General features: G+C 44.4%; 1 protein-coding gene across 1 annotated transcript; it reads right to left on the reverse strand.

Moving 5' to 3' along the window:
- Positions 1-18,483: 18,483 nt before the first annotated feature.
- On the reverse strand, positions 18,484-70,001 carry TBX4 (T-box transcription factor 4). The gene is made up of 8 exons (XM_074974470.1): positions 69,846-70,001; positions 66,263-66,357; positions 51,255-51,374; positions 48,783-48,930; positions 29,465-29,617; positions 21,770-21,858; positions 21,059-21,300; positions 18,484-19,109 (listed from the first exon to the last, which is right to left on the reverse strand). The coding sequence occupies exons 1-8, from the start codon at positions 69,999-70,001 to the stop codon at positions 18,484-18,486; spliced, it is 1,629 nt and encodes a 542-aa protein (XP_074830571.1).
- Positions 70,002-131,361: the final 61,360 nt, after the last annotated feature.

The raw sequence follows: 131,361 nt of genomic DNA on the forward strand, positions 1-131,361 counted from the left end.
CTACAATTTGCCCCTCGTATGCAAACCAAGAGGGGGAAATAAACAAATGTATTTACCTCACTAGGGCCATGATTGAAATCACAGCTGGGCACAAGGCAAAGAACCATCTCTAGGACTTTGGAGACCTGTAGGGGAAACATTAGTAAAATAACCAGAAGGAGGAACATTAGTAACAGCAAATTATATGTTGAAGCAATGATCAAGGTACCATTACTATTTATTTATTTCTGTTACAATAGCATCTAGACGCCCCATCCAGAGATCAGGGCCCCACAGTGCTAGCTGTTATACAAAAGAGTAAACCAAAGGTAATCCCTAACCCAGAGAGCTCACAATCTAGGTTTATGACCATATGAAACAGGTGGTTAAATAGACAAATGCAGACGGGATAGACTGAGGATGGGTTACAGTAGCAAAGGGTATGTTTGCAGTATTCTCAATGTTCAGAGTAATCACAGGTGGCCTAGCAAGTGACACATTATCATGATTTTTTAGGCATCTTAAATGTGGAATTTACCATCTAATGGCTCATCCTATAAATGAGCCCTGGGTCCCTTAGCAATTATCATACAAAGTATGTAAATTTATCATTAATATCCTCATGATACAAGTAAAATTACATGTATCTTTAAAATGTTCGGTGCTCTTAAAGTGCAGCCAACTAGTGTGCTCCAGGCTCTGCCTTCTCTCCATCGTCACAGCCTTCCAAACACTAATTTAATCGTGCTAAATGAGAGGTGTCAATGGAAGAAGGTCTTGGAAGTCAAGGTATGGATCTTAATTAATAGACATGGTTATTTGACTTCCTCTCCAGATATATAGTTTAAAGTCTTCTATAATTTTATTGCCTTTGTTCCTGTCTTTATTCAGTGCACATTTTGCATAAAATAAGCCTGCTGCACTGTAATCTGCTGTTGTAGCTAATCTAATTGTGCCTCTAATTCTTCTGCACATTAAGAAGAGAGAGAGCTTACCTTTGCAACAGAGTAGATTAACATGCCACTTGGAAAGAACAATCCACAATCTTTTATCTATTTCTCATCTGTTCAGATTTTAAACACTTTGGGACAAGAACCACTTCTTTCATTTGTCTGCAAAGTGCCTAGCATGTTTTCAGTGCCATATAAATAATACTTGAAACCCTGGTGGTCATCCTCTACACCCATATTATTCACTCGTGTTACTAATGTCTATTTGCCTTCCTGCTCCACTACTTTTCTTCCGCAACATTGACTACAAATCAAGGCTGTTATCTTTCACAGGGGCCGTTAGATCAGTGAAAGTCAATGGGAGTTGCGTGCCTAACTCCCCTATTTACCCCTTTGGAAACACCAGTCCTAATGTGTGCAAATGCAGACAGATAAGGCATAGAAGTGATCCCTATGGATTAGCTAGCCTGTCACTGTTGTAAACCCTCCCTCTTTCCCATATCTTTGATATGTTAACAAAAATTGTCTTCTGCCTTTTTAACTCCAGACATGGATAGCTATGTAGCAGATTCTCTGGTGATGGCACGTTAAATCTGCCCATCAGACTCTTCGCACAATTATAAGTACACAATACTGGATGTGTTTATAGAAATGTCCATTCTTTGCTCAGTTATTTTCACCCACTTGCCTAGGGACAATTAATTTGCTTTCAAAGGTAAGTACACCACCATTTATTTTTTCAGCATTAAAAACAATAGTGGCAGGCAGGTTACGTTTGTGCCTTTGCTGGTAAATGTTCGTGACTATCCTTTTCTAGGCTGTTCCGTTTTTCCAGACGGTCTTCCTAATGCATCTTTCTTAAATCTTCTGTAGAACTAAACCACTTGGTGCTGACATCCCCTCAGACTTCATAAGCTGATGAGGTTTGGCCTGATAATTTTTTGGAGGGGAAATCTTCAACACTCTGATATGAGATATGGTGTTGTTGGTTCAATAAGTGGCATTCTTCCCTCTGAGACGTCATTGAACCTATGGTCTACCATTGCTGTAGGGGGCAATGTGCTGGCAAAGGTTTTGGGTAAGATGGAAAATGGACATCCTGCCTACTTGTGGTAATTAGAGATCACGTAGCACTTAACATCCCTAATTTTATTTTATTAATTATTTTGTCTTGGCTAATTCATGTAATTCTCATTGTCAACGATCCATATACAGATACAAGTTGATACAGCGTTCTTCTGCCCTTCCGAAGCTAAACTGTTGTGATGCCCTGGTAAAGAGCTGCTGTGTTCCACCCCAGAGATGGTTCCATTTCATTGATGGGTGAAATGAACCGTGTGAGAGAGAGACTTCAAAGTTGTAAAACCCTTTTAGATTAATGCAAGTTGTTCTTGTTTTTATTATTAATAAAATGTCTCTCTATGTAGTGAGTGCATTCTTGCCTGAAGCATGTCATGTCCACTGTGATAGCAGCCTATTGTGTTCAGCTTTATAAGGGTCCTCAGATTGATATGGTTAAGATTAATGAGATATTCACTTAATCATGAACTTATTTAAGGATCTACTTGTAAATCCAGTGAATTATGCAGATGAATAGTTACCACTTACCATTTAACCTCTAAAGGGATTTTGTAGATTTATGCTCTTTTATTCTTGAGTAAGATTTCTATATGGATATAAGAAATGACAGTGATGCTATGCCTCTAAATTAATATTAGTAGATAACAAGGATGGTTCCTTCTATGCATTTGTTTCTGATATGTTTCTTTGAGAAAGCCATATCTGAGCTGGCCCACAGGTTTAGTGTCAAGATGATTTCAAGGAAGGTTTCCAAGTTTGAGTTCAAGGTTGTGAGCACTTTGGACATGCTCAGCTACTGAAGAAAGTGCTCTTAACCTCTGGCTCTCCTCAGCCCCACTGCCTGGTCACCACATGAGAAGGGTGAGCACTAAAAGGATGGAATAGGAAAGAAATACTGAAGAAACACCCCATCTTCTGACCTTTGAGTGAAGGGAAAAAATTGTCCCATAGGCTGAGCTGCCCATTGGGATGACATGAGTCTGTGCTCTGGGTTGGGAGTATTGCAAGAGACACTGTATGGTGAACCCCAATTGGTACCTTGTGTTGCTTTCTAGCCATTGATTCTGGATAACCAGGAGTTAGTATTAGCAAGCTCCAAAAGAAACTCAAGTGGATGGCTGCATCAAACTGCTGCAGGACCAGTGAGCTGGAGCAGTGTGGGATAAGAGGGGGACCCCGCCATCAAAAGACGTTTGTCCATGTAATCCAGCTGACACAAGTGAGTGCCACAGCTGTCAAAAACTCATTTGCCTCTGAGTGGTATTGATGCTTAAAATAGTGTCAAAATTTCCATTATAAACCACTAATTTCATGGTTTTACAGCTGAAGCCATAAAAATAGACCTCGGACTGAATTTTGGCATACAGCCTGTTAGCTGTTTCTAACACAATATTAACTCAGAACATCTCGGTGCTTTTGTAACAGCAATGTCTAAAAAATGTTGCTGCTTTTTCCTTCTTCTTTAAAGACAGGCTTTTTTAAGACCCTTCGTCTATTGGAGGCCAAGGATCCATGTAAAGTGTGGTGTGGAATATTTCAGATGTGCACATTATTTCATTTAGAAAAACAGCCCGTGTGTGCATACGAGAACTTCCGGTAGCTCAAACTGACCAGGATGTTTAGCCCACACAATTGTAGTAGTTGTCTTGGTGAAGAATTAATTCAATACCAAGAGGCTGAAATGTATATAAGAAAGAGGCCATTTGGCGTTGCACCCATGAGCTAAGGACCTGGCTGACTAACCACTTGCTGGTTAGTCAGCGCAAGCAACTGAAGCTTAGCAGATATTTTACATTTCTTTTACTTGATTTTGATACTGTACTACAATAGCTAGAGAAAATGCTGTGAAAATCACAGATTTTGCTTGATGCCTATTGCAGACAAGGAGCCGGCTTTTAAAGATATCAAATTTAAAACATAAATCCGTGTTTTCCAAAATGTTTCTACTTGACCAGCCAGTAGAATCATCATGCTAAATTTCCAATGTCACATTAACATCTACGGCAAAACCATGAGATCATAGATACAAGAGAAAGGACTATCTGGGTTGTAGTGACAAGCACTCTTATTTCCAGAGCCAGTATCTGAAGTATCCAGCAGCATTTATTTGTGTCAGCTTAGACTCAATATTTCATACGTAAAATATAAAACAGGTTTTGCAGGATATAAACTGTTGACGTAATTATTGTATTGACCATAACAGTGCTGTAAACAGAGAAACAGTTCTTTTAAAAACAACTGCCACCAGTGGGGAAATGATGCAATACTGCCTTTGACCCTGAAAGACCATTCCACCACAGGCTTGTGCATTGCCGATAATTCATCGATTCCGGTGAAAAGTAATTGTGCCTGGCATTTGGTATCTTTAATGCCATCATCCCAAGGTGCATTTGCCTGTAAATTAATGGATTCAACATTGTTTTAAACTGAAAAAGGGAAAATTAGTAAAAGACAATGAGGTGGCAGAATAAAATATGTAAGGTAGCTAGGAAGGACAGTCATATCATTAAGAGACTGGACTGGGACTCAGGAAATCTGGATTCAGTCCCAATTACTTGCAGAGACTTCCTCCGTGACTTTGGTCAAGTGAATCTCATTCTGCCTCAGTTCTCCATCTGTAAACTGAAGATAATACTTCCCTACCTCATGAAGGTGTTTAGGATATTATTAGCATTGTCCTCAATAGGAACCATATGGACACCTAGAGAGAATTCAAAATGGTGAGCGGTACAGAATCGGTACCTGTGGATTCTGAGACTTTGGACAAGAAACTGTCTCTCCTCTTGATAGGTTTGGGTTCCTTTGATAGGTATCAGAGTAACAGCCGTGTTAGTCTGTATTCACAAAAAGAAAAGGAGTACTTGTGGCACCTTAGAGACTAACCAATTTATTTGAGCATAAGCTTTCGTGAGCTGTAGCTCACAAAAGCTTATGCTCAAATAAATTGGTTAGTCTCTAAGGTGCCACAAGTACTCCTTTTCTTTTTGCTAGGCATGAACTCACAATTATTCCCTACCCTCTCTTTCACCTTCAGTGTGCCTGCCCAGATAGTCAGTAGGGCAACTACTCCTGGAGGGCCTCTGTGCTACACTGGGCTTCTCAAGTGTTAAATTCAATAGGACTTGTGCGAGCATGTGACTCTGCCAAATACCTTATGGGTTTGATACAGGAATTATTGGTAAAATTCTACGGCCAACATTATGCAAAAGGGCCAAACTTAGGGTATGTCTACACTTAAAACACTGCAGTGGCACAGCTGCAGTGCTGCACCGTAGACTCTCACTACAGCGACGGGGTTGTAGTTAATCCAATTCTCTGAGAGGGGGAATTCTTCCATCGACCTAGTGCTGTCTACACCCAGGGTTAGGTTGGGATAGCTACATCTCTCAGAAGGGTGGATGCCCCAGAGAGATGTAGCTATGCCAGTGTAAGTTCCCAGTGTAGACCAGACCTTAGCTGATCTCTTCTGGACCCCTTAAAATCTAGGAATGTATTAATCTTTGCAGGACTAAGGACTTACTGACTATGGGTCCAAAATGCTGAGCACCCTGAACTCCTATTTACTTCAATAGGAGTGGAGGGTACACAGCACCTTGCAGGATGAGGTCTATGATTGAGAGTTAGGAGGAGGCGTGTGGAGAACTTTACTGCATGACACATTTAACCCACAGGAAAACCCACCCATTTTACTCATTTTAAGTGTATTTCACACTTTTTTGACTATTTGAAATTACCACACTTGTAAAAACGTCTTTTAATGAATAGAGCCATTTATGTACAAAGGCAAGTTTTTTTTTCCCCCTAAGTGCAGTAATTTTACTATACTTTCTTTTGTAGGTCTGGCTCCTTCCATCATCTGTTCGTTATTGCTTACTGCTACAGATCCCTCAAGAACTGAAAACAGGCTATTTGGAGAATAAGCTATCTTGAAAAATGTTGCTGACATATGCCACACAGTTACCAGGACTAATAAGACAGATAAGTAAAGGGTTTTATTCTTTTATGTCAACTCAGAGCTATTTTTCAGTGCAGTTGCAGAAGCAGTACTATCTTTGTACACATGTACAATGACTGGAAAGAATTATCGGGTTAAAAATCATGGGTGTAGTCCTGGCCCTATTGAAATCAATGGAAGTTACACCGTGGATATCAACAGAGCCAGGATTCCACCCCATATTTAAAAAGAAATCTTTAACTGTTATTAGCTGGAGGTGTTAGAAAAGCAGGTAAAGAATTTTTAAAAAAATCTGATTTCATTTTCATTTTCTAGCTGAGTATAAGATGTAAAGCAGCCTCCTCAATTTCAGTTTTCTAGTCAGTGTCAAGTTGGCTTCACTTTTTCTGGTTTTCATGAATTTGCAGCCCCCGCACTGCAGTATTTGGACTCCAAAGATTTCAAAGGAATATTTAAATCCCCATAATGCAAAATGTTTGAATTATTTTTTTAAAACAAAAATTATGAAAACATTAACATCTGTTTATGTAACTTTGATGTTTTTTAAAAAAATCCCATATTTGGCCCAAACTACCTGAGAATGTCCCTTTAATGAAAGCAAACCTCCAGTCCTTTTTGCAAACATACCGTAAATGGATATAGTAGAAATGACAGATACATATCAATGTCATTTTAGAGTATGTTTTTTTAAAAAAAAAACCAAGCTATTTGTCTTAGGAAATATCAAACTTTTATTGGGAATTTGGAAAATATTTTTGGCTAGCATGAAAAGTAAAATCTTGCACCACAATGTACAGGCGTGGGTACAGAGACTGAACAGATGGACTGCTGTAAAACAACCATTTAATAAGGCATTAAAATGCCATCGACTTGGACACATTAAAAAAAAAAAAAAAAGCTATGAAAATAAATGCCTTTCAAATAATTAGGATCTTATGCCAGAGACTAGCATTGATCTCTGTGCAAAGATTTTCCTGCTGAAATCAAACCAATCTAAGTCTGATTGTGTAAGGAAGGAATTAGTGTGTAAATCGTCTGCTCCTTGAGATTTTTAGTTCTGTTTCCGCTGTACATGACCGTTCATGTAAATGATCATTTTAGACTATCTCCCTCTCCCTGTTTGTTATGGTGTTTTAAAAGACTTTTGGTTTATTATGCCCAAAAAACGTTGTTAATTGAATCCCAGATTTTTATCATGAATATGTGAAACAGTTAAATCACTAGCTTTTACTTCCAGTGAATGCGTAAGGATAATAGTCAGTCCAGCAGACGCAGCCAGGAATAGGAACAGAGCCTATTTCTGTTCCAGCAAGTGTAGTGTGACTTTACTTTCCCTCAAAGTCATGTACAAACATTGATTTTAAGTTTTAACAATAGTCTGCAAACAAGCTGCTGTGAAAAATAGATCATTCATTTGTACAAGTCCACCCATTCAGTATAACAAAGTTTTTTAGGAGCAATTTTCAGCAACTATTAATGCTTGCAAATATGGAAGTATGGCTATAACTTCCCATTCGTGCCACAGTTATTGTTGTAAATATAACCCCAGTTGGCACAGTTCAAAAAGTCTCTACTATTTAAAAAGAAAAAGATCTGGAAAATAATGAATCCATAATATTTAAATTTTTCAATATATAAAATGACCACAATATTTATGTTTAGATAATGACTATGATGCAAGAATATTCTGTAAAGCTGTATTTTGTTTATTGCCTCCAAATAAGTATTTTTATAAATAATAGTAATAAGAAAGTTGAACCCAAAAAAGTGCATTTAAGTATGTTAAGGTTGTGGAAGAAGGTAATGCAAAAGTGCTTTAAGGAAAGAGCCTTGGATTATCAGCTTTCACTTTGAATTTCATAGGTTTTATCAGCTTTTATCACAAATGTAGTGTTGCATAAACATTGTTTTTGTTATGTAGTAACCTTGCAGTTCTTGTGTCCATTTTCCCACGTATTAACTTTAAGACTCTTGAAGAAATTAATTAACATAACTTTCATGTTGTAATTCTTACTTTGTGTTTGTCAGTATTCAATAATCAGCAACAAAATAAATGTTTTAAACTTCCCGTTCAGTGTGCTTCCTACTTTTTTAATAACTAAGAGCCATATTACATTCAGGTTCTCTTATATTTAACATATAGAATTGGTGATCGAAGTCCATGTGTAATTTAGTAACCAGTCAAAATAGAACATGAAACTTGGTCTTTTAAGTTACAGTGTCTTTTATTAATCAGATCTAATATGGCTGTGCTTCTGGCACACTTTTTTTTTAAAGGTGTGAACAATTGCGCTAAAGAAGAATTTCATAGATGGAAACCTTAATTTTTGGATAAGATTCTAAGTTTATCAATAATTGCTCTGGTTGTAAAGATTTGGGCAGAATTTTTAGGGTCCAATGAATTTGCTGTTAAAGTGTTGCTATTTGGCTAGGAGTACATCCCAATTAGTAACCCTTCTACCCAAAGCAGTCGCAGTATGTATAGGGCAGTTTTTTCTGAGTCCGTTGTAAATGATTAGTCCAAAAGACTAGCATAAAACTTAGAACTAGTCCCCTGCAGGAGTCGGCTGGAGGAAATTAAAGGATCAACAACATAAGAGAAGCACTGAGGTAGGATTGTTCCAGGCTACAGCCACAGGCTTTCACGTGCACTCAGGAAATTGACTTAATCCAAAACTGAGGATTCAGGCATAAGGATGAGAACGATAAGGAAGGTGATGATTCTAAATCATGTCTCAACATCACAACATTGTGTAGGGTTTCCGCCCCCACACATTTCTAAAAAGCACGTTTCCTACAGAAAGGTTGAATCTCATCCTTATAAATTAGCAAAAGCGCCACATAAATGAGAGTTTAAACTCAATAGAGATTAATGAATAATGATGGTTCATTTTCTCCAAAAAGGCACCATTTAGACAGAACTTTGTGCTAATTTAAAAAAATGAAGATTTTTAGATTATGCTGTTCTTTCCAAAATGCTGCTGGCAGCTGTGTGCGTGAACAAGATCTACTGGGGCTTGTGTCTTGGAATCAGGCAGGGTATTCACTTGAAAGTTGTGAGTAAATTCAGATAGCATGAATCTTGCTGTCTTTGGGCCTTGAGTAAGGCTGAAGCTTTTCCAGGGGAGCTAGAAAGACTCACAAAAAGAGAAATGCGCCAATCCAAGTTTGGGTTTCAAAATATCTGTTTGAAAGTTGGCATCTGGCATGCTGGTGAAGCACAAAAAGTTGGGAGAGTGAGAGGCCCATAGTGTGTAGAAGAAACCGCAAACCTTCGTTTCAGAAAAGAAGAGAGCAAGTAAATTAAAAAAGGAATCTATCAGGAATGAAGAGCTTATAACATTCAAAACCATCACTGGAAGGAAAACACACAAATGCTGTGACCGAAACAAGGAGTTTAAAACAAAAATTAACAATATTCAACTGTTTAGATGACAAAAGAAGCAGCACAATTACTGGTGTTAGAAGTTACAGCCAGCAGGCAAATACTCAGCATGTCTTGAATAAATCAGCTTCTCTAAAGAGAATGGGTTCCTTCTCCAGGTAAGAAATACATGGCATCACTTACACTTGTAATTAAACACCACTGGTTATTCTGCATATGAAATGTTCAACACTTTAGACCTTTATTTTGGGATTTTACTGACCAGGCATGTGTATTCTGAAGGCACAATGATTGAATACTATAAAAAAGAAACCCAACCATTTCTTTTTAATTGCTAAACTTGTGTTTTTATGTCTTGAGCCCAATCCATCCCTGGTGTCGGTCAACTGTAGTCAGTCAGAATGGCCCATCTTTGCTGTCACCTTTCTTATATAATTAAATATGCTGCTTACTAAATGAAAGATATGGAAGTGAAATATCTTTGTCTGTAAAATGATATGCCATGATACCATCTTGCTAGTGTCAGGGCTGGTCTAGCAAATAAAACAAGGTTATATTTTGGTAGAAAGGCAAGAGGGCTACAACTTTTTTACAGCAATTAAACATTACCAAGGCATTTGAACAAGAGAATAAATTAAGGAACATCTCCCCAAATCTTTCTTAGTATTTTACCATAGTTGCCTGCACTTCTAAACATTTATTGAAAATATCTATAATACATGAGTATCAATGATAGTACAACTGGCTGGCATTAGCTGTTAGTTAGGCCAGACACAGGAAAAGGATCAGTCAGAGATGGAGATAGTCATAGGACAACAAAAACCATTTTTCCATAATCCTAATGATTATCCGAGTCTCATGTATAGAACTCTGTCTGCTGACATGCAATTCAGCTAGAGTTTATTAGTAAAAATCTTGATTAATTTGAGTTCTGCAATTCCAGCATCTATCAGTAAGGAAACTGAACAAGACACGAACTCCAACTGTTTTACTGTGGAAAAAAACAATACAAGGCAACATTTCAAAACAAAAGGAATCTCAAACTGCAGTAAAAGGCAGCAGTAGGGATGATATAACTCCCAAATGGAACATATGCCCACCATGTAATAGCAAAATGAAACCATTATAATATTAGTCTTGCAGGAAAGAGACATGGAAAATACATTGTGGACCAAGTCCTGTTCCCTTTGAAACCAGTTGGAATTTTTTCATTAACTTCAGTGGGACTAGGGTTTGGCTGTTTATCTTTAAAACAGCAACTGAGAATTGGCTAATTGGGTAACAAAAGAGACCAGGAGGAAAGTTGTGTTTTCAACTAGGATTACAGTTACTTCACATTTTCAGAGGCCTATGCTTTTAAATGATCCAGTAGCAATGATTGGGGCTGTAGTTAACTTCTGTGCTTTGTAAGATATGTCATCCATAGTTCATTACATGTTAAAAGACCACTAAGGGTTAAAAGAAGGAAATTTGGAGGGCAGCCTGGAACTGTCAGTGCTGGACCCACAGTAGGTATTGTCTCGTATAGAATGGGGTTCATAAGACCACCTGGTGCTTGAAGACCCTTGCAATGTGTGAACACAACAGAGCAAGCTAGGTCCCTGATCCTGCAAAGACTTATGCACACGCTTTTCACTTTACTTACTGTGTATAGTTCCATTTGATGCTTGACAAGTTTTTTCTTTTCCATTCTAGTTTGTTCCCTGTCATTTTCCTCCTAATTCATTGCCTATATTTTCCTTGATTTTGTTTTAAACAGATGACTCTCCTGCCAGTGGTCCTGATATCACTTTTCGTCTTCAAACAAGCCTCACTCACATCTCTGAAGCAGGCATGACGGTATGATTTCCGTTTCACAGATGAGGAACATACGGCAGACCTTATATGACTTCCTGAAGGCCACAGAAGGGATCCCTGTTAGGTCAGTGCTCAGAAGTTCCTGAATCCCAGTCTTCTGCTTAGACCGCTGGATCATCCCACTCGCTCTCTCTGAAACCACAGGTCAGATGCACCCAAACAGCCAGGTACACATTACTTGTTTCCTTACAGGCCTGGTCTAAACTATGGTTTAAAGAGAGCTCCCCATAGGCTTTAACTCAGTCAGTTTAGTACATGTTAAAAAGTCGGTGTGTCTTGTCTCTGCTGGACCAGATGTATTGGTTAACATGGGCCAAGATCACACCTTTAAATCCTAGTCTACACAGGACCACAGAGGGATGGGATACGATATGTAGGATAACTACACTCTTAAGTGAATGCTCATCCCACAGAGAATCTTTGGACTCGAGGATATTCATGTACTGCATAGCACTCATGCTGGCAGCCATCTCTAGGTTCTTTATTTCACAAACTTCCAGCTTCCTCTCTAGTACATGGAGCTGCAGAAGATTCAGATTTTTCCCACTTAAAGAGGCAGTACAGTACACTCTTCCATGATCATTAAACGTTCCTTACCGTTTGTTGTGTGCACCAAACATCTCTGTTTTTTCTAAACAGATTTAAGTCAAATCCTAGCCCCACTCTACAACCTACACAACTGACCATGCTTAGGATAGCTCCCCTGGAGCAAGGAGGCGGGGGGGAAAGCTCCCTCTGTTTCCCAGATTGCCGAGCCACTCCAGGGCCACACTGCAGCAGCCTCTGCTGCTCCTGTGTCTCCACTCCACAGCTGGGGAGAACAGCCAGTTATCCTCACCTGCCTCTCCCCTAAATACTCCAGAGCACAGATCCGTGGTACGTGGATCCTCTGTGCAGTGGTTGGGAATTCTGTCCCCTTTCCTGAGCAGTGGAAACACATTGGTTCCACTGCCTTACAGAGACTCTGGCATAATAGGTACAGATACAGGATAACTAGGGTTTGCCCTGTCCCCCCCCCTTTTTTTTTAAACACATACCATTGCGTACCCTGCTTTCACTGACTGCTTCTGACTCTTAAAGTGCTTAGGAAATGTCTATGGAAATGTCTATGGTTAATTCCCCCCTACCCCCCTTCACATTACAAAGGGAGAAATGTAGAAAAACTACAACTCACTCAAAGGTTTTTTGTAACTATCATGTGCTTTGTTTTAACTGTAAAATGTAAATCTGGTCCTCTTTAGTGATACTGTACAGAAATCTCAGTGGACGTTTTTCCTGCTTCTAACCGGTCTACTTTCTTTCATAATGATAAATGGTTGGGCAGGTGGGGAGGGGGAATCTATCTACTCTTCAAACTGGTTGCTTTTTAAAAGGACAGGAAGGAAGAATGGTGATGCATATAAAACAGAATCTCTGGGCTGCGGCACTGATACTTTTTAACTTCCTGACCTTTGATGGCTCTGGTGAGGAAGCCTTGGACAAAGATGTCTAATCAGCTAAGACAGACACTGTGGTACTTTGGTCTCCTGTTTAAATTGAATTGATTACCAATCCCCACTTCCATTTTCCTCTGTATCTAGTTGCTTAGTAGCTGTCACCTTTACCATTCCATGCTGACTGGTTCACATTACTTTAGATACACAGTGCAAGTTCATCACCTTTCCAGGATGTCTCCTGATTGATTCCTTATGTCTTGTGGAGATCTGCTCTATATTTTCAGGCTGAAATAAGTTGCTTGAGATGTTCTCAGATTTATTCTAGGTGTTCTCCATGAGTTGTAATATTTTTATCAACGCTTGAGACTACTCTTTTTTGTGTATTGTGCACTTCTATTATTTTTATTTATATGCAGTAAAATGAGTTAAGTTCAGGGTTTTGCTGTGTGTGTAAACCCCATTAACAAAAAGACAGATGCAATGAAAATGAGTTACCTGTAATTATACATTACAATGTGTGGTTTTGCCCTTCATCCAAGGCCTTATACCCTGTGCCTTGCATGTCAATGTCCTACTGCACATCCAAGGGCTACTGCCTCCATGAAAGATATAGGCTTGGACTTGTTGATCGGGCTCTCCAGTATGGCATGAACATAAAAATGAAGTCTATGGGAGCTTTCCCATTGACTTCAATGGAAGAAAGACTGGGCTCTAAGGCTTTTATATCTGCCAAGCGCTTAAAGGCGGGATACTCTCTGGCTGCAAGTTGAAGCTAGACACATTCAGACTGGAAATAAGATGTACATTTTTAAGCAACTAAACCTCGGAACAATTAACTAAGGGACAAGGTAGGTTCTCTGTCAATGGCAACTTTTAAATGAACTTTTAAACTTTTTTTTCTTTAAGATATGCTCTCGTTCAAAAGGAACTATGGCCAGTCTTGAACTGGAAGACAGATAGGATGATCACAGTGGTCCCTTCTGGCAATGGACTCCATTAATGTAAGTAGAATTTATTTTTGTTTGGAATATCAGATACACCAAAAAACTTGTTGTTCTTTGCCTGTTGTTCTCTATGAAGAGTTTTGTCCAAGGCTTCTTTAACTCCACAAGAGCAGTGTCTAAGGCTTTGTCTACACACAATCTTGGATTGGTTTAATTAAACCAGTTTAGTTAAGACAGTGCATACTCCTACATGGTCACTACAGCTGGTCAAATTCTTTCATTCAAAATGTTTTGACAAAAAATACTTTTTTTTCAAAATGGAAATTTTGGGGGGAAATGTCTATTTTTTGATTAAATGTTTCAGGTTTTTTGCCAAATCAATTTTTAGCTAAAAATTGAAATATTGTCATTGCTGAACAGTTTTTTAAAATGCTGTTTTTGTAGATCGATTTTTAGAAAAAAGATATCATTGTTGTCAACTTTTGTCACTATCAGCTCTAGTGGATACTTGTTTTGATTTGAGTGGGTTATTTTGGTTTATCTTAAACAGGTTCCTAATTGACTTAAACTAAACCAAAATAAGCCTGGTTTAAATCACAATAATGGTGTCAGGCTTTTGCATTAATTTAACTAAATAAAACAGTTTAAAAATCACACTTCAAGTTAAATGAGTGCAATTCTCTAGGTATACAATCCCTGAGGCTGAAGATAAATGGCAACCAGATTATGCTGACCCTTTATAGTTCCCACTTCTTAGTCACTTCAGTCCCTTTCCACTTACCTAGTACTCCTCTTATAGCTGACTATTTGCTTACAATCTTAAAACAAAAAGCAGAACTAGGACGCAAAATCCACCACTAAGCATGAGAGGCGATCCCTAAAGCAGTCAGAAAGGTGTGTTTTAGACTCCCATTTAATTCTTATCTGACTCCACAACTTGATTCTAAAATTGTTCTTTCTAAGAGAGAGACAATGGCTCCTGACTCTCTCATGAGAGTGTCTTACTAAGATTAAAGAAAAGGAGTACTTGTGGCACCTTAGAGACTAATAAATTGGTTAGTCTCTAAGGTGCCACAAGTACTCCTTTTCTTTTTGCGAATACAGACTAACACGGCTGTTACTCTGAAACCTGTTACTAAGATTAATATACATTCTTTATTGAATGGGACCCTTTGTCTTAGGGTTCCCAATGTTCCCCCTTTTTAATAAAGTGACACTGTAGCTTGTTGAGGGGAGATAAATTTTAAATCCTTACTTTCTTCACCAGCAAGTTGGCCAGGTTGCGATTTCCCTGAAATCTTCAAGCACTCTTAGAGCTCCATCCAGCAAAGTCTGAGTACTTTCTTCTCACTGGGCATTCAGACTAATTCAGCATGTTATAGGAGGTACTGAGCACTTCCCTGGATCAGGCCCTTATTTTCTAAAATTGTCATCTCTTGTTGTTCAAAGACCAGAGGGGAATCTCGACTGGCTAATGAAGAGATGACTTTTCCTCCTAATGGAATGTTCCATTCTAACCATCCCACCAGGGGAGTTCTCATCTTCAAAAGAAATATTTTTTTCCTATACAAGCTGCAAAAAGAATTATTTAATGACATCATAAATTAAGACAGAGAGGCCCAAATATTCCAAACTGTAGAGAGGCATTTGAGCCTGGAAAAAAACATTGTGTGTGTGTATATGCCAAAAACACCCAGTTATTCCAGCTTTAGGCCTCTGTCAAGTATGTGAGCTGCCTGTGATCCCAGACTAGTGGTTTTTTTGGCATGAATTAATTTTAGCTTGTTTAATTTCTGGTGTTTGTATTAATTTGTAGACTAAGTAAGTAATACTAATGTATTTAGACTGAGGGCCAAATTCAGAGTTGGCATAAGTACTATTCAAGACAGTGGAGCTCAGCCCAACTTGCTTCAGTGTCACATTTGGACCCCAACCTTTACAAAAATGTACTTCCATTGATGGTAATGGGAGTTTTGCATAGGTTATTAATGTCTCAATGGAAAACAGACATATCCAGCTTTTTCCCAACCCCTCTCAATGTTTGCTTTAATGTAAGCCCCTACACAAGAAGTCTGAAAGCATTACTTCCACACTGTGCTCATCTTCCAAATATTGCAGGACTTTTCAACCTTAGGTTAATCTTGTACCCCATTCCCCAGCACAGTAGCACACTGATAGGGCTATACATGCAAATCCCTTGCAGCAAGCCACAGTGCATTGAATGTAACTGCTTTTAAAATGGAAAGGACAACTGTTCAGGGGAAGGGGTACTATTCCTACCAAAAGAAAAGGAGATATATATATATATATATATATATATTTGTAAAACAGGCAAAAGAATTCAGAGTAGCTGGTCACCGGGACTGTAGGCTCCTGGGCCCCATAAATTTTAGGAAGTGGTTGCAGCACCAGTCTCTTCTAGTGTTGACTCAGTGTCACTATGACAAATGAAAATGTGCACTTCAGCCTCTGTCCAGTGACACCTCCGTTACCGTTTTCCCCCTTAAGTCTTGGGGTATTGCTTTTAATTATAAATGCCCTTCAAACATGTAAAGATACACCATTTTGGTGCTTTCATTTTGCATGTAGGGTAAGGATTCTTCTCCTCCTCAACATGAGTGCTTTGCAGCAGGGTCTATCACTGTCAACTCTTTGTTTCTAGAGCTTGAGTGTCTCAATTTAAAAAAAAAAAGACAAAAAACCTTGAAATAGGCATTTAAAATATTACTGAGAGGCTGAGAGCTGGTAAAGGTCAAGTATGCAGCCTGGGAAAGAGTAAGATTTATATTACGACAGAGGGAAAGATCAGCTGTCCAATGACTTACCACAGCACATTTTATACCAATTATTGAAATGCACCCAGAGACAGTTTATAGTAATAAAATGGCTTTATGTTCTGATATGTAAAATTAAATGTCCATGCTATGTAACAAAACATTTAAAAATTCCACACCACCTGTATCTAATGTGGTTTCATCTGTGTTATATATGTCTTTTGTCTAACGAATTCTTATTTTTTACAGCAAGTGTGTAAATTAAAAAAATCTTAAATAGATGTCTTTCAAAAAAAAAGCCCCTTGCAACATTCATTTTTATTAAGTATTTCATTTGTAAAAAGCAAAGCTGAATTGGACAGGTGGCCTGCATTTGTGATATATATATATATAAATAGCTCTTCAGCATGCAAAAATTGTAGTGATTTCCCAAATCTGATTACAAAGTCCACACATACTGTCTCTTGAATGGGATATGAATGTCCTGGCTAAAAATAACCTTCACTTCAGTGCCCTTGGGCTTGTCTAGCTTAAACATCATCTTCATCAATCTCTTCTCATTGGAATGGATTCAGCAAAGAGCAGAAGTGACTTCAATTTTTTATATTTATTTTTTTTGCCCTCCACCTATTCATTGACTGCTTGGCAAACAGGACAAAATTATTAATGGCTAAAGGCCAAATTCTGTACTCTTTAATTGAACCAAACTCCCACTGTTATTTCTATGTATCCTTCTATTTGTTCTACAGTAACAGCTGGTGGTCCTGCATCGGACTGGAGAATTAATGTGCTCTATGTACATAGGTTTCAGAGTAGCAGCCGTGTTAATACGTATTCGCAAAAAGAAAAGGAGTACTTGTGGCACCTTAGAGACTAACAAATTTAACGAGTTTTTTCATGAAGTTGATCGATTTCTACTCCATAGGGCTAAATTCAGTGCCTTGCATAATGACAGGTTTCAGAGTTAGTCTCTAAGGTGCCACAAGTACGCCTTTTCTTTCTATATACATAGAGGAAGATGCAATTCCTTCCCAACAAAACTATTCAATTGCAATTAGTGGGAGTTTTGTTTAATAAAGAATGCAGAATTTCCCCCCTAAGTGTCCATTTCTCATAATGGCTGGGTTTTTGTTCATTTAGATGAATGGATGGATGAATTCTTGCAGGCCTTTGATCATTGAAGGCGGTATCCTTCCATTTGTCATCTGGAAATAATTCCACAGTAAAAATATTAGCAACAAATATATTGGTCACAGCTTTTCACACCTCCACTGATACTTTTGTCCATTGCAAAATCTGACAACTTTAATTAAAAAAGACACTAAGTGTGGGGAAAAAAAATTGGTCCACTGTCTCCATCATCCTTGAAACAACTCCCTACAGTTCAGTGCAAAGAAAATGTGTATTTAGGGCCTATTACACTGTGAAATAGTATCCCCCATTTCTAGAGCCATTTAAAACTAGACAGGACAAATCTCAAGCCACTATACTGCAAGGAATCAGTATGGTGCAGTGTCTGGGAGAAACGGAACCAGGCATCAGATGACATGGGTTCTGTTCCTAGTTCTCTACTTGGCTTCTTGCATATGCAGCCTCAGGGCAAGTCACTTCACTGAGATTCTGCTTGCCTGGCTATAAACAGGCTGATAATGCTTATCCACTGCTGAGGATAGAAAAAGAAACAATCCTAGATGAAAAGAGCTCTGACTTACAAATGTTGGACTATATGCTCTTTTGTCTTAGTTTTTGTGGCTCATGAAGTCATAGAGCCATAACAATTAAAGGGTAATAATTTCCCCCAAAATCTGCTGTTTTAAACAAAGAAAAAGGACCAGCCACATCACATTTTAGTCATTCGGATGGTTCTTAGGGGCCAGTAGGACTGAATTAATTTAGAAAAGATTGGTGAATCCAGGCCATTGATCCAAGAGTTACTTTGTCCAGAATTGTTATTTCCATTGAATTGTATGTGTGTAAAGATACAAATGCCTCATACACACACACACCCCCCTTTGGAAATGTACGTGTGTGTAGGTTTCACTGAAGTGCAAGTTACCCACAGGAATTAACACTGAAGTAACATTGTTCAGGAGCAGTAAAACTAGCTGTTTTGTTCCTTAGAATCATCCATCAGTCCAGTTTTCCACAGTCCCCATTCCTGAATGGTATGGTAATGAAGATTCCCTCGAGAGTGAAAAGCTTTGTGAGTACAGAAATTCGTTTGCTGTGTTTAAGTGCGGAGATGGGGGCTTCCTCTCGCAAACAGATGGGTGCACTCTTTCCCTCGGGAAGGATGAGGGAGGAACTCGCTCCCGAACCTGAGACTGTGACAGTTGATTGTAGACACTGAAGGGACTATTACCTGGTGGTTGTGAGCTTTGACTTGTGATAGAGGGGAGTCTTGGCATCATGGTGGTGGTAGTAAAATGAGCAGGGAAAGGCTGATAAGGCACAGTTTCCATTGTCTGAACGCTGTAGCTGGTGTAAGGTGCAACAGAAGTCCACATATTGCAGCTCAAAGGGGGAGGGGGAGGAGGTGGCAAGTCATCGACTGTTGAGACACCTGCAATTTCCGCCCCAGAACCTGAGTACATACAAGCTTCCCTAGGTGTCACCTCACTGCAATAGGAAGGGCTTAACATTTGCTGGTCATATGGAGGTGGCGAACGAAAATAATGATCTTCTCCTACAGAAGAGGAGGCTTCCAGATAGGAGCGTTTGCAGGGCAGGTCTAAATGCCGAGCACTTTCTGTGAACAAAGAAATAAGCATTTAGGGAAAGGCTGCCTGTGTAACAGCATTTAACATTACATTGTCAAGCCCTCGGAAAGCTTATGGATTCTCCTTAAAAATATGTGAATCTTACAATCATTTTACTGGGTTACTTGCATTGTTATTCAGGCTAATCCAGTTACGCTACTTCATTTTGAAAAACAATATTTAATATTAGAAAGGCATTACACTGTTAATGTTAGTCTAATCCAATCAGCCTTAAAGCATTTTTGGCTACGTTTATCAGCTTAAATAAATGACCTGGGCTACTACTTTTACAGCTAGAGATTACTTTTCATTCATCCAGATAACTGAGGACCACGACTCTTCTGACAAATTCAAGAAGTCTTTTAAAATGTCTTATCGCAACCTTTCTTCCTGTCCTCACAAAAATTACTATACATTTACCAGGTATTCATGTCAAGGGCTGCAGAAATATTTCAAGATAAAACCAAGGGAGAGTGCTCTGGTAAGGATTTCTGCTATGTGCTGGAGAAGCTGTCTCCTTTCAATGGACTTTGAGTGCTGTGTATGTGGTTTACCAGCATTCTATCATTAGAAACTATTATTTACTGTAGGAGAAGCAGCAACTCTCCCAGCAGATATTAAAGTTTTGCATTGCAGTTCTTATTACCTGTGTCTTTAACTTTTCACCAAGGCTGAGATTAATTAGCAACAAATGAGACATGGTAGTATAAGGATTTTTCTCTGCAAAGCCCTTCCATTTAGCTTAAAAACAAAAGAATCTGACATGATCCCATCTGATACTGGTCTGAAGGGAGCAGTGTGTACTTAAAGGCTGGGTACATTTAAAAGCTGGCTCAGCAGGCAAAGAAAATGCCTACAGCTAGCTCCTGGAATCAAAAATAGACCACCATTAACAAACTTACTAAAGGCTTGATTCTGAAAAGTGCCGAGCATGTACAACTCCAGTTGGCAGTTGCAGGAGCTCAGCCCATTTCAGGATCAGGCCTCAGTTGAATAAACTTTCTGATTAAAAATATAAATAGACATATGTAACTGTTGTTTAATTTACCAAAATAATCTCACTCCTTTAGACACATGCCATGATGATCTGCTTTGCTTGCCTGCTTGCTCTATTTTAGGGCCTGAGTCTGTCTGTCTTTTTTTTTTTTTTTTGGACTACAGTAAGTAGGGTAATAAGCACTACTCCCAATAGCGTTTGCAGGATCAGGACTTAGAGCTAATCTCCAGCCCTCTGGAATCAGCAGAAAGACTTGCACTGATTCCAGTGGGCTTTGGATCAGGCCCCTCAGCTGCTCTTCAGGGTGGCAAATGTGAGTTTGTAAAGCACCATAACCACTGTGGCACTATAGACATGATACATAATAAATCACTGATGGCAATATCCTGTCACCTTTCCGATGACCTGAACTTTATTCCATGAGTAGTACTGGGTTTGTTTCAATGAGACTATTCACACGTACTAATCAGTGTAAGTAAAGGTAGTAGAGTTGAGCCTCTAGTGTGTCATAAGAGTTGTTTCTAGAGTCTCCTTTCTTATAAAATTGGTGCACTTCACTGAACACATTTAAAGTGCATAGACAAATGGCACAGATTTAGAGTATAAATGGATTTGCTTGTAGGCTATATTTTGAGCTCTGATAATTTAGTACTTGAATTTCCTACATTAAAAAATTGCATCATGAATGTAGACTTCCAAAATATCACTTCCCTTAGCATCTTAACATTGTTTTCAGGGCCTGAATACTCTGGCAAACCACTGAGCATTCATAACTTGCAATGAAGGCAGCAGGTGCAGAGCACCTTGAAGGATTGTGCTCAAAATACTATCCAATCAGAAGGTCCACCGGTGCTTTGCAATAGACCAGCACAGCTCTCCTGGCCCTAGAGAGACAGGAAAAGATGCCAAGTATATGGAGGAAGATCTGTAAAGGTCTGTTACCTCTTCTTTTCAGGCAGTGATAAAAGAGCCCTGAATCTCTCTGTGCTGTGAAGGTGTTGAGTGGTAGATCTTGAGTATCCGAAGCAGCAAACGGCATGTGAGCACCATTCTCGTATTGATAATGCTGAAGGGTCTGGTGATTCCCATGGAGTGGGTTGACATCTGTTTTTGTTGAAAGCTGGCCATGAGTAGAAACCAACCTCTGCCTCATGATGCTTTTGGAAATCACTGGATATTCTTTGCTGCAGGAGAGAAAAGTTATTTACTAGTTAGACAGCAGTCAGCCCTTGCAGGACAAAACGCTACTACTTTAGCATTCCTATAGCACCTTGCAGCCAAGGATTTCAAGGCACTTTACTTAAAAAAAGAATTAACTGAGTTTCACAACCACTGTGTGGTGGTAGGTGAGTATTATAACAACTGTATCACAGCTTGAGCCACAGAGAGGTTGAGAATTGTGCAAATGGGCGGCTGAGCTAGGCTTAGAACCCTGGAGCCCCTTGCTCCTAATCATAAGCCCACATTTGCTCTCCCAAAGTCCTGTTACCATATATTATTGGATTGGAACACACACACAAACCCCACTGAATGCAAACACATACTGCATTGAATACATACACAGACATTGCATCAAAGCTCTCTGGCTGCAGCCGTTAGAACCATATACTGTATTCTAAACAGCTGCCATCTCATTGCTCTTTTTATCCACACCTTTGTAGCCGGGCCACACGCAAATCACTGTCATCACTTCCCCGGAATCCCTTGGCAAATGGGTTGTTTTCAATTTTCAGCTGGGTTATCTTTAAAAGAATGAAACGAAAAAGGAGTCAGTTAATAGTGTATCAGAACCACGTGTATGGTTGTGGGACTAGGTTTGTAGATCTGAAAAGATACGTGTAAAAAAGCAGCATCCAGTGGCGTTCAGCGGCTATTTCCTGCACAGCTTCAGTCACCTAAAGATGCTATGGCAGAAGAGGCTGGATCAGCTGAAAGTTAGAGAGGCCTGAGCTGCAAAGTTTGGTTCTGGAGCTGAACTTTCCCCAAAGGCCTTTCTCCCCCTTCCCCAGGGTTGAAGGCAGACAGTTTGGGCTTGAGATTAGGGCACAGTTAGCACCTGACCTCAGTTAGGACTGACTGTTTTTATTCAGTGACCATCCCGCCTGCTCCCTGACCACCCCCAGGACCCCCACCCCTATCCAATCTCCCCTGCTCCACACCCCCTGACTGCCCCCCTGGGGCTGCCTATCCAACCCTCCCTGCTCTCCCCACCCCACATTACCTGTGGGGTGGGGGAAAGGAGGGCTCAGTCCTTTCCCTGCTCGTTTGGCTGCTCTCCCTGGCAGTCGGGCAGGGCTCGCTCCCTGTCTGGGTTTGGCTGCTGGGGACAGAGACCAAGCATGCTGGAGGTGGACAGGGCCCCTGGCTTGCTCTGCCCCTGTCCCCGGCAGCAGGGCCCAGGCCCCTTGACCGCCCCCGACCTCCCCCTGACCTTGCTGCCCTGGGCACCCAGTCTGGCCGCGCTATAGCCGTGCTGCCCAGCCGGAGCTGCAGCCGTGCTGCCCAGGTGCTCAGGGAACTGTGACTGCGAGGGGCTAGTCTCCACCATGGTGCCGGGGAGTTGGGCTGGCTCCTCTGCAAGCCTGTCCTGACCCCGCTCCCTGGCAGGAGCTTGGGGGCCAGAGGGAAGGGTCCTGCGGGCTGGATGTGGCCCGCAGGTCATAGTTTGCCCCCCTCTGTTCTAGCCACTTCCCTTATGGCTGAGAAGAATTACTACTGCTTTATAGTCGCTGTTACCCAGAAATAGGCTAGCCTTCTCCAGAGATTAAGTCCACCACAGTGATCCAAACCCCTCAGCCTGAGATCCATTTCTATAACTTCATGAAAATTTTGCAAAAAATAAAAAACACAAACTAGAGGAAGTTATGGGGCCTGGTGTAAAATTTCGTTTAAAAATATTCCACTCCAATAAAAACACAAGTAAACAAGCCACATCTCTCAAACCCCCCCACCCCCCCGCCCTCTGCAAACACACACATGAAATTAAAACCGCACCCAAGCAAAGTCATAGGAAAGTGTTGTGCTGCAGGGTCGTCTCTAAACTACAGTCTCTTTTAACACGTTTTTTATGAAGAGATGGCGGGAAGGGCTTCAGAAGCTGGGAAATTTCACATTAACACTCAGAGCAAGTCCATTAAATCCCCTTAAGCCCTTAGTAATCACTTTATTTAATGTGTCTCCTTTATAAACTATATGTACACAGAAATCACTTCACCCAACATGTTATGCAAATACGCAGCAACATACCCTGCTATCTAACAAGTGCACAGCACTGCTACCCAACCGATGAGTGAAGAAGAGCTACATCAGGAAGAGTTTATGGAGACAGACTAGCGCTACCAAAGGTGCTCACTCTTTCCCTCTATCTTTGCAAATAGTGCTATGGAATCTTTAAGGCTCAGAAATGATCAGGCACTCAGGTTTACTGCTGAAGAAAGAGGGCATCTCCCCCAGCACAGGGCCGGGCCAAGCCCACTTCTGGGGAAAGGCACACAGACATCCACAGATGAAGGTCAGAAGGGATCATTATGGTCATCTCCACTGCCATCACACAGGCCTTAAACATTCACTTGGTAATTTCTGCATCAAGCAGACTGTGGTTGCACTAGAGCCTATCTTTAAGCCAGACAGCTGAGTGAGAGACTTCAAGGGTTCCACCAGCTCTGTCTTCCCACGTAATTTGTTCTAATGGTGTTTCAATAGCTATGGCGTCACCAAACCTAATTCTTACAGCACCTGGCGTTTTCCTTTGTGACCCCTCAGGGCCCCATTCAGGCTTAACCTCACACTTGATGATGATAAACTCCAGGTGATACATCCAACCTTGTACACCGAAGCAGTTGCACTGTGGAGTGTTGTGTCTGATGGTAGTTGTTTGGCTCAGCGCCTCTATGAGTTACAGTGATTGCTTGGACTTTTAGAAAACCACCACAATCCACATCGTTCAGCTTTTTCAGGCAGGAGCACTAGAAATTCTACACAAGCTGTTTTTTGCTCTGGTTGCTAAAATCATAACCATGCGCAAGTAGATGGAGGCTTTTCAGTTCATGAAGGCATGCTTCTGCCCCCTTGTATTTCAACTTAATTAAAAATGATCATAACCTGGATTTGCCAAAGATATTCCTGAAAACAAGGCTTTGATGAAAAAAACTCAGCCATCCTTGGAGCTGTTAAACCCAGAATAACGCTATTGCCTTCCCTGGGTTTACACCATTGTAATGTAGGGAACACACACAAAAAAACCCTTAGCCTTACGGTGCAGAGCTAAAAATAGTAGTGTAGATGTTTGGGCTGATTTCGGAGACCCAGTGAGCAGGGAAGGGCTCAGAGCCTTGGCTCTAGCTCAAGCCCCAACACCTATACTGCTGTTGCAAGGGTGAATCAGTTGACCTGCCACTGGGGGGGCGGGGGTTTGAAAATTTTACCCATAGTCTGAGCAGAGAGAAGTTTGCCCCAAAGTCATCTGGCAGTAACTTTCATGCCAGTACCTTAAATGTTTCCTCAAGGAACAATAAAACTCCTTATACAACACACAGCTAGCAGCTTTGTGTGCGCACGCCCACATCTAGCAGGTCATGCAAAGAAGGATGCTTTGCATGGGAAAGAGCTTTTAATAACTTTCCTGCTGATTTGAAGCAGCCCCTGGAGCATTGATACTCAAACCACTTTGGTTAATACCAACTTTAAGTGGCTCTGAAGACGTGGGGGCAGCAAACATGTCAAAGAAATGTGTGTTTTAAAAACTGAAACCCATCCCTATAAAACAATGGTAAAGGGCCTGGGCCTGCTGCTGCCTCAATGGCACAACTCCCAGTGACTTCAGCAGGAGTAAGGTAGAGCTCATCTCCGGGTTTATTGCACCATCCCAGGCCTTCCTCATGTAACATGATACCAAGGAAATAAAAATATTTAAGCAATAGAGACTGAATGCTAAACAACTGAATTACAAGGCTATAAAGCTTTCGTCAGTGATGTCCTCACTCGCATTAGGGCTTGCAGTTCACACTTGCTAGTTGGTCTTTCTATATTTCCTCCTCCTGCCTGCGCCCACACAGAACACTTGAATCTTATCAGGGTTTTTCCCACACTCCTTTAATTTTTCTGCTTCCCGTCATCTATGTTCTTGGATTCTCCGGCTGTCTCCTAACTTTTCCCTCTTGTAATAAAGTTCAGTCGCCTCATCAAGTTTCCCCACAAATCTCTACATTCATTTACTCTCCCCGCCCCTGCTCTAATCAACTCTCAATTCTCTTGCTTTTGTGCACGCTTTGTTTCTTCCTGCTATTCACCCTGAAGCTCATAGGGGTGGCCTTCCAAGTCCCTCCTTAAGCCACACTGTTCTTGTGCCTGATCCTTCAGTTTTTGCCTTCTACTGGTTAACATTGTCAGCTCCATGGGGAAGAGACCCTGTTTATTGCCGTGTTTATCAAACCCAATGTACATCTCAAATGTTACGGCAACAATGGGCCACGGTGGTGGAATCTTTGCCACGTGCTCAGATGAAAGGCAGCAACCTTTGGAAAATAACTATTCTCAAGGGTTGCTTTATCCGACGCAGCCTGCCTAGCCTCATCTCTTCCAGGCCCTTCCCCTCAGCTCCTCCAAACACATAGTAACAACTATATGCTCTTCCTCTGCTTCCCACCCACTGAAAACTGATATTTAAAATAATTACCACCAGATTATTTATCAGAATACTGACGCAGGGGCTCTGGAAGTGAGCATAATGCATCTCTTCCCAAAGGGTGTGTGCATGCACCCCCAACACACACATTACCCTCTTTGATGCCAACTTTATACAAGTCTAAGAAATACCCTAGACAGACAGATGGCCCTGAGTTAATTTGCTGTTATGGTAACACAAGACCAACACTCAACCTCTTCTCCTCATGCATTTGATTGCAAATGAAAATATGAATAATTTCCATGCAGAGGGAGTGATAATGTGCAAAGGCTATTGCTGGTGTGAAAGGAGCATACACATATACCACGGCCCTGAACTCCAGCCATTCCTACAATGTACTCGCTCTCTGACATGGGGCAGAATCCAGGTACACAGCTCCCACCCTCCCCTGCCTGCTGTTGGCTGGCTAAGGGTTTTCTGGCAAGTACCTGGACCATTCAGCAGTTGGCTCTTTCAAATAATTTCCAAAAATGTTGCTCTAATTAGCATCTGTATTTTCAATAACGGTTTAAAAATTATCCCTTACCAAACAGAATGAAGATTATAAAAGAGCTTCTCTCCCCCAGCATAATGGATTGGCTGGTATTTGTAATCAAAGAAGGGATGTGTCAGTCCATGAATGTAGCCAGCATCGGATGCCACTTTCAATAGCTGTCAGGAGCTGCTCTATGCAGACTGTAAACTGAGCCTAGCATGATATTATTGGCTCCATTTTGGATGGAGTCAGTGCTCTCTTTTTCCCTGCTTTGATTCACTAGTGGATTCTGTGGTAGCCTAACAGCCATCTGAGGAACCACAAGACGCTTAGGGCCTTGCCTGCCTTCCCCCTCAACAGACCAACATGAAGCCACGTAAGCCTTAATTTAATTTCTTTGATGCTGTAACATGCAGCCTGACTTGGTTCTGATTCAGTCACAACACATTTTTAAATAAGCCCCTTTTGGCAGCAGAAATAATATTTTCCATTGTGTTCGTTCTTCTTCTTCTTCAAAGTCCTTTGAGACTACTGTTAGGTAGAGCTACATGGGAGCTCAAATATTAATGCTTTGGGGTTGAAAGTTCCCCCCACTTCAGTGCAAAACCTTTGGCACGTAGGGTGAAATCCTGGCCCCACTGAAGTGGATGGGAGTATTGCCACTGACTTCAACAGAGCCAGGCTTTCACCCTGCCTGCAGCTGCCCCAAAAGGGAAGTTTGGGGTAAATATACCAAGAAACCTCTACTGCCTAGACCTGTGTGCGGGCGGCGTGGAGCTGGGGATTTTACCCAGTATTATTATGCTCATTTCAACTTCATATTCAACTGTGAAATCAAGTTCTTGATTCTCTTTCAGAGAAGCCGCCGTTATTAATAAGTGCACCTCGGGCTAGCTGAATATTTCTTAAGCCAAGGAGGTTGGCAATTGGCTGAAATCTGGAAAACAGGCTTTTTAAAAGAGGATGTGCAATTCCTGTGGTTGCGGGGGTTTCATTATCTATGCCAGAAAGGTTGCTTTTCTAATGAAGAATGTATTATTTAGTTAGCACAGTGAGGTGGGGATTTGCTCAAGGCCACACACTGAGTCCATGGCAGAGCGGAGATTAGATCCCAGGAGTCGCTGGCTCCTAGTCCTCTCATGCTGCTGTGCAGCAGGTCTGCACTACCTAGGCTCTGGGGGTCGTCAGGTTAAAATCCAGGCAGTGCCAGGTAGCCCTTTATCCTTGTTGGAAGGAACATGGAGTTCCATTTGTTTTACTGTGTCATGACATTTCAGAGGTGACATTAACGAAGCTCTTGTCACTGGCATGGGTGGAGGAGGTCAGATTTTCTCCGCAGCTGTGATAGTTCTCCATATAACTGCTACAGGCTGAGTTCTTTTGAAAATCTGGGCACAGAGATCCCTTGGCTCTTTTCCTAACAGTTGGTCCTGGTGAATTTACCTCCAGCCACATCACTATGTTGTGTGCTGTACAGCTGTTAGCTACCAGCCTTCCCCCCCAGAAGTGGCTGCATGTCAGTTATATTGTAAGTGTCACGTTTATGAAGCACATAGGGCTCCTTCAGGAGGAAAGGCGCTATTGATGTAAAATATTACGAGTAGCTATTAAACAAGCTCTTCAGTGTGTTTCTGGTTAACCGTGTTTGGGCTACTGGTCATTTCACATTTACAGTCACAGGTTTGTAGCTAGAATCCATATTAGCGTTCAGCTAAGGCTCTCTTTTGCCCCTTTTACTTTGACACACACAGCCCTGTTTCCATTGTGATTCTTCGCCCTGGCTCAGTAACTGCATAGGATTCCGGCCTTCAAATGCAAAATAAAACTGACTCCTACTCGGATGAGGAAAAGATTTAAACAGACCCAAGGGGAGGAGGCATTTCACATTTGGTTGGGGCAATCTACTTCTGTAGGAGGAGTCTATATCTTGACGTACAGTGCAGATTTTACATTCACTGACACAGGCAGGCCTTTAACAAAACTCAGTTAAGCCTAATACATCCCGATGGAGGGAGACAAGTATCCTCATCTCTATTTTACAGATAGGAAAATTATAGTATAGAAGCTGCAAATCACTAGCAGAGCTCGGAATAGAACCTAGGAGGCCGAATTCCCCAGCCCCCGCTCTTGCTCCTGCACGCACTGCTGAGAGCTGTGAGAAGGTGGCAGTTGACTGGCTGCGCCGTTGTCTAGCCGGCCTGGTGATTACAAAGTCTCAAAATCTGTTGCCTCCTCCCCCTTTGTTTTGGTGGCCTCGTCGGGAGAGGAGACCGCCTCAGATAACCAATCACGCGTCTGCCCCAGCGTTCTTTCCCCATTAGCACTGCCTCTGCCCAGGTTACAAACGCAACAAGCCCCCCTAGACGTGCATTCCTGGTGCTGCAGGAAAACCTGTTTGAACGAATGTGCTGGGAATGACAGGGCCGTTTGTGTAAGAATATGATCCCCCTGCTCCATCTCTGGACAGCTTCAGCTTACGCTGACATGGTCTCCAAGGGGTAAATGGGCGGGGGGGGAATAGAGTAAAAGAATGTGTATTAGGTAATTGGTCACATTCCTCTCTCTCTTCTCCAATCAGCTCACTCCTCTTCTCTTCATATGTTGTTGGGCACCTTCCACTTCTCCCCATTTCAGATGGGACCACACCAAATTTAGTCACTCCCCTCCTGCTCCAACCCCTCCAGTATATGATAATCCATTACATGCAGCTGAAGTGAGCCCTTCGAATTTTATATTCCCCGAAAAACAAAACATGCACACACAACCCCACCTTCCCTCATGTCCTAACCACAAGTCAGGCTCTGAGCTGCATTTTTATGGTCACATTCCTTATATGTCTCACTAAATATATATACTGTAATTACTTTTCACTGGAGATTTATGAGCCAGCTTTACTGGTCACTCTTAGATTTGCTTGCTGTTGTGAATGACATTTGAGCATTTATGAGCTCTCAGATTCATTAGTTACGATACTGGTGGAGATTGCCAAGATATTTTTTACCCAATACATTTTTCATGCATCCTTTGCTTCACCAGTCTTGCTAACCAATCGCTGTGCTTGGCCATTTCCTGCTGCACAACTGCATCATTAAACACTGTTCCTCAGTGCCCATAACTTCGTTTCAGTCTTCAGTGCAGGTCTGCAAAAATTACTCAAAGCTAATGCACCTTTTGCTGCAAAGCACCGTACCTTGTGATTCTGATAGGAGGTCACCGATATAAAGGATGTCTCTGGAAACACATGTGTGCAGAACGCTGTGTTCTTAGACCCAAAGGCGTTGTTTTCATCTGCTTTCACAATGTGCAGTCTCGGCTGGTATTTATGCATCGAATTAAGAATAATCTGAAAAGCAAATAAAAAAGTTTGTTAAAATAGTCATTCCATTATTGATGCCAACTGAATGGTTATAAGTGAATGCAGTAAAATATTACACAAACAGCTCCAGCTGTGTGCTTTGATTTCAGAGAGAAATAAATATAACAGATTGGGGTGCAATCCAGAGACAGGCTTTAGAAATACATTACTGTACTTAGTAACACCCAGGACTGTGGTGCATCAGTGGATCTGCCTGTGGAGTTGGGGCTACAGATCAGGACCAAGGTGTATTAACAGAGCTGTATGGGGAATCCCTGGAGTGTCAAGATTTTCTGCAGATTGGGATTGAGCTGTATTGACAAACCTGTCTGGGGAAGCTAACTCAGCAGCTCGCCTTTATGCTTGTCTCAGTCCAGCAGCCCTTCACAAGCACTATATTTACTCATGTTACAAATAAGTGCCTATATTGGGCGCTGCCTTTATTGCCAAAACATCCCTCCTCTGTTTTCTCCTTTATTACCCCCCCCCCGCCTGTCATCTTGGTGCAAGGCTTATTCTCTATCATTGTCCCAGGGGGCCCATTCATCTCTAATGGGAGAGTGAGTCCCCACCCCCACCCGTCTTTTCAAAATCCTTATTCCTTGCCACAAACACTGGTGCCCAAAGCTGCCTGTGAATGGCAAGGAGCTGGCCTGTTCTATATGGAGAAGCAAAAGATGCTGGTTCCACTCCCTTTGGGATTTGCTGGTTTGGTTAGCAAAACTTTCAGACTTTGTGCCCTTCACTACTGACACGAGCAGCAAAAAAAACAGAAGCAAATTTCAGACAAAGCAGCAGGTACCATATGGGGCTTTAAAGTCTCCTCATCTGGTTGCACATAACTCTGCCCACAGTAGCTGGCTGCATCATATACCATTTAAATGTAATTTTTATTGTTGACATTTTCCAGACAACCTTCCCTCTCCCCCGTCGCAGAAGAATGAGGAATTTTTGGCATTTTATCAGCTTTGCGTCATTTCTCTTAACCGTTTTGCTGCTATGTTGCAGGGCTTAGAGGTGAGAGGCTCAGTTTGTCGTCTTTGCTGTCCCTTCAGGAATCAACCACTGGAAGCACAAATCCATAGAGAAGCGTGGGCAGAGAGCTGAAGCTTTCATGAAGAGAAGGTTTTTATTATTAGTCATCAGAGATGAGCCCAAGCTGCAAAATCCAGTTTAGATCTGAACTTTCCCCAAATCAAGAGTGTTCTAATTCAAAGGGTCAGTTCAGTTCAAGCTTCGTTATCCTCAATTCCTGTTTCTGACGGCACAGAGGGGCGAAGTGACTTGCCTGTATCACACAGTATGTCAGTGGCAGAACCAGGAATAGAACTTGAAACTGGGATTTTTCAAAGGGGAAAAACTAGGGACCCAACTCACGTTACATTTGGGGCTCCTTTGAAAAGCCAAGCCTAAAGCTCCTGACTCCCACTTCAGTGCCTTATCCACTAGGCCATGCTATCTCCCTTATAAGGCATGTTTCAATGCCATGCTTGAACCCAACTAGAATAAAGCCAGCATTACTCTGTTGAAGCATTCAGAGTCTCAACAGAGAAGGATATTTTAGAGAGACTCTGAAGGATACTGTTGTATCCGTAAACCTGTCTAGAGGTTCGCTTCCAAACACAAACTCCATTATTGCTTAAACTGCCCCATCTCACTTACGAGGTTTTGCATTTTTGTCCCTTGCTGCACCAATCTGAAAATCTACCACTGCTCAGGAAAATGCAGAGACCTTATAGTGCGCAGACCAGGAAAGGAAACAGCTTTAGATTGGCCAGCTCAAAGCAGAATGGTGATCCCTTAACATAAAGTGTGCTGAATATACATGAGAAATGCAGAGGGTGGAGGTTAACTTGATTTAGTCAGTGTCCAAGGAGGACACTGAATGAGGAGCAGCTTTCAGCAGAGAGCACAAAAGCACAAAATCCAACAGCACGGAAGGGAAATTTGCCATTTTCTTGATTAAAAAAAAAAAAGAAGTTTAAAAAAATTTTTTTTTAAAAAGCAGTTTTTCATGGCCAAAGGACAAATTACACCTACAAAAACGGCCATTTGTGTTTGCCAAAAATCTGAGGCTAAAAAGAAATGCCTTTTCATTCTCTTTTTTCCACTCACTCTCTCTTTTTTTATGATTATGGCACCACTGAAAAATACATTCACTCATAACTCTAGCTGTAAACACATTTATTAAATACCATCTCATATGTTATTATGCAGCAAGGTATCCTATGTGATTACAGAGGTGCTTCACATTGAATTATAAGGTACTGCTAGAGAAGCAGAAGTTTAAGTGAATGGTTGTCTCACCAGAATGTGAATTCAGTGAACCCTCCCCCTTGAAAACATATTTTAAACCAGTCTATTACATCTTTACCATTCCTCCGTATCTACATGATGCTAGAATCTAACAAGAATTTACAAGGTGCTGAATGCTCAGCCAGTTGAGAGGTCTGATTTGGCTTTATGCCCCTTATTCCTTTATAACACTCATGGTATCCCTGTCAGTCAAATGTTTTAAAGCCTGAGATTTTGTTCCGACATGCCAAATTACCAACTGATGCCTCTTGTGGTTACAGGAAGACAACCACAAACCGGATATGACACAGTGAGGTAGAATAGTCAGCAGTTCAAATTAGAGACCAAAAAAAGGAAAATCATCATTACACTTCTGACACTGCCAACATTTCCAGAGCCTCACCCCCTTCTCTGAAGCTGTGCATGCGTGAGGTTTGGATGCATCATTTTTTTCCTCATCAAAAAGTTTTGCATGTACAAAAGCATGGAGTTGTGCATGCAGGTCGTATTTGCAAACACACAAATATTCCTTACTTGTATATGCATCACCCCCAGAAAAAAGCATGAAAAACTGTACACCTGAAAACTTAGGGCCCGCCTCTATAAGCAGTTAGCACGTGGCAAGCTGGGTGTAAATCTACCTCGCACTAGCCTGCTGTGCGCCTACTGTCTGTGTGGACTCCACTACTGTGCACTAAAAATGATGTAACGTGCTTTGATCCGTTCCCATTTCAAAGCTTGGCAGATCAAAGCACACTAAGGCACTTTTAGTGCATCGTAGCAGAGTCCACACAGACAGTTGGTGCACAGCAGGCTAGTGCGAGATAGATTTACTCCCAAGCTTGCCATGAACTAACTGTTTGTATGGACAATCCCTTAGGTACCGAAAACTCAGACCATGATATTAGCAGCTGCTGTTGAAAATACAGTCTTGCATCATTGTCTAAAAATGCTCAAAAAGAAAATGCTACTCCTATGACCAATATCAGTGGAAATACTAATCTAAAGAGTCCTATCACGAATAAGGAATAATTGAATTGATAAGATAGAGCAGATAACATATTATGGAGGATGCATATTGGAAGCATTGTCTAAGTTTTCAGCATTAGACAGAGTCAGGACTTTTACAGGGGGAATTCCAACTCACTGGATGAGCTTGGGCAATTCTCTTAAGAGCTTTTTGCCTTAGTTTTCCCAACAGGGGATGATAATACTGAAATGATCTCTTACTATTTTGTAAGTAGGTTGTGAGATTAAATGTTTGCAAAATGTAAAACATTATAATGTATATTTTTGAAAATTATCTTTGCAGATCATTACATATTATATCGTTAACTGAAATATTAGTTAGTTCCCAACAAAAAAAAAAAGTGTGTTTACATTACTGTCTGGAATTGTTAAAAATACACTGGCGAGAGAGAAATATTTATAAGTCTATATGAATAAACCATTAGTCCAACAAGTTGAAAAACAGCACTTCTTAACTAGCATTCCAACATGCTATGCTACTAACTGTAAATGTCTTGCTATACAAATACTGGATTTTACTCTTATCTCAATTAGATTGGTTGCTATCAATTTGAATTAAACGTGCCGTTGATCTTGTCTCACCCATTTATCCACAAGGAAGCACAATCCAGCTTACATGGTGCATAGTCACACTTAGAAGGTTCAGAGCTATGCTGTATTTATTGTACTATTATCTTAATAGTTAGGTTAGCTAAAGTGAGATCACTAAAGCCATATTTGGATATCTGATATTAGCTTGATTATGTATCCACAGTGAGATTAACGGGAGCCTCATTTGCTCAGCATCTGTGAAAAATCAAGTCATTTTTATTTGGGTGCCTAAATCTAGAAAATTTTGGGTGGGATTTTCAAAAAGATTTAAGTAAGTGAATAGGTGCTTTTTTCGACCTATTAAGAAAGAGTCACATAGGTGATCTTGAAAATCCTACTTACAGTTGCTGAACTTTAGCCACTTAAATTCTAAACATTGAGCTGTCAATTTGTACAATATAATATACTGTACGATACTGTATATATCGTACCAATATAATATACTGTCTATTTATTTAAGGACTTGTGTGGTCCCCATCACTACAACATCCATGGTTGCTTGGAAAATCAGGAAAAGGCAGATTGATGCACAGTCTCAGATACACCAGACTTTCAGAAAACAAAATGGCTGACTCAACATGCACATGCTGGGCCATTAGTGAGACCAGGGTCAGGCCCTCTTATTCAGAGAGTTTTACAGGTACATATAATCACATTCATATCTTTTAATAAAGCATATAGGGACAATTACCTCCCTGGTATAAGTCCACTGCCATGAGGGGTGAACATGGTGTACAGTGACTTGTGTTCTTCAGTATGAGAAATATCACCATTGGCAACAGAAAAACTTTCCTGAATTGTGGACTCATGCGCAAAGTTGGTCACAATCCCAATAACCTTTCTATCATTTGGGCAATATTTTACAGCCATTTTCTTCAAAGACAGTCTTTTTTTTTTTCTTTTTACACACATAAGTAATGCTGTTGAGTCATACTCCCTCTGTGCCAGTGCTTAAAGTGGACATTTTACACACACGTATCAAGAGTCATATCAATTTTATAGTCTCCCAGTCTAGCATTCAGTGAGCCTTTCATGACAAAGACTTATTTCGATTCCTGAAAACAATAGGAGCTTAAGCCAATGTCTTTTTTTTCCCCTCTCCCATGCACTGATCACGTGGTTGGCAGCTGGAATTTAAACTTTAATGTGGCTTAATTAAATAATCTTTTTCTTGCATTCTCTAATCAAAAGCAACAAATGGCAAAAACCAAATGGCATCATTTGCTCCATTCAGTTTATTTTCTCTAGAAAAAACACCGCTTTGGGGCCTAACCCTGCAAGATGCTAAGTCGCATCAGCACCAAGACTTGAAGGCGTTTGGCACTTTGTAGGGTTGGGCCTGTAGAGTGAGAGCTTGGGTATACATGGGGCCTGCTTGCTGTAACGCAAACTTTCCCTCAACTCATTGTAAAATGTATTTAACTTTCACATGGCATTTTGGGAGTTGATTTAACAGAGCCTGCTGTTTCTCCAAGGTATCAGGTATCATGTGATGCAGGGGTCGTCATGGCAATTGCCCTTTTTATATTGAATAGTAAATAGCTACGTAAAAGCCACATAATTTTATGGTTGGTCCCTGGGGATCATGCAATTAATGTCAAATCTTTCATTTTAATGTAGTTTTTGTTTCTTTCTTCCTTCTATTCTCTTTGAGCATTAGAGCAAAGGAGGGACCATGTTCTTCAATGTTTGTCCAATTAAGTTGGGCCTCTAATAGGTATGTAATAAAAATGACCCTTTTCGTTTGTGCATAAAGCAAAACGGTGTCTAAACAAATCAGAGAGGGTCCAGCACAGACCACAAAAAATGGGCCACAGCTCTGCACCAAACTTAGCATATCCCAAGAGAAAGTCAGTATTTATGCCTCTCTCTCTTTTCCTAATCCGAGTGCCTCCCAGGAGTGATCAAAAGTTGGTGGCCCCCAAGTTTGGAAGTAACCGGGGCTGGTCTATGGGAAGCTCTCCAGGTGATAAACTTCAACTTAGGCCATCTTTAGCCTACATATTTGCTGGACAAACAGGGTGTTTGTCATCCTCTGCTGAATTACTTTTGCTGCACAGAGCGTGGCACACTTGAGAATGGCTTTCCTGCTTTTTTTAATCACTCAGTGCAAGTCATTTATGAATATTTCTGGTGCAGGAAAGTGAAGTTGGTCACTTTGGGGAGCGGCTCATTTAAGTGAGCTTACCAGCATTTATTGAAAAAACGAACAAAGAAAACTAATCACCAAAATATCAAGCTGTGCTTGGTGTCTTCTGGGGCTGCTTCTCAAGTCCTAATGTTACCTCTCAGCTACTACTGCAGCTTTTACAACACCTGATTCCGCAGGGTGTCAAGAGCATCTTGAGAAATGCGGATTTGCTAGCTATTAATGGGTTCACGAGGGTGCTCATCTCACACCTCCTAGCATCCAGCCCATTGTGAATCTTGGTTCCCCCAAGATACCCAGGTACGCCACTCAGAATATGAGCCAGATGCAGTTACTGTAAAAGCAATCTACTTCAACCCGCCACATAACCAACTGGAAATTAAATACCATTCACCTTGGGATAGGTGCAGTCTCTACTGATCTTGAGCCTGCAGACCTGAAATATGCCTAAGCAAAGTGTTTACAGAAAACTCTCTGTTCAGATTTTAACATAAATCAATAAAAACATCCCTAAAACAAACTAAACCAGCTCTCAATTCTACTCATTAAAGGAGCTTTTTAATTACATGAAAAATCAAAACCGAATTCTTCAAAGGGGAAACCATGGACAAATTGCTAAGTTTAAAAAAATAGCACAAGCATGTAGGGACAAAATCAGAAAGGCAAAGGCACAAACTGAGGTACACCTAGCAAGGGACATAAAAGGCAATAAAGAAGAGGTTCTTTAAACATATTAGGGGCAAGAAGAAGATGAAGGAAAGTGTAAGTCCTCTACTTAGCTAGGAAGGAGAGCTAATAATTGATTACATCAATAAGGCTGAGGCACTTAATGCTTATTTTGCTTCAGTCTTAGCTAAAAAAGATAATGGAGACAGATACTCAGCACAATTAATATTAACCACAACGGAGAAGGAATGCACACTAAAGTAGGGGAAGAACAGTTAAAGAATATTTAGAGATGTTATATGTAGTTAAGTCGGTAGGGCCTGATGAAATTCATCCTGGGGTACCTAAGGAACTAGCTGAAACAATCTTGAAAGTGTTAGCAATTATCTTTGAGAACCCATGAAGGATGGGTGTGGTCCCAGAGGCCTGCAGAAGGGCAAACGTAGCATCCGTCTTTAAAAGGGGGAACAAAGAGGACCATAGGAATTATGCACCACTCAGCCTAATTTTGATACCGGGAAAGATACTGGAACAAATTATTAAACAATCAGTTTGTAAGCACCTAGAGGATTATAGTGCTATAAGGAATAGCCAGCATATATTTGTCAAAAGAACTCATGCCATACCAAATTTTCTTCTTTGACAAAGTTTCAGGTCTAATGCATAGAGTGGAAGCATTTCTTTATATCTTTATAGGTGGATGCTCAAGTGATTGAAAGAATGTACTCAAATAGATCTCTGCACCTTGAAGTCTTTAAACCATGATTTGAGGACTTCAGTGGCTCAGACATAGGTGAGAGGTTTATTGCAGGAATGGGTGGGTGAGATTCTGTGGCCTGCATTGTGCAGAAGGTCAGACTAATGATCATAATGGTCCTTTCTGACCTTACTGTCTATGAGTCAAAGTAGGAGGGTGTATCTAGTGGGATCATATAGGGGTCAGTCCTGAGTCTGGTACTATTCAATATTTTCATTAATGACTTAGATACTGGAGTGGAGAATACACTTATAAAATGTGCAGATGACACCAAACTGAGAGGGGTTGCAAACACTTCAGAGGACAGGATTAGAATTCAAAAAGACCATGAGAAAATAGAGAATTGGTCTGAAATCAACAAGATGAAATTCAATAAAAATAAGTGCAAAGTACTTCATTTAGAAAGGAAAAAAATCAATGCACAAATGGGGAATAACTGGCTAAGGGGTTGTACTGCTGAAAAGGATCTGAGGATTATAGCAGATCACAAATTGAATACGAGTCAACAACGTGATGCAGTTGCAAAAAAGCCGAATATGATTCTGGGGTGTATTAGCAGGAGTGTTGTACAAGACACAGGAGATCATTGTCCCACTCTACTTGGCACTGATGAGCCCTCAGCTGAAATATTTGGTCCAATTGCGTGGACCACACTTTAGGAGAGATGTGGACAAATTGGAGAGAGTCCAGAGGAGAGCAACAAAAAATAATAAAAGGTGTAGGAAAGCTGACCTCTGAGGAAAGGTTAAAAAAAAAATCAGCACATTTAATCTTGGGAAAAGATGACTGAGGGAGAACCTGATAGCAGTCTTCAAACATGTTAAAGGGTGTCATAAAAAGGACAGTGATCAGTTGTTCTCCATGTCCACTGAAGGTAGAACAAGAAGTAATGGGCTTAATTTGCAACAAGGGAGATTTAGGTTAATTATCAGGAAAAGCTTTCTAAGTATAAGGGTCGTTAAGCTCTGAAATAGTTTTCCAAGGGAGGTTATGGAATCCCTGTCATTGGAGGTTTTTAAGAACAGGTTGGACAAATGCCGGTCAGGGATGAGCTAGGTTTACTTGGTCCTGCCTTCAGCACAAGGCTCTGGACTGAATGACCTCTCGAGGTCCCTTTCAGCCCTACATTTCTATGAGTCTATGATTTTTGTGAAGGTTCTAGTTTCAGTGAATTCACCCTGATCCGAACCCTCATGCCCCAAATAACAGCGCAGGGCATTGTTGCCATTGCACATAAACCACACATTTCCACTCAAGGTTTTTATAGTCCATACTTAAGTGCTACAAAAAAACCCATCAGCTATTGCCTGCTTTACTTCTTAAAACATGTGTGTGCCCCCAACAACTCTTTTTCTTTTGTTCAGCTCTTTCAAAGGCCTCTTTGCTTCCCTGGCCTGCTGTAGACCTCACAGTTATTTTTAAATGTCCCTGAAAGGTGAGCTGGGATAAAATAAACTCCAGCATAAAAAGCAAGTGTCTTATGGGCACCATATGCTCAGAGAGTAGAGCCCTAATGCAAGGGCTAAATCATGAGCATTCTCTCTATTCCACATGGCCCAAGCCCTGAATCCTTCTGGGCTGTTTCCTTGCACACTACTACTGAAGCAAGCAGAAAAGGAGGAGTCAGCCGCAAATGATATACGTGACCTGACAATTTACAGAGAGAGAAACAGAAAGTGGAGAACCTTGAGAAGAGATTCAACAGGAAAGCAAACATATTGTTCCTTCTGGAGGGCCAAAGCCAGAGATCCTCATTCAGTCCTAATTCCATCTAACTTCCATTGCAGTCCACGGGAATTTTGCATGAGGAAAAACAGAGTGAAGACCACAAGTCGTGGCCTTGGTGGTGGCGTCTGTGGGAGGAGACAGGTCTTTAACTTTTACAACAACTCCAGTCTTTTTTTTCGGAATGGTAACAAACAGAGCAAATGCCACGGTCCATATGCAGGCAAAATTCCCATTAAAGTACAGTACATGACTAGAATTTGGCCTTATGTCAGCAATAGGAGCAAAGGTACTATGCAAATCTTGACATCTTTCACTGATTGCTTATTTAGGCAAACTTCCCACTGAAGAGTGAATGAAGGCTTCAGGCTTTGATTCTATGTTAAGAAAAAAAATCTGAACTTCCTTAGATTGATTTAAACCAACAGTGTGACCACAAAAACACCTAATACATCACATATAAATTCTCATCCCAGGCTATATAATTTAAACTCAACCAGGAATCACACCAGCCATTTCTTATCCATGTAAATAAATGTCATGTTATCATCTACTCATCCCGATCGGTCCCAGACAGACAATCTAGCAGTACAAGGCCCGGTTCTTTTTCATAGGCACAAAGCAGACCATATAAAAGTTCAGCTTGGCCTTTATAATTCAATCTCTATGCATCCCTTGGGTCAGGTCAGTTTCAATACAAAAAAATGAGATTCAAAATAAAATCCATCACATAGATAGTTCTACTGGCAGAACCAACCTAATAAGCAACCCAAAAGACTGAACTGGGCAGCCAAACACAGTGCTAGACAGAAATATATTCACATCAGAAACAACAGATCATGGAAAAGCGAATCTAAGTGAAGTATAAACTACCAGAGAACAAGGACATCGGGCGAGTCTATTGCTAAGGATGTCAGGACACATTCAGCATTGGTGTAAGTGGGTACAACAAATCTATGGACCTCTGCCCTTTTATGCAAGCAGTGAACTTGGCCCAAAGTTTTCACAGCTTTATCACTGAGCCCAAAATAAATGCTGAATGGTGCACCTGCAAAATTTCTCCAGAAAGGGGCATATGAATATTGTTGGTAAAGCATGCACCTAAATTTCCATACTAGGTCCCAGACAGGAAGCATTTCTTGTCCCACAAGTCAACATAGAACTGCAGAAATTAACTATCTAACTTTATAAGAGTCAGACTTTTATGAAATTAATAGGATGTTGACATGGTTAAATGTGCTGAGTGCACCGGACAACAAAGAGACAGAAAATGCAAAAATCAATTTAATAGAAAAATGAGAGAAGCTCCCCAAAGGTAAGAAAAAGCAACAAAAGAGTCCAATAAAAACAGGTGGTGAGAAATAAGCGTGGGGAGAAATGACAGACCTGACCAGAACCAAACAGCAAAGCAAGTTAATGAGGTCCAAGAAGATACAGATCAAGAAAACCAAAAGCAACACTGCAACTGATAACCCATCTAGAATGTCCCATAACATCAAGCTGCAGCAGTCCTCTTCTCACAAAATAAAATGCATTTAAAATAAGAAAGTCAAGGGAATTGAAGAGCAATAAACCACCAGCAATGAAATGAACAACAGAGGTATATACAAAGATCCTTGCAGTCAGAAGACACAGGAGAGAAAAATACAGTAAAGAAACTAAATTCCAAACAGTGTGAAGAATAAATGCACCTCCAAAACTCTGAGCTTCCAGGGGGTTAAGATACATCTCCAATTATTTAATTTCAGGGGCACTTTTTATTTAAAAAACAACAGCCAACTCTGTTGTGATGCATTTGCCCCCTTGCCGTTTTCAGATGTCACTACATCCTATGAAAGACAGCCCGCCATGATGTTGTTTGTTCAGAACCAGTTTGGGGTTGGTGAAAAACTCTGAGAAAGCCTGAGATATTCTGTGCCTTTGCATCCAAGCTAACCTCAGTGTGTCTCTGTAGCAAAGCCTGTTTAATGTGGCAGTTGCCCCAGAACGGTCTGGTTTCAGTAGAAGTCTTCTTATTAACACAACCACTTCTTAAAGGGCTCATCACTCTAGTTCCTGTGTGCTGAGAAGCACGGGCAGAAAACACTCCACAATAAACCAGGATAATCACCTGAGTTCACACTGGCTTTTCCTGGAGATAAGTATTCCACTGAGATCAAGGAAAATGAACCCTTGATAGGTCAAAAACCACCATGAAAAAAAATAGTTTAAAAGAGTAGGATATCCCTTTAAGAATGTGAATATCCTTACTGTATGGAAGCGATTCTGCCCACTCCACCCCCCATGTATCAAAAGGCTAATTGCACAGATTAAAATAAAATAATAATAATAGGCACATTGTGGTTGAATGAATACTCTCAGTGTCTTGTATTTAAACTGACCCTCACACTGAGAAAAATGCTTAGCACTCCTCTGCAAAGTGCTATCCAAACGTTAACACTTAGTCCTGCCAACACCCTGGAGGAGTACTATGGCATTACCATCCACCCATTTTACAGATGGGTAAACTGAAGCTTGAGGTCAGGTGACTTTCCCAAGTCTTAGAGGAAGCCGGAGCTAGGAGTAGAACTCAGGAGATCCAGGCTCCCAGTTCTGTTATTTGTTATTGCCCCTCTCCATAGATTAATAGCTTCAACAGAAGCCACTTTCAGAGGGTAGATCCAAGCCGCACCTCAGCAGGCAGAAATGAACCTGCCTGCAGTAGAGCAGTTCTACTGCCTGGACATGGGGATGATTTGCAGAGCCTATATGTGGATTGCACACGTGGTGAGAGCACTGCAGACTAGTTCTGCTGACATAACTGTGCAGGGCAGTTATGGAGACATTATCACCCTGCCATAAAAGGATATGGGTGGAAATGGTGGCTTGATAGCCTAGGGGGAGGATTTGTTTCCCCCTAGGGCCTCATCCAAAGCCTATTAAAGTAAATGAAGAGACTTGCATGGATTTCAGCGGCCTTTGGACTCGGGACCAGACTCAGTTTCACAGCCCGTCTTCTGGGGTTGGGCTTTGTGAGCTGGTATTATGATTATGTATGTGGTAGCAGCTAGGATCCCCAGTCACGGACCAGGACCCCTACTAGGCTAGGTGTTGTATAAACACAGACCAGACAGACGGTCCCGGGCCCAAAGAGCTCGCAATCTAAATATCATTGTGGACTGTGATGTGGGGAAACACCCAAGTAGAATGAAAGTCAGTGCCCTGCAAATTTCAGTTCTGGTTGGAGTGAATCCTCGGCTTAGAAATAAACTGGTCTCTCAGGGAAAAAATAATTCACTGTGGGCCTGATCCAAAACCCAGTGAAATCAATGAGAATGAGAACCTGTAGGAGAATTCCTTTGTAACAATCTGTAAGCACTCTCTCATCCAGACCTGGACACAGAGAACTCATATACATACTTTAAAAGACAATGGAGTTCCATTCATAAGGATCTAAACTAATAGAAATATTTGTCAGGTCTCCTTTAATGCTCTGTACTAACCTTCCTCAAGAAATATTAATATGTAATCCTTTTTAATAAAGACATTTTTGTAGCATTACCAGGAGACTACAGATAATAGTCACTAAACGAATTAACAGATCCACTAAAGCTTGTGGTTAGTGTTCTGAAGGAGTAATTCTCATTTTTCATCTGGAACCAGTAGCTGGATGGGTATTGTAGCCTGAATAAATCAGTAATTTTAGTGGATACATAACTGTTGTGTCAGCATTCTGACTCTCAAGTTTAGAAAATATTTTCCACTTTCAAAGAAAGTGTACGTTGCTACCAATCATTTACATGGCATTAGGAAGGAAAGCCCCAAATCTGTCAAAATAATGAGCTTGTTATATCACACGCCAGCCTCAGGACACACATAAATCAGAGGTTCTGTTGGGCTGATTATCTGTGCATGTAAAGTTTTGAAATACATAAATTAAAGGTCTCACTCTACGAGGAGGGCTTTTACCTTTCAACATAAGTGGCTTAAAATGATTTCTTTAGGATCTGATCAACTCTGTAGGGGAATATCACAGGCACTTGCTCACTCCTCATAGACTCACAGACTTTAAGGTCAGAAGGAACCATCATGATCATCTAGTCTGACCTCCTGCACGTTGCAGGCCCCAGAACCTGACCCACCCCCACGCCCATAATAGACCCCTAATCTCTGGCTAAGCTGCTGAAGTCCTCTGAATCCATATTCAACAAGAGTATTTTTCAGTTGAAAAGCCTGATGTAAAACACAGGCATTTCCTGATTAAAAATTGCTCAGAGAGAAAAAAGTATCTTCTGTACCAATGCAGACACCTAGTGTAGACATGCTGCACTGATGTACAAGGTCACTTGCACCGGTGCAGTTTATCCTGTGCAAGTCACTTTTTATACTTGTGCAGTGTGTATCAATACAAGGGGCTTTACATTGGTCTAGCTGCACCAGCACAAAAGTCCCCGATACAGACAAGATCCACAACTTGTGAATTGACTGAAGTCTACACTGAAGCACGGGGCGGGGAAGCAGTTCACCCAAGGTCACTCAAGAAATCCGTGGCAGAGCTTGCGACAGAACCCAGCTCTCCAGACTCCTAGCCCTATGCCTCAGCCACAAGACCTTCCTACCTACCTACCCTGGTTCTTGACTAAATAAAATAAAAGTATGAATCTTCCTAATTGTTTGCTCTAAACTGGCAAGGCTGAACTCACACATCCTCAGTCACCTCAATGAAGAGCTGCAGAGCGGCGCGCTTATCTGCACGCTGGTTCCCTTCCAAAATAAACATTTGCAAATGCCCAAGTGCAGCACACTCCTTCCTCACCCATCTGCAAAGCTCCTGAACAAGGGTCTCGGCAGCTCCTTCTGACAAGCACCTCAACCCGAGACCTCCCCTGGTCGTTGAATAAAGATTTCAGTGTCCAAAGAGGCAAAACACAGGTAGGAAGCTAAAGGGGATAGTTAAAACATATTTAATTAACTCACTCTCTCTCCCCCGCCCCTTCCCCACAGATATCTCAGGGCTCATCCACATGAGAGAGGCACACTGACTTAACTAAAGGTGCAATTTTAAATTGCTTCGAACTGGTGCAAACTGCTTTGCGGATACCTATTTCCGCTCAAACCAGGCTTATTTTTGGTTTAGATTAGGAGTCAGTTTAAACTAAACTGAAATAAACCACTCAAAATTAAATAAGTCTCCCCACACAGGGGTTTTCAGCAGTTTAAGTTATATCAGCGCAACTTGCTCATGCAGACAAGCCCTGAGACTGTGAATTCTTTCAGACAGGCACTGCCCCTTGTTATGCCTGGACAGTATACTGCGGCCGCTGTTCATAATCCAAAGAATTGACAACAGCAGATAATTTACCAGTGAAAAATTTAGGGACTTGATTATGAGTCTTCCCCCCTAGTGACAGCAGTGAATGTTTTAGGTGATAGGTTGTTCAATCTGTTAATAGCTCATGGTCAGAATCTGAGCATTTTCAGAGCATACTCTAAAGGCCTGATCCCACAAACCCTGACTACCGCAAGCAATCTTCAGTCATACCTCACTGAGTTCAGTGAGTGAGCTCAATTCTGCAAAGCCTCCAAGTCTTTTTATTACAATTAATCAGTTTACCTAATTAGGCCTCAGGCCTGCACGTTCTTCGCTTTATGAACTCAGTGGGACTACTCCTGGCATAAGTTATTTGCAAGATCAAGGCCTTAATCAGTTACTGGAGTGCAGAGAATCAGGGCCTGGATTTACTTCCTAAGGAATTCATTGAGGGGACTGTAAAGGATTTGCCTACTCATTCATTTATTTATAAAGATAGCAGATGTGTGGCTGCCAAGGCCTAGCCGTGCTCAAAGTAAATGATCAGATATGCACTGCACGCCGAACCCCCAACGATGCAAATCTCCGATGGAGGCTGCAGATGGGAGCAGGGAGCTCAACTATTTTGGAAGGCATCCGATGAAGTGAGCTGTAGCTCACGAAAGCTTATGCTCAAACAAATCTGTTAGTCTGCCACAAGTCCTCCTTTTCTTTCAACAATTTTTTGTGCTTCACAAGTGTCTGTGATAAGCACTCCTAGAACGGGCTTGTAGGGTTGCCAATTTTGGTTGGACGTAATCCTGGAGGTTTCATCACATGACATAATCTTTCATGAAAGGTTAATCTTTAATTCCTGGAGACTCCAGGACAATCATGGAGGGTTGGCAATACTATATGCTTGTGAGAGCCATACACTGGTGTACGTGATCTAAGCCTGAAAAGAAAAGAAAAAAAAAAAACACCCCCCAAAACTTAGCTGTGACGTGCATAGACAGGGGAGTTGTAAAGACATTTTTTCCAAACGATGCGTTTGCCAAAAAAAGGTGAATGCAGAAATGGAGTAGTTAAAAGCAGAGCTATTTTGCAGTAACTTCCTGCCTCCCCCTCAGACAGCCGTCGTCTGCAAGGAGTCTAGAAGAGTTCTGCATGTCAAAGCATGTTATAAAGAGATTACTTACACACACAAAAAAGCTGCAGTTTAGAGCGGGGTCCAATAGCCTTGTAACAGAGATTCTGCAGCAAACCGTGCAGGGCCTTTAGGATTGCTCACTTAACAGTTCCCTCTCCATGTGTGGAGATTTGGTGGGACGGTAAGAAACCCTATGTTTACACACCTGGTTGGCACTAGCCGTTTCCCTTGAACTAACAGTGCCAAAGTGGGCTGCTGTTGAGGCCTCTTCCTGGGTCACTCTCTGTGCACCAAAAAGGAAAGTAACTGCAGCATGAGGAAAAAGGCCCGCAGTGGTTTTGAGGTTTTTGGAAAATCAAAAGGAAATGGCAGGCTAGCCTTATAGAGCAGGAATAGAAGGCAAACAAGCAGTGTGGGTTTTATGACCTGTTTTTAGGGAGCATAAAGAGAGAGTCTGCGAATACTTTGAGAGCAAAGTCTTAGAAATTAAAAGTGATTATTATTAATTTATACAAAGCAGTAGTATCCCTTAACCCCAATCAAAACTGGCGCCTATGTTGTGCTAGGGACTGTACAAACACACACAAAGTCACTGCCTCTGCCCTGAAGAGCTTATACTCTAAAGGTTGGTCTGTAACGGTACCAATTAATCTGGGATAAAATAGGGTGTGAATTCAAAGCGGATTAAGCCGAGTACGTTAATTTGGAATACAGCACTTTTATTCTGGAATAGGAGCGCGCACACATGGAGTTAATCAGGAATCACTGTTTCAGAATAGCTCCTGGTGTAGACAAGCCCTGTGAAGCGTCAGTGACAGTGTAACAAATGCAATGAAACATCCTGCATTGCTAGGAAAAGTCTGACTAGCCCAGTACATGGTCCTGCCTTCCTTCATATGCATATAAAAAACAATTAAAAATCTCTAAAGCACCTAAATCCTATTTTCAAAAGTGGTTTAAAGTTCTGAAGTGCCTAAGTCCCACTGGGATTTAGAGGCTTTTGAAAATGGGACCTAGGCACCTTTGAAAATTTTACTCCTGGCATTTTTCTTGAGCGTACACTGTACTAAAATCGTAGATAAAAGGGCAGTCTTAGCGGACAGATGACATGAGGCGAGAGGGCCAGATCCTGAGCTGGTGTTGATCGTGATTGTAGTCAATGGCACTACGATAACATACGCTAGCTGAGGATCTGACCCAGAGAATCTAAACAGAGTCCCCTTCCTATTATGAACGTGGCCTCCGAGTGACAAACAAAACGTTTAATAAATGGGTGAAAAAATAAAAAAAAAAATCACCAACTCAGTGTGTTAAATAAATTGCATAGTTAAAAATGACCAAAAAAAAACAAAAAAAAAGAAGGTCAGGAAAAGCAGATGCTGAACGTTCCAACAGTAACACTAGATATCCTGGTTTTTTTATGACCACAGTGAACGTCCTGTAAGTTTGACAGTATGCATTTTACAACATAAACAGTAATACATTAAAATACACAGTTAACCAGGGGGCGGGATAAAAAATGTGATGTGTGCAAAGCCGTCAAGTTACTGCTGCCACTGCGACCTTAACTTTGGCATTTTCCAAAGATGACATTTTTAGCCATGCAATCTTTAGCATAGTTGCTTGCATTTAATTTCCATGGTGTTTTTTTCCCTTAAAAAAAAAAAAAAAAAGAGTGGTGGGGGGGGAGAAAGCCTGCGCTTAATAATGTAAGCATTTAAATGGTCCTGATTAGTCTTTGAAGTTCACACACATTTCATTGGGGTCAATAGGTTGGAGAAGGGGGTCAAGTTCCCAACTTTGCTTGACTGTTTTCTGTAAAGCTGGGTTATCAAGGCATCACATTGTGATGGCTGGGATCTTTGCAGCATTGAAATTTAGAAATGGGAAGATAGTTCGAATTTGCATAAAGTCATAAAAGGCATCAAAAATTCTGGACAGACCCTAAAATTACTGGATCTGCACTATTTTGGGGACTTACAGCGTTCTGCTTTCCCTATGTTAATGCAAAGTGGATTTGCTTATTCAGGGTTTTGTTTTGTTTTAGAATTTTATTGTGTTTCTATTTGATTTATACAATCTCCCTATGCAGAGTGTCCCATCAGCAACCCTTATTTCTGCTCAAGCCAGTCAGGGAAATGTGCAAAATTTGACTGCACAAAGAGCTTTGTTAGGTTCTGTTGAAATCTTGCGTGCCATAGATCTGATCCAAATTCACTGAAGTCATTGGAAAGGCTGCTGTTGACTTCAACGGGCTTTGGGAAAGGCCCCCAGATCAGTATGTTTAAAAGTCATTTCTCTCTCCAAGTGAGTTGTAACTTTTGTATATTTCAGGACAACTATATTAATAAGAGCACTTGATTTTGGGGTGGGGGGCTGGCTGTTTGTTTTTTTCTCACCATAGGATGCTCTGAAATGCAAAGCATTAGCATTAGTCTCTGCACCCATTGAAGTTAATGGCAAAACTCTTATTGACTTAAAATGGGAACAGAGTTATGCCTTGGGGCCAGGATTTAACCCTTCGGGGCAGATCCTTGTGTGATGTAGTTTGGACAATTAACATTGTGCATAGCTTATGATTGTGACGCTATGACCATTTACCCCAGCTGAAGCTCTGCCATTTAGCATATGGCTACATGCTCAGTTTGAGCAAGACAGGTCCGCTTCCCCTTCACTTTGCAAGCCTATCGGCATCCCCCACACTGCCCCTCCCAACAGCACCAGTATTTCAAGGAGCAGCAGGTAAAAATCATGTGTTGTTATGCAAAGCAAATGCTCGGACCTGCGTTGCTAAGTGCCTGAGACCACTAAAATTAAAAGAATTCTACAAATCCTAAAAATCTAACCTTACTAGTTCGAGTCAATGTTGTTTATTTGTACGTGTCCTTCAACTGGCAAAGTGAAAACTAGACTAGTCAGTATGTTGTATTTACCTACGCAGGCGCACACATGGCTGGCAGTCTGGAAAGGCCAGTGTTCTAAGCTATTAAATGTATTGTGGTCGATAACAGTGTACTTCCCAGTCCGACATCTGCAATACACAGGAATTAAGAGTTTCCAAATAAACTACTCCATCTTTTATAGGAGTGCCGAAGCCAGCTTGGAAAATGACGATCTTATGTAACCTGTTTCTGAGTGCTCTGCATACCGTACGCATCAAAGGCTTTGGCTGAAACATCTGAAACCACTGACTTGAAAATTCCATAGCGGAGAGTAGAAGCCCAACAGCGCTACGCAGATGAATAACTGAACAAGTCACACACGGCACTTCAAGAGGCCAGTGCAATGGCACTAAAGCAGTGAGCGGGGAGTGCTTGATCTGGTATCATTAAAACATCCTCATTCTCAGTTACCTAATAGAATAAAGGAAATGCTACTAATAATTATAAAAAAATTAATGAATTAGAGGCCACTCCTCAGTGGAGCCCCAGAGCCAAGCCTGCTTGAAATCTGAGGAAGTTCAGACTCTCATGCAAACTGGGGCTTGTGCCCACCTCTGGCAATAACATTTCCAGAACTTACGTGTCCGAACGGATCGAGGTGATTGTTAGTGAGCTTTAGCTTCTGAAACGACACCAGCTGCCGCATCCAGTGAGCTCCCGTGGCGGGCGAGTCCGGATGAACGTATAACCGCCCAGGCATTGCGGGCTCCGCTTTCCCGGCCACCATCCTGTGAACAAGGCACTCATGGGTTACATCTTCCTGGCCAATTAGCACTTCAGAGCAATTCATTACCTAACTGGACATGGTAACCGTCTTACAAATCCTGAGCTACCGTCTGTATTCTAAGATGGATTTGGCCCAGACCGGGTGGCCAGCTGGAGAAACGCAAGAAATTTAGGATGCTGTTGCTGTTTCATGGGTCTGGGAAGGATGAAGCAAAAAGTGGGGCAAGGAACACAGACCTCTTTTCTCATTTTTGCAGTTCTCATTGCCTGGCCAGGGTTTTACCTGGACACATAGTATTGTAGGAGTGATACTACATGGCAGCCGTATGAGAACTGGCTATGGGCAAGTCCTGTCTTTGCCACTCAGAGGTCTCCGCATGGCTCCACTGTGCAGAGAGGCAGGATCCAGCATCACTCTGGGGGGGGGGGGGGAAGAAGGCATTTGGGGAAAGAGTGTAGGGGGCAAGTCCAAGGCTGGATCCAGGTAGCAGGGCTGCAACAAGTGCAGAGGCTACTGTAGCTCCTAAGACTGGAATTCCAGCTTGGTAGAAGCTCTTGGGAAGTGACTCCTTCCCCTCCAGCCCCTGTGGAAGCCCAGTTCCCAGGCTGCGGCTGGGACGCGGATTTGTCCTCCCATCCCCCCCTGCCAGCCACCTTTGTTCACACATCAAAAGCTCCATTAGTTTTCATGGATTTAATGCTCTAATACAGCATGTGACAGCAACTCTCCCCTTACTGTGTATTGTTCTTATGCTATAAAACACCAGTGAGAGGAGTATGACCAAAAACAGCAGAGCCTTTCCAACAGCAATAACAAATGGAAAGGGAAAACAGTTCTAGTGACGGCCAAAGTTAAATTAAGAGAGTTAACATCATCTAGGACTTAATGGCTAAAGCAAAGAATTTGCCCTGGGTTGCGTAAGGTTCCCGGTGAATATGGCTCCCATCCTACAAGGACTCCAGAAACAAGCATTAGCTCAAAGGCAATTAAAAAAACTAGAACAATGCCCTAAAATGTGCACGTAGATTACATTTGTATGGGATATCACTATGAAAAGGTCAATTCCGTTCCCTTCAAAGTCAATGGGAGTTTTGCCATTGACTTAGAAGCAATGTTGACACTTAATGGAACAGATGAAGCTCCACACAGAGAAAGCAGGAGGGTTCTGGGAAGGGCACAGCATATTTTCAGCAAGGAGAGATTTTCAGGTGACAAGATGCACGAGATTCCCATGGGCAGGAAAGTCAATATTAAACCTGCCTTTCCTGCTGAGTAATCTTGCTCTCATTGAGAGAGGGTGAGAGGAGAGAGAAAGGGGAAAAATTTGGAGAAAGAAAAATAAAGCAAAAAAAAAAAAAGGGGGGGGGGGGAGGAGGGGGGAATAAAAATGGCTCCAGAACTGGGCTACACTGGATGACCAATTCCGCTCGTCCTCCCTCTTTCTGAGACCACAAAGTCGTCCCATATTTTAACTATCCAACCTCTAGGGCTGTGACTTCCAACCTGGGGTAGGCCTCAATTCCCACGGGACCTTACCACCACAAGAACTGCGAGATCCCTACTCTCCTGTGTTTCAAAAATGGCAACAGGAAAGGAGAGCAGGCACTTCAAGAACTCTCTGGTGGTGGTGGGTTTGTTATCAATTTATTTATTTTAAAACACATATGATATTTCTAACAGACAATGACGTCTCGAGAGTGACAAGAAGTATTTTTGCTCAAAAGACATAAATCCAAGATGGCCACCATCAACTGCCAGCATCAACCTATTGGGACTAGTAGGTGAGGTCAAGAAAAGTCGCACCAGTTTGGATAAATGAGGGCGATTCATCTGGTCTGCCCACAGATCTTCACCTGGTGGCTTTGTGGCTCTTTCCCACAGAACAAATATAATTAGAGAAGAAATGGTCAACGCTCAACCCACTGCAAATCTAAGGCCTCATAGATACATAATTTTTTAAGGCCAGAAGGACCACTACATCGTCTAGTCTAAACTGTGTATGACAGGCTGTAGACTTTCATGCCGTTACCCCTGGATTGGCCCCATTGTGTCTGACTAAAGCATATTCTCTAGAAAAGCATCCAGGCTTAATATGAAAATATTAAGTGATGGAGACTCCACCATTTCCCTTAGTAGTTTGTTCGCTGGTTAATTGCCCTCGCTATTAAAAAACTTGTACCTTGTTTCTAATTTGAATTTGTCTGGCTTTAAGTTCCAGCCATTGATTCTTGTTCTGCGTTTCCTGGCTAGGTTAAATAGCACTTTGGTATCTGGTATTTTGTCTCTTTTGGTAACCCAAGGAAAAAAAACCAAATAGTCTCTTACCATTTGTTGTCACAAAATTTGTACCGGTGATCATCAGCTGGGACAATGTCGATCAACAGTATGTACTTGGTCTTGGGGTTCATCCCAGTTACCTTAATTTTGTAGCTAGGAAACATCCTCCTTATGAAAAGCAAAGGGTTAATACGTTAGCGCATAACTTAACACATAGTACAAAATAACTGAACAGCAGAGAGGAGCCCCAAAAGGAGGTTCCAGTGAAAGTCTAAAGTGAAATTCACCCTAAAGACTACGTATCACTTAAGTGTCACTTAAGGCATTTGAATGACATTCATCCCTGTGGAGAGCGAACACGAGGTCTGTGAGCCACTTAAGTTCCCCTTCCTCATAACAGAGCAAAAGGGGGACTTACATGGGGTGCAGGCCTTGCATTGACCATTTTCAGAATTTAATCCCTAATGCATGCTCAGGGCAGTGAGTAGGCCCTTATTAATCGGTGCATTGGGCCTTGTACAGGCCCTCTGCCTGAAGGTGATTTTCACCCTAAAAAACTGGGGTATTCGCTGATTTGATTTTAAAAGCTACTCAGGATCATCTGGGAATGACTCTGGTTGGCCTAGTGCCTTCCAGAGGGAACACAAAGCATGAGTGCTGGTGACTATGGGTCTGAAAGAGGTAAAGGAACTATCTTACACTGCACACTACACTCCCCCAGTGAAGGAATCTCTGCCTCCCACGGTCAGGTTAACAACATAAAGGAGATAACTTATCTCGGGAAAACTCCTACACACACAGTTCTGAACTTTGATCAGAAATTATGAACATCCAGTCATTAGACAGCGAGAGTATGTTTGTGCAGCACCTAGCACAATGGGGTCATGTTCCATGACAGGGCTCCTAGGTGCGAGGGTAATACAAATAATAAATACTACGACTATGGTGAAAAACCTTACATGAGATGGCGGGGGGGGGGGGGGGGAAGTGTTACTAATCGATATTGACCCAATATAGAGCCCTGCCTCAGAGACCCCAGGTTTCCTCTCTCCAACGGAGGGGAGCAGATTAAGGGTCAAAGTCTATGCTGATGTAAACAGGTGCAGCTCCATTGACTTTACTGTGCATTAACTGAATACAGCAAATACTGTTCAAGAATGGAGTGTCTGACTCAAATTCTCTGCTAGGGTCAGTTGGCGCAGCACCGTTGTAGCCAGTGGAGTTGTGCCAATTTACACAAGCAGAAAAATCTCACCCCAAGACGTTACATTACTGAGCAGTATTTACAGTGCGAAAACAAACAACAGCTAGAAGTGACAGGGAAATTACTTCATACAGTCGCAGTGTAAGCGCTTGCAACCCTTGCTGGTGTGGGTAGCTTTGATCCATGCGAGTACTTCCATTGGTTTCCAGGGGACTAAACACCAAGTAAGCAGTACGGGTTTGCAGGACCAGGCATCTTCAATCTTATGAGTAGCTTTTCTGTTGGCTCCATATTACCAAGCCTCTCCCCAGCCAATAAAAACAAGTTACTTGCGCAAACTGGCTCATCACGGTCTTTAAGCAAGAAGACGGAACAATCCAATACATCAACATGCCGGGACGGCTCATTTGTACTAGGAAAAAAACGGGCAGAGCGGATGAAAATATCTATATCCTGAGGCAGCATCGTCACAACCAGCATTAGCAACAACGGGCCAAATCCTGACATCATTACTCTGTCAAAATGTCTAGCAACTCAAATGAGAGTTTAATCTGGATTAATAGCTTGGCCTGGCAGAAAGAGCCCTCCCCCACACTCGGATAGACCCGAGATTTTAAACTCTTTTCTCCCCCTTTTCTCTTTTTAATGAACACGTTTCTTCCCGCCACTAAAAGGGATCGCTGTATGTGTGGCCAAGGAAAGTGGCGAGTGCTGAACAATCTGGGCTGAACAATCTGGGCCTGTCAGATGAGCGGTAGTTGCTGTCTTTGCCACCATTTTGTAACTGCTCCGGGAGAAGGCAACAAAATGGACCCTGTTAGGATTCATTTGAATTGACTCTTTTAACACCCTGCATAAATTCCAGATATTTATGATGTATTTAGCTGGGACTAAACAGGGGTGGTTTACCAATGTCCATATTTGATTTTCATTCATAAACTCTGCACTCCTCTTAACTTTGTCCTCACACAGGTAAGCACCTGTATAAATACAGTAGGACGTTTCAGGTTGTGAACACACAGCCCAATTCACACCGTAAAAAAATTACACAAGGAATCCAAGCCGAATGCCAAGATTTTTTTTTTTTTTATAAATTAGGTCTTAAAATTGCATTTAAAAATGAAATGAAAGAAAAAATGGACGTTAAGAAAAAATTAGAAAATAGGATTTTGGACAGTTGTTGAGATGTACCAGTAAAGGATTCTGTAGAAGTTGGGGTTGTTGTTTTTTTTTTAAAATAACCTGTAGCTTCTGAAGTTCGTTCTTCCCCAATCATTTCACATACTGTACTACTGCCAAGCTGCTAAAGTAGCCAGACTGATCTACTGTAAATGTTAAGTGCTTTTTTAATGGCATTTAAAATTAAGCTTCAGCATATGGAGTTCATATAGCGTAGACATGCCGGAGTTTATAATGTTCTTTAGTATAGCCCTCTAAAATAAATACAAAGAGGCGAAGTACTACTATAATATACACAGCTGGAATTCCTGAAGGATAACAAATGGGAGCACACATCTGATTGAAGGTGTTGCTTAACTTGCAAACCGTTCAGTATCTAGCAGTGGTAGCATTAGACTTGGCAAGTCAACAGATTGAGCCACAGTGGCATCTGCCAACTCTCAGCGTTTGTTTCCAGGGAAAGCATTGAGACTCAGTTCTTAATTCTGGCCCTGCATGGACATTTCATCCTCGTTAGTAGCTGCTGCATTTTGGCATTAAAAAAATATGCAACTAACATGCTGTCCAGGGACGTGTCACTTTAATTTTCTTAATGAAAACTCTCTCAACCCCTTGGCAAAGTCCAGCTGGTAAACGTCTCTGTGCAATAGGGTACAAGCATGGGTCATGTGTTACTGATACCCGACAAATTGGGGAGCTGGGCCCGAAACGGCAATCGTCTTTTGATTCCGGAGTTAAAGAGAGAGTGTGGCCGTGCTGTGTAGTGTTGCCCAGGCTCTTACCTGGAGGGTCAATTTGAGCGAAAACGAAGGGGAAGCACATCGAGAGGGCTGTGTGCAGAGCACACGCTCTCACAGTGAGGCTACGTAGTCCACTAGCAAGTCTTGGTAAGCATCCAAAAGTCTGCATGCGTAGCCGAGATTTCTGCCCGGCGAGATTTTGTCGAGGGCTTGATCCTGCAAACAGTTATGGCTGAACACTGAGCTTACTACTGAGAGTAGCTCCATTGACGTGTAGCAAGTCCGGCGTTCTCGAGAGATTCTTTTCTGGAACTCTTCCATTTTGCCTGGGCGAGGAATCCCTCGCTGTATATTACTTTCAGTTCCTGTCCCATCTGAAACCAGGAGCTGCTCAACAGGTGGATGTAGTACATAGATACACACACACACACACACACACACACACAGATACACACACAACGTTGATCACACTTTTCCCAACTGCTGAAAAAGGCTCAGGCTGGATTTGGTTTGAGATCTGGATGAAGATACAGACAGATTATTATTTTAACCCATACTGGACCCCTCAATCATACTGTATTTCGCACTCCGGAAGCGCTTCAGAGTTTGAAAACCATTTACAAACAGGAGCCCAATGGGCAATGCATATACAGGATCCTTGTCTTCATTGGGACCTCTTCCTAGCTCAGACTGCAGATGAGATGCAGTAATTAATCCTCAGGAACACCTTCGTTGAAGAAGGGAGTTCTATTCCTGCTTATTATGTAGTTATTAAGTAGTTACTTATTAAGTAGTTCTATTCCTGCTTATTATGCATATTACTGAAGCACTCGGGTGCCCTTGCTGTGGGCCAGGAACGCATTGTACTCTGTGCTGAGCAAACACAGAACAAAAGGTCGGTTTCTGCCCCACACAGCGCACAGATGGGGGACCTGAGAGAGAGAGGTGAAATGCTATGTGAATTTACAGCACTGTATAAACTGGCTATTTATAATTCGCCTGAGGCCACAGAATGAATCAGCATCAGACTCGGGATTAGTAGTCCCTGTCCTCACAGTCTTGTGCACAGACCAACTCAATCACGCCTATCTGCCCTAAACACAGATGATTTTTGCTCCATACGACAGTCTGTAGCTGGGAAGCGGTGGAGGGAATCGCCAAAGGAAGCCGGACGGGCAGAACTGCCAAGCTGCTACACTTCACAAAGATCTGGGCAGGAGCCTCAGCCCCAGTGCATCGAAGGAAGTGCAGTTCAAATGTCTCTTTACGCCTGTAAGCCTTCATGTCCTTTTTAAAAGCTGTTAACCAAACGGCTTCCAGCCATTGCTGCGGGCTGCCTGTTCAGTTCAAGGCTAATTACTTTGGTTTGTCTTTTAAGCTAGTGCTTCCTCCAACAGGCGCCCCGTTAAAAGGGAGATCCCAGGGCATTGCATGGCCAGGGCCAGGGCATTTGTCAATATCATTGCTCCAGAAACAGAAGCAACTGCAGTGCTACCTCCCAAGCCCATCCCAAACGTTAGGCATCTTGCACCGTGTCACACGTGGGCCCCCCCCCCCCGCGACTTCCAGAGCCCAAGACCCTTCTTCATTGGCGTAGGAAGAGAGCACATGCCGGTTTGCTGCTGTTACGAAGCAGCTCCTTGAAAAGTTGGCATAGAGAGAACGGTCACATCAGAAGCTTTCCAGCTGCCCCTGGCTTTCACCATGCTCCTGGGCCTCAAAAAGCCCCAACTTTCCACTGCTCTTGTCTCCAAATACGCGAGAGAGAGATACAGAAAAGTTAGGAGTGAGATGGGTAAGGAAGGGAAGCGGACACCAAATACCGTGTATGTTGCAAAACAGGTAAAGTGGAATGGACACTGCAAGGGCTTGAGAGTCTCATTCACCTCGCGTGATTCAAGAGGTTGCTCTTGCTGTGAGAATACCTCGTTTACTACCCCCAGAGATGACTGCTGGGACCGCACCGTCGCTTAGAAATCTACCGGCCCTTTTCCACACAGCCACCAAATGGCCCTCTGCACAATATCCACATAGGCAATAAGGTGGGGCCAGCAACGTGTCAGGGATCGGCCATGATAAATAGCATGTACCACCATGGAAACCACAGAGCCCAGGCAAGAAACATAGCAGAAAGTTAGTGCTGCTTTAAGCAGCTTTGCCCTAGCTGTGAACTCCCTGACCGCCCTAGGAGGGGTCACAGTCTAACCGTAGTCTGGGAAGCCAGTGGTGGGGCTACAGGAACGAAGTAGGAGACTCCGTCCATGCATCTAGCTCCCTAGGGATGGCTTCCGGCTTTCTCATGGGTCTGTTACTTTTTCTTAGCTCTGCTCCCTTCCCACACTGCATCCCCTCCTATCTGCTGGGTAGGAGAAGGAAGAGCAGTAGAGAAAGCCAAGCCCCTACCCCAAGGCCATGTGCTATAGGAGTCCTGGCTTTCTTGACCTGATTTGTTCCCCTTTATACTTTTTAAAGAAAGCAAAACATGCAATGGGTGTAACCCACTGGTCAGTGTTTGCTATGCATCTCCCTTTGTTTAGGATCCACAGAGGACATGATCTGTTACAGCCCCGAGCTACAAAACATGGCTTTTTAGTTCAAGCGGTAAAGACTCGCATGTTTAGCTGTAGATGTCCCCAGTTCAAGTCCCGCTGTGTCAGCCAGAATGACAGCCAACACAAAAGCACATTTGGGCCTAAGGGACGGCCCTGAACCGAAACCCCAGAGCCAACACCTCTGAACTTTGGGATCTCAGCTACCTCCCTACTGCCGCCCTCCTTCTCTATATCGGCAGAATAAAGTCCCAGATCCCAACAGCTCCAGGCTTCGGGAATGTTCACACCCTGTTTGTGTCTCAGGTGCATTCTTACCCCACACACATTGAGAAGGGACAGTCTAGTCTTCCTGGTGCAGTAGTGATTGTTCTTCCTCTCTATCCCTCCAAAACTCTCCCCGGCTCTAGGAACGGATTTTAAAGGCACATTCCTATTTCCCTCCACAAATTTTGCAGTAGTGGCAGATGTGTAGAAGTGCCCGCTTTGAAAGGACTGTCGCTGTCACTAGAGCTTAGTGATGAAGAATTAAAGTTGTTTTTATGTTCACAAAACATAGGCATCCTCCACGGAAAAGATGAACCGTCATAATGTTCTGCCTTATCCCTGGGGGAGTCCAGCACCTTATGTTAAAATACTGTCTTTTTTTATCTTAATTGCCATCAAGTAATCTGCAGATCGATGTTCTTTGGAGAGGCCTGCAGACAGCAAAAATAGAGTGTGCATTGCTTTGGGGAGTTAAATATGGGGCGGGGGGCTGGAGGGGGGCGCAAAACCCACATGAAAAGGTTGGCAGGGCAATAGTACGGCCCCAGCTAAATTCTTCCCTGTGCCACTCTACAGATGAAATGTAACAAAAACAGTAAGAGCAAGAAAAATAAGCAAGCAGCACAATTCTGTAGCCCGCGCAAGCTTTAGAGCTGACGTGCTAGTGAATTATGTGCTCTGATAACGAAGCAGCCTTTGCTTAGCTAAGTTTGTGCTATGCACGTTTTATCTCTACATGATACTCACAAATTGTTTTAAAATGAGCTGTTAGAATAAGCGTCCTTTGTTTATTTATTTATTCTTTTACAGTCCAATCCCTTTTACTAGGCAGCAGTTACTGACGTGAAGCCAAAACTTCTGAGGTTCATACAAAACTTTAATTGGTGTTTAATTGTGTGGTTGGTTGGTTGGTTATGCAGCAGAGTGATGAGAGAGACAGAGACAGACTCATTCCTCTAAGGCAGGACGTCCCAGCCTTTAAGGCAGCTGTACTAGTTTAAAAGTTCGGTGGGACCAACTAGTGACCCCGGCATCTATTCAGCTGTGCGTTCCCTAACCCAAAAGGATACTTGTTTGGAAGATGGGGGTTTGGGACAGTGCAAGCTCCTTTTGGGGACTGGAGCGTATGTACGTTAAAATGGGAGGTGCACAGTTGCAGCAGACCAGTATCTTACTGGTGAGGTAGAAAAGAGGAACCTTGCGTGCCAGTCACGCAAGCCTAAAGCACCAGTACTGGTACAAGAACTAGTCGTTTGGAAACACTGATGTGAGGCTTGGCTGTCCTTTGCACACTCGCTCCCGAGGCTGGACATGCCAAGAAGCTGCATGCGTCTCTCGGCCAGGGACTTCAGACGATGGTTTGGGCTGGACCGGCTCACGAAGTGGTTTCTATGCCACCCTCCCTTCTTAATGACCTTTTTACTCACTAAGAGGCTTGATCTAACCTTCCTTTTCAGGGCAGAGTGTCACCTCAGTGACGCTGCTAGCCTGCTCTTGAGCAAAGATGTCCTCCTTTTCTAAGCTCCTGCAGGGACGTGGTGAACAGGAAGTTGTAGTGCAGTTCGGGAGTGGCGTCACCTCTTTCCCCCTCTGAGAAGATGGAATGGAAGCAAGAGACCTGAAGCCTGCAGATGAAGTCTAACCCTGACTGCGTGATGTTCTGGTAGCACCAATTTTTTCTTTGCAGTTTTGCAAGGAACTAATTTGTTCGCCAAAGGCCTGATCCAAAGCCCACTGAAGTTAATGGGAGTCTTACACCATTGACTCCAGTGGGGTTTGGATTAGGCCCTACCACCATTAGAGGTTGGTTCACAAGACAGCCCCGTTGCCATTAAACATTTAACTCAGTCTTTGCATTTGGGTAAAATGTTCAAAAGCACCTAAGTGCCATTTTCCAAAGGATTCTCACTAAGATTTAGGAGTCTAAAGTGCCAGATTTTCAAATGTATTTAGGCCAGATGGATACCTAGTGGGGTCTTCAAAAGCACCCATGCGGGAAAAGCACCTAACTCCCATTGATGGGAAAATCTGGCCCCACATGCCTTTTGAAAAATAGGACTTAGACACTTGTGAAAATTTTACACTTAGTCTTTATTGTCCAGAAGACAAACTAATGGTGGGTAGATACTTCAAGAACCAAATTCTTCTTTAAAAGAAGATCTTTTAATAATCTTTCCTTATTCTTCTATTTTCCCCTCCTTTGTGACAAATATTTCCCATATCAACATAAAGCATCTTTAAAAATGTTTTCCAGGGGTAAATACATACAAATTTGGTCATGTCAATTATTTCTTTAAGTTTTTTTTTTTAATATGGCATTTCCTTTTTGATAGATTCTTGCTTTCAGAAAATACTTTGAAGAGATCAAAGAGTTTTTCAACAGGGTCCCATTTTCCCAGTGAATCCTAACCCTCCAGTCCCTTATTTCTCTTATCACCCACGCCACTCCGCAATGACGCTCTGTATACAAAGTAAGAGCAGTTAGCTTTGAAGTGCTGGATTAGCCCATGCCAGATCCTTGCCTCAGAATAACAAACAATACAGGTTCAACAGGAGTTCTCATCAGTAGTTCATTTTTCAGCCCCAAATTCACTGTCACTAACACAAGCAACATTGAACTCACAGTCTATGGACAGATAGGAGAGATTTATCTGGTGGCAGGACCATGACCCAACAACGAGGGGGTCAGACAGTTAGGGAATTTTTCTAGTTTGGCAAAGGGAGGTTATATTTAAATTTTTCTGGCTTACTCATCTAAGTTTTAAATAAAACATTGTTTCTCACACGCCTGAGAACTTGGTTAACTATGCAGTTGCTTTAATGATCTAGTATCATTTCCTGTTCTTGCCCCATAGCAAATTAAAACAGAGACAAACTTCTTGCAAGAAGATGTTTTACCTCCAGTTTGATTTTCCCCTATGAAAGCTTAAACACTTCCAGCATTCCTTTATAAAGGTCCAAACCATAATGGAGGATGGATGAGCTAAAAGTAGATTAAGTTTTCTGAAGCATAAAGAGCAAAGTACAAAGGTAACTCAAAGAAATTGCACAAGAATGAGGGCAGTTAACAACTCTGTGCTCGTTCCTAATGATTTTAACTGTTCTTCTAAAGAAAGCCAACTTTCTCCTTGGTAGAACTCCATTAGCGTTACACCCTCTGTAGGAGCTATTAGGAGGAGGAAAAATGGATCTGGTCCATAATGTTGACTACTCTGATGGCTTACAGTATTTGATTTAGTTCCTCAACATGGATTGGATCCTCATGGGTCCAGCATGAGAGGATCTGTAGCTTCTGTGCCATTCAAGGCAAAGGCAAACACGCAGTCCAGGTACTGGAGACTGGCCCTGCCAGAGATTATTAGCATGAGAGTGATCTAAAAGTGAATGGAAAATGCTTCGGAAACACATTTAACTATTAACATCCCAAATCATTAAGAGAAAATAGAAGGGAGACTCAAATATATTAGTCCCTCACTTCCCTGACTTGTTCCAAGTTCAAGAAACTCTATGTTCCCTGCTGGAGTTGTTGACATCTCTAGCAACAGAGTCAAAAGCGTTTGGATCCTGCTTTCGTTCCCACTGATTTCACTGGGAGCAAGATCTTACCTACAAAGGGTATTTGCAGAACCCTGAATTTACGGCTCGGTAGGTCAGACATTCTTTGAATTACTAATTTATTTCCAAGTTCTAAATGGATGGTTCCCATTCCATACCTGATCTGGTTTGTTTTTTTAAACATAAAGCTTTGGGCTGAACTTTTTTGAAAAGTGCCTGAAGTGATTCTGGATACACAATTCCCTTTCATTTTAATGGGAACTGGGCATCCATATCTCCTAGCTGAAAATCTTAACAAAAATTCACCAGCTTAATCTAAAGTGTGAATTTAAACCAATTTAGTTAAACTGGTGCAAACCTTAAACCAGGGGTATTTCAGTTTACCTTAAATCGATTGTGAACATGTTTAAGCTAAACTGAAATAAGCTACTCAAACCAAAATCTAAAAAAAAAAAATCACACAGAGGTTTGCAAGTTTTCCACGTACACTGGGGTGAAAGTTATTCTGTGCAGTATGTTGTAAGAAGGTTCTTAGAGGACCTTAAAACAAATGTCCCTCAATCCACACGCAGTTTTTAAGAGATGTTACAGTAAAGATTGAGGCTGGCTCTGTATCCATTTATACACGATGTTGTGGTCTGAACCCCACCCCATGGTTACAAACCCATAATAATCATTTGGATGTTCGTCACTGTAGAGAAATTGACACATTAATTTAGAGTTAGGTCTCCACAGGAAGGGGGTCAGATGCTCTGCGGATTGGCATTCCCTGCTGATTAGTAATAAACCTGTCTTAACACTGCCTATGGAGTGATGGTGTGCCCATTCACTTGGGCCATGGAATGGTACCGGGAAGAACCATAAAGATCAGTGCCTCAGGGGGATAAAAAACCCTAAAATTAGAGGACAGACAGATCTGGAAAAGGGTGAAAGGGGAGAAGAAATCCTGAAACCAATGGGACTACTCACATGAGTAAAGACTACTTGACCGAATGAGGGTTTGGAGGGTCGAGCCCATTGCAGAATTGAGACAGAAACCGATTTGAGCCACAAAGATAGCTACAACTACAGGACTAGCCTAATTCAGGACAGAGCCTGGGGACAGAAAAGAAAAGCAACGCAACTTATAATTAAGTTGCACAATTTGCTTTGGGTATAAATTGCTCCATCATATTAAATTTGTGACTATTACATGCCTTAAATACAAACGAAGAGAGTGTAAGTGCCTTAAGAGATGAGCCTATTAATCTGCAGCACCCTTTAAAAATGTACATACGGTGATACATACTGTAGAGCAAGTGTATATAAGAAAGAGGAACACACACACACTTATTTTCAAGGCAACAATGTTTGGGATTATCTTTCTGTCGGGAAAAGTGCTTTTATCTTTCTGAAAAATTGTATTGTATCAATACATCTGAACATCTAAAGCTATCATTTAGAGTTGAATACCCGGTTTAAATCATTTCACGCACAGTAATAGGCCATAATGCTGCAAAAAGAACCACCTTGGCAGATTGCTCCACATCCCCTTTGACTTCCCTGGGTCTCCGTGCAAGTACAGTGTTCCACTTCAGTGCTCCTCTTTGCAGGATCAGGACTGTGGTGAAAGCCATTGAAGGCAGTGGGGTTGTATGCATGTAAGGGCAGCATTTGACCCACTGTGCAGTCAAACATACTAATTTTATATTGAATAAAATGCAAATCTTGAATTTTTTACATTAAAAAAAGGACAATGAATTTTACTTTAAATTTCTGTTGTTTCTTTAGGCCTAATCCTGAATTTGTACACACCCAAAATGCCTGGGAATTGCAAGTGTGCAAGGAATGCAGGGCTGGCTTCTTAATTGTTCTGTTATGTTTAATGTGTTCCTTTAAGACAATACAAATTACGTAGAAGAACAAACCTTTCATGACAAAAGGTATTGATTTGCATACCCCGCAAAACATGAAACATGAAAAGTTGTGCTATTTTATATACAAAGGAGGCGAATGGTTTTGCACAAGGTTCAGGGAACTTTGCTCACAAACTTTTTATCTTTTGATGATCCTTTTAATATAAAGGAATCTCCTTTTTCCCCCCCTCACAATAAAAGAGTCAAACATTAAAAAGATAGTGAGTGCATTTTAAAGATGTTTACACTTTATAAATCAAGCTTTCTTGGCAACATCATCATTCCTATTTCAGTACTGAGCTCGCTGTGTCCTCCAAGTGTCTCCTACGTCCTAAGAGGGAGTAATAATCCCCCAAAGTAATTCTTAGTCCTAAATTCCTGGTAATTTATAGTTGACTTGGCCTGTGGAGTTATACAGATTGACAACAAATGAAATAAACACACTCCTCTTGAGTTATCGGGGTCTGGATTATAATTAGAGAATGCCTATTTTACACCATCACCCTAGAACAAGATCTCCCTTTGATCCTATTTTTTACCCGCTTTTGAAATAACTGGTCATTAAAGTCACATTTGCAATTTAGAATTTAAAAAACAGACTCCTTTTTTTCCTTTTGAAATTAAATAATTAGACATTTAAGTGACCTGATCCTTCAGTTGACTGCACATGGGTGCATCCCTGGGCCTGCGTAGAACCCCACCTCCCTTCACGCACACACAGTCTGTTGCAGGATCAGGACCATAATTTGTGTCTGCACTCAACTGGCCCTATATTTTTTGCAGACAGACAAAGAGCCTGGTATAAGGCCCCGTTTAAAAGATGATTCAGACTCTGATGTTTAAAGTGGGGCATTGGGGGAGGTGGGTGGGTTTATTATCACTACGTATTTAAATGGTTTGGGTGAAGTACGATTTTCAATAAGAATTGAACTGAAGTCTACTCTTGTGCTGCTGGGCGGTTCTGTTTCTAGAAGGTTTTGGACACTGATCAGTTGTGAACTGTGCAACTAAATCAGACTGATCGTCACATGGCTTAACTTCATGTTTAGTTGTTGTAAATCGCGTTATTTTGTGAACCGTTACAGGTATTTTTATTTTCAGCGCTGGCGAGAGCTGTCGGAGTAACAGGCCTAGAGGATACTGACGGCCACTCTTACTGCAGAACAGTCACACGCGCTGGTAGAGGAAGCTCACGCACACACAATCCCCCCCACACACACACACACTCACCCCTATCTCCCAACTAACATGCCTCGTCCTTGACATGGAGGGATCACCTTTTGAAGTCAGTGCATCAATGGGTTCATTATACTTCGGTGTATTAGACAGAAGTCAAGTAATAAGGCCTATTCAGTCCTTGGCCTCACTGCTGAGAATTAAAGTTGCCATTTGGGCTGACGTTGATTGTAACTGTTCACTCAGAACAGAATTTCATATGGTTTGTTAATGAATCATCAGTCACTACTGACACAGGCCCTGGTTCAGGCTGAGGGCCAAATTGTCTGCTGGCATAAATTGGCAGTGTTCCATTGACTTTGATGGAGTTGCACTGATTTTGCACCAGCAGAGAATTTGGCCTTGGTCTTCTATAAGTGAAAGGCTCCACATCCCTGGGACAATTACCAGAGCCACCCTGTCCCCTCTGGAGCAGCTGTGAAGCATGAATATCATTTCACTGGGAGTTTTAAGCCCCCAAAGAATGCAAGACTTGGTCCTGGACATATGGATTTGTTTAAACAATCTAAGTTAAGACTGACACAGAGATAACCTACACATTTGGGATGTTTAGTTTCTAGAATTTGGTAAAATTTCTCTCTCCATTTACAGGCCCAGTATTTGCAGTCCTGATCCTTCAGCCGTTTCTAATGTGAGTAGCAACCCCATTGAAATTAATAGAAGTATGAATGTGAATAAAGGCTTCAAGATCCAGCCCTAAGACTTTATATAGCAAATTACAATCCCGGGGGGGGGGGATCTTATCTACATAAGAACTGCAGGACCGAGTCATAGAGCTGACCCACTCTATATGTGTCAGCTTCTTTGAAGTGATTTACAAACCCAATTTCACCTTGTCTCCCTGGTGGGATAGGTTCCGTTACCCCAAGGATAGAGTCTAGTGTATCTTGCAACACTGCCAATAGAGAGAGTGCAGCACTTTTGGGGGGTGGGGGGAGAGATGAGGAAGAGTGGGCAACCCTTTAAGTGCTTCGAGAGCAATAAGGCAGAAAGGCTGCCTATAAGGACGTATTCAGTGCACATTTCCGTACGGGTTGAGAGCAGAACACTAGTACCCTGCAGAGCTGCTCATATGCCACATTGTAGCAGAGCTCTGGAGTCTGGATCTCACAGCCAGATTTAGCCCAAGTGAACCATGGACCTGATCTAGCATCCACTGAAGTCAAGAGAAAGCCTCCCACTGAATTCAGTGGGCTATAGATCAGGCTTCATAGAAGACACATTACCACTAGAAGGCATTTTTCCTGGTGATTTCACACTATTTCTGTTGCTCTTCTTTACACCTTTATGATTCACTAATGTGCGGTCATATGAAATCACCAGTTGCTACAGAAGGGTGGCACTAAAGAAAATTAAAGGGGTTTTAAAAACATCTTGATGGTAATCCTTCACAAGAACCTGATCCAGTTCCCCAGATGTCAAGGGCAACCTTTCCATTGACTTCACGGGGCATCTCACCTTAGTGGAACAGTTTGTTTGATGGGCTGCAAGGCCCCAGTCTCACATTCACGGCTGTGAGATTCCATTATGACAACAGAATGGGAACCACCTTCCTCAAATCCCACTGACTTCACTGAGAGTTGAAAGCACTCCACAGGACTAAGCCCTCTCTCACCATTATGACGATGATGGTAACAAAAATAAAACAGGAATCGAGCTTACTGACACATGAATAGCATTTCATGTGAAGGAATGGCAGGCAATCTAAAGCAGACCCATACTTACTCACACCTGGCCAATCCCCACACACAGTGCCACCCCTAGGGGGGTGCGGGGCCCAGGGAGGGAAGTGATAGATTTGTCTCTTCCAGGACTGACCGTGCTTGCCAATCGCTTTGGCCTACAGGGCCAGGAGCAGTGGCCCCAATTCGCCCTACCCAAGGGACAGCTCTGCCCATACACACAAAATGGCAGCTTCAACCCTCCACTCAACAAAGGTTTGATACCAGTGGTTTATAACAAGGTCTCAGTTTGCGAAGGCTTTATTACTTCCACAAGTGTACCACAGAGCATTACTACTATTCTATACAGAGTAGGTAATCTCTTGCTCATGAAAGAATTACTGTCACGTCTAGAACTGGCATCACTATGGTCCTGAAGGTCTTAAACACGAATAATCAAAGGAAATATTAGCATAGAGAATTAAAATTAATCTAGACTAATCAGAGGACCAGAGTATATAGTCTAAGACAATATACTTGCTTTTCTTAAATTGCGTGCTCACTTCTGACCATATTCAGCAAAGTACCAACACGGGTGCATAACTTTGAGTATGTGAGTAATCCTATAGAAGTCTTAAATCAAGGCCTACTTTCTTAAAATTCAATCATTTGCAGTGGGTCTCCCCCCTTAGAAAGATTCTGCTGTGGGCAAATTGTGACATTCAATACAGAATAGAGACTTTAAGGGTGTGAAATGCATTTTCACCAACCTGCCTGCTTTGGTTATTATCATTTCGGTGCCAGCTTCATGAAACTTCTTCCATAGTTCCTTCTCGTGGAGATAGACTTTGATGTTTTCTATTGTCTAAAAAGAATCAAAACAACAAAAACAAAACCACCATCATCAAAAGTATTCTCAATCTAGGATTCCTCCCCTCAGAGCAAAGCTGCGAGCTGATGATCTTTGGAAAGGAAAGGCAAAGCCAGGCGCAGGAGTAGGCCCTAAAGATTCCACTGCCTATTGCCAAAAAGTGAGAGGAACAAACTGAATCCATTTTAATTGCAGAATGCTTCACATCCAGCGAGGATACTGCAGCTAAGTAGATTAAAAAAACCAAAAACCAAAGACTTCTGAGTAGCGGGTCTAAGAGTTGTCAATATTATCAAATAGAACTGTGTATCAGTAGGTAAAGCTCAACCTTTTCAGATGAGGGACAGGTCAAAACAAAACAAAAAATCCAACCTTTTATCGGTCCGCTCGGTTCAAGGTGAGAAAGATACTTGTCCTCAAAAAATAAAATGAAATGCAGAACCATACTTTGCTTTAGGATGTTCTGGCAACGTGGTGGTTGGGGGGGGGGAGTGTGTGTGTGTGGAAGCAGCAGCAAAGGGTAGAATTCTGTCAGAAAATGTTAATCTGTTAAGTGCATATTTTAAATTAGCTGATAAAAAGCCAGCAATTGCCAGGGTGGCAACTCACTTTTAGATGAGCAGAACGCATAACTTTCAGGTCAAAAGGAATCAATTCCTCCTCCCCTCCCCCCACGTTATTCAGAATAGACAGTTTTAAAAATTAGTAGAAACAGTTACATGGATTGTCCTTTACGCCACCGCCCCACTAGCCTAGTAGCAAGTTATTTAATAGATCACGATTTTTATAACAAGATCAATAATAAATGATATGATGGGTATACATAATATATTATCCTCCTGCAATGTCCTTGGCTTTCTCATTGCATGCTATGGGCCTCGGCCTGATCCTGCAAATACTTACACAATTAACAATATTCAGGGCTTCTCTATACATGAAAATTAATCCATAATACAGGAAAGTGTGAACAGAAAGCAGATGAATTATTCCAGATTAACTCCATGTGCAGAATCCATTTCCAAAGTGGACTGAGAATTTGGAATAAGGGACTAACTCCACCTGTAGACACTCTTCTTCCCGAATACAATCAGGAATTAGCTATTCTGGAATAACTCCCCATGTAGACAAACTCTCATATGATCAGTCCCATGTAAAAACACTCTGGATAATCCAGTTTTATCAGGGGTTAGGTTATTTTTACATTACTCCTACATGGCCTCATTCAGTATTTCCTTGAAAGTAGAGATTACAGAATGACCGATAAAAAAGTGTTTTACAAATATGAATTATCCAAGTAACGAACTGTAAAAGGAGGTTCTAATACAACTAAAGATAAACGCATCCACCGGAAAAAGAATAATATATAATGTAAGAACAGAATAATTGTGTTGCTGAAACATATTTCCAGTATCATATTTATATTAATTTTTATTTCAATTTTTTAAAAGTTAAATGTTTTTCTCCTAAACACTGACTCAGAAAATTAGCCCAATATAGTAAAAACCGTGCACTTCAAACCAGCTGCAAACCAAATATTATAACTTTATTTTGTTTTGCCATTGACTTCAGTGGAAGCAGGATCAGGCCCAGAATGCAAGAAAAAATTAAGGTAGGGTATGTGCTATTCAGGTTAGTCAAAGCCTTGTAAACAGCAAGAAAAATTGACAGTAAAACCTCCTGGACTGGAAAACGTTTTGTCCTGTTCGGTTACAAATAGGGGGACCCAGCCTGCTCCTAATGCAATCAATAGCAAAACCCCCACTGATGTCAGGTGGGGCAGTAGATGAAAACCCTTATTTTTATTATATTATATAGACACACGCACTTTTAGTGGACATAATTTCTCAGCAGAAAACTCCTGTCTCGTGTTTATTCAGCTGCCTATTTAGGAAGTTTGGAAAGTGTGTATAGGTACATATGTGGACTAGATACAAGATCGGGCTGGGTGTTTGGTCCCTGTTTAAGAGAGTGAATGGAAATCTTTTGATAGCCGGTTGAAGTAGCAGGAACTCAACATTAGGTGCCTCCTCCTGCCTCATTTAAGTCAGTGGGAGCTTTCACCCCTTGATTTGGACGGGCGCAGGATCAAGCCCTAGATGTTCACATTCTTCCTTGGAATCCCATGCTTATTTGCTAACCCCGCTAAGCTTCATCCTTGGTGGGTGAAACCTAAAGGCGAGAAACCTAGGATGGAATCAACGGTACATCTGACACACACTCACTTTTTCAGCTCTTAGCAAACCCACGTCTGTGCTTGGCTCGTGTTGCGAAGGAGACGCCGAGCATCTTGAGAGGTTCAGATTTTTCCTGTTACAAATGAGAGTATTCTCGAACCTATCACTAATTGCCAACATTCCCTTTCTTTTCACGGGCCTATTTTCCCTTTCGAACACCTGGCTGGAGATCAGAGATTGGAAGGAAAACCAGAGGTAAATTGAGCTAAAAAGCCCCGAGGCATAATTACTATTACTTGATGCATTTATGATTATATAGCAAAGGGGTGGGTTGTTTTTTTTTTAAAATAGCTTAAACATGTAGCTAAAACGACATCGTTTTACATTTCTGCTTCCTCCTCGCCCCCTTGACAGTTTATAATTCTGATATGGGAAAGTTGTCAACACTTTATAAAAAGCACACTAAATACCCCGAGTCAATCAGAAGGCATGATTGAATGCCATCTAATTTACAGTCAGGCCTTTTTGGCAGGAGGAGCTTAATTGTATTTAATTATTGTACAAAAATCTCAAGCCGCATAACGGTTTTGGAGTGGCGTTACAAAAAGGTACCCGGGCACTCAATAATCTGGCATTTGAAATCAGCGTGGTCGTAATTATGTTTCTGTAGCAATGCAGATGGATAAGGGGCATGGGTCAAAAAGGTAGGAGCTAACGCTAGACAAAAATTAAAGCCCTTCCAAAGGAAACCCTGTTGCTGAGAACTCTGGATAACCGGGGTGGTTCTGATTCGCTCTTGACCTTGAATTTTCATTGCAAATAGCAACTGCAGGCTTGGGTAGATTGTGCAAAGACAGACTCTTCAGAGTGGCCGTCTTTAAACACGTCCCTCCAAAGAAAACCAGAGCAGGCGGGGAGAGCTTGCAAGTTAAAAGGGGAGAAAATAATAATAATTTTTTTTAAAAATGGAGAAAAATGTTTCCATTTTTCAACCCTGCCATCTGTGGCAGAGACAGTAAATTCTGTCTGTTATGGCTTCTTTCACATAAAGCGCGTGTAGAGTACTCGGGTAACAGCCCTAGAAGTTTAAAGCAAAGAATTTCATAAAAACCCTCAATCCCTGGGTGCAAGGAGATAACGGGGGAGCAGGGAATTTATTGCCTTGGGGATGACGGGCTACTCGGGATGCTGGTGCTATCTGGAGATGTTAAGGGAGCGGGAAGGAAGCCCGGCAAGCAGGGGCGGGATGCAATTCACAGCGCGGACAGACAGGAAGATACCGGCTGTTGTGTAAACGGGGGTGCGTACCTGCTCCGGATCCTGGCCCTGCGGGCTGCTCAGCGGCGTGCTGCTGACTCCTGCCACGCCAAGAACCGGGGAGTCCGCTGCGGATTCTGCATGACCAGCTGTCTGGGCTGCTGGAAACCCTTCTTCCGTTTCAGACAGGCCTTTCTCCTGGAGCATTTCCTTTTCGACAGGGACACACATGGTTAGTGCCAAGCCGGCTTGCGTGGGAGAAAAGCGAACGGGCTCAGTGTAAACAGACGGGGCGGGCAGCGCTGGGTTTCAGCGGACCAGCCCGCATGACCGATGCCTACATTGCTCAAAGACTGTGTTTCCGTCCACTCTGCCTGCAGGATCCGGCCCTTCAAGCACGTGGACACACAGACCGGTCCCACCAGCGTGTATCGGGACCAAGCTCCCGTTGATTTAAACTGGCGGGTGGTTGCCCGAGCACGGAATCGGGCCTGCCCCCGACATGCCCTAGCCCAAAGCGCGACTGCAGCGGATTTCCTACCGGCCCTGCAGCCTGTCCCGGCTGGAGCGCTCGGTTCCTCCAGCCCAGCGATCGGCCCCGGCCCCGGCCCCAACCCCGCTGTCTGAACGCGCGGCTTTGCTTCGGCTTAACCTGAGCGGCCCTGCCTAGCACGTCTCCCGCCTGCGCCCCCCAGCCCCCTTCCTCGCCCGAAACGCTAGGCCCTGGTGCGCCCAGGTGCCAAATTGAAATCGCCTGAGAACCCGGGGGCCGAGTCAAGGGCAGCGCTAATTTGCAGCTGGGAAATCACGAGTATCCGCAGCCGGCCCAGGCCCACAAACAGCCCCATGGAGCCGCGGGAGCCCAGAGCGGCCGGTCGCTGGTTTCTACCGCGGGCTCAGCCGTGGTTCTGCTCGGTGACTGCGGAGGGGGCATTTTCTAAACCTGCCCTTTGGTTTCCCACCCCGGGAAAACGTCACTGTTCCCTTTAGCCCAGGTACGACTTGAAGAAACAACCCCCCAACCCGCAACGCTGAACTCCCCTGTGATTTCCATTGCCACTGGAACGGGTCCCTGGGTCTGAGCCCCATTCTGTTAATTCGTTTCCGGATCTGGATTATAAGGGATCAGGGCCTGGGGTTTCCCAGTCTGGTAACACAGCATAACTCAGCAGAAATCTGGAAGGAATTATATGTCTACGCATGGGTGGGTGACAAAACAGCAGCGCTCGGACGGACTCTTCCACTTCGCCATGAACGAACCGTCCTTGGGATTCAAAAATCAGCTGAGCGGTTGCAAAGCGAGGGGGTCTATAGTCCGCCCCTCGCCCACCTTTGAAATATGGCGGAGTTTTGCCCGAGTAAAGACGGCACGATCGGCCCAGGGCCTACAATGGCAGCTGCGCTCCCGTCTGTTTGTTCGGCTCCGCTGGGCCACTCGGTTGTTGTTTACTAGGGACAACGCTCGTTTTCCCTTCGCTTTTTATTTCTAACTTTAAGCAGGGCAACAGCTTGCTATTAAACTGAGGGATCCCAAAAGCAAACGTTTCCCCGGTCCCCGTCCGATCGGTACAAATAGCGATGTTTTAGCTGCTGATCAAAAGCTTTACATATCAAGAACTTAGTTAGTTCTCACGTGTCCTTTCAACAAAAAACCCACCACCCCAACCAATTGCATTCGCTTTTCTCCACCAAATAAAGAAGTCACTGGTCAGTTGCATTTACTTTGTAGGAAAGTATTGAGGCTAAATCTTGGTCCCAGTTGAGTACATGGGATCAGGACTTGAGCCTTGATATTTTCTCTCTCTCTTAACAAGTCAATTAGAGCTTGACAAACGCTTTCACTTAGCTAGAGTGAACGTATTGCGTTCTTGTCTTTCAGTTCTCTTCGAGTTTTATATACCTTCCAAAAAACATTTTTCAAGCTTTACACTTCATTCTTATTGGATGGATGCAGGGATCTGTTACAGGGAAATTATTCGCGATATCTGCCGGGGAATTCGCCTTCATTTTCAGTTGGTTTGGAAAACACCTCTAAGAGGGTTTGCTGCTTGGTTTTATTTTGCTCCGTGATCCGGGCAGCTGCTGCACCGGGTCCCGTCCTGAGAGCCGACTCCAGTGCAATATTATCCACTTATCTCCGGGCTCAAGTCAGGTTTTTAACCTTGGTAATAATGCTAAAACAAAAAGTTGCCCTGTGTAAACATTCTCAGTGCAAGCTCGCTAAGATAAAAGGAGACCTCTTTTCAACTCGGACAGAGGCTGGGAAAAGCCAATAAAGATAAGACCTGACAGCTCCACCGAGGCTGCGGCGCATCAAGCCGGAGTTTCACTGTGCAAATGTCCTTTTCATTTACAGTACTGCGCTAAGCACAGCGAGCAACGAGCGTGTTTACACCTCGGTCTTGTCCATACCGTGCCGCAGGGACATAAGCACCGATGGTTGCCTGAGCCGGTACCTGATTTGGAAATGAATCCTGCGGGGGAGTAACATTAGCTCTTTGGGATGAGATGTTTTACTAGGGGATGAGAATTTACTCACAGTAGAAAGCTTTAAAGATTTCTGCTGTTTGCCTCTTTCGAGCGGTTGTAGGACTCTCAAACCCCAATAACTCCAGCGGCCTGGTGAGTGAGTGTTTTGAACAGTAGAGTTTTATCCTGTTAGGATTTGCAGTTACAATTGAACGGAGAGCAGGGGTCCATGCAGATCCAGCAGGCATAAAACACCGCTCGGAATCGCGTTTCAGATCGTCAGAAGTTTTTGTGGGTAATATTTCCGTCGATCCAGCCAAAGGGTATATTTAAAATTTATCCTGTGTAGCCTATAAGTACAGGTTAATATTACTATATTATTAATTAAAATAGCCAATACACCATTTATAGATCAGGCAACACTTGGAACACGCCAGTTCTTTAACCCTAATGTCTGTAATTAAATACGTAAGATGCGAGCTCGTATTTTAAACATAGTTTGGTCTCGACTTTAGAAAGCAACCAAAGCAAACCCGTTCCATAAGCCAATCTAGTCCTTGCACTGATCATTGAAACTTTCCCCCAGCTGAACGCTTTATTTCCCATTGCTGTCTTGGGTCTCGGTTTTGCCCGGTGGGAAATCAATCTGATCCATTCCTTTATTATTGCCAGTAACAGCATCAAGCTAGTCCTCATCTGCTCTGTTTTATGCCTCACCAATCTGCAAACGTTTAACACCGTCCCATTGATTTCAAGTGCTGCTGAGACACAAACTTGTATCAAAAAGTAGAAATTCTCAACCCAGGGACACAGAAGCAGGAGGGATCCTAGCAGGCATTTGTGCTACTCTCCAAATTACAGAGAATCCAGCGAATTGGGGGTTATGAACTCCCTTCAAATATCCGGGGGGGGGGGGAGGAATTAATGTACCCATAGCTTCATAAGTAAATATATCTCCCCTATACACAAAACCTAGGGATGGAAAGGAGTGGGGTGGGGATTGTATTCCTCGTGCGCCGAAGCATTGTAAATGTGGAACTTGTACGAATTACAGCGAAACTGCGGCTATTTTCGTAGGCAAGAAATCCTGCGATTTTTAACTGCGAAAATTAGCGCTTTGTCGACAACAGGTTTATAGCTTTTTGGAGAGCAAGACACGAATGGAAGAAGCGCTCCGTGAAACTGGGGATTCCGCTAAAGGAGAAGAGTTGAGTCGAGACAATTGCGGGGCAGGGGAGAGAGCACCCAGGCCAAGTTAAATCAATGCTCACTACAGACCCAAACGCGCATACCAGACAGTCCTGGCTACCAAGTTACTTCTTGCGCGTCTGTCAATAAGAAGATCCCCAAGGACGTATATTGGGAGGGGGAAAGGACATTTTCTCACCCCAGAACCAGCTTCTACGCAGCTATGAATTCTATATGCTGGGATTTGTCTCCTTTGAGTTGTGCTACGCTTGTATTAAAATAACACAGGCTCGTTTTTCTATTCCAATAGGGCTGGGGCAGTCTCCCAAATTCCAGTCTGACCCCCCCTCCCCCGCCCGGTAGGCAAAAGTACCAGTCCCTCTATCTCCCTCCAGCAAATCACCTGGGGATACTTTAAAGCTCTCAACGCAGCAGGAGCGCAGGCTGGCAACAAACCCTACTTGTGCGTCCCGCCAGCCACATGCCTGCCCCGCTTGTCTTGCCGCAGGGGACTTGTACCTGCTTCGGGCACCCCACCCCCCGCACTGACTGAGTTTACACTACGCTGGCCCAACGACTGCGCCAGATTGCGGATCCTGCGTGCACACACGCAAATACAGCGCTTTGTACCCGTGCCAGCGAGCCCCGTCCCCTGGCCAGGGGGCCAGGCAAAAGCCCCCACCGCTATGAAAATGCCTCTTCACGAGCAGCTGTAGGGTTGAGTTAGGGGCGCGTTGCAAGCCTCGGGGGGAAGTCGGCGGTCATCAGACGCCTGCTGGTGCCGGGACTGTATTCCCCACCGCAACTCTCGTTCTCGGTGTAATTATTTTTTCTGTGCGGAGATGATTAGAGGTAAATAATCACCCGATTACTACGCATTAGAAAAGCGCACACGCCTCACGGCAGGTCCAAGACACATCAGCCCTCAGCCCTCCCTGAGGACCAGCATCTGCGCCGACAGCAATCCTCGGGGCTGGATCGCCGCTGGGGACTTTGCTCTTGCCAGCTATCGATGGAGACGTACAGCTAGAGAGGGGCTGGGGCTGGGGCTGGGGGGGGGCAATTCTAGCTCCAAACCCCGCAGCAACGGAGACCCCATGGCCCCAGGCGGCTCTAGAGAAACCCTGCTCGCTCGCTCGCTCTTTTATCACGCCGGCCAAACAGCCCCCCCCCAGCCCCAATTAACCTGTCCAGCCACTTTTGTTCCCTTCCGCAGAGAAAAATCAACCCGGGGCCGCCTGGGAAGGGTCCAGCGAGCTCTGCTCCTCTGGAGCCAGGGCCAAGATCTATCGGTAAAAGGGCCCCAGACGCTCAGGCCAGTGCGCAGCGGGGAAAGCGGCGCAGAAACCGGCCTCCCAGCCCTGGCTGCAAGGGGCCCTCGCCTCGCAGCTCAGGGGAGCCCCACGGTGGACGGGGGGCGTATCCGGCCGGACACGAAGGGGTGCAAAGGGGAGCTCGGTGTTTAAAGGAGACCCAAGAGGACAAGACTAAAGACGCCCCCCCTTCCCCCCGGGCTGGCCAAGGTGGTGTCGCGCAGTGCGGATCCGTTCGTGGTTTGAGCAGGGTCCCCTGGCTGGGGTGCCCTAGGGCGGCTTACAAGCAACCTGCGCCTAAGGCCCTTTCTACCACCCCCGCCCCAGGGCTTAGGCAAACCGCCTCTCTCCTGCGGCGCGGAAGGGCCTGGAGCAGCTGCTGGGGGCGGGGGATTTGAACACCTCCCGCGTGTCCCGCTGCTCCCTGGCCCCGGCCCAGCTGGGATCTCTGCAGGGAGAGTCCGGGGCACTTACACTGATCGCCGCGGGGCAGGAGGTTGAGGCTCAGGCTGCGGCTGGGGGCGGGACGGGGGGAAATCTTCACACTTCGCCTGAATTTGGCTGCTGCTGCCTTAAAAGCATCCAAAGGGGGTGCGCATCCTGCAGCCCCCCCGCGCCCCCGGGGCTCGGTTCGGGCTCCGCTCCGCTTCGGCGGCTCAGGGGCGCTCGGGCTCGCTGGCCGGGGCCGGCGGGACAGTCCCCATTCCGCGGATTCACTTGCCCTTGATCTTCTCGAAAAAAAATGTTCCATCAAGACCCAGTTTGGGGCCTTTCGCCTCCCTCCCTCTCCCCCCCGCTTCCCCTTCCCCTGCGGTGCTGACGTTGCTGCTGTCAATCAGCCCCGAAGAGATCAGCTCCAGCCAGTTCCTGCGGGGGAAAATCCCAAACCGCTGCCCCCCACCCAGCCCCTTCCTCGCCTCCCCCGCCCTGCCCAGGGCCCCTCGGAAGCCAGCTGGGACAGGGCCCCTGCCGCCCCGGCTCGCAGCCTGCTCCCCGGCTCTCGGGGCTGGGGGCGCGTCCCGTTTTAGGTCAGTGCCTCTGGGAAACCCCCGGACCGCGATGCAACCCCCGGGGTGGGGGTGCCCACCAGCACACGCTGCAGGCGGCTGAGCAGACGGACGGGCCTTCGGCCCGCATGCACAGGGGCGGGAGGAACAGGGCGAGTTTAAATGGGGGCGAGCTGAGCCTCTCGCCCCTTTCCAGTCACAAGTCCAGCAACCCCTGAAACAATCAGACCTGCTCCCCAACAACCCCTCCCTCCTCCATCCCTCACAGGAGATGGCCCTGGGGTTTAAATCCAAGTGTATTTCCAGCTCTCTGCTGCAGATCACTCCTAGATCAGGCTACACTTTTCTTTCTATGAATTTCCCCCTCCCCCCCCATTCCAGTCTGACCCCAAAAGGGCCCCATTGCCTTGACCCTGAGCTCTGTGGATTTTTCACTCACATTGTCCAGGTACAGACCTGGGGGGGAGGGGGGGATTCATGCAGCTCTCCACCGATCCCTCACTTCCTCGCATTGTCCAGGGCGGAGCGCTCCCCTGCAAAGGGACTCTGGCTTCATGGCCTTTCAACGCGGAGCCAGCGGAAGCGTCAGGAAACCAGGCAGCGCCGAGCCTGCCTCAGTGGGCAACTTTCTAAAGACACCCAGCCAGCCCCCGGGCAGAGGCCAGGCTGACATGGAGCCCAAACCCGGGGGGCGCCTAGCAGGCTGGGGATGGGTCGTTGGCGCATGGTGGGGATGGATAACACACAAGGCTAGAGGGGGGATTTTAATTGTTTTTTAAAGTACCCTTTTTCACTAGGCCAGGCTGCAAAAAGTAAAATCGACCCTTTGAATCTGATCGTCCCCGTCTCCGAGCTGTTTCTCGAGGACTGGGTTGATTTCCTAGACAATTCAAAATAAAACCAAACCAAAGTCAGGCCGGCCTCCGCTCGCTGGATCAATGGGCTCCCTAGCATTAGTGCAGAGATTTCTTCCTCCTTAGCCCAGTCTGTGTTCCCCTAGTTACTGGGGCTCGCTGGCGGGGGATCTGGGTTCCCTTGACTGAGCGCTGGTTTTCAAAATCCCACGCAGGAATGGGACGCAGCTCTGGTGAAGAGCAGGAGAGCCCAACCCACCTTGCAAAAACGTGAAATATGGGTGGTTAGCGAGCGGTGTGGGTTTAGGTTTATTTTAATATAACGGTCGACTGAGAGGGTTAGGAATCGATTCAATCTGGGATTAAAGGGTCAATCTGAAAATTACAGTGGTTAAGGGAACCCTGTGATTTACTGCACGTGCTGGCAAGCTCACAAAATTAATCTCCTCTCCCCCACCCCTCCGCCTTTGCAATAAAATGGCGGTTTTCTGCTACTAACAAACACGGTTGCAGGTTGATGCGTAGTATTTAAATATCCAAAATGGGCCTAGACAGGTTGTGAGAAGCAACAGCAGACCTCGTGGGCTGCACTCCAAGTTTACAATCGTTTAACGGCGGCGACCCTTGAAACAAGAGTGACAAACAGGCCCACGGAGGTATTTTTGATTCCCCCCCCCCATCTATAAATTGAGGGGGGACGAGGGTTAATGCCAACATTAAAAAAAATTGGAAATATGGTTTGCGATTCAAGTCTGAACAATGGCGGGGTTCTTGAGTGCCAAGAGGCCATATATCAGGACACAAAGGAAACTATTCAGTTCGTGCCAAACGTCATTAAACGGCCCAGCATCGAGCCTGCAATAAATACATATGGGGGAAAGACGGCAGAATGCCCTCCGAGGATGGATACTGCCCCGGGGCCAATATTGGCAACTTCAAAGGACCCAGGGTGCCAGGAACGGTGGATTCCCTCCCTGGGGACCCAGGCATGCGACTGACAGCTCTGGTGACCCCGCGGAGTTTAGCGCTAACTGCTGCAGGGACAAAAGGGTCTTTTCCCTTTAAACCCGACCCGGGAGGGGAGATAGTTGCAGCGAGATTTACACGCCAGGTTCCTTCCTCACAACCCATCCCCCCCCCCCCCCCCAGCCCTGTCTCGTTTTAAATAATTTAAATAGCCAGCTCAGAATTTCTTGCAGCCTGGATTGGGCTTTCCAACGAGTTCAGTGCTCAGATTGTACTCCCAAGAACTCGGCTACAAACCCCTACCACCCCAAGGTACAGACAAGCCCAGCTCCCGGGAGCTGCCCTCTGCCTAAAAATTAAAACACGGAGCCCTGAACTCTTCATTTATCCTCAAGCGATCAGACCTTAGGAGCAATATTGAAGCAGAAGCCCTGTTTGTACCTACAAATCGGTGGCACAGTAAGGCCCCCCACCCACATTCGCTATAGAGCATGAGAATTTGCGTATTTGAACTCATTGAGTCAAATTTCTGACGTCTATAGAGTGAAAGGGGAGATTAAAACATTTTAAAGCACGGTAATCTGGACAATCCTTGATTTTTCATCCAAATTCGTATTTCCTTCACTCCCTCAATCTCGCCAGACTGTGTTATAATAATTCAGTCTGCTTATTTGAGTGATTACTTTTAACAGGGCATGGTCCACAGTGGTGCATCGGGCCCCGGATATCCCAGAAAGGAAGGGGAAGCACTTAGGTGAGAAAAATAAATTCATGTTTAATTCATTCTCGTGCAAAAAAGCCTGTTCTAGTTTTATCAGACGAGCCGGATAATGAGCCAAAAAAATCCCGCATGTCTCTCAAGCGAAGGGGAAATTCAACAAGGGTCCTTATAGAGACCATTTACACCCCCCATCCGTCTGCCTTTCGACCCTTCCTCTCCCTTCCCAGCAGAGTTTATAAAAGAGAACAGATTATTTAAAAGGTAAAAATGCCGGACTCCAAGCCCCAAACCCTTGCCTTGCAAGCGTGTGTGTGGTGGGGAGGCTGGACATGGGGAATTAAGAAAAGGGGCAAATACAGATTTAGTGGCAGGTAGAGGAGCGATTATTTGTTTTGAAAGAAAAAAAATATACCACCCCCTCCTTTCATGCAATCAGCGGAGTATGTTACAATTTTAGAAGGGGGGGGGAGAGAAAAATAGGCGTTGGGGCTTTATCCGAACGGCAGTTGGATTATCATAATAAAACCCACTGTGTTTAAAGAGTTTTCTAACGCCTTGTCTGTGACGGAGAGCCCAGGCTGCGGGTTAAGCGGGGACGTGCTGTGTATTCGAATTAAGACACATGCACCGTCAAATCCCAGACTCCGGCTTGCACGGTGCTGCTGGGTGGTTAAAAAAAAATCACTATGAATTTTCTCTGGCAAAGGGCTTCTTAATTGTTTGTTTTTATTTTCTGACAACTAACACCTCACCTGGCTTGTTTTTTCCTTTCCTTCCCAAAAAACACCCTGGTACAGTTTGCTCTTTATTTTCCATCACAAATTAAATCCAACGGAGAAGAGAGACTTCAAGAGAATCAACTGCTGTATAGTTAGAGATAGCCACTTTGATCCTGGCTTGGTTTTTAGATAGCTGAGGTTTGCGGTTTAATTAAAATGAATCCGTCTTCTGAGTTTGTAAAACAAAACGACCCCTCCTCCCCCCATTTATAAATTGATCGGTTAACGGAATATATATAAAGTGCAATAGACACATGCATATTTCCCCACATACGCGAATTACAGGCTATATACACACAAAACCATGTGTATATTATAATTCTATGGGCAAAGGTAATATATTTATATAAATAGGTCTAGATAGCTGCTTGTGTCTGTCTGTATATAACGTACACACAACCCTACCACAGACCCTATTATACACAACTGAGATCAAATTCTAGCGTTGTAGGGACATAGAGAAGTCACACAACGACGACGTAAATTCGTATTAAATTCGCCACAAAACCGATGCATTTATCATGCGAAGCGAGCTGTTGCTCACGAAAGCTTATGCTCAAATAAATTGGTTAGTCTCTAAAGTGCCACAAGTCCTCCTGTTCTTTTTGCCGATACAGCCTAACACGGCTGCTACTCTGAAAAGTAAAGAGAGCAGATTTCATGCAGTTATTGAATTATTTGGTAAAAACACACACACCCCTCCTCGTCTTCTCAGTGCCTGTTCGTTCATCAATAAAGTCAATTACTGCAGAATAAAGAATAAGAACTCTCTTACCAGCCGCCTTTGCTTCTCCTATCTGGACTCCAAGTTCTCCCTTTTTTTCCTTCCCCCCCCACAAAAAATCTTAATTTGCAAAATGGACTCTATGCCTGAGTACTCAGGGTTTTAAAAAGACAGTGTCATAAAACTACTGATTCTTTATGGGGCAAGATTTTTATCAGGGTTTTCTTGAAAGTGAATTTAAACCCAAACTCACTCCCACCGTCACGTGGTGCAGGAATTGGGAACAGGAGTCAACCTCTTAATGAACCATTTTCCCACTCCTAAAAAAAAAAAAAAAAAAAAAAAAAGGCCAGGGCAGGCCAGTGTGATGGTAAACCAGGCATAAGAAGAAGCTTTCCCATGTCTGGTAAGAATCCCCGGGAGACAAATGCAGAAAACCAACCGGAATGGAAGCTAGAGAGACCTTCTCTGCTTTATTACCTGTTAATGTCCGAGAGAGGGGGCAAAATGCAGGAGAGGATCAGGCTGACCTAGGAATCTGGGCGCGAACAGGTGACCCTTCTGCAGCTCAAGCGAAGGGGTTGTGGCCTATCTGGTACCACAGAGACGCAAAAATTAAAAAAAAAAAAAAAAAAAAGCAAAAACCACAGAGACCCAGCTCCCTGAAGCCGTGCGAACACGTGGGCTGCTTTCTGTAATTTACACACGAACTTTACGGCAACACAATCGTTCCCCGCCACTTAGATCTCTCAATCGGGCAAGTTGCAGATATTTTGGGAAGAAGGAAGACTGCAGATGTCAGTTTAAGGTGCCCCCTCTCCCCCCCAAAGGGTGTCGATTAACGTTTTGCTCCGTTTTTTATTAGTTGAATAAAGGATTTTGATTTTTAGATGAGTATTTTGGAAATATTCGGTTCTAAAGTCTAGCTAGAAGAGAGGGGGAACCTGCGTGCTTTGTTGCTGGGGGTCTCCTCGCGATTAAAGAACAAAGGAATAGTGTGCAAAACCCTGCCAGTCTAGAGTTTAATGTTTGCTTTTGGGAGCTGTCCCGGGTATTTTTTTTTTTTTTTTTTTTTTGCCAGCGATCAGACTTGGGTTGATAACGTTGGATTTTGGATGGGCCGAGATGGACTCCCCCCCCCCCCGCCCCCGAGCTACTTTATATCTGTGCGCGCCTTGATGCCGTGGCTGAAAGTGGGGTCTTCACACCAGGCTAACGCAGACCCCGTTACAATCCCCTCTCCGAAGGGGCCAAGCCCGAGATCTCCGAAAGGAGAACTGACTTCGCTTTGTTAACGCTCCATGCTTTTACTGGCGGCCGGTTCTTTACTCCGGGCTGCTGTGTGCGCGCACACACGTGTGTGTACGTGTATTGCTTTTACATACACACTGCACACGTATCCTGGCTTCTCGCAGCGGGTGAGACAGCGGCTGGCTGCTGCGTTTTAGCATTTTGCCTCCTTACACTGTAGGAACGGGCAGGATTCGATTTAAATGCCGGAGAGAGACACGGCACGTCCCTTATGGGCCCAAACCGTTTCTATAAACCTTATTCAAGCCGATTGGGCTGGGGGGGGAGGGGGGGAGGCGGGGAAAAAACCTGGCCCAGACCCGTGCATTGTGTCTGGAAAGTTCTGGGATCAAGGAGGGCAAAACCCACCAGCACCTCTGCGGCTCTGCTCTGCTTTCACCACGAAGGAAGAATTCCCCCAACTTCCACTTGCGCATTTTTGTCCCCTTTCCAGACTTCACACCCTCCAAGGCTGAGGTTACCAGCTTCTCCCGCGGGCCGGGCCGGGCCAGGGCGAGATCCCGCCGGCGGAACGGGGCTAGGGCTGAGGGCTGGAGCCGCAGGACTCAACGTCAAGGTGACTCGACCATTGCTTTTCTTTTCTTTTTTTTAAATAAAAGGCTTCACGGAATTTGGGGCCCCTTTTGGTTGTGGTTGTTGCCAGCGCTGGAGAGACCCCAGTGGGGCAGCTCATATTTTCTCTGCTCTCCGGACAGGTCATTAACTGTATTTTGGAAAGGATCCGAATCAAACGGGAGACACTGGGGGGGAGGGAAGGAGGGAACAAACATCCAACCGGCCCACCGCACCCGGTTCTAGGAAAGGGAAAGCAAAGGACTCCGGCTCCAGGCCGCGGGAAGGAAAAGCCCAAAGGAACCAGCCCCGTCCGCTTAACGCGATTTTTATGTGTGTGTCAACGTACATTTGACGGCAAAAGAGTTTGCAGAATTCAGAGCAGATCTGGTGCTCGCGGCCCGTCCTCACCGCTAGTCAATGTACCCAAGGGGGGGGGGTCGGTAAGAAGCAAGGTTTTGTCTTCCCTTCGCGCACCCCCCTTTCAATAATTAGCCCCATTGCTCATGGGGGGGGCGGGGAATGACTTGAATACGAACGGGGCTGTTTCCTGCCCGTTGGCCTCGTTCCCTGTGCGCATTTAAGTAACACTTTGCAAAGCTGACCTCGGCCGGAGAAGAACGGTACCTGCTCCTGCCCCGCTCAGGTTCCCACGGCTGCAGCGAGCCGGGGTTTACCGAGGGGGCGTTTTACTTTTCGGTGTTAGAGCCCGTTTTCCTATTGCATCTTCACCTGTAGTCTGCAAACCGAGTGCAAGACTGCTGCTAATGTTACAAATTAGGGCAACACCAACATTCAAATCAGGGCTCCCCCTACACACCCGAGGGAACAAAAATCGAGGTGCCGTAAGCCTCTTCTGGAGCCGGGAGACATCAGAAGAGACTAAACTCTGCAATCCAAGCTTGTACATTTTGCAATGCAATAGAATTCCTTCTGGATTTCTTTGATGGTCCGCTAAGGGCACCTCTAAGGCAGCAGGAAGATATACAATCATCTTGGAGCAATTAACATCATTTAGCATTAGGAAGGCATTGTCATGACTCTGAACTCTGCTGTACAGTGATTTTGTACGGTATAAATCTTGGCTTTACAATAAATCTGAGCGCGCTCCTTGGAGCACGTGTGAGAGGGTCTCACAACCTGGGGGAAACCTTCCCGCCTGCAACTGACACGGAGGGTGGAAACACATCGACCCTTCGAATCGCCCTTGATTTAGAAAAATCTAATGACCCCCCGAGCAAAGATGCCCTGACATCTCCCTCTAGATCCGCTAACTGCCTCTCCCTCTGATCCTAATAAAATCAAATCTTTTAAAAGAAGGGAGACACATTCGTCTCTAATTTCATGCTGGTTGATTTATTGTATTTTTCTCTTCTATTTTTAACAGCATATTTAAATTTTTGATTTTATTTTTATAGTAATACATGGCTACAAAATATCTTCAGATTGATTAATCGGACTGGAATTCCTTCTTTCTCTTTTGTTTTAGGCTCCGGCAGGAGCAGAGGGGCTTCAAGCAGTTAAAATACTAGCCTAAGGGCTTTTTTTTTTTAAAGTATTTTTAAAAAGTGAAACCATGCATGCTATGTAAACACAGAAAGTGAGTGCGTACAAAAACTGTCAGCCCTCACCCCTTTGAACTTTCTGCTTCAGATTTCGAGGGAAGGATTTGGAAAATTAGCTGAAAATAATTCTTTGAGAGGCCTGCCAAAGAACCATTGCCGATATGGGGCTCAGAGTTATCGATACCATGTTGGTCAGTGATTTCCCTCCCTCCACCCCCAGACTCTCTCTTGTAAAGACTGGTGGAAGGGGGGAAAAAAGATCAGAACGTGATCCTTAATTTTAGCGTCCCGTTTTGATCTTCGCTACACCCAGTCCGGAGTGACTCCAGTTAAGGAGATGGGGCGCACAGCAGCGTACCCGAGTTCAAGGATTTGGCTGAAAATCTTTGGACTGGTCAATACGGCATCTGGAAAGAAATTGACTTGTGCCTTTGCGTGCTCTCAGCCGCAGGAAAGCGGACTTTCCCATTGTAACTAAACTCTGGCATCTAATTATTTCGTTTGGTAAAGAGAAGTGACCCAAAAGAGATGACGGTTCTTTAAAAAACAAAAAACAAAAAAACGGTTGCAGTTATAGCCGGGGTATTAATGATCTTCCCTGTGGGAATTTTATTTAGGCTTCAAAATACATTTGATTAAGTGATACTTAAGTTATAGATAGAAAACTCGGTATTCCTAGAGGGTGGGGGCCTCTTTAAAAGAGTTTCCAGGACATTTTTGTAATAATTACGAGGGATGGGAAATGGAACAAATCCCTAATTTCACATGATGGGGGTTTGTTGACATTTTATATTCCAGACGCACAACTCCATTTCGCTGCTGCCTATCGATCCAAAAACACAGACTAGCTCTTTGAAATGACAAAGCTAGTCAAGTACCTAACGTATCCTGCCGCTACACCGTGTACATGATCTGATCTTTGTCAAATTATTCAGTCAAGGGAAAGTTACTCTTCGTTATGCTTTTGAATCGCGGGTTAAAACAGCGCAAGGGATTGTGAAACACATTAGGATTTAATTGTTTTCAAAAACACACACACCCCCGCCCTATCATGTCTGAAGTGTTAGCAGAACCTCGGTAGGTTTTAGAAGGGTCCAGCAATTTATTCTGAGATTCTGAAACACCCGGACTGTCATCGCTCGTTAGATAAAGTGTTAGATACACAAAGCTAGCGTGGATCTTTCATTGCTCATCATCACGGAGTTAAAGGAGCAGAGAAGGTGGAGGGTAAGTCATTCTTCCAGGGACAGACATTCAAAATCACTCATCACTCTGCCTGATCTTATTCATCTTTGGCCCTAAAAACTGGCGATTAATAAAAAGCGTAGTATTCCCTTTCTTTAATAGCTACATTTGGACTTAGTCTTTGGGAATGGAAAAATAAATAGGATCAAGTCTGCCAGTTACCTGCTGTGAGGGTTTTAATATTTTTCAAGATGTGGCATTTGGAATTTGCCTTGAGAACTGTGACACACAGCCCCCCTTGCTTGCGTCTTTCCCCCTACAATCCTCTACAAATTCCCTCCAGATTATGGAACTACAAAGCACTGTGTACAACAGAAATTCCTGCTTAAAGATCTCACTGGTTTCTAAAGTGAGACAGTATCTCTCAATAGCTGCTCCCCAAAGCTGCCCACGCTGGATCAAATCCTGCCCTGGCTAAACTCAGTGGCAAAACTCCCATTGTTCACAGACTCTAAAGCCACAAGGGACCACTGCTCATTCAGTCGGACCTCTGCAAACCAAACCACATGCCAGCGAACTACCCTGAAATCACTGCGGTAAATCTACCCTGAAATCACTGAAGGTGCACACAGGTAAACAGAGTTTACCCACTTATCCTTTGGGGAAATATAGAGTTTAGTACAGGTTTGTTTATCCACTTCTTTCCCCCCCCCCCCCACCGAAATAATTCCGGTTTGAACTAGAGCAAAGCTTGTAGAAACCATCCAATCTTAATTGAAAAATTGTCAGTGAGGGAGAATCCACCACAACCCTGGGGTCACCCTTGTCATCAGAAAAACCGGGATTTGGTCCATTGTCTAAAGTAACGGGAATATTTGGGTAAAATCCTGCCATTTTTACTCAGACAAAACTCTCCAGTCTCCCCTCATCTCACACCAGTTTTACATGAGTGTAACTCCATTGACTTCCAATTTACACCCCTGTAAGTGAGAAGAGGATCAGGGTTTATTGTGGGGTCTATAATCCCAACTGAAATAAACGGACCAGAGCCTCCAGTGGTGTAAATTAGCCTCATTGGCCTTAATGGAACTTCACCAATTTATACCACTGAGATTCTGGCCCAGTGGGAGTTTGGAATGGGTAAGAATTGAACAAAGGCTGCAGATTTTGGTTGGTAGCAGAGAGCCAAAAACAGAGTGGGGGTGCAGGATTATTCATTTATTCAGCGTGAATAACACAGGATTTAATTTGAGATTCCAATCAGGGACAGTGCCAAATTATTAATAACTTTGTAACATGCTTATTTATAGCATACAAGGGCTTCCATACCTCACTGTGCATTGCAGCTGGGGCATATTTCTTTACTCGTCTGATCCTCAGCTAGTTTTGCCAGCAGTAGGTACCAGACATTTCCAGGCTGAAATGAAAAAACACAAAAACAAATCAGAAAGAAAGGACAACCGGAAGCATAGATAAATCATATCCGATAAGCAGCTCTTTTTAATTTCTAGGGAGCATTCATGTGTATATAAAATATACACCCTACGGCTGTGACCCTGCAAACACTTATATGAGTAACTTTGTGCACAATGGAACTATTCACACATGTAAAAGTTTCACATGGGAGCAAATCTTTGCAGGATCGGAGCCTTTTTTGTACACAGCTACGGGAATATTTAAATAAATGACTTAGACCGATTATATACTGATATGTTATTCCATGCAACAATTGCAGCCTTGTAACAGTATGCACTATAACAGGATAATCAAATTAACAAGGATGTTTCTAATTGCTATTGTATGATCTTGAGGATATTTTATAATCTGATCCATACATATTAAATGTACCACTTTCTTCAAGTACAATTATTTAGCTCCAAATTTGAGGGTGTTAATTTTTGTAGCTTAGCAAATATTTCTCATAAAAATATGCATGAAAATTAACCGGTCTAGATATTAAAAGATGAATCCAAGGTTTGGCAAATAATAATGATTTACATCAGAATTTATTTTAATTTTTGAAATGAACAATAGTTTCCCCCGACCACTCTGGAGTTATATTCTGGTCCTCACTGAATTATGATTTTTAAATCACTGGTGAGAAAACATTTACATTAAATATTGTGAGTAAACTGGGTATTTTCAAAATAAAAAAAAGAGAGCTCAGGGAGAATTTTGAAACAATTTATTCAGGAAGGAAAAGCCAAGCAGTCGTTACACTGGTGAATATTAGAAATATGTAATCATTATTATTAGCCATAGGCCTGATTCACTAAAATATGCACCAGAAAAATCTTGTAATCTGCCAGATATTTACAATTGCATTTTTACCGTGCAAATAAACTGAAAACTGCAGTTTATTGGGATGCGAGACTGGACCGATGGAAATAGACAAACACGGGGAATGTCTTTTAGTAGCCTTAAAAAACCCTCTAGGCACTTGATAATCTTCATGTGACTTATCCACAAACATTAAATGACCACAGATTCGCAACACTCCTGAAATGAAATCAAAATGATGGTGCTGTCCAGAAACATCACACCCAGACCCTGACACTGCTGCAACTCACGGTCAGCATCCTCTGATGCTGCGACAGCTTAAGGCGGGTCAATGGGTCAATGTTACAGCTCCCTCTTCTCTGGGCAGGGGAGGAATCATAGGCTCAAGCATTGTGGAGTTAGCGGTTCCTGAATGGAGCAGCCCTTAAGGGATCTACAGCTAGTGCAGGGACTTCCGGAGTCATTAAGAAGAAAAAGCTTGACGCTCAACAAGGTTGATTGCTGCACATGGAGGAAAGGGGGAGTGGATATAGCAAATCACTCAACTCCAGGGTAGTGGAGTGGCTTATAGAGGCCATCATGTGACAGGAGGAAGACTCAGAAAACCTTTAGGTTAAGCTTCTCCTGGGTGTGGGGGGAAATGGGAAGACACAGGAATTGCAGACGAGTGACAACTTGCAAGTCACTCCTCAAACCGCATAATTTTTGCATTGGTTCCAGAAACAGGCCTTTGGAACACCACTTCCACAATGCAGACATCTCACAAACTGGGCCATTCCGGGTCAGCAACTCGACTGGCCTGACAAGATACAGGAGTGTCGCCAGCCCCTATTACAAAACAAAACGAGAAGCTTCCAAACCTTGCGCTGTTCACCCCGTTCAAGAAATCTGTTTCAAGCTTTGGAGAAACAGAACCAAGGTTATTCCAACCTTCACTGCCTGGAAGAAAATGCACATTTTACAGTATTGTAACCTTACTACTTTTGCACAACAATGAGGTGCCAACAATGCAAGATAACAGGACTATGGGCCAGTTTATAACCTCACTTATTACTTTATGATGTGTTACAATAGCACCTAGAGGCCCCTAACTGAGTAAGAGACCGTCCCTGCCCTGAAGAATTTATAATCTAAATACACAAAACAGGCTATAGGGTGGGAGGGGAAACACAGACACAGTGAGACGAAGTGACTCGCCCAAGGTCACACAGCAGATCAGTAGCAGAAGGAGGATAGACCCAGAGTCAGAGTCCCAGTCCAGGGTCTTATTTTACTGGACGACATTGTCTCAATTCCACCTGCCCAGTCTCAGGAGAGTTGCATTGTGTAACCCAGAGCAGAATTCAGCCCTGAACTTCAGCCAACGGCCTAAAGGTAATGCTCTGGCCAAAAGTGAAAGCCAGACAGGCTTTAGAGTCACTGTTTTATGTTAATCAAAAGTACAGTTAAAAAATCCCTGCTCTTGCTATTGTTTGCTCCCACGCCTTCAGGACAGACACTTCTGCACGTCCCACCATGTGCTCTGGTATCCCACCCTCGCTCAGGCTCTTGCCATTTGAACAAATGCCCAGCCTTCAGACCTACTCAAAGAGAAACATCTCCCAATAGTAGCCTCTTGCCAGTGACGTGGGTTTGTTAATCTGCAGCTCGTGGGCTCTTTCCAGATTCTTTGCTCTCCAGCTTTGACCACTCTACAGAGAAATGGCCTCCTCCTCCCAACTGGTGAGCCAGACAGAGACTTCAACTTATCCTTTTTGACGGGACCAATCTCCTTGCACACCGCAGGCTGACAGAGCTGGTCTCAGTCTCATCCCAAAGAAAGGCTGGAGGGTCTCACTCCAACTTAGTGATGAGCAGCACATGACAGAGAACAATATTGTCCTTTCTACCAGTTACCCTGGCATGTATTCTCGTCCCCTGTTTGCCAGCATTAGGATAGATTCTTCACTTCATTCTGGAGGTGCAAACGGCGGGGAAGGGGGAAGACCGTAAACAAATAGGAAGCATCATCCAGGCGCACTGGATTTAAAACAATAGATGCTGCCCAGAATGGACACGTAACATCGTTATATGGAACATAAAGAGGAAAGCCCTGTCCGGCCTTCAGTTATTGCTCACAAATCTCCAAGTACAAAATAAACATTTGATGTCAAAAAACTTTCATAGGGTGGGTCTTCTGGACTCAAGGATAATCTAAAATGAGTTGGATTTTAAAAGGAAGGAGGGAGAGAGAGGAACAGGTGCAGTTGTGTAATGAAAACTGCTCCAGTTGCTGACCTCAGACATGCCTTCCCGCTCTTGAAGATGGAGAGGGAGGTAACAAAGCCTCTTCCAGATACCAAGAGCTACAGAGGAGTTGGTCCTCACACCCCCAGTGGCCAAGTTCAGTGAAGGAATAGAGAAGAGGCCAGAGGTTGATTGGTGGGAGGAACAGGCAGAGAAACGGAAATCCCTGGAGAGGTTTAGAAGCAAGGGCAATTTTGAAGGGGACCCTGAAATGAATGAAGTCCAAGAGAGTTGTCTGAAGATGGGGCGATGCCATCGTGTTTCTTTGTTCATCTGACAAAGCAGGAAGCAGCTTTCGGTACACACAGGAGCCGTACAGAGACGGATGGGGCAGTAGGTAAGATGTGAGAAGATAAGGGGCATGGATGACAATACCTGCCTCAGGGGGTCTGAAATGCAGTTCACCCTGCCAAGCCACCCTGCCAGTAATCTCTTCGGAAGTTAAAGGGGGTTGAGCTAAAATCCCATCCGGGTTGCTTGATCAAATCAAGGTCACATTCGATATGGTGTTGATTTTCCAGATGTCAGGACGAAAGCAAGCGTCACTGTTTTTTGGGTGGGCTTCCTGAGGACTTCATACTTCCTTCACTTCCCCTTTAGGATCTCTCCCCCTCGCCCTGTTAGCGCCCCGAGTCCCAGTATAATTCGGGACTCCATGTGGACGCTCACGGGCAGGAGTTGACATTTCCAGTTGTATGGTATGCTCTGTCAACAAGGCCTTTCCTGGTTCCACATCCGCGGGTTCTCAGGATGAAGGTCCTTCCCCCCCCCCCCCCCAAAGCCAAGTACAAAGAGAGGCGAGGTGCAAATCCAGCCAGATGTAAGCAGTTTTCACCAGGGCTGAAACACAAGTCCAAAAGGAAACGAGCCCGGGTCTCGAGCTATACCAGAGCTGAACCAAGGCTGGTGCTGTCACAGAGCTGGACCCTTATTTGTACAGGTTCCAGTCCTTTCCCCTTATTAATGGAAAACCCACAGCCTCCCATCCTGTCCCAGCGAAGTCAACAGTAATTTAAATCCCTATTGATTTCAGTCGTGCAGGGCCGGGTCTTGAAAGAAGAGCTATTCTCCATCTTGAATGTCTTCCTCCCCAGTCATAGCTGCTGCAGATCAGAGACTAGAGAATGAATGCTAATTTTTGGGACCAAGTTTCCAACGATTGTCTCTCTTGGGAAAGGCAAGACACAGGCGTTGCCGCTCCAAATTCCTGTTTTACTCCAGCGGAAGTCTGGGATGCTTATCAAATGGTAGGATCAGACCCACAGGCTGGGAATTTTCTCCTAGCCATAGAGCACTTTGTTTTGTGTTGGGATCCAAAACTCCCTGTCAGTAACAGGAGGGGAAGGAATGGGAAAAACAGAGGAAGGGGAGTGAGGTAAGTGCTGGAAAAGAGGGTTCTTCCTCTCTCACACCTGCACTTGGTTTTAACGAGAGAAGAAAAGGTGGATGAGATAAATGGAAGAGGGGTACCTGGAAAGGGGGCTGGAGATTTCAGTTCAGAATAGAAACAAGCTGACTATTCCTTAGGCCGGAGCTCTGCAGGGAACGGTTCTCTAACCTCCTTTGAGATAAAGCATCAGCGGCCACAATGGCTTTTCTGCCTGGGACTGGAAACCAAATAAACTCCACAATGAGAAAAGCAGAAGGAACGGCTAGGCGAGCAGCCTTGCTAGCTGTCACTGACGACACTTGTAGGGGTACAAACCAGCAGGGTGATGTTTGTGGAGGAGTCAGAGCGACTCCTCGGACACGGAATACCACAGGGGAGGCTGCTCTGGAGTAACGAGCCCGTAGCGCCAGCATCAGCAGCTGCATCCGTGTAAATGTAACCGCAATGAGATGACGCGCACCCATTTCACAGTGATGCAGCCGCGTCCCTTGCTACCCAGTATGTCCGACTAGTGACTTTCCCCCGACCTCACAATGTGCAAGATCTGAAAAGAAACAAAGCATTCCAGATAAAGCAGATTCCCTTGTTTTTGAAAGTCTATTGCGCTGGTCTTTGTTAAAGTCATCAAACAGTTCATTGGGGATTTGCAGCCCCGCAGACTAATCCCTAAAAGTTGGACCATGGCACTGGAAATCAACAGCCTTGGGATCTAGTCTTCGTTTTGCCCCGGCTCATGGGGCACCCGTGGACAAGTCACTTCACCCCTCTGTGCTTCAATTTCCCTGTCTGTGAAGAAGTGGAAATAACATTCACTGACCCAACATAAATACTGTTATCACCAGCATCTGTTTAGCACTGTGCAAAACTTTACCGAAACTTTCTTCCCAGGAACTGAGGTCCTGATTCTTCTGTCCTTGCACCAACAAACTCCCAGTGAAATGGATGGGATATTGCAGCTTTAGGACCTTCCGGAGGAAAAAGGCAAGGCTTTCGTTGCAGTAGGCTCAAATCTGGCTAACTGCGATGTGTACACTTGATACCTATTACTGCAGAGTTACCGTAAAGGCTGGGAAACTAAATAAGTGCTGACACCTTGGCAGCAAATCAAAGAAAAGGACGTTGATTAGGGCACATTAGGAATAGGAAATTAAATTAACGTTTTGTCTATGGAGTCTTCCTTGGGCATTTTCGAAAGGGTCTAAGTTGACTGGGTAGAAGGAGAAACGAGGCGGCTGGTGCAGAGGAGAGACTTGTGAAAAGTTAAAAGAATTCGAGCTCTAAAAGCTTTAGGTTACACGCTCAGGGGCCTGCTCCTTTCATGAACGAGCTTTTCATTGCAGGAGAATTTGGTGCTCAGGGAAGGGAAGGACTTAAGGGTTGGTTTGGCACCAGGCGGAGTTGGGGGCCAGCGCTGCAAATTTGCACGGACAGCTTTGCTGGCGTCACCCCATCCCACACGGACAACCTGCCCTCCTCTTCCACTCCGGGCAAGTCTCCGGCCTGCCTCCATGTTGTGGAGAGCATTGAGATAGATAGAACAGGAACCTTTGGCCCCACCTCCTGCCATCATGGTACCTCAGCCCCTCACAGACGTGTATACACTTATCCTAACCCCTGTGAGGGATTTTATCCCCATTTTACATTCTATCCCCATTTTACAGAGAGGGGAACTAAGTGACTAGCCCAAGTCATGCAGGAAAGCCATGACAGAGCAGGAATGGAAGCTAGGACTCTCAAGCCCCAGGACGGCACCCTAACACCAGATCAGGCTTCCTCTCCGTTCACTAAGGACTAGGCCCAGGCACCCAACCCTCAAACAAATAAATGTATTTACTCGATTCGATTGTCTTTCTGACCACAGTCAGCAACTGCGCAAAGCTGTCTCTCCTCCCAGTCAGCTCTGGGAAGCGAGGACAAGGGCTTTGAGGAATTCTTGGGTTTGCTGCCCTCATCTTTGCTGACTATTTCACGAAGCGTCCGATCGCATTTCTCTGCGGAGGCTGCAGAAAGAAAGAGATTCTGACGCCGAGTGGGGACAGGCCTGGCTGTTGTGAGCACTGGAACAGATCAGCCTCAATGGAACCATCCAAACAACGAAGCTAAGTGAGTTAGACCAGGAATGTCTTTGGCCTTTAACATGTTGCCTTATACAACACAATGGAAGTATCTAGATAAAATGTGTTGTGTGTATAGGATTTTGTGCATCATAAACACGGGCTTCCCCCAGCCATAGCCCCCGGGTCATCCTTAGACCATGCGGCGGGAACATCACTAGGATGCTCTGGTGCAGAACAAGAGCCGTGTGTTCTTGTCCTGGCCTGATCCTCTAGTGCAAGGGCACGTGTGTGACACCTTTCCATCCCTCTCCCTGATCTTGGTGCTGTCCAGGGGCTGGTTGGGCCCTCAGGGCAGCTCTGAACTACATCCCAACAGCAATGGTCCCCCAGGGGCCACCTGTCCCTTGGTCACACTCCCCCCGCACTAGAGAAACCACAAGCCCCTGGTTTGCCTCCAGGAGCAACGCAAAGCAGCCGGTAGGGTGCAGGGTGGGGTGATAAGATCCGGCCCATGATATCTTACAATCACATAAAGCCAGTCATCCGCCAAGTTCCCAAATCACAGTACAAGTTACATACCCAGCCATGGCTTCATCCACCCCTGCGGTGCAGCCTCCTCTGGGACGGGATTCAGCCCGTATTTAACACGGCACAGTGACACATGAGGATTGGCTGGGAACTTGAGCCCACCCCAGGCAGGCAGAAGGGAATCCCAACCCAAGTGGGAACTTGCCTAGGATGGTGGAGTTCACTTCCTGAGTCATTCAGAGAGTGCCATGGGATCTTTAATGAATGCAAGGGGTCAGGGCCAGAACGCTGTAGGTTGTCCCTCTTCCCGCCCCCTGCCCCCTTGAAACACTGCCCATGGTGTGAACCCTGCACGGTCCTTCCAGAAAACGAAGGATTGAAAGAGCGGGCGGCAGCGGCGAATGGGTCTTGCTTGTTGATGGGGTTACTGTGGTGCAAAGCGACTGCTCGGGTAATGAGCTTTGCGGGGAGATAAAATGGGAAACAGGCCTGCCCTGGGCAGGCGCCGCTCTGAAATGCTCTCTCTGTGAGACCAAGAGCCATAAATTGTGTGCGGGAACCAGCAGCGTCTCTCACTCAGCTCACTGCACGTTTCCCTTCAGTTGGAGTGTCCCGCGGATGAGTTATGAGGAGTTTGGCCCTAGAACAGGGAGCTTTACTCAACTGCAACAACATGAAAGAAGGCTGTCTCTCCCCCGCAAACACTGCGCAAAGCTTTCCCCACCCAGCTGCTTTTCTCTCCTCTTTTTGTCCATTAGTGGTTGCCCAGCCTCGGCGGCCGTGTCTGCAGTTGTCACAGGGCATTGCGCCGTGTACACCAGAACTCACCTTGTCAAGTGTAGCTTGGGGCCCGTTTGCTCGTGTGGGCTCCTCTCACCTCAGCCAAGGCCCCTTTATGTATTTCTGAGTGTCAGTCATTGCATCCTATTACGCGGCTATTTACCTATGGCAAGCAGGCAGATGGCTTGATGACAGCTTCAGGAACGCCTTGTAGCAGTTGTGGTGATTCTCTAGATCCATTGCTTCCCATTTCATTTCACACATCATGATTTCTAAACTTCAGCCTGTACCTTCTCAGCAAGGCTTCCTACCTCTGCTCTAGCCATGTGCATTACTCAACCGGCCTGAGAGCACTGTATGGTCTATGGGTCTGACCACAGGACTGCAAAGTGGGAACCGCTGAGCTCCTAGCCCATCTCTGACACCGACTTCCCTCTGTGGCCTGGGGAAAGTCGTTCGACCTGTCTGGGTCTCAGTTTCTCCATCTGCAAAAGAGAACTACCAGCTATGTCCTCTTCCTCCCTGGATTCAGGAGGTTACCCCTTAGAAAGCATTTTAAAGAGGTCAAGAGCTAGATAATTGCCTTTCAGATGGTGTTATTAGTAATCTTCTTCCACCCTATTTAACTGAATTTTATATGTATACAAAAATTATCTGTCCATTAATCAGCTAGTGTTACACACACACACACACACACACACACACACACACACACCTGTACGTAGACACACACTATCCTCTACTACATGGGAGCAGAACTGTTCAGCTGTGTGTCATAGGACCTTTCCGCTTACTTGCTAAGATGGATTCTCCTGCTCAGCTGTTTGGACCCTGGGACTTTAGAACAGGAAGATACGAGTTCTTCCCCTGTGGTCACATTGCGGGCTGGGGATGTGCAAGACCATGACAGTTAGGAAGTTCATGCTCTAGGCCCAGTCACGTCAGCAGCTGCGAGCCTGACAAAGCCGCAAATGGCAGAGCGCTCCAAGGCCTGTGCGATCTATTTAGCTGCAGAGGGTCCTGATGTCCAAGGAGCCCCACACCACAGGCACACACTTGACCTCCCCAGCCGGAGTGCCATCCCCATTTCCCCTCGGACTTCAGGACCGTCCCTCCCTAGTTCTCTTCCGGAAAGCTGCCCTTTGGCTCCATCCTAGATTTCTGTTCCAGACATGGGCGAAGGGCTGCTGGACCAAAACAGACAAGGGACCAGAGCTGCAGCTGCCAGAAGAGTGAGGGGGAAATTATCCCTCCCCCGCTGCCTTTTGCTGTGTTGTTGACATTTCTCACAAGAAAACTGCATTGTCCCCCTGGGTTCCCCCAGCTTTTCTCATGTGGCTACCCCTCTGTTTGGGAAGGGAGGGTTTGAAGGTGGCTGCTTAAAGGGAGCGCTGTGGGCCTGCAGAGGCCGATATCCCCGGTCTCAGACACTAGCGGGGAGCCGAGTGGCTCCCTGCACATATTACTCTACAAAGCCCCCCCGTGGAACATAGGCCTGGGTGCTCCGTCAGATTCACTCCAAGGGGTAAGCACAGAAAATGCTAACGGAGGTCATGGCATGGCTTCCACCCTTCAACTCTGAACCCACTCACTTGTGTGTTTACATCAAACCCTTACTGGTCTTCGAATCAGAGCATCGAGCACACTTTACTTCCTGGAATGCACTACATTGTTGTGCTACAGAATCCAGGCCCCAGGGTGATAAAAGCAAGGAGTATGTTTTTCCAATTAAAACACCAAATGTGTTTCCCTGCCCGTATTTAGCCCAGCCTCACGTAGGATGTCTACATTTTAACCCAGAAGCCGCCAGAGGAGGCATTGCAAAATAAGTTAATATTCTACACAGTGGAAAACAGACCCAGATAAATAAACGGAATAGCTGAGATTATCTGTCTACTGTATGAAGCCTCCACTATTAGCTCACTCTTAAAAGCACAGCCTCTAAAAAGCAAACCCAAACTTTTCAATTAGTGACACAGCACGAAGTCTCGTGCGCTAGGCAGAATTGATTTCAGAATGCAGGTGTTGACCAGTTCTCCCTTGACCTCAGAGGTGGGATTTGGGAGAGAGTTTACATGCAAGATGTAAACAACCCACCCCAGCAAAACATGCAGTGTCACCAAGAACACGTAGTGTAGTGGGCAAGGTTTAATCAAGCAGAGGAGGTGCGGCCTGCAGCACTTGCATTTACGCTCTGATGCAAGTTCTCCTCTTACAAAGAGCAATCGTATGGCCCCAGACAGACTAAACAAGGATCTCAGGTAAGATGGTCATGGAACCACTGAGTAAAGACTTCAAGATCTGGGTCCCAGAGTCCTTACTCAAATGAAGTCCCCCACACAAATCCTGAGAGTTACTTGGCAGTTCCCCAGAGTAGAGAATGGGGAAGGTGGTTCATGGACAACAATGGGTGATTTGCTCCGTTAAGGACTGCAGAATCTGACTCTATATTAGCAGCCCCCATTTTACTGCCTGAAGTAGATCCCATGTTGTCTGAAGTTGCTGTCTTGCTCCCAGAGCGGGAGTGGCACAGAAAGGAGCTACCATCACGCACAGTCCATCTGCCATTAGACTCCTTGTTCTTTCTATCAGATTGCATTTTTTTCCAAGAACAAAAAAAAAAAAAAAAAAAAAACCTGAGGAAATTACTTTAACTAATTGCACAAGTGGTTTTCTGCAAACACTTGTTCAGAACCGAATATATCACAGTGTATAATGGGAATCACCGATGACCCAAGCCTGAAAAACCCCATGCCCCTGATGGCTTTACATCCTGCAGATAGTCCCAGGTAAATCGGTGAGACTGGTCATTTGAGAGTTAAGTTACTCACAAATGGGACTGCGTGCAGAATTAGGCCCTGGGAGTGGAACTAGACTGTGATGTGGCTCACCAATGTGGACTCTTCCAAGAATTTTGTCAAGCAATGTATCCTATCACCTATTTCATATTTCTTAGGCTTTAACATAAAATATGACTAACTCTCAGCTTTACAGGAGCCGTTTACGTCAAGAGTAAAAAACAAGGGATTTTCTGCGTTTTCCCTTACAAAGCTCTCACGTGAGCGTTCACATGCTTGGATTAACGTGCACGTCTGTGGGTGTTCGTAACATAGGAACATGTGCATGTGGGAGGCATGAGAACGTGGCTCGTGGCTCATGGCTGCGTGTTCTATACAAGCATGTGTAGGTTTGCATGGTATACACAGGTACAAGTTTACATGTTTGTGAGGGAGGGCTAGAAAAAAAAAACCCAGAAGGAACCAGCGTTAAAACTAAAAACTAGCACTGGTAACCTGACTAAGTGAGCACATGGATGTGCACGGATCAAGTACATTGGCAAAAATCTCTTTCCTATTGCCTAACACTTACACTATGTTCAGAATAGGAAATGGAACAAGGCTTCCTCCGCTAAGGGCCAGTCTACACACAGAGTTACACCACTTTGACAAAGCCATGTGTGGACACTCTGAATTCAATTTAAACCTGGCTTCCATATATTTAGGTCCAACTCACCCAGGAGTTTGCTCCAGCTTAACCAAATAAAGTTTAGTTCAACCAGGGCAACTCGGTGTGCTAAGACAAACCCTAAAGTCCAGGGCCTGATCCCACCACATTTAATGTCAAAAAACACTCATTCGATTCAGTAGGATCAAGCTTGGCCCTAAGATGACATTTTCTCAGAGTAGAAATAAGCAGCATTGCAGCTATTGGATCTTTGACCCTTCCGAAATCTCTTCACAGCTGTGCAGCCCCTTCTAATATTTGACCAAGAATTGGTCACTTACATTAGATGGAGTGAAAGAGCCCAAACACTAAGTCCCACACAAAGGCCAAAATGCCAAGAAACTGGCTGCTAATGTTGGGACACACTGGTAAGTCAAAGAAAAGCATCTTTTCTAGTAAAAGCAGCATACAAATAAACACAACAATTAGAGTAGGAAAGGGCTCTGTATCTCAGGGGCAGCATGTGTCCAAAGCCACCCCCATTGAAGTCAGTGGTAAAACTCATTGACTTCAATGGGAGCTGGATCAGTCTCAGATGAGCACGGAGAGCTTGAAGCTGTCTGAGAAATCTCTCCCATAGGAGCATAGCAGGGCAGTTTCCCTTCTTCTTGGAACTGGCTGCACACTTCTGGGAGTCAGGCCAAAAAATGGTGACCCTTCCCATGTACCACTTTAGCGTCCCAAAGGTAAAGAGGGTATTCAACACAGGAGGAGGGAAGGAAGGAAATACCCATGGATGTTCACGTGAGATGTTGGGAAATGCCTTTTTTGTGAAAGATCAATCCCCAAGAATCTTGATTAAATGATGCACCGCTAGCCTAGATATGGGCTGGAGCAGATCCCAAGTCTGGAATACCCAACGTGGCTGCATGAGGTGGAAAGCATGGACTCACCGCACAGTTCAACTCATTATTGCCCAGCAGTCTCCGGGTTTGTGTTAGTCCCCTAGGCCCTTTTAATTTGTTTTCCATTATGTCAGATCTTTTCGGTTTTCTCCAAACAGCTGGTGTGTTGCAGACGATGCCAAAGCTGGGGAGCTGGTTCAGGGATACAGAAGGAGGCTGTGTATTTGTTTCCCATGCCATGTGGATCTGGTGCTCGTGAAAGTGAGGGACTAATACAACTGGATAAAGCCAGCTCTGGTTGGGGGCAGATGCTGCTCCATGCAGGTGCTTCCCCACACAGCTGTGGTAATGCACCTCAGTCTGACCTGGAATACCTCCTGTTATTCCCATTAGGGGCCTCTCCCAGCGGAGGCTGCTAATCATGATGAATTGTGCCAGAATGAGTGCTGGTCCTATGACGTCCACAAACATCTACTACCAGGGCTCGCAGAAGACCACTCAGTCATAGGAGCCTAGAGAGGCAGATTGGAGACCAGGATTATGCAGCATAAAATCTTGTTTTGTGGCTACTAGAGGATAGCAATCAATTTAACTTAAGGGGGACAAGAAAGGATCCAAGGAAGGGGAGGGAGTTTGAACCTGCCTATGTTAATTGTGTCACGGTTCACGTTTCTGACTTGCCTGTCATATTTAGCACGATGAGCTGTTGTGTGCGCCTGTCATTGGCTTATGAAAAATTGCCGGATTGACAAACTTGCACAGGGAGGCCTTCTAGTAATCCACAGAACAAGTAGCACATAGGCAGTGCCAGGTTTCCACACACAGGCCTTCATTCTGACTACGCAAGAGCTCAGTGGATCAGAGGTCGCTTCATTCACCACGGCCCATTCAGTCTTTAGCCTCTCTGTGGAGGTTGCAAATCAGGAGGCCAGTTCACCCCAACTGCAATGTGAACAGCTGAACCCATTTCACAGAGGCCACCAAACAGCTACCAGATGGTATCAGCTTTTGGTCATTGCTGACCTGGGCTAGATTCATGCCAACAAGTTAGATATCATAGAATCATAGAATATCAGGGTTGGAAGGGACCTCAGGAGGTCATCTAGTCCAACCCCCTGCTCAAAGCAGGACCAATCCCCAATTTTTGTCCCTGATCTCTAAATGGCCCCCTCAAGGGCTCTAGATATCCCATTTCCAGCCAGTGCCATCTAGTGCCCCATTAGTGAGTCATGGAACTATCTTCTCTTCTAATCTAACCAAGTTTAAGGTTTTCAATTGCAGGAGCGATAATTTTACACGGTAACCCAGTAACACAAAACAAACAATGACTATGCTAGAATCTTTGTGTATTTTCCAAAAGTTGAGCAAAAACAGGTGGAGTTGTGGGCTTTTGTTTTGGACTTTAAACAATCCCCCTGCAGACTCTGCGGCCCACAAGCACCACTAGAAGGCTTGCGAAGGGCTACTACCCCGTTCAGATATCCTCACACCTAGTACCAGCTCTTCCAACTCCAAGCTGATGCTGGGCAGGCAGAGGAGAGGCCTAACAAATCATAAAAAAGCCTAGAACTAAGTCTGGGGTACTACATATATCCTGCTGTTCAAAAAAGCAGGCAATTGGTATAAACTGGACAGATTTAGTGATCATGGAGGCTGCTGTTAGGCCTTACATCTCTGGACTGTTCCCTGCCCCCTCCAAATACTTTACATTATTTATGATGTTTCATTTAACCTCAGCCGTGTCCTCCAAATAAAATTTATTTTGCAGCTGTCATTCAGGTTTACTCCAGCCCTAACCTCATAATCCTATTGATTCCCTCATTATTCTAGTAGGGCAGGATTTATTTCATGCCTTCTGCATTATGGAGAAGACTTTGCACATTAATCTAGGGCATGTTTAGAAATAGTCAATCCGGGTAATTCATTATTTTCTCATTTTTCTTCCAGTTGGGCTCTGCAAACTCTCCTAGCTTAGCTGGCCTGGCTTTTTACTGTAAAAATTCATATTTTGGACACAGAACATCTCATCAGCATCAGATCCTCCTTTCCCGGCTGTTTACAGGGGGTCTATTATGGGGACTGCTACTACCGCTAATTTCTTCCCTTGGGGCCTGATCCTTGGGTCCTCAAGACTTCTTCAGGGAAGTCAATGAGAGTTTGCAGAAACAGCCTTTTGACTTGTACCCTGCATCTCATTTCAAGGTCTTGAATCGGCCTTCCTTCAGCGAAGGCAGGCTGGAGGGAGCTCCCTCCAGAGGCTAGCTGCATGGAGCACAGTCGGACACATGTTGCTGCAGTCTGCTGGGGTGGGCAAATGTGAGAATGGATCTGGAAACTGATCCCAGGCCTTGCAGACTGTACCACCGAACATTAAAACCTCGGGTCACCAGACAGGAGGCAAGGACTCCGTTCGGAGTGAAGCAAAGTCAGATCACTGGGCTCAAACAAACACGGTATTAATGTTCACTGATGACATTTTTTGCCTCATATGAAATATCAAATGTTTACATTTCCCACCCCCCATTTATACGGAGGTTTCATTTAGAAACAGTTAATAATACACGTTAGAAGCATGATACAGCCACGAGGAGTGGTGCCATTGATGGTTAGGAGCCTATAAGCACGCTATTGAGTTATTGGACTCTAATTGATTTACCATTTATTAAAACATCACTTATTAACCCTTTATAAATGGAGCCTTAATAGAAAGCGTGAGCCAGTTTCCCATAAAATGCCTGTGCAATCAAGTAAAGTGTACAATCAGGTTGCACTTTAAAAGTCTTTCATTCACTCACCCAGGATCCAGGCCACAGCTGACTGGTTTTTAAACCTTTCCAACCTCACTTACTGACCCACTTTCTCCCTAGGCTCCCCTTACTCCCTCTGCTTGGCTCGCAATGGCTTGCTCTCCATCCCTCCACATGCGCTCACTGCCCCTTGGCACAAGAGCCTTCCCAGTTGCGGTACCCATCATCTGAAAGAGACTCCTGTGTGTGTCCCTCTCCTGCAGCAACCTGTTGCATTTCCAGCTAGGGTTTGCTGAAAAATGGCCCTCAAGACAGTTTTCAGTGGAAAAGGGGGAGTGGGGGTCGGTTAAGCAAAATTTTCTTTCCCGATTTCCGATTGAAGAACTGAAAGAAAGTTTGGGTTAATTTTGTCAAGACAATTTTGTTTGTTTCAATCAAAATTTTTCAGTGGGGAAAAACCAGATTGAATCCAACACCCATTTTCCAGCTAGCTGTGTTCCAGACACCAGCTGAAAAGTTCTTTCCCTCCTAGCCCTCTGGAGTGGGTTTCATTATTGAACTCTGCAATTTGATTTTTTTTTTTTTTAAAAGCAGTAACTCTAAAGCCTTTTGGAATGTGGTGTGTCTGAAGGGCGTTCCACGGAATAAGGGCCTGATGCAGCTTACGCTGAAATTGATGGGAGTTTTGCCATTTGTAACAGAGAGGTAGGATCCACAGGCTTGCTGGAGTAGGTGTGATTCATTAGACTGCACCCGCAACCTAAGGGGGGTGAAAGTAGCTTTCTAAAGAGGGAAGCTAAGGCCTGTGACAGATAGGCCCTGAAGGAAGGAATTTTAAATGCAGCTTAGCCTGGAGAGAAGGTGACTTTTTGACTGTGTGAGCATGCGGTGTTTTGGGATCCCACCTGCTTACATCATTGGTTTCAACAGGAGCAGGATCGAGCCCTAAGGTTGTATGGTTGTACCTGTTTTATAGCTCTCTAATCAAAACAGCAATGCGTACTTATTTATCCATTGCTATCAATCATTTTTAGTATTTAATATAGCCCCATCTGCATGCTCAGTAGTGTATGGTATATAGAAGAAGAAGACGACATGACCCCTGTCATAGGGGCGTAGAATTTAAAAAAAAAAAAAAAGTAGACAATATAAGTCAGACACACCATAAATCCAGCAGAAGGCCCAGCCTCAAAACATTTCAGCTCTTTCCCCCCCCCACGTATAGAATTGTCTTTGTTGTCTCAATACAGAGAGGCTTTATGGAAGGAGCAGGTTTTAAGGGAAGATTAATGGAGTGAATTACACATGCAGGGAGGAAGAATTCTAACACTTAACCTGCAGGAGGAGGAGAAATGTTTGTGTAGCTTGAAACTTCTTTTCAGAGCAGAACTTTAATTATTTTATTATTAAACTTTTATTATTAAACACCAGCAGCATCCTCAGTGCTGCCCAAGACATGGAAGGGGCAGGCAGCCCCTTCCCCACAACTTGTCAGGCCTTTCTTCCAGCAAACAGGACAAGAATCTCACACAACTAGCTATTGCCCTGTATCCTAACAGGACTTAATTAACTAAGAATTACAGGTGGGTTCCGACAGCCGTGTGTTCCCGATTCCGTTCGTCATGAGACCGAGGAAACAACGGAAAAGCCACCTCTTTATATAGGAAGAAATAGCTTCTCATCACAGAGCCAATAAAGAGCGCAGAAGGAGAGAGAGCACAGTACATAGGGGTACCATATTTGAACATTCAAAAAAAAAAAAAGGATGCTCCATGGGGGGGCGGGGGGGGAATTTGCTTGTGCCCCCCTAGCCCCGCCCCAACTCCACCCCTTCCCTGCCCCCATTCCCCAAAGTCCCCACCCCAACTCTGCCCCCTCCCTGCCACATTGGACCCCTTCCCCAAATCCCCACCCCGGCCCTCCTCCTCCCCTGAGTGCCCCACGTTCCCCCTCCTCCCCCTCCCTTCCAGCCACGCAAAACAGCTGTTTCACAGCACAAGCACTAGGGGGGAAAGGCGGGCACTCTCTCGAGTGATCAACATTCACTTTCTTTCTCAAATGATCAACATTCACTCTCTTTCTTGAATGATCAACTCTTCTTTGGGGAAAAATAATAATGGCAAAATCCCGGACGCTTTTAGATATTTAAAAATTCCTCCCCGACGACGATTTAAAAACCAAAAAGCCGGACATGTCCTAGCAATACATTTCTTCAGGATGTACCACGAGAAGAAACAGGGGAAGGCACAGAACATGCCTCCTGAGACAGACCTGGACCAAAGCTCTGCAGCCAACCACCGCCAGACTTTGGGTCTAGACTGGCTCCTTTCTGTGCAGTGGGTCCAACCAAGCACCCCAGTTCTGAACACATTCTCCCCTTCCTCCCACCTCTGAACTTCAGACCCAGAGCCAAACGTATGTCTTAGGCCCACCTCAATGCCAAGAAGGCGCTAGAATACACTCAGGACATCAGACCCCATTCTTCTCTGACTCTGCAATGCTGCGAGTCCGTCGTAGGACCATGGGAGACTCGAGGAGCTTGCCTAGGGGATGCAGGGACTCCTGGGAGGCGCTTGAGCCCAAGATTCAATTAGCACAGACAAGCACACAAGTTGCATAGAGGCCTTTCTGAGGGCAATGGTAATCGAAGCCTGGGTCAGAAGGATTCTGTCGGAACCGTCAGGCTTGCAGGAAAAAGTTCAGGCTGAAATTTATATGATCTTGCTATTGTTCGAGCATAAAATCCATATTGCAATGAAGCCAAGAGTCTGGACTATGAGCAAAAGTATGCACTGTGTAAACAGACCCCCAAAAGGATTTACAATTTTAAACCTCTGTCTTACAACTGGACCCACTCAACTAGAGCCCTGGACCTGTTGATTTCAGTGGCAATCTGGGCTGTTCATGGGAAGCCGATTACTGGGTGAAGGGCTCAGGGTGAAATTCTCCCCTGTGCAGACAGCCAAGCAAGAAGCCTCTGCCCCGCTTTAAATCCTACTTAAGCCCTCAAAACAGGACTTCCCGTGGGACTGAAACCGGTGCCTGCATGCTGTGCTGCTTTTCTGCACAGAGAATTTCACTTTCAATGCAAAACACCAAATAAAACCCATGCAGAGTGGCGGATGGTCTAGATTATGTATTAGCCATACATCATCCCTAGACAGTAAATATCCCCTAGGACATACACACTGTGCTCATAACAGTATATGCAAATTAGCACCACTCATCTGGTTAATGTGTAACACCACAAAATTTGAACCTTCCCCTCTGCTTAAAAGCCAAATATTTACTGAGCCTCCCCACTGGCTTGAACTAGGAATTGATCATGGGAACTGCATGGCTATCATATGGAAGAAATTTAACTGAATCAAGTTTTGATTAAATGCAATAAATATGATTGACTCAGTTACGTACACTCTTTATGACAGTCTGTGCAATTTATTTTTTCATTCTGAGAAGGGATGTTGCCGTGATCAAACACATTAGCTGCGATTACCACAAAAATTCTAATTTTAGAAAAAACTGCAGCAGCCTTATGACTATTTTTACGCTCATCTGACAGTTACTTGGGTTAACCCTCAAAGAGTGTTACATCCTGCAGCCCGGGCTCGGGAAGTAAGTTGGCTTAGCATATGGAGCCAGCAGAGGAAGGTTAGTGTCTTTTTCTGCAACCACTTGAAAAACCATCAGCTCTGGGAATGCTTGCCAGATTTGGATATCTTTCAGGAGTTCTTGCTGCGTGACTCCTACTTTCACCCAGGGTGACCTTGCTTTCCTTTGTGAGACACCAAGTATATAAAAGGAAGAATAGTGCATTGATTAGGCTGCTAGACTGGACCTGTAACAGACTTTGGGATCCTTTAGACAAGTCACTTTGTCTCTCTTTACCTCAGTTTCCTATTTGTAAAATGGGGATAATAATACTGTCCTATTCCATATAGGTGTTGCGAAGCACTCAAATCCGATGGGAATAAGGTACCCAAGTAAGATAGATATGGGGAAGGCTTGACAGTCTGTTCCAATTTTACTTTTAAATTGCTGGATAAATCAGTTTTGTTGAAACCCTTATCTGCTTTTTTTTTAAAAAAAAAGTATTGACCTACAGCCATGGTAAAGTAAGAATATGAATAAAGTACAGTATGCAGCACCTGTTCTGAGAGGATCTCAGAGCACTTTATTGTGCTGGATGAGAGAGAAAAAAACAGAGATAAAGCGTGGTTAAGGAACCTGCCCAATATCATGTCTTGCAGTCAGTGCCAGAGAGTCAGTCTTCCTGACTTCCCCTACTCCGATCTTTGGATTCTGCCACCACCAGGAAAATCATACTTTTGATTTCGGCTTAGTCTTAATGAAAGTGTGCAGGGTGATTAAAAAGAGGAGAAAAGAACTGAGTTCAAGACAATTCAAATAATTGGACAAGCCAAGATGTGGGGCAGAAGGAATGTTGGGAAGAAAACAGAGGGAAAGCAGTGGTGTCACGAAAGGAATGGACAGTGGCAGAACAGATTTTGAGAAGGGGCATTAGAAACATCCCTCTGTATAGCACAAAGCTTTCAAGCAGGATGCAACATACTAAACTACGAACACTGGTGCTGTCAGTGAGTTAAATCTTAAGGAAGGCTAGGTACTAGTCATGGGGGAACCTCAGATGGATTGGAGTAAGGAGGACTGCAAATTGGAACCTGTTCACATCTTTAAAAAAAAACAGGTTCGCTTAGTCCTAGCAGTTCCCAGTACACTGGGCAGGTTTACAAACTGCTGGTGAGAACACAAGGACAACAAGAAGATTCCAGATATTGCTCCAAGAAAAAAAAACGATTAAAAAAAAAAAAAGCTTAATTCTGTCTCTTCAATACCATCGAGATTGAGGAGAATAAAGAGACTAGCTCACGCCAAATTAAACCAAGGCCAAAGCAGAGAGAATTTTTGGTGAGTGTCATACAAGATGTTAGTATCATTGACTTTAACTGGAGTTATACTGGGGTGACCAGATGTCCTGATTTTATAGGGACAGTCCTGATTTTGGGGTCTTTTTCTTATATAGTCTCCTATTACTCCCCCACCCCTGTCCTGATTTTTCACACTTGCTGTCTGGTCACCCTAAATTATATAAATAAAAACCTCTGTTCAGATTATTTCAGTGAAAGCAATCATTAGTGGTTAAGATAGGGGTATTCACTTTTCAAGGGGAGTACATGTAAATCATCCAAACGGACCCAGGATGCTTCTTTTGAACTTAAGTGATACCCTTTGTCACACTTAATTCCAATGACTAAAGCTAATTACAGTGCAACTTGCAGATCCAGCATCCAGAGGACCTGTACAAGACCCAAGCATCACTTAAGACTGAAGCAGGGTTTAAGAGGGTTCACACATAAATCCCTCTGCACAGGGAGGAATTTCCCGTAGCATTCTCAAGTTTGGACACGTCTTTGAAGACATAGGACCAAGATAAGACATGCAATATGATCTGGAGTCAATTTCTTTGGGGGACACACACATTCTTCACAATTTCATGTTCTTCAGAAGCTTGTTTGCCAATAATTTACAAAATTAAAGTAAAACTAGATCTATGCAAGACAAAAGTAAACATGGTTCTCATGGAACAGTCTCTCTTCAGCCTAGGTTACAGAGGTTAACAGTGGTTCAGACCCCACTGAAATACCCCCACTGATTCCAGTGGGCTTTGAATGAGGTCCTGTCTGAGCACCATATACCATGGAGCAACTTCTTAGCATATTATAACCAGACTCTTTCTGTGGTTTTAAAGTCTATCAAACAGTGAACGCTACTTGCTCTCTGAACGGACACTGAAATTTGGATCAACAATACTGTAGATTTTAGCTTCCACATCTTCCTTCTTCACGAGACAAATATCAAAGTTTTATATTATCAATAAAATTGAAAAAAATGCTTTCAATATATTTTCAGATCACCGTTTTGATCAGTATCTATGCATGTGTTTATAAGCACATGCATAGATTATAAGATCCCTATAAGCAACTTCAATGACCATCAGATTTGGCTGTGTATTTCTCCATAAATAGTAAGTGCATTATCCACCAGAAGTCATCTTTGGGAACACAGTAACTCATTAAAAATAATGCTGAAAATACCACTGAAATTCCTAAGTGAAAAGAATATATGGCTTCCATGCACACCTTTAAGACATTGAAATTTCAGGCTTTTTACTTTGGAGCAGAGTATAAAATCATTTTCCTTTTTAATATACATTTTAGAGAGATTTTGTAATACTGGGAGATCCACATAGTTCTGTACAAATGTATTATGTCATTTTATGGCCCCACTTCTATCAAGAAGGCTTGTTTAAAGTTCTCAATGCAAGTTCTTTAAAGACATTGTATTGAATCTACATGAAGCATTGTGTCCATTGAGAGTTGTGGGATTACAGCTCTGGCTTTGGCAGATCATTGGTAAAAAGCCACGGAGCTCTGAGCTGTTCCATATCTCATGTTTTGTTTAGCCACAGAATTATAGGATTTTCTCTTTTGAGCATAGCACGGTGATGCATTTCCTTGCGGCTATTGTTAATATTCGGAATAAACGCAGTTTTGCAGATTGGTCACCCAGATAGACCAGACTGGGATTTTAACAAAAATGGCTCTCAAAGGTTTTCTGTAAAATGTTACGTATATGTGACCAAAAATCTTAGGCTCTGTGGGCAGTCCCAGTGTCGTGGCCTATTCACTCACAACTACCCCAACCTTTGTTGGATAGGACAAGTTCATTTTGTCCACGATTACGATGCTTTCCATTGGAATTCTAACCTAGACACGAGGGTCCCTTCTTCCACAGCACTATAACAGAGTCAAAAAGCTTAAGAGTTTCTGCTTATCTGGAGTTCATTACAGTGTTAAAGGGCCAGATTTAGTGGTTTAGATCCTAGTGATTGACTTCAATGGAATTTGGATCTGGACCAAAGTGTAAATACGATGTGTGTTGTTTCTCTATATACAAGGTAACATTTAGAATAGACATTTGCATCTCTTCCATTGTCTAATGTCTGCCTTGCTCAGCACATAACTGTTACAACATAGTGGAGAAATTCTTCACACTATATTATTGTATATACATGTTTAACTGTGAAGTGAAATTTTATTATTTTATTCCATTGTAAGACTCAGGCCTTGATTCTGCAGTACTCACTGTGATAAAACTCTTGTCAGATTCCATGGGAGTTTTGCCGGAGGTAATTAATTATGTCATTCATGGGGCCTTATAAAGTACAAGATCATAGAAGAGTACATTCGGTTGTGAACCACCATTCAATTCAGCATTTCTGGTAATACATGTGTTCAACTGCAGCTCTCTTATTACCAGATAGCAGTACATTTTCTCTGATCCTTTAGTGTTCAAGGTGTTTCCTACCTTACGCAGCCCAAGAATGAGACAGAAGATGACATTCACATTCCCTGCTTGAACATCTGTTGAAAGCAAGAGCTGGTCATCCTGCTTACAAACACACTTCTTCCATGTCGCCTATTTCATGCAACGGTATATGTAGGGATTCATCTTCAAAATGTGCGTTTACCGTAACCAGCCAAGGACCTAATGCTGTAGCCATTATCCTTCCCCAGCCCAGTCCCCACTCTTCCCATTGTTTGCTTCAATTGCTCATTGTCTCATCTCTAAACTTAAGCCCCGATCATGCAGCCATGACATCAGTGAGACATAAGGGTCTGCACACACACACAAACACACACGCCTGCTGAAGTCAGGGGGGCTCCCAACAGGTGCTGGAACGTGTCTACTTGGATAAAACTGCAAGACTGGGGCCTTAGATAGTAAATTCTCCAAGGCAGGGACTGTGTCTTGCTCCTTGTTCTCCAAGGCACTTAGCACACATTTAGGTGCTGTATAAAGAAAATATTCATTCCTTTCAAAGAAGAAAGATGACATTCTTTTTGAGCCCCACAGTATAAAGAGGACCCAACTCAAGATTATTAGTTTGCATAAAAGTCTATGGTTCAACAGTCCTCAACAAAAACTTGGGCCAGGATAATTGCATTAATTCACTAATACACAGAGCTAGAACAAGGCTGCATTGTTTAGACTGGGGGCTTTGCAGAAGAGAAACATGATTTGTTTCTCTAGCCAAGAGTCCATACCTTACTGGCTTCGAGAGGCAAATGGTACAATTTCATCACTGCATCCAAATGGCACAGGCTTAATGTTCCCTCTTGTGCAGGCTTTAGAGTTGTCACAGGCAGAAGATATTTCACTCACCATGGCTATCTTTTATGAGCTGGACAGTTTGTCCTCATTAAAATCATGTACATCTTTTACAGTGGGACTCAATAATCAGGGTGATCAAAGGAAGACATCCAAATTACTTGGCAAAGAAGCCGGCGCAGCCTGAAATACCATATAGTTTTAAATCACAAACAGTTCTCAACTCTCTTGAAACCAGAGTTAAGAGCAGAATTTGGCAAAGAGTCCTCTGCTTCCTGGCCAGGAAGCGATCCCCAGAGGGAAATGCCTATTACTATTAATTCCAAAAAGAGGACATTGAAAGCTAATAGAATCTCAAACTTCAAAGTAACATGCAAACTTGATACAGAAGAATATAAGACATTGAGATGCTAACCTCCTATCTGGGGGTGGAGGGAAAAGAGAAGGGGGGCGGAAAAAATCGCATGTGTGTTTATTCACTGGGACTGGGGAGCTGCACCTAGCAAACCTTTCAAAACCTCTTGCAAAAAGTCCTCCAAGCAGTTACTTCTACAAACAAAGAAAGTGTAGAGTGAACGCATTACATCACTCATGCAAGCAGCAGCCCGGATTTCAGGGTGTTTGGGGTGCTGATAGCATTTGGGAGCTACAAAAACAATCACTTTTTTTTTTTTTTTTACACATTCTTTAGAAAAAGCTTGTGTAGGTTTTTAAAACTCTTCTCTCCTAGCCAAGCCAGAGTCACTGGAGATGGGTTGACACTGCTCTGAGCTCTCCCCCTGCTGGCTGACCCACAAAGCAGCACCAGCATGGGACTGACCTGCGGCTTACCCTCTCCTCCAGGAAAAAAAAAAGAGCTCCCGGCCCTCCCTGGAGTCAGGAAATCACCCCCTTTGCATAATCTAGTGTCTGGAGCACAGAGTTGTCACCCCCCTGCTTAATTCAATGATGCGACACCATGCAGCGAGGAAAAAGGTCCTCCTATCCTGGAGTGCTAGAGGTTAAATCAGGCCCCTTGGACGAAGCAGCATCTGGGTGCTCTAAGAAAGGAAGAGACAGTCCCTGCCCAGAAGAGTGGACAACCTAAACCCGCTCAGCAAGGAGGGTAGCAAAAGCAGCAAGAGTTAAGCCGACACCTCCCTTCCCAGCACAGTGCTTCTACTGCTGCTGCTCTAGCCAGCAACGACGGTCAACGTTGGAAGAAGGCTGGAAAACTGAATACGCAGAAGGGGGTTGGGTCAGTCCTGGCCCAGGCTTAGTTAGTCGGGCGGGAGAGAGAAATCGTCTAGGGCATAAGAGAAAGTGACTCATGTAAAAGGGCTCTCCTGGATTATCCTTCCTGACTGGAGAAGAAAGAGCATCTACGTTGGGCCCTGGGGAGGCTTTCCATGGTTGTGATTGGGAGGATCCAGCCCGTACCACATATTGCGGTGGGGTACACCCCTATCAAAGCCATGGTCACCTGGGAATGATGATGAAGAGAAGAGGCGGACTGCAGCCAGGGATTTTCTTGGGGAGGCAGGTATAAAATACACTGTTGGACTCAAAAGCCTTCCCCCAGGCCAGGCAATTGGGCTGGGTGCTGGGGAACACTGCTGAGAATGGAGCGAGGGGAGAGAAACCTGCCATTCCAGGCTGCACGGCTGCTATAGGCCCCCTCCGCCCGAGGGGAGCTGTGGTAAGGAGGGGAAAGAGGAATTGCGAGTGAATCCAGGGACGGGCTGTGGATACGCTGGATGTAGGTACTGGAACCACCTAGCCTGCCCCTGCCAATCTCTGCTTCAGCACATGCAGGAAGCCACCCCCCGCCCCCAAAGGAGAGGAACACAGAACACACACAGTCCCCTGTGCGCAGGCTCCTGAAATCCAGTCCTCTCCTCCCCATCCACACGGGGATTGCACCAGTTCTGCTCTGGTCCATCCGCAGAGAGGGATCCCCAGTATGCCTCCAATACAGGTTTCACTTCACTCATGGAAACAATACAAAGGGAGAAGGAAAAATAGTTTGCAGGTTAAAGCACAGGACTGGGAGCCCAGGGATCTAGGTTCAATTTCCAATTCTGCCTGTGTGACTCTACTCACTGCAGGCCCCACCTGTGAGACAGGGGTAATCCTTCCACAGTACACTCATGAATGTTTGTCCTGAGCTTTTCGATCCTTGGCTGGAAGGCACACTACAAAGGCAGAGTGTTTTCCCCGGCCACACAAACGCTCTTCTTTAACAATGTAACGGAGTCCTTCCTCAGCTAAACATTTAATTTACAAGACATTTACATATTTAATTTCTTTCTAACTAAGCTGGCCACATTCATATGAGAGAAGATTGTTTATAGGAATTATACACATGGTGGCACTGGTTTAATTTGCCAGAAAAAGGTTTGTTAAAATACATTATTTGACAGCGGAGCCCAGTTACATCTGTTAAGGGGAGAGCCTTGTTCAACACACATGTTTTCTTTGCACCTCAATGGACCACGCACACCAAAATCATACTGCCAGCCTATATTATATATATTTTCCTCTACCCACCCCTTTGAAAAAAAAAAGTAAACACCATTTTCTGTTAGATGCTTTGCTGGATTAGACAGGAAGGTTGGTTTTATGATCAAGGTTCTGGATTGGGACTAGATTCAGTTTCCATCTTTGCCACAGCCATCCTGTGTGACCGTGGGCAAGTCAGTTAATCTCTCTGTGCCCCAGTTCTTCATCTGCAGCTGGGGTAATAATGCTTTCTTTCTCACACTCCATTTTTTCTATTTAGATGCAAACTCTTTTACATATGTCCATCCAGCACCCTGCACAATGGGGTTCTGATCTCTGGTGGGGCCTCTGGGTGCTACTGTAATACAAAAAATAATGGGATCCCACTGTTCTGGACCAAGAGATGTTTAAGGGACATTGGATATAAAATGCTGGAAATAGATATCAAGCCACAGGCACACAGGGCCACGTTCTACCACTGTTCAAGCTACTCCCAACGCAAGTTCACCGCTGGCTGGAATGGGAGTTACTCCAGCAGGATCTGGCCCATTGCACACTCACCTTAAAGAGGTTAAAAGAGCTCTGCCCATTAACATGCCCCAAGTTTGACCTGAGAGAAGTGAGCTTAACCAATCAGGGGTGAGACTTTCCTCACCTTTATACTGATTGGTGTAACACCTGAAATCCATGGATTTCCTCCCAATTCCTACTGGTGTAAGCAGAAAGAGAATCAAGCCCAAGATCTCAAATCTTTAAGGGACAAAGTTTTACCTAGGTAACAGAGTAGCAGCCGTGTTAGTCTGTATCCGCAAAAAGAAAAGGAGGACTTGTGGCACCTTAGAGACTAACCAATTTATTTGAGCATAAGCTTTTGTGAGCTACAGATCACTTCATCGGATGCATGCAGTGGAAAATATAGTGGGGAGATTCTATGTATATAAATGAGCCACACCACAAAGAGTTGGCCCCACTTCGTTCGAAAGCACAGTATTTTAAAGTCATTTCCTCCTTCCCTTACCTGACAGGAGAGAAATGGGGGCTCTGTTTCCCCTGCTGCAGTGGATGTCATCACCAACACCTCAAGCAGTTTAAGGACTGCAGCTCTCCGCTCTGCTGCGGGTGTTAGTGACAGCATCGACTCTTGCAGGAGAGAAACAGAACCCCAAACCCAGGTCTTGGCAGGTAAAAGCTTTACAGTTAATCTTTAAGAGGGTTAGAACATGGATGGGGAATGCTCTCCAGCGTCTGTCTGTCTGTCTCATGTGCGTAATCCATCACCTTGCTGCTGAGGAAATAATAAAGTCCAGTAGCCACATTACCCACCCCCTGTTCCCAAAGGAAAGGTATTGTAAAAAAAAAAAAAAAAAAAAACAACAACAACAAAAACCAAACACACCACCACCTTGTGCTCCCCCTACAGGCTGAGCAGCAGACTTGTCTCCAGCTGGGGATGCTTTAATGTGATTGACATCAGCGTGCCCTGGATGGAAATACCGAAAATGCAGGAGGAAGTGGGGAGAAAACACACCCATACCTGACAAATGTAAAAACAGATTAAATTAACAGTGGGAAATGATTCTACAAATGATGCATGGACCTACTTTGGGAGCAAAGATAGATACCGCATCAGTTGGAAGCCTGCGTACGAAGAGAACTAACAGATGCAAGAAACGATACATACATTAATTAATTCAGAACCCATGTATTACGTGCAGGGGTTTGTAAAATTCTTATGATCAAGATGTTTATGGCCCACTGAAGGGGGGGAAAAGAAAGGAAGAGGCGCACGCCCTGTACCTGATCTAGGCAAAATCCACCAAGGCAGAATGATATTGTCTAGTTAATTTGAAATTGTAAGAAGGTAGTTAAACCTGCAGGGCAGACGATTCAGCTCGAATTTCCACATCTATGGAAACATTCCAAGCCATACCGTTAAAATTAGAAATGTTACGCAAAGTTCCTTTTCCAGTGAAGTATCATGTTTTCCTTGAAGAGAGCTTTTTCCATCTCCAGGTGCTTTCTATCATTGACTAATAAGCACGCTTACCATTAATTTCTGAAGCAATAGCTCTTGAAATAATAGCAGTCACATTTGTGCATTAAACAAAAACCAAACCATGAACAGAGTCTAGGTGCCAAACTCCAGGCTCTGGACAAATATATGTTCAATTTCTAAGTCTTTGATCTTCAATACTAATGCTTTGTATGCTTCACCTGGGAACCAATCCAACGAGGTGACCAGGACTCTCAACCCCCATTGACTTCTGGGGCTTAAATCCCAACAGGTTTGGTCCTATAGATTTCAATGACCAGGAGGGCATTTGTCTACATTGATCAGGCCTGTGGAGTGGGAAGTTCTTCCCAGCGGGAAGACGATGGCACTTTGGTCATAAGTGGGCCTAGGCATCTGGTACTCCTCACTTGGACCAGATCATTAACATCCTGATCCAAAACCCACTGTCAACGTAACTCTTCTTGCCTCCAGGCTAGAAGGCTCAAATCCTTGGGCTCACACTACAAAAGCAATGCGTGGAGAAGGGCTATCCTCTGGAAGGCATGTTAGACTGAAGTCACTCGTGGATATCCCATTATAAGGTAAAGATCCCATGGCATTTTACATAAAGACTACGGGACAACCCTAGTATCCTGGACAATATTCCCCTTCTCAATAGAAATGGTTCTAGACTCCATTGCTGAAGCAGGAGCTATTGGGTGTGTGAGAGCTGTTGTGTGTGGCTGCAGAGTCATTGCACTACTGGTATTTTTCATTATTAGTAGCCTTGCACGATGGGTCCTGGTGATCTGTACTTCTATCACGCACAGGCACTGCTGCCTGGTCCTGCCTAATACTTCTGGAACCTGTCTAGAGTTCTTAATCTAGGTTGAACCAATTGGTAGCTAACAGGAGTTAACTGTCATCTTCAGATGTGCTAGCCTGGACAGCCCACAGACATTTGCTCCTGGCAACGTTCTGAAGTTCTACCACGGAGCTGACAAAACCCAAATAACTGTATATTTAAAATCCACTGGCTGGTGGGGGCAAAAAAGTGGATTTCACGACTACTCCAGTCAATGTCAGAGGTTAGATCGGCGCCAGTGCCACGGAAAGAGTTAGGAAAAAAATACCCATCTGGTAAAGACAACCCCCAACATACTATGAGAGTCACACACACCCTACAGGCTGCTTCCACGAGAGGAGAGCTGGGTTATTCAGAGCTCCTTTAAGCTATGCTACCTCCCATTCTGACACTTTGTCCCCAATGAGGCTTCCACTCCAACGCTCCATCAGCTTTGCTATTCCCGAGAGCATGTTTGGGACCCTGGGATAATTTCTGGAGGAGAAAGACTGGCCAGGGAGGTGAGCGTCTAAGACCGGATTCAGTTTCACTGGGAACTTCCTGGCTCTGCTTAGACACAAGACGACTCCTCCTGCCTGCTGACTCTCCCTTCAGTAACTGCTTGGGGAAGTTCCTGCTTTGAAGCCGGAATGGCTTTTGTAGCCCAAGCAGGATGAAAAGAAGCTGGAAACACATCGAACGGGTGACTGAGGGCGAAGCCTGCTTGTCTCATGTGTGTTCATGCTGGGCTTCTTCACCAGAGCCAGATTCCCAAAGGACCAGCTTTCTCAATCTCTTCTTCATCCACTATTCCTCTGCTGCTCTTGATAAAAGCTGTGACAAGCTTTCAGTGGAGATGTATAACCAAGGACCTGAGCACTTTTTGTCATTAACGATCCAGGATGTTTCCCTCCCATGCCCAAAATGTGAGGATGATAACCCAAGTGGCCTGGCAAAATTCGACCTTGAGTAATTACAGTCTGCCTACCTAAAATCCCCATTGTCATTGCAAATGGTTAGGCTGTTCTTCTCCAGGATATTCCTAAACAGTCATGGGCAGTGTTCCACCACAGAAGTGGCTGCATTTCAGTGATGGGGGAAGCCATTCCTATAAGGGCTATGGATTGAGAAGTGCTCTGAATGTAAAAGATTAATGTCCATCTGGACAACAACACTATCTGGCAGCTGTCACTATGCATGGCACGGTACAGAAGAGGAAAGAACTGAAGTATAGGAACTTCACATAGAAGAAGCTGAGATCCAGGGCCAAGGATTAGACTCAGCAGCATCTTGTGGTCTTAATCTCAGCAACCTTGCAAGGTTTACAGCTGATGTTCCCCAGTTCATCCTAAATCAGCGTACAGGTTTCACAACATGGGAATCTCAGAACCAGGTTAAGAGGCCTGACCGCTGCCCGCAAACAAATTGCCTGGTCTATCCTGCCTTTTTTCAAACAGGAGAAGTATCACCTTCAGCAAGGATGGCAACCGTCATTTCTTTCTTTCCTTCTCCCAACTCAGCCTTGTGCGTTGATCTTCCCAAACCAATTTCCTCCCCGGGAAAACAACAAGAGAAAGAACGAACCGCCTGTGGAGGACATCAGTCAGGTCACTTAACACACTCTTGAAAGCCCTCAGATACTATTGTGAGGAGGGCAGTAGAAGAACCTATACAGAATGCCGGTGAAGGGACAACTCCTTCGCCGCTGTAAATGGGTGTAGCCCAACTGACTTCAACAGAGCAAGGATCATTTATACCAGCTCAGGACCTGGCCCCCCACAGTGTGAGAGTTGAACCTCTTGCTGTGGATCTATTTTTTAATTATAGTGGATTTCTGTCCTTCCTCCTGTAAGCATAAAGGAGCGACTCAGACAGAATTAGTGGGTTTGCAGAGAAGGCTGCGGTGATAAAGGTTCAATATTTGTTCTCCAACAATACAAATTATGTTCAGAGAGACTTCTTTACCAAAGATGAAGAACGTATGGGTCCCCCTCATCATGTCTCCACCTCCTATTTGGAGGTGCTTATTTTATCAGAAGCAGAGTCCAGGAGAAACACTCACCTAATGAGATTTGTACTAATTCACGTTATCACTTATAAGAACCACTCTGCACTAAGCCTGGTAAAGCTCCTAAAGCTTGTCAGTGCGATCTGCTGCCTCTGAGCAGGGTGAAGCTGCAGAAGTACAGACCAGCTGAGATGCTCTGAAAGATGCTCAGGGGAGGCCTGCCACATATTTTATCCAGGAGAAAACCATGCACGGTGATAAAATACATGGCCCTTCAATAGATCTTCCATGCCAGGAGCTCAACGCACTCGACTAACAATTGTGTCACTGTCAGGTTTATACAGGGGTCATTTCGCTCCACACTGACAAGTGCTTTGAGGTCCACAGATGAAGAGAGCTGTCTATGGCACGAACATGTTAATTCTTTGTGCTGTATGAACAAGTCTCATGAACCATGCAGACAGATACCCCGGCCAACAGCAAGGATAAAAATAGGGACCCTCAAGCTCCCCCCCCCCCCAAAAAATCACAAGTTCCTAACAGTGAGCCAAACAGTAACCCTGTGATCTGTTCTTCTCCCCTGGGGTAGCATTAGAGGGAGACAGTCCCACACACTAAGCTAGGTAGTGTATTTGCATGACATGTGTCTACAGCCCCTAGCACAATGGGGTCTTGATCACTGACTGGGGCCATGAGGTACTATATATAAGAATTATATGCTCTCTTAGGTAAGCTCATCCTGAATATCTAAAGTCCACGATCAATCTAAGATCAATGTCTCATCTGGGGACGAGGGGGCATTTTGTAATGAACCGTAGCTGCAAACGTACAGCTTCTATCGTCGTCACTGGGATTTGAACACGGGATCCACAGCACCAAAAAGTGACTTCCACAGTTCAAGTAGCAGGGGGGTAGGACGGCTGAAGACCCAACGTCCAAATCCCACTGACAACATGTGGTGTGTGTACATATGCAGTTCATTACGCTGGGAGATTACGTTCTTCAGGAATTGGTTGCTATTTACATTTTTTCCACTCTGAAATACAGAGACATTGACAAAATACTACATTGACCTATTAATACTGCACGGCCCCCAGTGTGTCGGGCAGAATCGGTTACTCTTTCTTTGTGGCAGCAGTCGGCCTAGAGTTCAGAGTTGCACCTCAATTTTCCCCTTGCAGCCTTGATGAGGAAAAGTGTGTTTGTGTGTGTGTGTGTGTGTGTGTGTGTGTGTATTTTTTAAAAGCACACAGAAAGCCTTCCAAAACCTCCTCAACCAGCTACCAGAAAGGGAAAAGGTTACCCAAGTAATCAGCACTTGGTGCCAAGGAGTCTGCATCAAATTCAACTCAGAACTCTCTCTCTCTCTCTTTCCAGGAGAAACAGACATAAATATGGGTCTCTAATCTTGAAAGTGCTTGCTGATAATCTGCGCCAGTTTGCAGATAGCGCACTCCTAGGCTCCAGAGGAGCTCCTTGGAGGGATGGGGGTGGGGAGGGCAGCGGTAGGGCAGGGAAGAGAAAAGCTCCTTCCCAGCCCCGCTGAAGAACTCACACCACCTCTGTGTAAAGTCACTGTAAGTAATTTACAATGTGGCATTTCTTCTACCTTTTAGGACTATGGTTTAGGGCCCAATCTCACTCCCATAGAAGCTGATGGAAGCTTTCCATCTACTTCAGTCGGGACAGGATCAGGATCTTAGCTGGCAATTACAAACAGTCCTTTTCATCTTCAAAGAGCTTTACAATCCTCATAACGTCCCTGGAAGGTATGTGAGTAAATATCCTCGTTTCACAGATGGGGAAACTGAGGGAGAGGAGGAATGGGACTCCCCCTAGATCACAAATCAGTGACAGAACTGGGATTAGATCACATGCAGTCTTTGCTCTCAGACCTCTAGACACAGTCTAGATATTTCCTTGACGGTCATTGGATTGTTTGGAGCGATCACTGATAAGCCCACTGAAGAAGTTTGTGCGGTGGCAAGCGCACAGGATCAATGCCTGGAAAACCTGATGCCTGAGCTGCTTCGAGACCCGAGCAAAGTCCCCTACCTCCCTGCTTCATTTGATACATTCTTCCTCACAAGGGATGTTTCAGACCTATCAATCAATAGGCCAGATTCTGCTCTCTCCTGCTCCCCTGGTGAAGTTGATGGAGCTTGGGGGGTACTACAGGACATAACCCTGACCTCGCTCATGTAATAGGCTTCAAATGACGAAGCGCAAAGGTGAAGCTATTTGTGACCCGGAGTAGCTTTCGATTACTACAAGGAGCTGATTTCTATTCAGCAATTGTTATCCGCCCTATTCAGTGTACGTTACATGGGAAGGCGTCCCGTGACCCATGTGAAACGAGCGGACGTGCAGATCTGCCATCAGCAACAACAGACATCCGCATCGCAAAGTTCAACATCCCCATGGATCCTCATTGAGCCATTGCCGGTATTCTCTGCAACGGTGCCAGGGCCTGAATGAAAGTGGCACACCACTGACCCCAGTCCGTTCAGAGCAAGGGGGCAGCATAAGGAGGCGGCAAGGTGGGAATCCCATACCAATACAATCAAAAACCCAACACTGAGAACTAGTGTCTATCCAAGGACCGTACAAACCTGACACAGCGCAGGGCAACATAAACACATGGATTTTGATTGGGGGGTTGAACTATTGGTGACTCGGTACCACGGATATCCATTCTCAATACATGTCCCTTGATTTAAGGATTCAAAGCAGGTTGTTTCCATTTCAGCGGTTTGCAGAATACTTCACCGAACGTAGAGCATGCTTTATTTACAGACCGGCCTCTCATGACCTCCCGGCTACTGTCCAAATTCAGATGGAGGAGGATTTGGGTAGGTAAGAGCCTGTGCTCAAGCATTCCTAAAGGTTACAAAACACACACCTGTCTCTAAACCATCTTTCACTCCCAGGGTTTTATTAGTTCCTGGAGTCCATCCCCCAGGAGCAAGGGCAAGATTGTTCCTAATGCATGTTTATGGAGGTTTTGTCCAGTCTAGTTTTAAAATATCCCAAGTGGTGAAGCTCCCACCACTTCCCTTAGGGACAATTTCAGAGACTAAGGCATCTCATGGACAGGAAGGCTTTCCAGGTATTTGACCTCTCAGTCTTATTCCATTGCGCCTAGTTGTACAGCCTTTTGTACCAGATTAAATAATTCCTCTCCCTCCTTGGTGTTTGCATCCTTGAGATACCCATTGGCTTGTCATGCTCCGTGTCCCTTCCCTCTCAATCACCTCCTAGCCAAGCTCCAAGTACAAGCTTCTCTATTCTTTCACTCTCTTCTAGTGAGTCCGGACTCTTCATTCTCCTCATCTCTAAGCTCCCCCATAGTTCTGGGGACATGGATTCCAGAACTAAATGCAACATTTGCAAGTGTGGTTCCCCCCAGGCCATCAGACAAAATGACAGTGAACACTGGAGATACGGGGGCTGCAAACTGGTATTTAGGCAGAAGTGCAAATAAATTGACGATTTCAGACGTGTCCCTCCTGAGGGTCATTTAAAAATACAAGCATAGGAGATCTACTTTGCTAGGATTATCAAAATGATTCCCATGTGGCAGAACAAGGAACACCCATTCCCTTCGTCCTGATCGAGAAGAGCAATGTCTCTGAAAATGGAAGGCAGTTAATAGCCTCACTCAGGGCCTTCTAGGCTATTTCTCAGTCACGCTGAGAGCAGTCCCTCCATTTCCTTCCCATTCTCTCCCCTTCCACATAGAAAGGTCCCCAAAATGCACATGATACCAGCTGCAATTTGCTATATTCCCCCTGCAACAGCACCTGTAACCTTCAGTTCATTCCAGCCAACCCTTGCATAGCAGCAGAGCTGGGGTTTGGCCTGTCACCTTCGAGACATCTCTGCAGTTTCACACCAGGGCTTGAACTGGGCCACTCTCAATGCCTTGCTGAACTGGACTTTTTTTTTTTGGGGGGGGGGGGGCGGGGAGGGGGCTACAGGCATTTTGATTTTGCTCTTGAGCCACATGGCAGGCCATTTGATGTTGTCAGCTGAGGTCACCCCAAAAAGAGAGTGTCTGAGGAGAGGGCAGGGGGCACTGCCTCCCTTTGACAGGACCCACCACCAGCCACAGCTTGCAGCCCCTTGGGGGGGGGGTCCATTTGCTGCTGCCAGTCATTGCTGGTTGCTAAGCAACACACCACTAACCATTTTCTTCTGTCTCTGAGGGGAGCCCCAACAGCACCAGTGCCCCCACCGGCACAAGAGAAGCGAACGCACAGGCAGCCAGCCAGAGGCCCACCGAGAAAGAGCCAGGCCCAGCTGGCATCTCTCTCCTATGGGCAGACAGCCGTTTGCAAGCGGAGCTCAGGAGGGTACCACTATTTCCTCCGCCATCCCAAATTCACGCTCCGCTTTAGTTATTATGTGACTAGATCCCCAGGAGGGGACGGGTGGCTCAGCAGTTTGCAGTATTGCCAGTCCCAAACATTCAACAATTTCCCCTCTGTTGAAACTCACACCCTCCTGTCAACTGTTGAGAATAGGCCACATCCACCCTGATTGAATTGGCCGCATTGGCACTGATCCCCCCACTTGGTAAGGCAGCTCCCATCTTTTCATGGGCTGTATATTTATACCTGCCTACTGTATTTTCCACTGCATGCATCTGATGAAGTGGGTTCTAGCCCACAAAAGCTTATGCCCAAATAAATGTGTTAGTCTCTAAGGTGCCGCAAGGACGACTCCTTGTTTTTCTCGTAGAAATGCATCCATAATACAAAAGTACCATGACAATCGTCATCCCCTTGCTGTAGCTCAGAAGGAATAAGAGGGGTGAGTAGGCCAGAAAGACTAAACTACCTTCTCCTGCTTAGAGATGGGCTGTTCAGGTCATGACAGGCACGCAGCAAGTGTCCCTGTACGGTACCTGACTTGTAGAAAAGGCCAGGGGCAGGTCAGGCGATCTGGCACTATTTTCAAGTGGTAAATCATGGAAAAAATAAGAGGTTATTCCAGTGATCTTTCATGCATGTTGGATTTCTGTACAATTCATCCTCCTTCCCAGGCAAATGGAAAGAGTAACTTATTTTCATACAAACATACCTTGTAAACTCAGGTGGGTCTGTTACTAACTATCTGCTTCATTGCATTGGGATCCTGTGCAAGCAGAAAGGTTATCTTTTCAGATATATTTAGGCCACCATGTGCATGCACGTTTGGCTACTAACTGGGAGGTGTATTTCTCTACCAGAAAATAATGGAGAAAAACACAAATTTGCAAGAAATGTGCCTACACATGCTCCATCTAGTGGTTGCATTTGCTAAATCTAACAGAGGCTTTTGACTGCTTATTTTACTTCTATTCCATGGGATCAAATCCTGCCGTAAGCCTCATCCGAGAAACCTCGCTGAAATCAACGGAATTCCTCCGGTGTAATTCAAGGCAGAACGCGACTCTGAAACACTTCCTGTCTGTAGAAGTTAAATATATATAAAAAAAGAGGGAGGGGAGGCATCTGGAAGGTTGAGCGGAGGGAATCCATATTTAACTAAACAGTACTTTAAAAAAAAAAATCTAGTGGATCTTTCTCTTTGCCCTTTATTTTTAGTTTAAAGTATGACAAGCTAGAGAGAGAGAGAAAGAAATGGACTGCCAGGTAATTAAGAAGTGGCAATACCAGATAACCCAGCCAGGACACTGCAATAGGGTAGAGGACCCTTGCTTAAAATATTGTTTTCCAAATGCTGAGTTGCAAGAAGGTTGTAGACGGGTCATAGGCCTGGTGCACAGGGGAAGTCCGAGCCGCAGGGGTAGAGAGTGAGCCCACCCCTGCATTCATCATGCAGTGGCAGTTCCCTGTATCACAGGGCTGGGCCCAGCTCCTCACTGTGGGCATTACAACCCGGTGCACAGCACTGCTCAGGTTTGGCCTGATTGCCCCTCCAGACAGGCAAAAATAGAAAAACAGTGGCAATGCTAGGTTTCACTACCCGGTATATAGGAAGACTTACAGAAATTAGATGGGCATTAGACAGTCACATGGTCACAGAGTTTTGGAAAGCAAGGGGATCCTAGAGTTAGTTCCCAATCTCTGAAAGTTTTACAATGGCATACAGCGTGGCCCTCAGTTAGCCAGTACTACCGAGCTACTTTGGCACCATTGTGGCGGGTGAATTCTAGAAACGTGAACATTCCTGAGCGTGGAGTGTAAGCACGAAACAAGGATGATCGGTTTTGCTCTGGTGGATGGATCCTGATGGATCTCATTCTTTGTTTGCAAGTAAATGAGTCGAGGAGCCCACACCTGGGAAGACGTGAGACAGATGAGGAACTGGAGGACGGAGAAAACATCTCCAGAAAGTTCTGTTACAAATGTAGTTAAACAGAGTTTAGAATAGTTAAAAACCCACGGTCAAAAAGCCACAGACCCTATCTCTGCATCCTGGGCAGAAACAGTAGGGACAATGCGGGGGTCTTTCAGAATGGGATTCCAGCCTTAGCTCTAAATTCTGCTCACCTCGTACTTTTGATTTATGAAACAATTGCTTATTTCCCATCTTAAGCCATTGCATAGTTTTATCGTCATGCACTGATAATAATCAAGCAGCTCATCACATTCCACCCGAAAGGTGGGAGCTTTTCAATGGTCCACCCAATTCCACATGCACCTCAATAGTGCTTTCAGGGTTATACAGAGTGGGTCGCAAGTGTGATATTCCAACCCATCACAGCATCATAATTAAATGCCTACACCACCAACTTATTCACTTTAATCTTATTCACTGAATAAAACCACTTGGGTTTGGATACATAGGGTTATTACCTTCGCTGAACTGCATTATAGACATGATTTGTCTCTCATTATTCCTGAAGTCATTTCATAGTGACTCTCCTGTTCCTGAACAGTGCTGGATTGATAGCGATGGAAACTAAAGCTCCCTATTCTTCCATAGAAGAGATACAGCAAGGACAACAGCATTTCAAAATCCTCAAATGCTGTCCCCTAGCCACCATGTCCCTCCCTGAACTGGAGGGACAATATCCGAGGTCTGTTTTCCTGAGGCATACAGTTGAACTCTCTGCTGAGCCTGCCAACCAGAGGGCCGAGTTGTGAAGGTGGGCTTTAGATATGTGGACACCCTTCCACTAGGAACTGGGCTGAGACCCAACAAACTCATTTCACAAAGGCCAAGTACTCAGATGACAGGAATACCTTTTGCTTTTATAAAAAAAAAGCTCTTAGAGTAACTCTCAAACAAAATAAACATTATATAACATGCCAGTCAGACCAGGAATGAAAGCTAATGTTTTTAACTCAAGGTCTTGATCATTTAATAAAGTAATCGTGTTCTAAAATTATCTACAATCCAACATGTAGCAGGCCTATTTAGTTATCGCTCTGTTTCTTCACACATCCTTAGCAAATATTTGGTCTTGAGACAATATTTCAGTTTTGGGTTGATGTGATCATTGTTAGAAGGTGCAGTTCTTGGCTATAGCAGGAGAAAACACGACAACAGAGTGAGCTGTGTATTAATCATAGTGAAATTCTACAACCAAAACCATTAGCACTGGGCTGAGTCAGAGACTGGGATAATGCCGCATAGCAGGCACTTGATTCCACTGCTAACTTGTCCAGGGTGGAGTAAATTGGAGATTAAATCAAGTAATTAGATTATTACAATAGAAGTAGGAGAGGTCTGGCTCCTGAATGTAGCAAGCAGATTGCGTGTCAGCCAGCATGTGTGGCCTTGAGAGCACGCATATCGAGAAAATAAGGGTGTATAGACAGGAGGGGGTTTAGGCCAAGATTCTGAAAGACAGAGCCTCAGATCAGCTCCTAAATAAAAGTGGGCTGATTTTTAAAAATGCCTTTCTCCCAACAGCTCCCCTTAAATCAGCAGAGTGCACAGACCTTTGGAAAATTTGCCTGCTGACTTAGGAGCCTAAATCAGGATTTAGGAACAGAGTTGCAGATTATTGTTTTAATCTCATTGTGTGTGTGTGTTGGGGATTTACGTGTATTGGTGTTGGAGGGTGATGGTGTATGTGTACAGACAGGGGGGTGACTATTGTTTGAAGGAAGTCCAGTGTGTTTGCTGCATTTCTCTCTTCCCTACCTGATGAGGTCTCTTTTTAGGAAGCGTTGACATAACCCGGCTCTTCATTGGGATACAGAATAGACCAGTTCTCAAGAATCCCTCTAGCTTCACTGGTTTGGTATCAAGATGCTGAAGAATCTGGCTTAGGATTTCAGGGCTAGGGCTCTTTAAATGTAATTAAACAAGTCTAAGGCAGTCAAGTGTTAAAACTATTGATTGATAACAGCTGTAAAAAGGCGGGCACACACACACACACACACAGAGTATCCTGTTGTACGTTCAGTGAACTAAATATATTTCTGTGCAGACAGTGAACAATAAATTGCAGGTGTTCCAAAAGACAGACCTGCCATTTCGGACTTTGACGTCGGGTGACATCTGGTGGGGAAATGTGGAATTGTTTTCCGCAGAAAATTTCCTTCTTGGGCTATCTATATATCATCTGCAGAGGTACAAGGGGCCGAAAAACCCCCCACCGAGCTAAAAATGCTTAATGACAACGAGGTTCCCTGCGCAGATTTGACTTCCAATGGTACCTGTAGCTGTCAAACCAGGATGATGTCTGTTGTTACTATCAGTGGTTAAGACCATATGGGTAAAGGGGCTAAATACTCAAAACCAAGATTGGATGTGTAAAATTCTGCTTCGTAAACCAGGGAGGGCTGCAAAACCGGTTTCTTCCCCATCAACCCAGAGCGGATTCAGTTTCCACAGGGAGGACTGCGAGGAAGAAAGCGACTCGTTGTGGATTAGGTGTGGGGTCTAAATAGTACCGGTTTAAAAGCAGAGTTCAAGGCAGAATGGAGAGAGGGATCTAGTTTCTGCAAGTGTCTTTCTTGTGAAAGAAGGGTAGATCCCGGGTTTTAGGATCTAAAGGATAGATCTTAATGTCAAGACTAAATTATCGCCCCCTTTTCTGAATCAGAATCAGCCTGTCCCTCTGGAGCTGAAAAGGTCTGTTCCCTGATTCTTGTTTCACGTCGGGGGGGGGGGGGGGATGCACTAAAGACCTTTGCAGTTCCAGGTTAGAAGCTTAGGGTTCATCCCGACAGACGTCAGTCAGGTGTGTGTGTGTGTGAAAAAAAACAAACCTCTTGGGGCATATTCGCTCATCATGTTGGAACATGAAGTCTTCGTTTTCTAAATAACATGTCCCAGCAGCGTCTCTCCCTGGGAAAGTTCATAGGAATTCCTGTTTAATTTGGAGATATACAGTATATATAAGTTGAGACCTAAAAAGATACAGATCTCATTCACTGCCACCAGCATTTATAAATCATTTAAATAAACTGAGAGACTCCCCTTTCCCCTCAAACATCCTGTTCTTAGAGCAAATGTTGCTTTTTGCTAAGAATAAGCTTTACGTTTAAGTAAACAGTGTTCCCCCTCTCCCCCCAACCCAAGTCATTAGCACAAGATCAAAGCTTAGATTCATGCTACCTCTACTGTAGCCCAGACCCTGCTTACAAACTGGGACTCGAAACGTAGGTTTTGTCCCACAGTAGATTCAGCCACTTACACTGGGGCCTCGAGTCCTCTTCGATCTGCAAACAGGCGTCGCTGTGTTATTCAAAGACCCGGACACCGGGTACGTGGGCTACCAGTCTGCATGGGATTACCGCTGTTTTCATGCCCCGTGGTTTATATGCTAAAAGCCTATGTCCAGAGGATTAAGCTCCCATCGACTACAGCTGGAGCTTTGGGTGCTGAGCTGGTTGGAAAGCCAGGTGCTTCGAGTCCCCAAACAGCGGCTCTTGCTAGCCAAAAGCAAACGGGGTTAGGGGCTGTGAGTGTCCCATCCGCCTGGAGCCCAGGGAGGCAAGAACAGGTCCGGTTCGAAGCATGGTCTCCGCGGTGCTTCGGCCAGATTTCAGTTCACTTCTGCTCGCCAGCCAAAGCTGGACAGTGTCGTTAGGTTTTCCTTATAAAAGGGCTCGATATTGACCAGTGCAAGACTTCAGTGCTCTGGATCACCTTTGTTATGCGCTGGCCCTTTGAGGCCTTGTCACTGAAAACCTCCCACAGCAATCGGCCAAGGTGGGGATTACCAGCAGGGTTCTGAAGGCGATTGGGGTCTGAAGTCAACAAAGTTTCCCTACGGGCAGGGAATAAAGCGAAGCGGGCAGCGCAAAAAAAAAAAAAAAAAAAAAAAAGCCAAACACCTTCCAAGCCTATGCAGGTTTCCCCAAGCCCCTTCCACAGAGAAATCGAAATAAAGTGACCGCCGCACAAAATCTCCCTGGCCCAACAGCAGCCTCCTGGGCCAGTCAGTTTCTGAACATGGCAAAAGCCATTTAACCTGGGTTTTCAGCCACCACCAGTACAAACCCGGTCGGGGGGCATAACTATTCCTGTGGGCACACAGTGGCAAAGGTGGGCGACAGGGGCAGGACAGGGGGAATCACTGTGGCATTTACCAACAAGCAACTGAGGGAATCTGTGCTCATTGCAATGGACTAATCCCATTTCAATGTACCCCCCTTCCCCTCCCCTCAGTTTTAATCTGTCTTGCAAAAACTCCTGTCCCCTTTTGCTCTGCTCTGCCCCTGGGGAGCAATATCTGCCCCTTTTATTGACTTGGGCCCGGCCAGCTCTCTAACTGCCCTAAATTTGTGTAACCTTTTGGCAATCCCCTTTCTCGGCTGACGTCTGAGGTAGCAGCTCCCCCGCAGATTCATCTCTAGTCAATGAAAATGGCCATTATTGTCCTGCTAACGACCAAGGTTTTTTAAAAGGAGACCAAAGAAACCTTAAAGCGTCTCGACCTACTGACCTTGTCCCTGGAGTAGTAATTGGGGAACAAAAGGAGAGGGAGACTCTGCTTTAGCCAGGGGAGGCCACGGTGAAAACAAGTGCTGGGGTTGGGGGCGCTCTGGATCCCTGGAACAGCGGGTTTATGAGTAAAAGAAACAGCCCGGCAAAGCGTCTCAATCCAGATAATGTGCCCACCGGTGTAAATAGCTTTCAAGTGAATTCTGTCCTTCAATCCAGTTGATTATTGTTGGGGTTTGATAGGATTGCTGTCCCCGCAGAACCCCCCCCAGGGAAATAAAAATAAAGGGGAGATCCCTAATACACCAGCAGGCCATGAACTTGCCAGCAGGAGAAAGGAGAATTATGAACGGTGGGTACCTCGAGTGCCTGGCATGAATTGGAGTTAAGGCAGTTTATGATCTAGCTGGCCTGCAGAGGTGATTATTGATCCGTTTCGCTCCACGGGGAAAGAACAGGAGTACTTGTGGCACCGGAAATAGCCACCGAAACACTGGCCTCTTCTGGGCTTCCCTTTGTTCTAGCAGCCTTTACAAAAAAAAGAATCCCAATCTCTGTCCGTCTGTTTCCCTTTACTCCGGATCGCACATGAGTTACTGCTCATGCCGCTCTCTTGAAGCGGTGCCGGAGCGAAGGGAGAGAAAACGGAGCGGTCTCTAAGCCAGGACACTGTTTAGTGCGTGTGTTATTGGTGATCTTCACTTGACTCCCCTCCCATCCCCCATGAGCTGTGATGTTTATACGCCCGGCCATGGGGACTCGTGTGAGCAAATGCACGTGCACGCCGCTATGCTGTGTGAAGTGCAAATTTTCATAGACACGAGGAAGTGGATCCAAAACCCTTTTTGTGTGTGTCCATCTGCAGCCTGACCTTGGCGAGGCCCACGTGTGCGATACATATTGCGTGAGCACTAGATATTGCACCTAGATGCAGAAAACTCCTGATTCACACACGCACGCTGGAGTGAATGTGTAGATCCACACACACCGACTTTGATTGACTCCAGTATTTATGTGCACAGACATGTTTATATCGCACATAAATACTGGAGTCAATCAAAGTCGGTGTGTGTGGATGTACACACACACACACACGTGCTGGAGTGAATCAGAAGTTTTCAGGCCACAATTTGCCCTGCATACCCCGGTACACACACACACTGGGGGGCCGTCTCACATGCACCGACTTGATCTCGCAGCTCTCTGTACACGTATTTGCATTACACGTCCATTCCGCCCCTATCCCAGGGATCCCGTTTTCATGCATACGCGGGGAGGTGTGTCTGTCTAGAGGTGGGTGTCTACCCCTCTGCAAAGCAAGGAGTTATACCGGTAACATCTAAATGACCGCTGTGTCTTCAGCCCTACAGCTAGACCCCGTTGTCACATAGGGCTGTGTTTAGGGGGCTGATGGCCCAGGTACCCTATAATCTAGGGGGGAGCTCATCCCAAAGAAACCCCGTCCGACTGGGCTGTAACCAGGGGGTTGCTGGCCCGCCCCTGAAGGGTTAAAGTCAGTTGACTTGCCCTTTTATCCGCGGTCTCCCCGGCCCAGCCCTGGTTGTCTATTGATCAGCGATTGATCGCGGCAGACAAAGGGCTCTTCTCTCCCGGCGTGCGAGCCCCGGCGGCCCGCCTCGCTAATTGGGAGGGAGCCGGGGCTGGGACAATGGCCGGGCGACTCCAGCAGACCGGTGTGAGGAGGGCCCGGGGGAAGAGAGGCTTCCTAATTGGGGGCTGCCGCTGGAGGGATCGCCCCGCGCTGCCTTTGTCCCCGGCCCGGGGAGGCGGTGTGCCCGGCAGGCAGGCGTCAGGCGCCAGCCCCAGGACAAAGAGCTGTCTGCTGCCAGCTCCCACCCGGCCGGCTTCCCAGCAAACCTTAACCCCTTCGGCCCCCGGCGGCGGACAATGGGGAGACTCAGTCCGCTGGGATCCTCTGCAGGGGGGGGCAGGCACCCCCTCCCCCGCACTCGCCTCTTGATCCGCCCAGAGCCAGCGGTGAGGGCCTTCAGAGCGGGGTGAGGGTGTGGGAAGCAACTGCCCCCCCCCAACAGGTTTGTGATCGGCGCTTCGTGGCAGCCAAACCCCCTTTCCTATCCCGCCCCAGCTTCCCATAGGCTTCACACGGAAGTTTATTCTCCAGGCCTAAAAATACAGCCGAGCCCAGGGTAGCCACAGAATCGCTGCAATGCGAACAATACGCGGGCGTCTGTGCCCCGATAACCTGCCCCGCTCATGCCTTCAGAGCAGAGGGCGCTGCAGGACGCTGCCTAGTTCACCCACCCAGCACCCCTGGGAGGCAGGTGGGTAAGTAGCAGCAGCAGGCTTGCCAGAAAACCTCCCACAAGTCATGGCCACAACGGCAAAGTAACTTGGCCAAGGCCCTGCAGTGAGTCAGTGACAGAGGCAGAATTAGAACTCAGAACCACCTGACGCCCCCCCAAGCTCCTTCTTCCAGACCCCCGCTGCCTTCTGCATGATTATAATTTTCAAGTGGGTAACTTTACCGGAGAGGTTATTAGAACAGGTTAATCACTTGTAGCTTACTCTCTTGGGTTTGTCCCTTGTGTTGTTCACAGTCACAAAGCAGGTATGATTTTCCTTTCCTTCTTCATCATTCCAGATTACTCAGTGTATCTGGGGGCATTTCATTGACTCCATGGGCTTGTGTTCAAAATTTGAGCTTTTTGCTTTGTTGCCATGGGTTATAAGTCACTTTCTAGGGTCTGTTGGGATGAGCGTGTCCATTAGATTTCTAGGATGAATACTCCAGGTGAAAAGCCTTTAAAACTCACTTTCCATAAGCAGGTGCAGTAATAAAACTTGATTGCATAAGTGTTTGTGGAAAGGGAATAGAGAAAGGGGTGTAAACCGAGTGCCTCGCATTTGTTCCAACATTTGAATAAATATTCACAAAAAGATATTTTTGCAGCTTTTACCCAGTTCTTGTGAATAACTAAACAGCTTCAAAAAACTGAAATGAGGTTTTCAAGCAGGTATGGACAGATCTGCACCATCTTTCAAATTGACAGAGGATTGTTCATTTTCTGTTAGACTAGGCCCTGAGCGGAAAAGTCTAGCTCTCCCCCCTGGCAAAAATATACATATATTCAGTTGCAACAAAACTTTTGATTCTACTATTTTATTAAGGGGACCTCTGGCAACACTACCGATTATGGCCTGTCTAAAACCAGTTTACAGTCTCGGTTATGTACGCCTGCACCCTTTGTTCCAATACCACATATAAGTGCAGTCTTACATTAGGTCACTAAAGTTACAATGGTAGTAGACTGCATTTACTAACCACCCCAATCACAGAACATTGTCCTCTCCCACGCATGGCCCCTCCCTGGGTTGGCAGCTCCTCCTCCAGGTGTTTGCCAGAATACAGGCCCTGAGTCTACCAACCTGCAAGTGTAACTTTAGTCCCATGATGAATAGCTCTATTGAGTTCAATAGGCCTAGGACAGAGTTGCATTTGCAGTGTCAAAGTGCTCTGATGATGGGGCTCTACAGGGATGCAGGAGGATTATTACTGCAAGACCTTCAGGGCAGGATTCTAGTTACATCTCTCTAGTAGAGCCCTGTGCACAGTCAAGTCCACCACTTTCAAGAGATGTCAGTAATTTTAGGTGCCTCACTTGACACACATTAAATGAGCTTGATTTTCAGCAAGTGCTGAGCAGTCACCCTCTGGAGGAGAGAAAAATCAACCCCTTTAACATTTTTCAGGGTTGAGCACCCCAAAAAAATTGACACATCCAAAGTAACTTTGGAATTTTTCGACCGTATAGCGTGATGTATAGTAAGCATCAGATGCAGTATTAACTACCAATGTGTCTTACAAATACCTGAATTGGTTAGTCTCTAAGGTGCCACAGGGACTCCTCGGTTTGGTTTGGTTTTCTGAGGAAGAGGGGATGATCAGTGGAACATACAATGCTTCATTTCCAGGAGCAACGGAACAGCAGAGTTAAGACAAGCAGAGTTTTGCCATGGGCATTGTGATGTGCAGAATTACATGCGTCTCCAATGTCACTTCATCCCAAGATTACACCACAGGGTGTGTCAGGCCAGAGCAATGTAATGTATCCATTTATAACAAAAAAGGCAGCATGTGGCCAACGGTTACTTATGTTG

Source organism: Natator depressus, chromosome 17 (genome assembly GCF_965152275.1).
Source record: "Natator depressus isolate rNatDep1 chromosome 17, rNatDep2.hap1, whole genome shotgun sequence".
NCBI lineage: Eukaryota > Metazoa > Chordata > Testudines > Cheloniidae > Natator > Natator depressus.

Excerpts from the sequence above, each read along its gene's own strand:
- TBX4 (XM_074974470.1), bottom strand. The coding sequence starts at position 70,001 with ATGCTCCAGGAGAAAGGCCTGTCTGAAACGGAAGAAGGGTTTCCAGCA. Across the intron at positions 48,931-51,254 it reads AAATTTTGTGACAACAAATG|GATGGTGGCCGGGAAAGCGG; the intron begins GTAAGAGACTAT and ends CCTTGTTCACAG. Across the intron at positions 21,859-29,464 it reads CCTCCTATCAGAATCACAAG|ATAACCCAGCTGAAAATTGA; the intron begins GTACGGTGCTTT and ends ATTCTTTTAAAG.